Genomic DNA, 144179 nt, shown 5'->3' on the forward strand with positions numbered 1-144179 from the left:
TGTGAACGACGTATAGGCGAGGTGACGAGTGTCTATACGTCGTCAAATTAATTGTATGCCTATTTACTTGAAAAATCATAAATTATTTTAAATCATGAATTAATTATTATAATAATTGTTTCTCTCATATTCTTAGTCAAATATTAATTCTTGAATTTTTGCATTAATTGTTACATGCTATTTGAATTATGTGCTTTAATTGTTATTTGACGATTAGCATATTAAATATTAAACTGCCTATTTTCTCCCTGATTTCCATAATAATTTACTATTTGTCATTGTTTGTTTCATAAGTAAATCATAATTATTTTATGCTTGTTGTCTTATAATTTTATATTAATTGTTGCGTTTATTGGGGAAATTTCTTTTATAAGAATTGGTAAATGGATATATTGGAGGATCGGGTTGCACGCCGCAACAGAATTGATTGAAATGGATATATTGGAGGATCGGGTTGCACGCCGCAACAGATTTATTAAAAAGTCCTTATTGGAGGATCGGGTTGCACGCCGCAACAGACTTATTAAATAGTCCATATTGGAGGATCGGGTTGCACGCCGCAACAGACTTATTTAAAAGTCTATATATACTTGATTGAAATAAATATAAGGAAGACTTGATTAAAAGGAATATATTGGGAGAGTGGGTTGCACGCTGCAATGGAAATTTATGGAATTAATAATTGGTTATGACTGCTGATTTGGCTTCAATTATTATAAATGAGTTACCTGATTTATTTCTATTATTTGTTGTTGTTACTAATATTGCATACAGGTTAATGTAAGTGACCCGCCTTAGCCTCGTCACTAATTCGTCGAGGTTAGGCTCAGCACTTACCAGTATATGGGGTCGGTTGTACTGATACTACACTCTACACATCTTGTGCAGATTTTAGAGTTAGTCTCAGCGGCGTACCATAGACTTGCTCGGATTTCAGCTACTCGGAGGAGACTTGAGGTATAACTACACAGCGTCCGTAGTTCTGAAGTCCCTGTCTATTTTTACTTTAGTTGTGTGTTTGTTTCCAGACAGCTTTATTTTATTCAGACTTTTCTTTGTATTTATTCTAGAAGCTCATGCACTTGTGACACCAATTCTGGGATGGTATTTAGACACCGTTGTCTTTTATGGATTATTCACTATATTTTAGAATTTACTTCCGCAATTGTTTTTTGTTATTAACAAATTAAAAAATTGTTTTAAAAATGGATAATATTATTCTAATGTTGGCTTGCCTAGCAAGTGAAATGTTAGGCGCCATCACAGTCCGAAGGTGGAAATCTTGGGTCGTGACAGTTGGTATCAGAGCACTAGGTTACATAGGTTTCACGAGTCAAGAGCAAGCTTAGTAGAGTCTGAAGGATCGATACGTAGACGTCTGTACTTATATCTTAGAGGCTATGAAGTTTAGGAACAATATCACTTCTTTCTTATTCTGTCGTGTGAATTAATTCTATCATCGATGATTGAACCATTCTATACTTATTCTCTCGCATATGGTGAGAACACGTAATACCTCTATCGATAGACAGGGACCAGAATCCCTGGTGGCAACTATGGCCAGTGGTAGAGGTAGAGGCCAAGGTCATGCTAGAGGACGAGGCAGAGGCCGAGGTAGAGCTCAGTCCAGAGCTCGAGCAGCTGCACCTGTTGAAGAACCTCAGGTGGACCTTCAGGAAGAGGTTCTAGTTTAGAATGTACCAGTTCCACCAGTTCAGGTCCCGGAAGGATTCATAGACACTTCAGTACTTCAGGACGCTCTAGTCCGTTTAGTAAGTCTTATGGAGGGCGTGACCCAGAATGGTACATTTCCAGTTGCACCAGCCATCTCGCAGGTTGGGGGAGGAGCAAAAACTCCCACTACTCCCGCTCGGGAGCAGATGGCTCCCCAGAATCAAGCTCCAGCAACCCCTCCAGTTGGGGTAGTTCAGCCAGTTGTTGCGGCACAGACCGGTGATAGGCCCGCCATGTCTTTTGAGACCTTACTGAGACTGGATAAGTTTACTAAGCTCTTTCCAATTCACTTTAGTGGTACACCTTCTGAGGACCCATATGATTATCTTGAACGCTGCCACGAGGTGTTGCAGAACATGGGTATAGTTGAGACCAATGGGGTTGATTTTGTTGTATTTCAGATGACGGGTTCTGCCAAGAGGTGGTGGAGAGATTATACATTGACCCGACCAGTCGAATCTCCTGCACTTACTTGGGAGTAGTTCTCTCAGCTATTTCTGGAGAAGTTCCTCCCTATCACACTGAGAGAGGAATTTCGCAAGCAATTTGAGCGTCTACAGCAGGGCAGTATGACTATTACTCAGTATGAGTCCCATTTTGTGGATTTAGCTCGTCATGCTATCCTTTTACTACCTATGAAGGGAGAGAGAGTAAGGAGGTTTATTGAGGAACTCACTCACCCTATCATACTTCATATGGTCAAGGAGACCGGAAGTGAGATTTCTTTTCAGGTGGCTGCTAATGTCGCGAGAAGGATCGAGATGGTTCTTGCACATGAGAGAGGGTAGAGATCCGATAAGAGGCCTCGTCTGTTCGGTGGTTTCAGTGGTGCCTCGTCTGGAGGCAGGGGTAATTTTGGTAGGGGTCATCCTCCCAGACCGTTTCATTCAGCACTTTATGCATCTCCCGGTGCTTCAGGGAGTCACGGTCCTATTATGCCTTACTCTGGGCAGTCGGCACTTAGTTCACATTCAGCTCCTATCAGTGCTTCACCACTCCAGAGTTACCACAGCGGTTATCCGGCCCATTTGGGTCAGCTTCAGTAACCACGGCATCAGGATGGGTGTTATGAGTGTGGAAACATTGGTCACGTCAAGAGGTATTGTCCTAGATTGGCAAGTAACAGATCTCGGCAAGATTCTCGTGCCATCATACCGGCACCGGTTGCTTCACCTCCTGCTCAGCCAGCTAGAGGTAGGGGTCAGGCAACTAGAGGTAGAGGTCAGGCCATTAGAGGTGGAGGTCAGACTGTTAGAGGTGGAGGCCAGCCAGTTAGAGGCCGTCCTAGGGACGCAGTTCAGAGTGGTGGGGCCCAACCCCGATTTTATGCTTTTCCAGCTAGGCTTGAGGCCGAGTCATCTGATGCAGTGATCACAGGTATTATTTCAGTTTGCCATAGAGATGCTTCAGTTCTATTTGATCCAGGATCTACTAATTCCTATGTGTCCTCCTATATTTGCTTCATATTTGGTTGTGCCTTGTGATTCTCTGAGTGCTTCTGTGTGTGTATCTACACCGGTGGGAGACTCTGTTGTAATAGATCATGTTTATCGTTCGTGTGTGGTTACTATTGGTAATCTAGAGACTAGTGTGGATCTTCTACTTCTTGATATGGTAGATTTTGATGTTATCTTGGGTATGGATTGGTTGTCCCCTTATCATGCTATATTGGATTGTCATGCCAAGATAGTGACCCTAGCTATGCCGGGGTTACCTCGATTAGAGTGGAAAGAAACTCTTGGTCATTCTGCCAGCAGGGTTATTTCTTATATGAAAGCTCGGCGTATGGTAGAGAAAGGGTGTCTAGCCTATTTGGCTTATATTCGCGATCCCGGTGCGGATGTTCCTTCTATGGACTCAGTACCAATTGATCGTGAATTTCCAGAAGTATTTCCTGCATATTTGTTAGGGATGCCACCCGACAGAGATATTGACTCTTGTATTGATTTGGCTCCAAGCACTCAGCCCATTTCTATTCCATCATACCGTATGGCCCCACCGGAGTTGAAAGAATTGAAAGAGCAGTTACAAGACTTGCTTGATCAGGGATTTATTAGACCCAGTGTCTCGCCCTGGGGTGTACCAGTATTATTTGTAAAGAAGAAAGATGGTTCTATGCGGATGTGTATAGACTATCGGCATTTAAACAAGGCCACTATCAAAAACAAATATCCACTGCCAAGAATTGATGACTTATTTGATCAACTTCAGGGTGCCAAGGTATTTTCGAAGATCGATTTAAGGTCTGGCTATCATCAGTTGAAGATTAGGGCATCTGATATCCCTAAAACAGCTTTTCGAACTCGGTATAGGCATTACGAAGTCCTAGTGATGTCATTTGGGTTGACAAATGCCTCAGCAACATTTTTGGATTTGATGAATCGAGTGTTCAAGCCTTATTTATATTCTTTTGTGGTTGTATTCATTGATGATATCTTGATTTACTCCAGCAGTCGAGAGGAACATAAGCAGCATCTTCAAAGTCTGCTTCACACCTTGAAGAATAATCAGCTATATGCCAAGTTTTCAAAATGTGAGTTTTGGTTAGACTCAGTTGCCTTTTGGGGGCATGTTGTATCGGCAGAAGGCATAAAGGTGGATCCTAAGAAGATTGAGGTTGTTCAGAATTGGCCTAGACCTACTACAGTTATAGAGATCCAGAGTTTCCTAGGTTTAGCAGGTTATTATCGTCGGTTCGGGGAAGGGTTTTCATCTATAGCAAGCCCATTGACCAGATTGACCCAGAAAGGTGTCCCATTCAGATGGTTAGACGAGTGTGAGTTGAGTTTTCAGAAACTCAAGACTGCTTTGACTATGGCGCCAGTGTTGGTATTACCCACAGGCTCAGGATCGTATATAGTATATTGTGATGCATCTCACATTGGGCTTGGTGCAATATTAATGCAAGATGGCAGGGTGATTGCATATGCGTCGCGGAAATTGAAGGTTCACGAGAAGAATTATCATGTTCATGACTTAGAATTGGAAACCATTGTTCATGCGCTGAAGATTTGGAGGCATTACCTTTATGGTGTCTCGTGTGAGGTATTTACTGATCATCGTAGCCTTCAGTATCTGTTCAAACAAAAGGATCTTAATTTGAGGCAGAGAAGATGGTTGGAGTTGTTGAAAGACTATGATATCACCATTTTGTATCACCCCGGTAAGGCCAATGTGGTGGCCGATTCTTTGAGTAGAAAGGCTGTAAGTATGGGCAGTCTTGCGTATATTCCGGTTGGTGAGAGGCCATTAGCTGCAGATGTTCAGACTTTGGCTAATCAGTTCGTGAGGTTAGATATTTGAGAAACCAGTCGGGTTATAGCTTGCACAGTCGCTCAGTCTTCTTTATATGAGCGCATTAGAGAGAGGCAGTATGATGATCCTCATTTACTTGTCCTTAAGGACACGGTGTGGCACGGTGATGCCAAACAGGTTGTTGTGGGGGAAGATGGGGTTCTGCGAATGCAGGATCGTATTTGTGTGCCTAATGTGGATGGGCTTCATGAATTAATTCTCTAAGAGGCACACAGTTCCAGGTATTTTATTCAACCAGGTACCGCCAAAATGTATCAAGATTTGCGGTAACATTATTGGTGGAGGAGAATGAAAAAGGATATAGTTGCATATATAGCTCGGTGTATGAATTGTCAGCAAGTTAAGTACGAGCATCAGAGACCTGGTGGTTTGCTTCAGAAGTTAGAAATTCCTGAATGAAAATGGGAGTGTATCACTATGGATTTTATTGTTGGACTCCCACGGACTTAGAGAAAATTTGACGCAGTTTGGGTCATTGTGGACAAGTTAACCAAATCAGCACATTTCATTCCAGTGACAGTTACCTATTCTTCAGAAAGGTTAGCTAAAATTTACATTCGTGAGATTGTTCGCCTTCACGGTGTGCCCGTGTCTATTATTTCAGATCAAGGTACGCAGTTTACCTCACATTTTTGGAGGGTTGTACAATGTGGGTTAGGCACGCGGGTGGAGTTGAGTACAATATTTCATCCACAGACAGACGGACAGTCAGAGCGCACTATTCAAATATTGGAAGATATGCTCTGCGCTGGTGTTATAGACTTTGGAGGTTCTTGGGATCATTTCTTGCTACTTGCAAAGTTTGCTTATAATAATAGCTACCAGTCAAGCATTCAGATGGCTCCATATGAGGCATTATACGGAAGGCGATGCTGATCGCCAGTTGGTTGGTTTGAACCAGGAGAGGCTCGGTTGTTGGGTACCGATTTGGTACAGGATGCCTTGAATAAGGTCAAGATTATTCAGAATCGACTTCGCACAGCTCAGTCTAGGAAAAGGAGTTATGCCGACCGAAAAGTTCGTGATATTGCATTCATGGTTGGAGAAAGAATATTGCTCCGGGTTTCACCTATGAAAGGTGTAATGAGGTTCGGAAAGAAGGGCAAGTTGAGCCCTAGGTATATCGGACCCTTTGAAATTCTTGAAAGGATGGGTGAAGTAGCCTACATGCTTGCATTACCACCTAGTTTATCAGCGATTCATCCGGTGTTCCATGTGTCTATGCTCCGAAAATATCATGGTGATTCCTCCCATGTGTTAGATTTCAGCTCACTCCAATTGGACAAAGATTTGACTTACGAGGAGGAGCCGGTGGCTATTCTAGCCCGGCAGGTCCGACAGAGAGGTCTAAGAATTATCCTTCAGTTCGGGTGCAAGGGAGAGGTCAGCCGGTACAGGCATCTACTTGGGAGTCCGAGTCGGACATGCGAGTAAATATCCACACCTTTTCTCCAGCTTAGGTACTTTTTCTAACTCCGTTTGAGGACGAACGTTTGTTTTAGAGGTGGAGAATGTGATGACCCAAAATGTCATCTTTAAATTTAATAAATAATTTTGTATTATAAGACCTCGAAAAGCATCATTTATCATTCCTCGACTTGCGTGCGTAGTCCGTAAATTTTTTCGGAAAGTTTTCATGTGAAAAATGGATTAAAATGTGAAATAGAGCTTTAAAACTCAACTGAGTTGACTTTGGTCAACATTTTTAGCAAACGGACCCGGATAAGTGTTTTGACAGTTTCAGTAGCTCCGTATCGTGATTTGGACTTGGGCTTATGCCTGAAATTTAATATGGAGGTTCCTAGCTCAAGTTATAACCATTTAGCGGAACTAGCAATTTAAAGGCTAAAGATTTCCAAGTTTGACCACGGGGTTGACTTTTTGATATTGGAACCGGAATCCGATTCTGGAAATTTGAACAGCTCTGTTATGTCATTTATGACTTGTGTGCCAAATTTGAAGACATTCAGGATTCATTTAATATGTTTTGGCACGAGATTTGCAAAATGAAAAGTTTAAAACTCAAAGTTCGAATCGGGGTGTGAATTGTAATTTCAGCATTGTTTGACATGATTTTTGACCCCGAGTAAGTCCGTATTATGTTACGGGACTTATTGGTATATTCGGACGGGGTCCCAAGTACCCCAACTTAAGCAAAATCTGAAATTTTGCCTTCTATTGTAATCGCACTTGTGGATTTTTGACCACAGGTGCGAGCTCGCAAAAGCGAGCTTTCCATCGTAGAAGTGGCCTGGGCAGGCTGGGCAAAGGTCCGCAGGTGCGGAAACTTGCACGCACCCGCGCGTCCGCAGAAGCGGACTTGGCAATCGCAGAAGTGGAAGGCAGCGCTGGTGCGCATTTTTCCTCCGCACGTGCGAGGCCTCGCCTGGCAGTCCCATTTCACATATGCGAGATTTTTCTCGCAGATTATATTTCATGATTCCATACTCGTTTATATCATGAATCCGTGAATTTATGGAAGAAAAATCAGATTTTTATAAAAATTTCCAAAAACAAAAATTTAAGATTTAAAGGTCCATTTGACATCGGAATTGGATAATTTTTGTATGGTTGAACTCGTCTCGGAATGGGTGTTCAGATTTCGTAAGTTTTTCCAGAATTTGAGACGTGGGTCCCACTGCCGAATATTTTAATGAATTTCGGATTTTTATCCGAAAAATTTGTAAATTCATATGGAATTAATTCCTATGATTCGTATTGAGTATATTGAATTGTTTGTGAATAGATTTGAAGCTTTTGGAGACAAATTTAAAAGAAAAAGTTGTGGTCGAGTAATTGATTGGAATTTGCAAAGTGAGGTAAGTGTCGTAGTTAACCTTGACGTGAGGGAATAGAACCATTAAATTATTTGTTATGTGAATTGCATGTGAACGATGTATAGGCGAGGTGACAAGTGTTTATACGTTGTCAAATTAATTGTTTGTCTGCTTACTTGAAAAATCATAAAGTATTTTAAATCATAAATTAATTATCATAATAATTATTTCTCTCCTATTCTTAGTCAAATATTAATTCTTGAATTCCTGCATTAATTGTTACATGTTATTTGAATTATGTGCTTTAATTGTTATTTGACGATTAGCATATTAAATATTAAACTGCCTATTTTCTCCCTGATTTCTATAATAATTTGCTATTTGTCATTGTTTGTTTCATAAGTAAATCATAATTATTTTATGCTTGTTGTCTTATAATTTTATATTAATTGTTGCATTTATTGGGGAAATTTCTTCTATAAGAATTGGTAAATGGATATATTGGAGGATCGGGTTGCACGCCGCAAGAGACTTATTAAAAAGTCCATATTGGAGGATCGGGTTGCAAGATGCAACAGACTTATTAAAAATTCCATATTGGAGGATCGGGTTGCACGCCGCAACAGACTTACATAAAAGTCAATATTGGGGGATCGGATTGCACGCCGCAATTGACTTATTTAAATGTCTATATATATACTTGATTGAAATAATATAAGACAGACTTGATTAAAAGGAATATATTGGGAGAGTGGGTTACACGCTGCAACAGAATTAAATATGAATATATTGTGAGAGCGGGTTGTACGCTGCAACGGAAATTGATGAAATTGATAATTGGTTATGACTGCTGAGTTGCCTTCAATTATTATAAATGAGTTACCTGATTTATTTCTATTATTTGTTGTTGTTACTAATATTGCGTACAGGTTAATGTAAGTGACTCGCCTTAGCCTCGTCACTACTTCGTCGAGGTTAGGCTCAGCACTTACCAGTACATGGGGTCGGTTGTATTGATACTACACTCTGCACTTTTTGTGCAGATTTTAGAGTTGGTCCCAGCGGCGTACCATAGACTTGCTCGGATTTCAGCTACTCGGAGGAGACTTGAGGTATAACTGCACGGCGTCCGCAGTTCTAAAGTCCCCGTCTATTTTTACTTTAATTGTGTGTTTGTTTCTAGACAGCTTAATTTTATTCAGACCTTTATTTGTATTTATTCTAGAAGCTCGTGCACTTGTGACACCAATTCTGGGATGGTATTTAGACACCGTTGTCTTTTATGGATTATTCATTATATTTCATAATTTACTTCCGCAATTGTTCTTTGTTATTAACAAATTCAAAAATTATTTTAAAAATAGATAATATTATTATAACGTTGACTTGCCTAGTAAGTGAAATGTTAGGCGTCATCACGGTCCGAAGGTAGGAATTTCGGGTCATGACAGGTATGAAATTTATGTTTTGCCGGACAACAGATAAATGATATACATATCTTAATTTTAAGTTTATGAGGAAATAAAATGAGTATCTATAGTAAGTCTTACTATAACATGTCCCTTCTACCATCTTAAATTTAACAATAAAGGCTTTTATAGCTATATAACTTTGAACACTACTAAAATACCACTATTCCAATATTACGCAACAAATGAATTCTGAGCACTTAGATCAAGATTGATGGTTTACTTGCTAGGAAAGTGAATTGCCTTCGAAGTATTTTTTTTTTCACAAAAAACAACATAAATATAATGTAACGCAGGATCACATGGAGAATTCTTACAAGTCCAATATTGAATATCACACAAAGAATAAACTCAAATATCAAGAATAAGATGTGAAGTATACCTGTAGTTTTATGAATTTCACATCATCTTATTTACTTGTACCAGCTCAAATATTAAGAATTGGATACCTTCTCTACTTAGGCTAACTTTGCATAGTGGCTGATTCCATAAACTAATTGCTAGACCACATGGACCGGACAAAAAAATTGACTAACTCTGGTAGGAAGAAGATAAAACCCTATTAAAGCAGATAGTTTAAGTTGGTTAGAACATCGTGCTGATAGCGTGTTATGAAATTAAAGCAATTTAGTAAAACATGAACAAGAAATGTTGTTATGAAATAAAAAGCAATTTAGTAAAACATGAACAAGAAATAGAGATAGAGAGAAGGAAGAGATTCTTATTTATTCTTCAATTGTGTGTATTTTCCTATATATTATAAGGTCTTTATATAGGCATGAAAAGTGAATAATCATTGTTGCAAAATATGTCATTGAATATGTCATTAAATATTTGAGAGAAAGATCATGGAGAAGTTTATGGAGTTACAATCATAACTCCATAATTATTAGAGTATTGGAGTTATGAAAATAATAAAAAAGGGTAAACATCCACCCTAATTTAATTTTCTAATACCATCACCCATAATATAAAATTGTTGTATTGGCTTTCCTTGATCTAGAACATACATCACCAATAGTTTGCTGATCCAAAACATCTAGAATAGATGACGAATAAATCAAAAATAAATTGATCCATTTGATGGTTAAAGGGGACAGCATTATGATTTTAAAAATAAATATTGATATCATATATTTCTAAGGCAGAAGAAGACAAAGTAGAGAATCTTTTATTCAAGTAATCCTAGATCCTTCAAGTTGTCTTATTTGTCTTCGGTGTAGTCCAATTAGCTTAAGCCCTTCACATCCTATATAGTATATATCTGCACTTCTACACTCACTTCTCCAACACAGCAAAAAACTCACTTCTTTTTAGCAATAAAGCCATGATTTCTTACCTATTAGCTCTACTATTCCTTCCTCTATCTCTCACTTTCATCTTCTTCCTTCGTAAACGCGATTCGAATAGCAAAAAACATCCACCAGGAACATCTGGATGGCCATTGTTAGGAGAAAACATGGAGTTAGCCTTATTAGGTCCTGAGAAATTCATCAAAAATAGAATGGAAAAGTACTCACCTCAAGTGTTCCAAACAACAATCGTGGGAGAGAAAATGGCTGTGTTTTGTGGTGCACAAGGGAATAAGTTCTTGTTTTCAAGTGAGAACATACTTCTCACATCCTGGTGGCCAAAATCCATGAAAAAAGCATTGTTTTTCCCTGAATTTGCTGAGAGTTCACTGAAAGAAGTATTGGCTTTACAACTCGGTATTCAATACGATATTCTCAAGCCTGAGGCTCTAAAACAATACGTTCCAGTTATGGATGCCATGGCTCGAGAACATGTAGATGAAAATTGGATTCCTAATAATGGAGTAGTCAAGGTTTTTCCATTGTCAAAAAAGTACACATTTGATGTGGCGTGTCGATTGTTCATGAATTTGGTAAATCCTGAGGAAATAAAGAGGTTGGCTGATCCTTTCACTCTTGTTACAAATGGAATGTTTTCTATGCCTATTGATTTGCCCGGAACAGCTTATAATCGCGCTATCAAAGGGGGGAAAATGGTAAGGGATGAACTTATGAGGATCATTACACAGAGGAGAAAGGAATTACAAATTGAGAATAAAGAGACAATAGCAGGAGGCAGAGACTTGCTGTCAAAATTGTTGCTTGTTACTGATGAAAATGGACGGTTTATGAGTGAAATGGAGATCTCCAACAATATTATAGGAATGCTATTGGCAAGCTTTGAGACTACTAGTACTGCAGTCACTAGTGTCTTGAAATATCTAGCTGAACTTCCCCACATCTATGATCAAGTTTACAAAGGTAAATTAGACATGCCTTGCGAAATAAAAATCTATATGTTACTCCATTTCATTTTATATGGTTCTGTTGACTATGGACACGGAATCTAAGAAAGAATGAGAACTTTTGCCGCATACTAAAAAAGAAATAACGTTATATAAAATAAAACAAATAGAGTCGTAAATAGGTAAATTTAAATTGGTTGACGAATCTAAGTCCAATTATATATTCACATGACAAATGGTTGTTTGATGACAGAGCAAATGGCAATTGCAAAGTTGAAAGGAGAAGATGAGTTGCTAAGTTGGGAAGACATTGAGAAGATGAAGTATTCTTGGAATGTAGCTCGTGAATCACTAAGGCTAACTCCACCAGCTCAAGGAGCTTTTAGAGAAACAATCACTGATTTTACATATGCAGGTTTTACAATTCCAAAAGGGTGGAAGGTACAAAATTAAATATATCATTTCGTTACTAGCTATATGTGGTATATATGAAATTGACGTTTTTATTCTATATACAGACATTTTGGTCAGTGCACTCTACACATAAGAATCCGAAATACTTCTCTGATCCTGAAAAGTTTGATCCAACGAGGTTCGAGGGAAGTGGACCTGCACCCTACACGTTTATACCCTTCGGGGGAGGACCTCGGATGTGCCCTGGAAAAGAGTATGCTCGACTGGAAATACTAGTGTTGATGCACAATGTGCTGAAAAGGTTTAAACTTGAAAAGGTTATTCCAGATGAGAAGATTGTGTTCCGTGCTTCTCTTGTGCCAAAGCATGGCCTTCCTGTTCGTCTTGTGCCTCGTGGAAATTAACTGATATTTCATCTCAGAAAGTGAATCATGTTCTTGTTTTAATTAGTTTGAGAAAAATTAAGATCTGGCAATCGTTTTATATAAACCCTGAATAATTGTAATAGTAGTATGACAATAAGTTGTTGCATTCAAATTACGGGGATATGCTTATGGTTTGTTACCAATTTGTATCAAGATTGTCTGAGTGAAATATGAGACTTATTGTCGCAAATCAAAATTTAGTCGGGCTTCTCGTGAATGCCCGGTGAGAAACCAAAATTTGGAAAAAAATACAAGTCATAATTGGTTCAATGTGGGAAGATGTTGCTTCTTTCCTGGTTCAATGTGCTCAATGTGTGAAGTCATAATTGGTTCAATGTGTGAAGTCATAATTGGTTCAATTGGTTCATTGAAGTTAAGGGTGCTCAGGGAGTTTTAGATTTGTTTCAGAGATTGTAAAGAGTTAAGCATGAAAAATTTGGTTCAATGTGTGAAGATGTTGTTTCTTTCCTGTGCAACAAAGGATTATTAGAGGCTGCAGTCAATCTGCTAATTGTGATCCAAAGTAATGGTTTTGTTCTAAGCAAGAAATCCTACCATCTTTTAATGAAATCTCTTCTCTATGGTGGCCAAACCTTTTTGACTGGACTTCTTTTGACAACATTCCTAAAAAAGTATGGGATTTTTTAGCACAGGGCAAAGAAGATGCTTGTGTATTTCCTTTGCATTAAAAATGTAGAAACTGCACTTCGGTAAGGCGACACATCTGAGGTGACCTTTCCTGCTGTAGTTTTGCGGGCACTGACAAGGTGTGGCCGATATCTGGATGCGTATAACCTTGTTATGAGAGCGAGGGATAAACTACCTCTCATGGATGTGGTTGACTACTCAATTGTTATTGACGGCCTTTGCAAAGGAGGAAATATTGACAGGTCATTAGATCTCTGTAATTTTGCCAAGAATAAGGGAATTTCTTTCAATACTGTAACCTATAACTCAGCTATCAATGGGTTGTGTCGTCAAGGGTGCATGGTTGAGGCTTTTCGGTTATTTGATTCTTTAGAAAGGAATGATATAGGTCCTTCAGAAATCACGTATAGTATACTCATTGATGCTTTGTCAAAAGAAGGTCTTTTAGCCGATGCTAGGAGGTTGTTTGAGGAAATGTTCCTGAAGAATCTTAGACCGAGTAATCGTATATACAATTCATTAATCGATGGATGCAGCAAGTTAGGTCAAATCCAGGAAACTTTGAAGCTTCTCACACCAGATGAATTCACTGTCAGTGCAGTACTTAACAGCTATTGTCAGAAGGGTGACATGGAGGAAGCTCTTGGGTTCTTTTCTGAGTTCAAAATGAAAGGCATACTACCTGATTTCTTGGGTTTCATGTACTTGGTGAGAGGCTTATGTGATAAAGGAAGGATGGAAGAATCCCGATGCATTTTGAGAGAGATGCTTCAATCAAAATCCGTCATTGATCTTCTTGGCAGAGTTGAAATCCAAATCGAGACAGAGTCTATTGGAAGTTTTCTTTCTCTATTGTGTGAGCGAGGAAGCATACAAGAGGCAGTTACTATTCTGAATGAAGCGGTATCCATGTTTTTCCCTGCTAGAAGGGGGTGTGGTGCTTGGAATTTATTAGGAAAACTCGAAGAGCCTTATAATGGGGGAGAGATGGATATAGACTCAAGATCACGTCAGAGTTGGATGCCTGAGAAGGCATCAAACAACCGTCATGACCAAGACACTCAAATAGCCCAGTTGCTCGACTTCAATTCTTACTATTCCTGTATTGCTTTATTGTGTTCAAAAGGGGAGTGTGATAAGGCTAATGAAGTGGCTAAAGTTATTACTGGTTTCACATAGAACATGATTGTCTTTTCAACAATATTAGCTAGCTTCTTTGTCAATGGTTTGAGAACAAAGAACCATACAAGAGCTTGTTATCCCCGCCAATATTGCTGTATTTGTAAATAATAATTCTGCAAAATATAAGTTAACATAATGAAACAATAATAAATTCGAACCCACTGAATTCACAGTGTTTCCTTAAGGAATTTAATCCCCTCCTAGTACCCAAGGTAATGGATTATTTCCTTCCAGGATAGAACGAATAACACACTGGTGTAGCGGTACTTCAAACCCCAGTGTTTCAGCGTACACAAAGTTCGGTAGCAAATCACACTTACAGTTACTTTGTTTGAAGTTAAAAACAATGCAGAACGAAGGAGTAGAAACTCAGAAAATCGTATGGAAATGCTGAGAGGAAGGAGTGCAATGTATAGCCAAATTGTTGAGCGAATTGTGTGTTGTGTGTTGAGTGTCTTTCTTCAACATCTGTTGCACATATATATAGCAGCCAGTCTTGAAGAAGACCAAACGTCCACCCTCCATGGTGGAGCAAGCATTAGCTTGTTTGTGGAGCAAGCACTTCATGTTTGTGGAGCAAGCACATTCATGGTGGGAAGAGCATTAGGCGGCTGCCAAATGGTCAATACACGGATTGGAAAATATCCGTTATAAATGCGGATAATCTTACGTTAATATTTACTATTAACAAATAAATTTGGTCCAAAAAATTAATCAATCAATCGATCATTTGACCAAATCCAAATCCAAATCCAAAGCCGAAGCCGAAGCCGTAGCCGTAGCCGAAGCCGAGCCGAGCGAGCGACGACGACGCGAGGCTTGCTTTCTTCTTAACTCTTTAAGAGCTACAAGAAGAGCAATTATATATATACCCACCAAAAATATCTTCCTCTTCCAATATGGGACAATGTCTCATTGTCAAGAGGGGAAAACTTAAAATTTTACTCAAAATTTCATTTTTCCTCCATTTCCCATTCACCCTCATTTTAAGAATATTTCATCTTAAAAACAAAACCTCAACAATCCCCCACATGAATGGGGAATGGCTATATCACGGAAGTATGCATGGAAAAACTGTGTGATTTACAAGTAAGGATTAATCGCATCTGGATAAGTAGGTTTCCCTTTGAACTTTCCGTAGTAAACTTATGTCGGATATACTCGGTCAATCGGTAGATTTGATATCTTTGAACCGTCGATCTTTGGTGTATACCTAGACAACCATAAGTCACACAATCAACCCTTAACCGTCTTTGGTTCTCATTGTTGTGTTCGTTTCAGCCATGAACACCGCCTGATTTTATAAGTGCGTAGAGAACTGGCCTTACAAAGTTCTCCTTGAAGCGGCTAACACTTCACACTTACATAGGTGATTCCTAAACGTGTCATCCTGTAGATACACTATTTGATATACCCCGTATCAAATTTAGAAATCATTAAAAAGCCTTAATGCTTTATCCTTGGTACTGAACATTGTCTCATCACGAGAACGGACTAAAATTTTATTTGACAATGTTGAACCGTCATTAATGACTTTGTTTGATCTCCTTGAACCTAGATCTTGGGATCTCCAGTCTTCTAGGTAGAGTTACCGCCACAATGACTTGTTCTCGGCCATAGCCCCATTCCCCTTGATGATTTCTCAACTACCTCTCTAGTTAGGCCTTTTGTAAGTGGATCCGACACATTATCACTTGACTTTACATAGTCAATCGTGATAATTCCTCTAGAGAGTAATTGCCTAACGGTTTTATGTCTTCGTCGTATATGACGAGATTTACCGTTATACATAACGCTCCCAGCCCTTCCAATTGCCGCTTGACTATCACAATGTATGCATATTGGTGCCAATGGTTTGGGCCAAAATGGAATGTCTTCCAAGAAATTCCGGAGCCATTCAGCTTCTTCACCGGCTTTATCTAAGGCTATGAATTCAGCCTCCATTGTAGAGCGGGCAATACATGTTTGTTTGGACGACTTCTAAGATACCGCTCCTCCACCAATAGTGAATACATATCCACTCGTGGACTTAGAATCAGTTGAACCGGTGATCCAATTTGCATCACAGTATCCCTCAATCACCGCAGGGAAATTACTGTAGTGCAATTCAAAGTTCTGGGTATGTTCTAAATATCCCAAAACTCGTTTCATTGCCATCCAATGAGATTGGCCTAGATTGCTCGTATATCGACTCAGTTTACTTATAGCACAAGCTATATCTGGTCGTGTACAATTCATGATATACATTAAGCATCCCAACACACGAGCATAATCCAATTGTGATATGCTTTGGCCTTTATTCTTTGCTAATGCAAGATTCACGTCAATTGGAGTCTTTGCAACTTTAAAGCCTAAGTGCTTGAATTTTTCAAGTACTGTCTTAATATAATGAGATTGTGACAATGCCAGACCTTGAGGAGTCTTATGGATCTTAATTCCCAGAATTAAATCAGCAACTCCCAAGTCTTTCATATCAAACTTGCTATTGAGCATACGCTTAGTAGCATTTATGTTGGCAATGTCATTACTCATTATCAGCATATCATCCACATATAGGCAAACAATGACTATGTGATTTGGAACATTTTTAATGTACACACATTTATCACATTCATTTATCTTAAAACCATTTGACAACATTGTTTGGTCAAATTTCGCATGCCATTGTTTGGGTGCTTGTTTTAGTCCGTAAAGAGACTTAACAAGTCTACATACCTTCTTTTCTTTACCTGGAACCACAAACCCTTCAGGTTGTTCCATGTAAATTTCTTCCTCCAACTCTCCATTTAAGAAGGCCGTCTTAACATCCATTTGATGAATTTCAAGACCATACACTGCAGCTAATGCTACCAACATCCGTATGGACGTAATTCTTGTAACTGGAGAGTATGTATCAAAGTAGTCTAGACCTTCTCGTTGTCTATACCCTTTGACTACGAGCCTTGCCTTGAATTTATCAATAAGTGCCATCATCTTTGATTTTTCTCTTAAAAATCCATTTAGAACCCAAAGGTTTATTTTCAGGAGGAAGATCAACCAATTTCCATGTATGGTTGTTCAATATGGATTCTATTTCACTATTGACTGCCTCTTTCCAAAACAATGATTCCGAAGAAGTCATATCTTCTTTAAATGTTTGAGGCTCATTCTCCAATAAGAAAGTCACAAAATCTGGTCCAAATGAAGTAGACGTTCTTTGACGTTTACTACGTCTTGGATTCTCCTGATTACATGTAGTTTCTTTTGTTTCTTTCCGAGGTCGTTTAGATCCTTCACCAAACGACTCACATTCCTTTTTATACGGATATATATTTTCAAAGAACTCAGCATTATCTGATTCTATAACCGTATTATTATGAATGTCAGGATTTTCTGATTTATGAACCAGAAATCGATATGCTTTACTATTTGTCGCATATCCTATGAAAATACAATCAATGGTTTTTGGTCCTATCTTTACCCTTTTGGGTTTAGGAACTTGCACTTTTGCCAAACACCCCCACACTTTAAAGTAATTCAAGTTGGGCTTCCTTCCTTTCCATTTTTCATATGGAATCGATTGTGTTTTGCTATGGGGCACTCGATTTAATATTCAATTAGCCGTAAGAATGGCTTCCCCCCCACAAGTTCTGTGGCAAACCAGAACTTATCAACAATGCATTCATCATCTCCTTTAATGTGCGATTCTTTCTTTCCGCAATCCCATTAGATTGGGGCGTGTAAGGGGCTGTTGTTTGATGAATAATTCCATATTCTAAACATATTTCTTCAAAAGGAGATTCATATTCACCACCCCTATCACTTCTTATCATTTTTACTTTCTTGTTAAATTGCGTTTCAACTTCATTTTTGTATTGCCTGAATGCGTCTATTGCTTCATCTTTACTATTCAGTAAGTAAACATAGCAATATCGAGTACCATCGTCAATAAAAGTTATGAAATACTTCTTTCCACCGCGAGATGGTATTGACTTCATGTCACAAATATCTGTGTGAATTAAGTCTAAAGGATTTGAATTCCTTTCAACTGACTTATAAGGATGTTTAACATACTTAGATTCTACACATGTTTGACATATTGATTTTTCGCATTCAAACTTGGGCAGTACTTCCAAGTTAATCATTTTCCGCAAGGTTTTATAATTGACATGACCCAAACGTACATGCCATAAATCATTTGACTCAAGTAAGTAAGAAGAAGCTGAAATATTATTATTATTTTCCATAACCATTACATTTAGGTTGAAAAGGCCCTCGGTGAGGTAACCTTTTCCTACAAATATTTCATTCTTACTAATTACAACATTGTTTGACACAAAAATGTACTTAAAACCGTGCTTAACAAGAAGTCCAGTAGAGACTAAATTCTTTCTCATTTCGGGAACATGAAGGACATTGTTCAAAGTCATGACCTTGCCAGAAGTCATTTTCAGAAATATCTTCCCATATCCTTCAACTTTTGCTGTTGAAGCATTTCCCATATAAATTGTCTCTCCGGGTTCAGCAAGAGCATAAGTAGCAAAAGCCTCTCTAACTGCACAAACATGGCGAGTGGCTCCTGAATCAAACTACCACAGTTTGGGATTTCCCACCAAGTTACATTCAGAAAGCATGGCACACAAGTTATCAACATCATCATAGTTTACTACCATGTTTGCTTGACCTCTTTTCTTGTCTTTCTTCGGAGCACGATACTCCGTAGACTTGTGTCCAGTTTTTCCACAGTTGTAGCAGTTTCCACTGAACCGCTTCTTGCTTGGGTTGTGTTTCGGACCAGAAGCCTTCTTCCTCTTTTTGTTAGCTTCAACAATATTTGCTCTCATTATTGTTAAATTTCCACGGCCTCTCCTTTCAGCAGCTTTATTGTCCTCTTCGATTCTTAACCGAACAATGAGATCTTCAAGGGACATTTTCTTTCGTTTGTGTTTCAAATAATTTTTGAAGTCCTTCCACAACGGAGGCAACTTCTCAATCATTGCTGCTACTTGGAATGCTTCGTTGATGACAAGACCTTCAGCAAGTAGATCATGAATAATCACGTGCAATTCCTGGACTTGGGTAATAACAGATTTGCTATCTACCATTTTGTAGTCCAAAAATTTTGCGGCAACGAATTTCTTCATCCCGGCATCTTCAGTTTTATATTTCTTTTCAAGCGCATTACACAATTCTTTTGAGGTCTCCACGCTAATGTATACATTATACAGATTATCATCCAATCCGCTAAGAATATAATTCTTGCATAAAAAATCAGAATGCTTCCACGCTTCAATCACGAGAAAGCGTTCATTCTCTGGAGTTTTATCTGGCAGATCAGGAACATCTTCCTTGATGAACTTCTGTAGACATAACGTAGTTAGATAGAAGAACATCTTCTGCTGCCAGCGCTTGAAATCAATCCCGAAAAATTTTCCGGGTTTTTTTGCCGGTGCCAACGCCGGTGTTCGGCTTGTCGATGCGTTGGCAGTTACCATCGGAACAGCTTGGTTTTCGCTTTCAGTCATCATTTTTTCTGTAAAAGAATGACACAAACAAACGTTTAATACACGTTTTTAATCTGGAGTAAAAATCACGTAGATTTTAATATCCAACAAAACGCCACGAAGGCTTAACTCTCCAAAACGGGAGTACACAAACCACAAAGGTTTTAGTTTGCAGAATAATAAGAATAACACAAATACAGAAATAGGGATTAAATTCCTTAAGATTGTTATCCCCGCCAATATTGCTGTATTTGTAAATAATAATTCTGCAAAATATAAGTTAACGTAATGAAACAATAATAAATTCGAGCCCACTGAATTCACAGTGTTTCCTTAAGGAATTTAATCCCCTCCTAGTACCCAAGGTAATGGATTATTTCCTCCCAGGATAGAACGAATAACACACTGGTGTAGCGGTACTTCAAACCCCAGTGTTTCAGCGAACACAAAGTTCGGTAGCAAATCACACTTACAGTTGCTTTGTTTGAAGTTAAAAACAATGCAGAACGAAGGAATAGAAACTCAGAAAATCGTATGGAAATGCTGAGAGGAAGGAGTGCAATGTATAGCCAAATTGTTGAGCGAATTGTGTGTTGTGTGTTGAGTGTCTTTCTTCAACATCTGCTGCACATATATATAGCAGCCAGTGTTGAAGAAGACCAAACGTCCACCCTCCATGGTGGAGCAAGCATTAGCTTGTTTGTGGAGCAAGCACTTCATGTTTGTGGAGCAAGCACATTCATGGTGGGAAGAGCATTAGGCGGCTGCCAAATGGTCAATACACGGATTGGAAAATATCCGTTATAAATGCGGATAATCTTACGTTAATATTTACTATTAACAAATAAATTTGGTCCAAAAAATAAATAAATCCGAAGCCGAAGCCGAAGCCGAGCGAGCGACGACGACGACGGCGCGAGGCTTGCTTTCGTCTTAACTCTTTAAGAGCTACAAGAAGAGCAATTATATATATACCCACCAAAAATATCTTCCTCTTCCAATATGGGACAATGTCTCATTGTCAAGAGGGGGAAACTTAAAATTTTACTCAAAATTTCATTTTTCCTCCATTTCCCATTCACCCTCATTTTAAGAATATTTCATCTTAAAAACAAAACCTAAACAGAGCTATCTTAGGTATGTCGTCTTTTGGTTGTCGAGATATCTAAGTATGTCATTCATGTTTTATGTGACTCTTCAACTTGGCAAACCCATATATCTATTTCTAACAAACAATTCAAAATGATATTTTTAACTTTGTAGGTCATAATTGTTTTATAAAAACTTTGTCGTGGTAGTTTATTCTATTGTTATTCCGAGTCATTGCTTTAGAAGAATAAGTTAATCAATTTTATATTTTTAGCGTATTAAATGCTATTTTAATTTCTATTACTTCTAATTACATTAGTTCTTCCCTAAGTTACATTTTTAAATTCTAATGCAAGTATTTGAATTATGAACCAACTCTGAGTTAATATCTTGTGCAGGAGAAAAAAGAATTAAAGTAAGTTGGAAGCTTTTATGAACCTCTGGATTATTCCTTTACACCAAGAAGAGCAAATTTCAGAGGCTAAAGCTATGTGCTTAAAAACTTTGCAGGATGGACTTAGTAGTATTCTTTCTGAAGCAGAAGCTCAGGGGAATTTGGACCTTCTTGCAAAGGCCATTTAAGACTTGGTGGCATTTTTATCTTCATTTTATCAGACTATACATGAAAAAAAAATCGTCTCATTGTCACTCCTTGTGTTATTGCGGAGGTTACTTTTTACTTCTTCATTCTAGTCAATCTATGTACTTCGAAAAATCGTTTGTTTTCATTCTGACCGTACCCATGTGTACTGAGTTCAATAAGTATCTGGATTTTCAGGTCGCAAGCTCCATCACGGGAATGCTGGATTTCTGATTGTTATTCCGGAAATGGATGGAATTTGCAATTTAGAAGACATTTTGATGATTGGGAGATTGAAGATGTTAACCTTTTGCCTCAAAAGTTGAGTTCAGTGGTCATAATAGAAGAAAGGGAGGACTCAATACAGTGGACAGCCAGTAGAGATGAGAAGTTCTCTGTTATATCCTGTTATAAAATGTTGCAAGTTCAAGGAGACATGGTAGATGAACAATGGCCAGCTAAAATAATCTGGAAGATCAAAGTGGGTTTGCGATGCATGGTACTTTTGTCGTACTGTCATGTTCTTATGTCCTTTTTTATTTCTTGATTTATTTTATCAATTTGTAACTATCCTGCTGCATACAATCACCTAATCGACTATGCAATAGCCAAGGAAAGATGATTAGTATTACAGGCGACAGGCCTCAAATCATATTAGTGACAAGTATGATTTTGAATCATATCCAACTTGTGAATCTTGTCTCAAAGGAAAAATGACCAAATCTCCATTTCACTGTTGATTTGCATAGAGGTGTTCATAACACGCAGCGGAAGACAATAACAATCCTAAACAGATCTTTTCGTGTTTAAAATTTATTTTGCATGTCAAAGATCGGATCTAAGACGTACCTGGTGAAGAGAGTCTTGTTTTAAATTTCTTCGATAGTGCGAAGACGCTATGCGTATCCATACCGAGATTGATCCTTGCTATCAACTCTTTGATCAATGAAATCCCGCGAACAAATTGAATGAAAATATTGTATTGAAACTTTTCTCAAAAATCTCAACTCAAAGGTAGAATAACAAGAAATAATTTTCTTGTACTAGTATTTTCTATCTTAGCTCTGTATTGCACTATTACTTTCTCAAAGCAATTTTCTTCTTAAGAATAACTCTCTTGGTTTTTACAATATGTATAAGATCTATATCACCCTTATTCTTAATTAAGACTCACACATATATATACACATAATTTTCATTGGAAAATACAACACATGCTTTATGGTACATATTTAAAAAATATGTAACTAATTTATGGAATTCAATTCTAAATTGAATTCTGCAACTTAGTCATATTTTTTAAAATAAAAACATGTAATTCATTTATGGAATTCAATTCTAAATTGAATTCTATAACTTAGTCAATATTTTAAAATAAAAACATGTATCTCATTTATGGAATTCAATTCTAAATTGAATTCTACAAATTAGTCATACTTTAACAATAAAAACATGCAACTCATTTATGGAATTCAATTCTAAATTGAATTCTATAACTTAGTCAATATTTTAAAACAAAAACATGTAACTCATTTATGGAATTCAATTCTAAATTGAATTCTACAAATTAGTCAACATTTTAAAATAAAAGCATGTAACTCATTTATGGAATTCAATTCTAAATTGAATTCTACAAATATTAATTATAATTACCAAGTGTATATATATCGACCAAGAGATCTAATTTAATTTTCTTATTTAAAATAGAAAACTTCAGCTTGTCCACAATATTAATTATATCCTCTGTGCTAGCAAAGAACATAATAATATTTCATTTGGACTAATAACTAAATTTATTTGACTAATTAAATTATTTAATTTAATTATCAAATAATAAAGTAATTAATCCTTTAGCAAAGATCAGAACACTCGTTAGTGTGCGATCCCATAGGTTCAATACTAAATCGGTAGTAAATTGATCACATTAATATACTAATCAAGGGTGGCATCTAGCAACACTCCTTAACGACCAGATAGCATGAAGTATACAATTTACTCTCAAGAACCTCTAGAAGAATAATGTATTAATTTCTTCTGTCTTTATAGCTCTCGGTCACCCTAGGTTATGGTTCAACTGTCAAATCCTAATAGGCGACCGACTATGTGTTCATGTAAAAAATAATCGACCATTGAATGACTTAAGAAACTCTTTTCTTCTTTCATTCAATCGCCCTGGCCAAGGTCTTAATTTGGTCGGTTATAATTTATGACAACATGGAGCTTAAACTCATTACCAAGAGTTGACAAATTCCATCTTGATCAATCGCTAATTCTACAAGTATTTAATCGTACCCAATATCCTTTCAACTATCGCCCTAGGCCATAGGTGTCTAGTATCAAAGCACAATAAATAACTTATCAATTACTATGATGATATCAGGTCAAAGGAAACTCTTACATCACATTCTTCAAGAGAATATCCTATTGACAGTTTATGGTAATTCCAACCATTAGGAATTATCCAATGAATCGGTTTAATGATCATATCTCTATATGCATCATCTATTTATGTTATTTAGTTAATGAGATCAACTAATCTTTATCCCATAAAGACGCTCACATAAATATTGATCTAACCGGATTACTAATGTCCAAATTAATAATCCTATGATCAAGAACAAAATTTAGGTTAAATTGTAAGAGACTTTACTCTCATTATCATGATCTCCATCATGATGACAAGTCTCAAAATTTAATCAAGGACTTTATTAAATTAATCAAGTAATTAATAATAACTATGATAAATGAATATTAAATGCCATATATTTTTATATCAAATAACATTCACAAAAATATGTTCAAATCATCAAATATGAGATTGGATCTAGGGCATATCTAATATATCCCTAACAATCTCCTACTTGCACTAGAGCCAATTGCTCTTGTACTTCATTCCCAATTTCCACTTGTGCTTGTCAAACTCCTTTGCTCCAAATTCTTTAGTGAATGGTTCTGCAGCATTTTCCTTTCCATTAATCTTTTGAATTTCGACGTCTCCACGTTCAATGATCTCTCTTATCAAGTGATACCTTCGCAGGACGTGTTTGGATTTTTGGTGTGATCTTGATTCTTTTGCTTGATCAATTGCTCCAGTATTGTCACACAATAATGGAACTGCACCTTCTATTGAAGGAACCACACCAAGTTCATTTAAGAACTTTTTCATCCATACAACTTCCTTAGCAGCTTCACTAGCTGCTATATATTCTGTTTCAGTCACTGAATCAGCTACGGTAGCTTGTTTGGAACTTTTTTAACTCACTGCCCCACCATTTAAGGTGAATAAATAACCAAATATAGATTTGCTATTATTTCTATCTGAAGAGAAACTTGCATCAGTATAACCTTCAAGTTTCAACTTAGAATCTCCATAAATGAGGAATTGGTCTTTAGTCCTTCTTAAGTACTTAAGAATGGTCTTTACCACCTTCCAATGTTCCTCACCAGGATTTGCCTGATATCGGCTAGTCACTCCTAGTGCATAAGCCACATCAGGACGTGTACATGTCATGGTATACATGATAGCTCCCACTGCACTAGCTTATGGGATCCTACTCATGCGTTCTCTCTCTTCAGGTGTTTTAGGACAATCCTCCCTGCTGAGAGTAATTCTAGTGCCTATCGGTAGATAGCCTCTTTTGGAATTATCCACGTTATACCTCTTTAAGATGCTATCAATGTACAAGGACTGGGAAAGCCCAAGCAGCTTCCTAGATCTATCTCTATAGATCTTTATTCCCAATATATAAGCTGCTTCTCCCAAGTCTTTCATGGAGAACTGTTCAGATAGCCAAATCTTGGTACTTTGCAATGCTGATATATCATTTCCTATGAGCAATATATCATCAACATAAAATATTAAGAATATAATTGTACTCCCACTAACCATTTTATACACACAAGGTTCTTCTTCGCATTTAACAAAATTGAACTTTTCAATTGTCTTGTTAAAGCGAATATTCCAACTTCGAGAAGCTTGCTTTAGTCCATAAATGGATCTTTGTAGCTTGCAAATTTTATTATAATCAGACGGAGATGTGAAACCTTCAGGTTGTGTCATTTACACATCCTCTTCTAGCTCACCATTAAGGAAAGCTATTTTCACATCCATTTGCCATATTTCATAATCATAGTAGGCTGCTATAGCAAGCAAAATCCGAATTGATTTGAGCATTTCCACGGGAGAGAAAGTCTCGTCATAGTTGACTCCTTCTTTCTGACGATATCCCTTGGCAACAAGACGAGCTTTATAGGTCTCCACCTTTCCGTCTGCTCCAATCTTTTTCTTAAAAACCCATTTACAACCTATAGGTTTTATATCCTTTGAAGGTTCAACTAAAGTCCATACTTTATTTTCCTTCATGGATTCCATTTCGGATTCCATGGACTTTTGCCATTTCTCATAATCAGAACTTTGTATAGCCTCTTCATAGGTCTTAGGGTCATCATCATTATGATCAACCTCGTTTTATACTTCATCTTGTACCATTAGATTTAATCTAGTTGGTACATGACGTTCTCGTATAGACCTTCTAAGAGGTGCTTGTACAACTTGTTCACCTTGTGCTGGATTTAGTTGTTGTTCAATTTGGTTTGGAACTGGTTCATTAACCTGTTCTTGAACTACATTTAGTTCTTGAACTTCAACTGTTGAAGATGGCAACTTCCTTGTCAACTTCAAAACATCCAATAAAGGTTCTTCAACTTGTGTCTCATAATCTTGATTTTGTGTTGATTCATTTATTTCTTGAACTTCATCAAGTTCTATTTCTCCACTATAATTTCCTTCCAAAAGAAATTCCCTTTCCAAAAAGGTTGCTCCTCTAGCCACACACACTTTATAGTCAGAAGGGTGATAAAAATAATACCCCATTGTTTCTTTGGGATACCCAATGAACCTACACTTATCAGATCTTGAGTTAAGTTTATCAGATTGAAATCTCTTAACATAAGCTGGATAACCCCAAACTTTAATATGCTTAAGATTAAACTTACGTCTTTTCCATATCTCATATGGTGTTGTAGAGACTGACTTATTGGGAACTTTATTAAGTAAGTATGTTGCTGCTTCCAAAGCATATCTCCTTAAATTTATTGAAAGATCAGTGAACCCCATCATAGATCTCACCATATCTAATAAGGTTCGATTTCTCCTTTTAGACACACCATTGTGTTGTGGTATTCCCGGAGGTGTCCACTGTGAGAGAATCACATTCTCTTTGAGATACCTAGTAAAATTTTCACTAAGATATTCTCTACCTCTACCAGACCTTAGTACTTTAATACTTTTACCAGTCTGTTTCTCAACTTCACTACGGAACCTTGTGAACATTTTAAAAGATTCAGATTTGTGTTTTATAAGATACACAAATCCATATCTTGACATATCATCAGTGAAGGTGATGAAGTAAGAATATTCACCTCTAGATTGAATTTTCATGGGCCCACAAACATCTGTATGAATTAGTTTCAATAATTCAGTAGCTCTTTCTCCACTTCCAATAAATGAAGATTTGGTCATTTTTTCTTTTAGACAAGATTCATAAGTTGGATATGATTCAAAATCATACTTGTCAAGGTACCCTTCCTTGTACAACTTGTTAATTCTTTTCTCTCCAATATGACCAAGTCTACAATGCCAAAGTTATGTATGATTTACTTGATCATCTCTTTTCCTCTTAAGACTTGAAACATGCATAATCGAATTAGCATTCACATTAGGTAAGACACAAACATCATGTTGGAGATAGCCATTCACATATAAATTATCACCATAATAAATAGAGCAAATACCATTGCCTATAATAATGTGAAAACCATATTTGTCTAACATAGAAGCTGAAATTATGTTCGAAACAAATTTAGGAACGTAATAACAATCATCCAATATAAGTACTTTGCCCGTAGGCATTATTAAAGAAATTGATCCTACAGCTATGGCTGCAACTTTTGCACCATTTCCAACTTGTAGATTAATTTCTCTTTTCTTTAGTCTCCTACTTATCTTGAACCCTTGCAACATAATGCAAATGTTATAACCACTTCCAGTATCTAATTACCCACAGTGAAGAATTAGTAGTAGCTACAGAAACCTTGAAAACATTTTTCATTAATGTCTCACCTTGTTTCTTGTCTTTTAGAGTTGCAAGATACTCCTTGCAATTTCTCTTCCAATGCCCTTTCTTCTTACAGTGAAAACATTCGACACCATATACTGATTGCAAGATCAAATCTTCAGAAATATCTTTTCCAAGCTTGTACCCCAACTTCTCATATTCTTCGGTAAGAACAATCACACGATTGACAAGGGGTCCAAATAGAGAGTTTTCAATGTCCAACTGTGTATCAACCATCTTCTTAACACATTCAATGATTGCAGTTAGATCCATATTATGATGTTTCCTCTGGAGTTCAGAACTCATATAGGCGAGAATGATGCGTTTAATAGCAAGGCATTCTTCCAAGTGTTTCTGATAAACCTTGGTGCCTTGAACATCATTCTCTGATGGGATTATCTTTGCAGGATTATCGATCGCATCAATGAGCTTTTCATGCATGAGAACAATTCTCAAATTTCTATACCAGTCATCAAAGTTTGGTCCTACCAACTTTTTGGTTTCAAGTATTTCACGCAATGATATAACAGACATATTGAGAAATCTAAAATATGGAAAAGAAAAGGCAATAATATAAGAACATATTTACATATATATCATAAAGACATGGACTTTTTTCTAAATGATATTTCCACTAATTATTTTAAATTATTTACCCTCAACATAGTTTAAGAAATTTCTATTTCTTTTAGTGGAGTAAAGGAATCCTTTAACAATATGTATGAGCCTCTTGGAAGTCAAGCCGTTTCTCACATATATTTTAAAGGTAGGTACTTTTACCAATTGTATCCCCATACAATATTCTTAAATAGCTCTATGTCAAATAGTCCCCTGATAGTCAGGTCGATCCTATTGGCATAGTTGAGTCCAACCATCATGAAAGCAAAGAACTTATTAAATTTTATACTTCCCCGTGTAGTCCAGGTGTCTAGTGTAAAATTAAATAATTCTTTCAATCCATATATCTAATGCAATAAATAATTGTAACATATTCTCGAACTATAAGTCTCCTGGTTGTCAGGCCGTTCCTTATAAACAAGAAAAAAATAAAATTATTTATTTTGATGGATAGCTTTACAATAAAATATCTTATATTTTATTATTTAAGAACTCAAATTTTAGTAAGAGGGAATTGTTACTAAAATAATTTTTAATAACATAAAGATCAAATCTTTTATAGAATGTCAATTTAGTTCAAGTTGTCTACATGCTTAGTCCTTGATTAATTTACATCACATGTAATAAATAATTCAAAATTATGTAATGAACAAGCACGTGACATAAAAACGAAATTCAACATCTTCTAACATGTTTATCTTATATGTCACATAAAATAATTCATGCTAGAACATTATTATTAATTTATATCTCATAAACTAATAACAATTAAAATAATTGTATAATCTAATAACCTATTATGGATTACAGTCGTATCTTGTACGAAATTTCAAATTCAAGTTACGAACTATCTCAATAGTTTAACTTATATAAATATATATTTTATTCACAATAAAATTATTTCAATTCATATGCATTCAAACAATTTGACTATTGCACAAGACACATGTATTATGGTTTGAACTCTTCAAATATAATCTTAAAATATTTCGTAAATAAATTTTAGACACAATAAACCACGGCTCTGATACCACTGTTGGATTGCATAGAGTTGTTCAGACAATAACAATCCTAGGCAGATCTTTTCGTGTTTAAAATTTATTTTGCATGTCAAAGATCAGATCTAAGACGTACCTGGTGAAGAGAGTCTCATTTTAAATTTCTTCAATAGTGCGAAGACGTTATGCGTATCCACACCGAGACTGATCCTTGCTATCAACTCTTTGATCAATGAAATCCCGCGAACAAATTGAATTAAATTATTGTGTTGAAACTTTTCTCAAAAATCTCAACTCAAAGGTAGAAGAACAAGAAATAATTTTCTTGTACTAGTATTTTCTATATTGGCTTTGTATTGCACTATTACTTTCTCAAAGCAATTTTCTTCTTAAGAATAACTCTCTTGGTTTTTACAATATGTATAAGATCTATATCACCCTAATTCTTAATTAGGACTCACACATATATAAACACATAATTTCCATTGGAAAATACAACACATGCTTTATGGTAAATATTTAAAAAAACATGTAACTAATTTATGAAATTCAATTCTAAATTGAATTCTACAACTTAGTCATACTTTTTAAAATAAAAACATGTAATTCATTTATGGAATTCAATTCTAAATTGAATTCTATAACTTAGTCAATATTTTAAAATAAAAACATGTAACTCATTTATGGAATTGAATTCTAAATTGAATTCTACAACTTAGTCATACTTTTAAAATAAAAACATGCAACTCATTTATGAAATTCAAATCTAAATTGAATTCTATAACTGTGATGACCCAAAATATCATCTTTAATTTAATAAGTAATTTTGTATTCTAAGACCTCGAAAAATACCATTTATCATTTCTCGACTTGCGAGCACAATCCGTAAAATTTTTCGAAAAGTTTTCATGTGAAAAATGGATTAAAATGGGAAATAGAGTTTTAAAACTCAACTAGGTTGACTTTGGTCAATATTTTGAGAAAAAGGGATCCGGATAAGTATTTTGAGAAAAAGGGATCCGGATAAGTATTTTAAAAATTCCGATAGCTCCGTATCGTGATTTGGGACTTGGGCGTATGCCCAAAATTTAATTTGAAGGTCCCTAACTCAAGTTATGACCATTTAACAGAACTAGCAATTTAAAGGCTAAATATTACAAGTTTGACCACGGGGTTGACTTTTTGATATCGGAGCCGGAATCCGATTCTGAAAATTTGAACAGCTCCGTTATGTCATTTATGACTTGTGTGCCAAATTTGAAGTCATTCCGGATTCATTTAATATGTTTTGGTACGAGATTTGAAAATTGAAAGTTTAAAACTCAAAGTTCGAATCGGGGTGCGAATTGTAATTTCAGTGTTATTTGACGTGATTTTAGACCCCGAGTCAGTCTGTATTATGTTACGGGACTTGTTGGTATATTCGAGCAGGGTCCCGAGTACCCCGGGAGTGAAACGGATTGAAATCGGAAAAAGAATTGGACTTAAGCAAAAATCTGAAATTTGGGTTCTGGTAGCTCGCAGAAGTGAGACATCCATCGTAGATGCGGCCTTCGCAGGTGCGGCCCTTGTGTGCAGAAGCGGACGTCGCAGGTGCGACATTTTGTACGCAGATGCGAAACCTCGCCTGGCAGCCCCTTTTCGCAGATGCGAGATTTTTCTCGCAGATGCGAGCTCGCATGTGCGAGCCCAGGCACCGCAGATGCGAAAATGCTGGGCAGAATACATAAAATCGGGTCTTAGCCATTTTTACTCATTTTTGAGTTTTGAGTCTCGGATTTGGGAGATTTCAAGGGGGATTTTCACGACTTTGAACTGGGTAAGTATTCTTTATCATATAGTGATTGTATTTCACAAATCCATGTCTATATTCATCATTTATTTCGGATTTAGATGGAAGAAATTAGAATTTTTGTAAAACTTTCCAAAAACGAAAAATTTAGATTTGAAGGTCCATTTGATAACGGAATTGGACAAATTTGGTATGGTTGAACTCGTATCGGAATGGGTGTTCGTATTTCGTGAGTTTTTCCGGGATTTGAGATATGAGTCCCACTGCCGAATATTTTAATGAATTTCAAATTTTTATCCGAAAAAATTATAAATTCATATGGAATTATTTCCTATGATTAGTATTGAATATATTGAATTGTTTGTGAATAGATTTGAAGCTTTCGGAGGCAAATTTAAAAGGAAAAGCTGTGGTTGAATAATTGATTGGATTTTGCAAAGCGAGGTAAGTGTCGGGGTTAACCTTGAATTGAAGAAATAGAACCCTTAAATTAGTTGTTATGTGAATTGCATGTGAACGACGTATAGGCGAGGTGACGAGTGTCTATACGTCGTCAAATTAATTATTTGCCTGCTTACTTCAAAAATCATAAATTATTTTTAATCATAAATTAAATATTATAATAATTGTTTCTCTCTTAAAAATTTATTCTTGAATTTCTGCATTAATTGTTACATGTTATTTGAATTATGTTCCTTAATTGTTATTTGACATTTAGCATATTAAATATTAAACTGCCTATTTGCTCCCTGATTTCCATAATAAATTGCTATTTGTCATTGTTTGCTTCATAATTATTGTATACTTGTTGTCTTATGATTTTATGTTAATTGTTGCGTTTATTGGGGAATTTCTTCTATAAGAATTGATTGGTAAATGAATATGTTGGAGGAGCGGGTTGCACGCCGCAACAGGATTGATTATAATGAATATATTGGAGGATCGAGTTACACGCCGCAACAGACTTATGAAAAGTCCATATTGGAGGATCGGGTTGCACGCCGCAACAGACTTATAAAAAGTCCATATTGGAGGATCGGGTTGCACGCTGCAACAGACTTATGAAAAGTCCATTTTGGAGAATCGGGTTGTACACCGCAATAGACTTATTAAAAAGTTCATATTGGGGGATCGGATTGCACGCCGCAATAGACTTATTTAAAAGTCAATATTGGGGGATCGGATTGCACGCCGCAATAGACTTATTTAAAAGTCAATATTGGGGGGATCGGATTGCACGCCGCAACAGACTTGTTTAAAAGTCTATATATATACTTGATTGAAATAAATATAAGACAGACTTGATTAAAAGGAATATATTGGGAGAGCGGGTTACACGCTGTAACAGAATTGAATGTGAATATATTGTGAGAGCGGGTTGTACGCTGCAACAGATTTGGGTGAAATAATAATGGATTATGACTGCTGAGTTACCTGATTTATTTCTATTATTTGTTGTTGTTATTAATATTGCATACAAGTTAATGTAAGTGAACCACCTTAGCCTCGTCACTACTTCATCGAGGTTAGGCTCAGCACTTACCAGTATATGGGGTCGGTTGTACTGATACTACACTCTGCACTTCTTGTGCAGATTTTGGAGTTGGTCCCAGCGGCATACCATAGTTTTGCTCGGATTTCAGCTACTCGGAGGAGACTTGAGGTATAACTGCATGACGTCTGCAGTTCTGAAGTCCCCCGTCTATTGTACTTTAGCTGTGTGTTTATTTTCAGACAGCTTTATATTATTCAGACCTTTATTTGTATTTATTCTAGAAGCTCATGCACTTGTGGCACCAATTCTGGGGTGGTATTTAGACATCGTTATTATTATGGATTATTTCAAAATTGCTTCCGCATTTGCTTCCTTGTTATTAATAAACTTAAAATTATTTTTAAAATGGATAATGTTATTCTAAAGTTGGCTTGCCTAACAATTGAAATATTAGGCGCCATCACGGTCCGAAGGTGGAAATTTTGGGTCGTGACAATTGGTATCAGAGCCCTAGGTTACATAGGTCTTACGAGTCACGAGCAAGCTTAGTAGAGTCTGAAGGATCGGTACGGAAACGTCTGTACTTATCTCTCAGAGGCTACGAAGTTTAGGAATAATATCACTTCTTTCTTATTCTGTCGTGCGATTTTATTCTATCATCGATGATTGAACCATTATACTCTTATTCTCTCGCATATGGTGAGAACACGTAATACCTCTACCGATAGACAGGGACCAGAACCCCCGGTGGCAACTATGGCCAGGGGTAGAGGTCGAGGCCGAGGTCGTGCTAGAGGCCGAGGCAGAGGCCGAGGTAGAGCTCAGTCCAGAGCTCGAGCAGCTGCACCTGTTGTAGAACCTCAGGTAGACTTTCAGGATGAGGTCCCGGTTCAGAATGTACCAGTTGGACGAGTTCAGGTCCAGGAAGGATTTATAGCCACTCCAGTACTTCAGGACGCTCTAATCCGTTTGGTAAGTCTTATGGAGGGCGTGGCTCAGAATGGTATATTTCCAGTGGCACCAGCCGTCTCACAGGCTGGGGGAGGAGCACAAACTCCCACTACTCCCGCTCCGGAGCAGATGGCTTCCCATAATTAGGCTCCAGCAGCCCCGCCAGCTGGGGTAGTTCAGCCAATTATTGCAGCACAGACCGGTGATAGGCCCGCCATGTATTTTGAGGCCTTATTGAGACTGGATAAGTTCACTAAGCTCTTTCAGTTCACTTTAGTGGTACACCTTCTGAAAACCCACAGAATTATCTTGAACGCATCCATGAGGTGCTGCAAAACATGGGTATAATTGAGACCAATGGAGTTGATTTTGCGGTATTCCAGATGACGGGTTCTGCCAAGAGGTGGTGGAGAGATTACACATTGACCCGACCAGTCGGATCACCTGGACTTACCTGGGAGCAGTTCTCTTAGCTATTTCTGGAGAAGTTCCTCCCTATCACACTGAGAGAGGAATTCTGCAAGCAATTCGAGCGTCTACAACAGGGCAGTATGACTGTTACTCAGTGTAAGTCCCGTTTTGTGGATTTGGCCCGTCATGCTCTCCTTTTAATACCTACATAGGGAGAGAGAGTGAGGAGGTTCATTGAGGGACTCATTCACCCTATCAGACTTCAGATGGCCAATAAGACCAGAAGTGAGATTTCTTTTCAGGCGGTTGCTAATGTCGCAAGGAGGATCGAGATGGTTCTTGCACAGGAAAGAGGGCAGAGGTCCGGTGGTTACAGTGGTGCCTCGTCTGGAGGCCAGGGTAATATTGGTAGGGGTCATCCTCCCAGACCATTTCATTCAGCACTTCATGTATCTCCCGGTGCTTCAGGGAGTCACGGTCCTATTATGCCTTACTCTGGGCAGCCAGTATTTAGTGCACATTCAGCTCATATTAGTGCACCACCACTCTAGAGTTATTACAATGGTTATCCAGCCCATCTAGGTCAGCTTCAGAAGCCACAGCATCAGTATGGGTGTTATGAGTGTGGGAACATTGGTCACATCAGGAGTTATTGCCCTAGATTGGCGAGTAACAGATCTCAGCAAGATTCTCGTGCCATCATACCGGCACCGGTTGCTTCACCGCCTGCTCAGCCAGCTAGAGGTAGGGGTCGGGCAGTTAGAGGTGGAGATCAGGCATTAGAGGTGGAGGTCAGGCCATTAGAGGTGGAGGTCAGACCGTTAGAGGTGGAGGCCAGCCAATTAGAGGTCGTCCCAGAGATGCAGTTCAGAGTGGTGGGACCCAACCCCGATTTTATACTTTTCCAGGCCGAGTCATCTGATGTTGTGATCACAGTTATTATTCCAGTTTTCCATGGAGATGCTTCAGTTCTATTTGATCCAGGATCTACTTATTCCTATGTGTCCTCTTATTTTGCTTCATATTTGGTTGTGCCTTATGATTCTCTGAGTGCTTCTGTGTGTGTATCTACACCAGTGGGCGACTCTATTATAGTAGATCATGTCTATCGTTCATTTGTGGTTACTATTGGTAATCTTGAGACCAGTGTGGATCTTCTACTTCGTGATATGGTAGATTTTGATGTCATCTTGGGTATGGATTGGTTGTCTCATTACCATGCTATATTGTACTATCATGCCAAGACAGTGACCCTAGCTATGCCGGGGTTACATCGGTTAGAGTGGAAAGGAACTTCTGGCCATTCTGCCAGCAGGGTTATTTCTTATATGAAAGCTCGGCGTATGGTAGAGAAAGGGTGTCTAGCCTATTTGGCTTATATTTGCGATCCCAGTGCGGATGTCCCTTGTATGGACTCAGTACCAGTTGTTTGTGAATTTCCAAAAGTATTTCCTATAGATTTGCCGGGGATGCCACCTGACAGACATACTAACTTCTGTATTGATTTGTCTCCGGGCACTCAGCCCATTTCTATTCCACCATACCGTATGGCCCTGCCAGAGTTGAAAGAATTGAAAGAGCAGATACAATACTTGCTTGATTAGGGATTTATTAGACCCAGTGTCTCGCCCTGGGGTGCACCAGTATTATTTGTAAAGAAGAAAGATGGCTCTATGCGGATGTGTATAGATTATCGGTAGTTAAACAAGGCCACTATCAAAAACAAATATCCGCTGCCAAGAATTGATGACTCATTTGATCAGCTTCAGGGTGCCAAGGTATTTTAGAAAATTGATTTGAGATCTGGTTACCATCAGTTGAAGATTAGGGCATATGATGTCCCTAAGACAACTTTTCGGACTCGGTATGGGCATTACGAGTTCCTAGTGATGTCATTTGGGTTGACAAATGCTCCAGCAGCATTTATGGATTTGATGAATCGGGTGTTCAAGCTTTATTTGGATTCTTTTATGGTTGTATTCATTGATGATATCTTGATTTACTCCAGAAGTCGAGAGGAGCATGAGCAACATCTTCGAAGTGTGCTTCACACCTTGAAGAATAATTAGTTATATGCCAAATTTTCAAAATGTGAGTTTTGGTTAGACTCCGTTGCCTTTTTGGGACATGTTGTATCGGCAGAAGGCATAAAGGTGGATCCTAAGAAGATTGAGGCTGTTCATAATTTCCCTAGACCTACTTCGGTTACAGAGATCCAGAGTTTCCTAGGTTTGGCAGGTTATTATCGTCGGTTTGTGTAAGGATTTTCATCTATAGAAAGCACATTGACCAGATTAACCCAGAAGGGTGTTCCATTTAGATGGTCAAATGAGTGTGAGTTGAGCTTTCAGAAGCTCAAGACCGCTTTGACTACGGCGCCAGTATTGGTATTACCCACGGGTTCAGGATCGTATACGGTATATTGTGATGCATCTCACATTGGGCTTGGTGCAGTATTAATGCAAAATGGAAAGGTAATTGCATATGCGTCACGGCAATTAAAAGTTCACGAGAAGAATTATCATGTTCATGACTTAGAATTGGCAACCATTGTTCATGCGCTAAATATTTGGAGGCATTACCTTAACGGTGTCTCGTGTGAGGTATTTACTGATCATCGTAGCCTTCAGTATCTGTTCAAACAAAAAGATTTTAATTTGAGGTAGAGAAGATGGTTGGAGTTGTTGAAAGACTATGATATCACCATTTTGTATCACCCCAGAAAGGCCAATGTGGTGGCCGATGCTTTGAGTAGAAAGGCTGTGAGTATGGGCAGTCTTGCGTATATTCCGGTTGGTGAGAGGCCATTAGCTGCAGATGTTCAGACTTTGGCTAATCAGTTCGTGAGGTTAGATGTTTCAGAACCCAGTCGGGTTCTAGTTTGTACAGTTGCTCGGTCTTCTTTATATGAGCGCATCAGAGAGAGGCAGTATGATGATCCTCATTTACTTGTCCTTAAGGACACGGTGCGGCACGGTGATGCTAAACAGGTTGCTGTGGGGGAAGATGGAGTTCTGCGAATGCAAGGCCGTATTTGTGTGCCTAATGTTGATAGACTTCGTGAATTAATTCTCGAAGAGGCACACAGTTCCAGGTATTCTATTCATCTAGGTACCGCTAAAATGTATCAAGATTTGCGGCAACATTATTGGTGGAGGAGAATGAAAAAGGATATAGTTGCATATGTAGCTCGGTGTCTAAATTGTCAGCAAGTTAAGTACGAGCAACAGAGACCTGGTGGTTTGCTTCAGAAGTTAGAAATTCTTGAGTGGAAGTGGGAGCGTATCACTATGGATTTTGTTGTTGGGCTCCCACGGACTCAGAGAAAATTTGACGCAGTTTGGGTCATTGTGGATAGATTGACCAAGTCAGCCCATTTTATTCCACTGGCAATTACCTATTCTTCAGAGAGGTTAGCTGAAATTTACATTCATGAGATTGTCCGCCTTCACGGTGTGCCCGTGTCTATTATTTAAGATTGAGGTACGCAGTTTACCTCACATTTCTAGAGGGTTGTAAAGCGTGAGTTAGGCACACAGGTGGAGTTGAGTACAGCATTTCATCCACAGACAGATGGACAGTCAGAGCGCACTATTTAGATATTGGAAGATATGCTCTGTGCTTGTGTTATAGACTTTGGAGGTTCTTGGGATCAATTCTTGCCACTTGAGGAGTTTGCTAATAATAATAGCTACCAATCGAGTATTCAGATGGCTCCATATGAGGCATTACGGAAGGCGATGCCGATCACCAGTTGGTTGGTTTGAACCGGGAGAGGCTCGGTAGTTGGGTACCGATTTGGTACAGGATGCCTTGGATAAGGTCAAGATTATTCAGGATCAACTTCGCACAGCTCAGTCTAGGCAAAAGAGTTATGCCAACCATAAAGTTTGTGATATTGCATTCATGGTTGGAGAACGAATATTGCTTCGGGTTTCACCTATAAAAGGTGTAATGAGGTTCGGAAAGAAGGGAAAGTTGAGCCCTAGGTATATCGGACCCTTTGAAATTCTTGAAAGGGTGGGTGAAGTAGCCTACAGGCTTGCATTACCACCTAGTTTATCAGCGGTTCATCCGGTGTTCCATGTGTCTATACTCCGAAAATATCATGGTGATCTGTCCCATGTATTAGACTTCAACTCAGTCCAATTGGACAAAGATTAGACTTACGAGGAGGAGTCGGTAGCTATTCTAGCCCGGCAGGTCCGACAGTTGAGGTCAAAGAGTTATCCTTCAGTTCGGGTGCAATGGAGAGGTCAGTCGGTAGAGGCATATACCTAGGAGTCCGAGTCGGACATGCGGAGTAAATATCCACACCTTTTCTCCAGCTTAGGTACTTTTTCTAACTCCGTTCGAGAACGAACGTTTGTTTTAGAGGTGGAGAATGTGATGACCCAAAATGTCATCTTTAAATTTAATAAATAATTTTGTGTTATAAGACCTCGAAAAGCGTCATTTATCATTCCTCGACTTGCGTGCGTAGTCCATAAATTTTTCCGAAAAGTTTTCATGTGAAAAATAGATTAAAATGTGAAATAGAGTTTTAAAACTCAACTGAGTTGACTTTGGTCAACATTTTTAGCAAACGGACCCGGATCAGTATTTTGACAGTTTCAGTAGCTCCGTATCGTGATTTGGGACTTGGGCTTATGCCTGAAATTTAATATGGAGGTTCCTATCTCAAGTTATAACCATTTAGCGGAACTAGCAATTTAAAGGCTAAATATTCCAAGTTTGACCATGGGGTTGACTTTTTGATATCGGAGCCGGATTCTGATTATGGAAATTTGAATAGCTCCGTTATGTCATTTATGACTTGTGTGCCAAATTTGAAGTCATTCCGGATTCATTTAATATGTTTTGGCACGAGATTTAAAAATTAAAAGTTTAAAACTCAAAGTTCGAATCGGGGTGCGAATTGTAATTTCAGTGTTGTTTGACATGATTTTAGACCCCGAGTCAGTCCGTATTATGTTACAGGACTTGTTGGTATATTCGAGCGGGGTCCCGAGTACCCCAAGAGTGAAGCGGATTAAAATCGAAACAAGAATCGGACTTAAGAAAAAATCTGAAATTTGGGTTCTCGTATAATCGCACCTGCGGAATTTTGACCGCAGGTGCGAGCTCGCAGAAGTGAGACATCCATCGCAGATGCGGTCTTCGCAGGTGCGGCCCTTGTGCGCATAAGCGGACGTCGCAGGTGCGACATTTTTTTCGCAGATGCGGAACCTCGCCTGGCAGCCCCTTTTCGCAGATGCAAGATTTTTCTCGCAGATGCGAGCTCGCATGTGCGAGCCCAGGCACCGCAGATGCGAAAATGCTGGGCAGAATACATAAAATCGGGTCTTAACCATTTTTACTCATTTTTGAGTTTTGAGTCTCGGATTTGGGCGATTTCAAGGGGGATTTTCATGACTTTGAACTGGGTAAATGTTCTTTATCATATAGTGATTGTATTTCACAAATCCATGTCTATATTCATCATTTATTTCGGATTTAGATAGAAGAAATTAGAATGTTTGTAAAACTTTTCAAAAACGAAAAATTTAGATTTGAAGGTCCATTTGATAACGGAATTGGACAAATTTGAGATGGTTGAACTCATATCGGAATGGGTGTTCGTATTTCGTGAGTTTTTCCGGAATTTGACACCTGGGTTCCACTGTCGAATATTTTAATAAATTTTTAATTTTTATCCGGAAAAATTATAAATTCATATGGAATTAATTCCTATGATTAGTATTGAATATATTAAATTGTTTGTGAATAGATTTGAAGCTTTTAAAGGCAAATTTAAAAGAAAAAGCTGTGGTTGAATAATTGATTGGATTTTGCAAAGCGAGGTAAGTGTTGGGGTTAACCTTGACTTGAAGAAATAGAACCCTTAAATTTTTTGTTATGTGAATTGCATGTGAACGACATATAGGCGAGGTGACGAGTGTCTATACGTCGTCAAATTAATTGTTTGCCTGCTTACTTAAAAAATCATAAATTATTTTTAATCATAAATTAAATATTATAATAATTATTTCTCTCTTATTCTTTGTCAAATATTAATTCTTGAATTCCTGCATTAATTGTTACATGTTATTTGAATTATGTGCCTTAATTGTTATTTGATATTTAGCATATTAAATATTAAACTCCTTATTTGCTCCCTGATTTCCATAATAAATTGTTATTTGTCATTGTTTGCTTCATAATTATTGTATACTTGTTGTCTTATGATTTTATGTTAATTGTTGCGTTTATTGGAGAATTTCTTCTATAAGAATTGATTGGTAAATGAATATGTTGGAGGAGCGGGTTGCACGCCGCAACAGGATTGATTATAATGAATATATTGGAGGATCGGGTTGCACGCCGCAACAGACTTATTAAAAGTCAATATTGGAGGATCGGGTTGCACGCCGCAACAGACTTATTAAAAGTCAATATTGGAGGATCGGGTTGCACGCTGCAACAGACTTATTAAAATGTCCATATTTGGAGATCGGATTGCACGCCGCAATAGACTTATTTAAAAGTCAATATTAGGGGATCGGATTGCACGCCGCAATAGACTTATTTAAAAGTTAATATTGGGGGATCGGATTGCACGCCGCAATAGACTTATTTAAAAGTCAATATTGGGGGATCGGAATGCACGCCGCAACAGACTTGTTTAAAAGTCTATATATATATACTTGATTGAAATAAATATATGACAGATTTGATTAAAAGGAATATATTGGGAGAGCGGATTGCACGCTACAACAGAATTAAATATGAATATATTGTGAGAGCGGGTTGCACGCTGCAACAGATTTGGGTGAAATAATAATGGATTATGACTGCTGAGTTGGCTTCAATTATTATAAATGAGTTACCTGATTTATTTCTATTATTTATTGTTGTTATTAATATTGCGTACAGGTTAATGTAAGTGAACCACCTTAGCCTCGCCACTACTTCGTCGAGGTTAGGCTCAGCACTTACCAGTACATGGGGTCGGTTGTACTGATACTACACTTTGCACTTCTTGTACAGATTTTGGAGTTGGCCCTAGCGGCATACCATAGTTTTGCTCGAATTTCAGCTACTCGGAGGAGACTTGAGGTATAACTGCATGGCGTCCGCAGTTCTGAAGTCCCCGTCTATTGTATTTTAGCTGTGTGTTTATTTCCAGACAGCTTTATATTATTCAGACCTTTGTTTGTATTTATTCTAGAAGCTTGTGCACTTGTGACACCAATTCTGGGGTGGTATTTAGACATCGTTATTATTATGGATTATTTCAAAATTGCTTCCGCATTTGCTTCCTTGTTATTAATAAACTTAAAATTGTTTTAAAAATGGATAATGTTATTCTAACGTTGGCTTGCCTAGCAAGTGAAATGTTAGGCGCCATCACGGTCCGAAGGTGAGAATTTCGGGTCGTGACAATAACTTAGTCAATATTGTAAAACAAAAATATGTAACTCATATATGGAATTCAATTCTAAATTGAATTCTACAAATTAGTCAACATTTTAAAATAAAAGCATGTAACTCATTTATGGAATTCAATTCTAAATTGAATTCTACAAATATTAATTATAATTACCAAGTGTATATATATATATATCAACCAAGAGATTTAATTTAATTTTGTTATTTAAAATACAAAACTTCAACTTGCTCACAATATTAATTATATCCTCTGTGCTAGCAAAGAATATAATAGTATTTCATTTGGACTAATAACTAAATTTATTTGACTAATTAAATTCTTTAATTTAATTATCAAATAATAAAGTAATTAATCCTTTAGCAAAGATCAGAACACTCGTTAGTGTGCGACCCCATAGGCTCAATACTAAACCGGTAGTAAATTGATCACATCAATATACTAATCAAAGGTGGCGTCTAGCAACACTCCTTAACGACCGGATAGCATGAAGTATACAATTTACTCTCAAGAACCTGTAGAAGAATAATGTATTAATTTCTTCTGTCTTTATAGCTCTGGGTCACCCTAGGATATGGTTCAACTGTCAAATCCTAATAGGCGACCGGCTATGTGTTCATGTCAAAAATAATCGACCATTGAATGACTTAAGAAACTCTTTTCTTCTTTCATTCAATCGCCCTGGCCAAGATCTTAATTTGGTCGGTTATAATTTATGACAACATGAAGCTTAAACTCATTACCAAGAGTTGACATATTCCATCTTGATCAATCACTAATTCTACAAATATTTAATCGTACCCAATATCCTTTCAACTATCGCCCTAGGGCCATAGGTATCTAGTATCAAAGCACAATAAATAACTTGTCAATTACTATGATGATATCAGGTCAAAGGAAACTCTTACATCACATTCTTCAAGAGAATATCCTATTGACAATTTATGGTAATTCCAACCATTAGGAATTATCCAATGAATCGGTTCAATAATCCTATCTCTATATGCATCATCTATTTATGTTATTTAGTTAATGAGATCAACTAATCTTTATCCCATAAAGACGCTCACATAAATATTGATCTAACCGGATTACTAATGTCCAAATTAATAATCCTATGATCAAAAACAAAATTTAGATTAAATTGTAAGAGACTTTACTCTCATTATCATGATCTCCATCATGATGACAAGTCTCAAAATTTAATCAAGGACTTTATTAAATTAATCAAGTAATTAATAATAACTATGATAAACGAATATCAAATACCATATATTTTTATATCAAATAACATTCACAAAAATATGTTCAAATCATCAAATATGATATTGGATCTAGGGCATATCTAATATATCCCTAACAATTAGTTGTAACATACATTTAGAATGCAACTGGCATTATTGTTTCACTGGCTGCTATTTCATGTTTTTGTTTCCGCATGAACTTAACATGTGAAAGAAGCTATTTTCTTCTGCATTATAACTCCAACCTCTATACTTGCAGCATCTCTGATTGAGTAGTAGGATATTAATCTCTTTGCTCTGGTTAGAAGAGCTCCTCATGAATTCAAAATCGCTTGCTTATAGGTCAGTTTCTTGATTCAGATTTGCTTCTTTTTTTTCTTAGTAGAATTTTTTAGCATTTTAAGCAAAAGAAGTTTTGCACGTCTGCGTAAGCCATGAGGCTGGGGAGGCTTTCAGACTATAGCATCACCGTATTGATGATTGGCAGTAGATTGAGTGCTTTTGTCTGTTTACTAAATAAAGACGACTTAGTGTACGAATATATACTATTAATCATGAATTTTGATTTAGTTATAGTATTTATTATGGAACAATTGTTTATTCAATTTTAACAAAGTTTTAAATGGATCATATATTCATTTGTGTCATTTATATAGTAGATGATTTAGTGTATAGAGTTTAGCTTATACACGGAAAATTAAATCATCGGTTCTTATGAGAATAAAGATCATGTTCACAATCTAATGATGGAGTTGGACAAATTATGAGGAATGATTGTAGCACAAGATTAAATATAATTTATCTTGATTATGGGAATGGTTTAATTCCAACTTCTTGTGCTAGTAAATTTTGTATGTATTGAACGGACCAAGTAGAGATAGGTATTTTATAATGACTTAATAAAATAAATTCTCTAGCCATTAAATATACTTATACTCTTAATCTTGACATAATTATTATTAGCCGTGTATATTATTATTGTTTTGATTTATTAAAATGCGAGATTCGTTTGTGGGTCAATATGTCTGGTAAATTGGACAATGATGATATGCATTGACGAAGTAATAGTTAGTTGAAGGAATTCATGTCTCAGTCTAAAAATTGATTATACACCATTATGAAAGCTTTTAAGTTTTCATGTATAAACGCTGCACGTGGATTTTGTATCCGTCACATGAAATAAGTTAAGCGAAAGTCTAAAGGAAATAATCAATGAATTAAATTGTCAGTAATTTAATTTATTTAATTAGTATCTGAATCTTAACATGGGGAGTTAAATAAGATTTAATGGAAGAATTTTAAAATTGAACTTAGGAGTGCAGTTACGAATTTTTAGTGGAATAATTTGTAATTTATTATGGTAGTACTAATTCGGATGTTTCGAATTAAGTCCATAATAGGAACCCTCATTAATTAAATATTGTGGCCTCTGATGTGCCTGAATAATTAAGAATTAAATAGAATTCTATTTCTTTGTGGAAAAGGAAGACCAAATAGGTTTAGGAAAACGTTTTAAACCCTAAAACATGTGGCTATATGAAGGGGTCTTATGCCATAAGGAGGCTATGGTTTTTACTACAGGATTTTCCTAGGAGAAACTCGCCCACATGAGTTTCGCTAATTCCGAAAATTATTCGGGTCACATAGCAGAAGACCGTGGAATTGGATGATGATCTCGTGAATGGTTTTTGCTCGTGCTTGAAGGTCTTTTCACGATCGTCACCACGCTTCAAGAGATAAGTATCGATTTTATGTTCGATTAAAATCTGTGATTATGTGTTGTCTATATTACATGCAAGTAATCCTGGCTATTTGCTTCCGCCGTTTATAGCTGTTTTTTATTAATTGATATCAGAGCCTACTTACATTTGAACCTACTTGCATTTAAATAGATAACATAGACGATAGGCATATGTTTGATTATACGTATGTTTCATGATTTACAGTCTTCTTGAAATTCATGTCTAAAGTTTAAAGCCGTTAAACAGTGCAAGAACACAATGTTGTCTGACATCTTGGGTCTTAACTCATTGTTTGGGTTGTTTGACATATTAAGAATAATGAAAATAAAAATATAAAGGGGTTATACAATTAAACTAGATGTCCTCGTGTTCGGCGGCGTCGGGAAGCGGTAAAATAAGGATTAAGCAAAGTGTTTTAAAGAAGCACTAATTGTGTTCACTGCTTCGGGTATACACTAAACCTTATTGTCATAGTAATAGTCTTAATGCCTTGGCTCAAACATAAAAGCCTAAAGATTCGTACCTTAGGCTTACCTGATAGGCTTTAGTTGGTTGTGAGTTTCGTCCTTGCCGCCGACGAAAATAGTTCCAATTTAATTGGGGGAACAAAGCTAAGGCATGTGGGCGGCGGCTGAAAGGCAGAAAGTAAGTATCGATTCCTTACTTTCCGTAAAGACAAATATGCCAATTAATTAATTAATTCAAAGAAGTGCATCACTTTGGAAGGAACGAAATCATACGGCTTCTGCTTTATTTTGGTATGTATCAGTGGCCTACCAAAAGTCGTCTAGCAATTGTATGATTTCTGTTTTATAAAGGGATGTATTATATGAGGATTATTTCTGTTTTGGGCATTGCTGTCTTCTTGTATGTATATTACATTGTATAAATATAGATTTTTATGATAATAAATAGGTACTATCAAAGTAATTTATTTATTTGTAATCATTGAAAATTCTTAAAGATTTATACATGTGAGGTGATATCATACACGTGTTAAGAATTTATGATTAATAAATAATTACTATAAAACAACTTATTTATTTGAAATCCTTGAAAATTCTTAACAGATTTATACATGTGAGTTGATATGAGTTAAGAGTTATGATCAATAAATAGTTACTGCCAAGGTGGTTTATTTATTTGTAATCATTGAAAATTCTTAGTAGCCTAATACATGTGAGATGGTATAATACCTGAATTGAGAGTTATGATTAATAAATAGGATCCACATAAATGGTCTATTTATTTGAGTCATGAACAAATATACTCAATGTACCATGTGAAAAATTGTCCTTGATAAGTTTGCACTAGTGGTAGAGGTTTCATCTACCAAATAGAGGTTTACCTCTTGATACTAGTGACTTTACATTTATTCATGAGAAGAGATATTAAGGAGTTCATCCAAAAGGATAAAAAGTAATATCTTGGATTCTCATGTATATAAAACGGGAGGACAATTTGATGTAGGACGGTTTTATGTACTTTACGTCAAAGGAAGGACATAATCTATGTCTTGTGCTCATGAAATAATTACAAGAATAATAGAAAGTATTATCATATTTATTTTAATCCATAAAAATGCCTAAAATGGTTATTTTCCGAATTTGGTCATAAATTTGGAAGTCATGATTTTAGTGAACTCTAATTGACCTGAAATTTGGTAGGTCTATCCGAAATGACTTGCTGAGAAACACTCACTGTCATACAGTGAATCATGTTATTATTTGAGCGTTTCGAGGTCGTTTAGATGGGGTTTTAAGCAATTTATCAAATTAAATGAGTTTTAAATATGAAAAACTATTCTTTATATATCAGTTTTATTTGTGTTGAATCTAGAACATGATTACACATGATGATTTAGCTTGATATGATATATGGAAAGAATGCATACTTGTAACGACCCGACTTGACATTTTGAACATTTACGCTCCTTTCAACTATTTGGAGTCTTGAGTAGCTTCATATGATGTATTATGACCAAGTTTGAATTTTTTTTGTATTCGACCTCGGAACGGAGTTTTGATGATTCTGTTGGGTCCGGATGGTAATTTGGACTTGGGCGTTTATCCGGAATTTAATTTGGATATCTCGACGATGTTTCGACGTCATTTTTCGAGTATAAGTGGTATTACATTAAGCAAATGAGCTCCAAATTCAGTTTTTATTGAAGCATTAGATCCGTATTGGAATTACGGAGCCAAGCAAAAAGAATAGTCGAATTTGGATATCGTATGAGAGAGTTATGTCCATTTTCGTATCAGAAAAAATAATTTCCCGTTGCCAGCGCCCAGGGTAGCATGGGGCGCTATCCCTGGCGCTGGGATTTCTTTTAGTTTCTGGAACCAGCACCACAGGCAGCACCCCACGCCACTTGTGGCGCCCGAAATACTATATACTCATTCGGGGTTCATTTTACCCTATTTTTCTTGGCCGAACTTTGGAGCTCTTCTCCACTCTCTCAAGACCACCAACTCCCCTCTTCTTCAAGGTAAACAATTCCTATTATTTTGGTGTGAAATTCCATCATTTCTACACTAGTATTGATAAAATCTACACATAAAATACTTAGATCTTCAAGAATTTTCTTCAAGAACTGAAAGGAGGGTTTTGCAAGATTTCTTCCAAAGGGTAATCCTACACCCTTAGACTTACATGTATGGATATATTATGGAAATATGAGTATGAATTAAGTATAGAAACTCATGGTATGGTGATTTGAAGCAATAAGTTCCCAATTTAAATACATAACCATTGTAGAGATTGAAAGGTCATTAATAGATGGAATTTTGTTGGTTGGATGTGGATGGATGGTCATGTATGTGATGTTGAGAGTTATGAATTGTTTAAGAATGATGGTGGGATAAATTATTGGTAAGTGATAGTAGTTGGATGAACTAGTTCTATGGCTAAGAGATGTAGAGATTCATGCCTACTAGGTGTTTGATAAAATACCTAAATGACCCAAATTATGGAATTTGTTACTAATATTGGTCCCATTAAATATTGTTATTATAGATTGAAGTTGATTAAAATTTCGAAATATTTTAGAGCTTAAGAAAGCTCAATTGAGGTATGTTGGCTAAATCGTTCTCCTAAAGTTGAATCCCATGGTATCCATATAATCTATGTAAGTCCCGAATTGTTCATTATGAAAGTGGCTATTCCGAATAAGCTTGTGTGGAAATATATATGTTCAATAGGTATCCCAAAATGCATTTATCATATTATGTTATCATTTGAGATTACGTTCAAAGTATGGGTTGTGCGTTAATAATATTGCGACTTCAAGTCAAGTTCAAACGAAGGATATTATGCTAAATTTTGTGAAAGACCTCTATGTGCCTAAGACTCTTAATTGCTCACATGTATACTAAAAATATTGATTTATAATGCCTTGTTGTTGATGATGATGTTTGAAAGTGAAAAGGGTGAGTATGGAACACTAAATGTGGCCATCGTGCCTAGAATGAGAATTACATATGTGTCCAATAGTGCCAATGAAATGAAAGAATGTGTGAACATTATGAGATGAGTTTTAGCTCCTTTACATAATAATGTCATTAAGGTCCTATGATCACCCGTGGCTAGTACAAGTAAACGATAGTATGAACATAAATTGTGGTCGTTTGCCAAAACGGGAATAATGAATGAACCCTATAGACGGTCTATGAAACACATAGGTATATTGTATTATGAAATCTTGTGGACGATCTATGAAACGCATAGGCATATTGTGTTATGAAATCCTGTGGACGGTCTATGAAACGCATAGGTATATTATGTTATGAAATCTTGTGGACGGTCTATGAAACGCATAGGTATATTATGTTATGAAATCCTGTGGATGGTCTATGAAATGCATAGGTATATTGTGTTATGAAATCCTGTGAACGGTCTATGAAATGCATAGGTATATTGTGTTATGAAATCCTGTGGACGGTCTATGAAACACATAGGTATATTGTGTTATGAAATCATGTGGACGGTCTATAAAGCGCATAGGTATATTGTGTTATGAAATCCAGTGGAAGGTGTATGAAACGCATAGGTATATTATGTTATGAAATCTTGTGGACGGTCTATGAAACGCATAGGTTCATTATGTATGAGATGTATAGGTGTACGGTATGAATAAACACTAAGGACGGTCTAATGAGACACATTATTAATGCAGACAATAGGTGCCACTTTAGTTGTCCTCGTTTGTACATGTTTCAATTACATTATATTATGTGTTCCACGTATAGATCATACGGCTCGGTTGACCCTAAAAAAAAGTTTAGAATGATGCAAGTATAATAAGGCTTGATATTTGAACCTACGCGATGTTTTGTAGTCTTTTGATGTACATTAAATGCCTCTTGTTTGAGTTACCGTATTTTTAAATGTTGTTATGTCTGCCTTTCATACTAGTGCTATTCCATATTTACTCACGTCGCTTTGGTCGGGGACGCTGCATCTTTTAATGGATGCAGGTGGATCCATAGCAGGCGACACTGATCAATGGTAGTGGTACACTCTCTTCCCAGAAGACTTGGTGAGCCCCACTTCACTTCGGGGTCATGTTTCTTTTGTTACTTGTGTATTGTGTTTGAGGTATATCCGGGGGCCTTGTTGCCGGCATTATCATAATACTCTTTTGTATCTATTAGAGGCTCTATAGACATAGTGTGGGTTGTATATTAGTGTTGGGGAAGTCAAACTAGTTATATTGTGTTTGAATTACTTGTTCCACTTTAGACCATGAAAATATGTGTGAAATTTAAGACTTTAAAATGAAGTAGCAAATGGTAAGAATTGGTATTGCTGACCTGATCACTTTATTGTTTGATTTATGAAAATACGTGTTCTCTTTATTCATGGATGAGTTGGGGTAGAAGAAAATCTAACAGGCTTGCTCGGCCGGGTTCACTCGGTTGAGCGCCGGTTGCGCTCCCCGAGATTTGGGCGTGACAAACTTGGTATCAGAGCCTAAGGTTTTAAAGTGTCCTAGGATGTCTCGGAGCCATGTCTAGTAGAGTCCTTATTATTGATATATTGTCGACCACATCTATAATTAGGATGCTACATGGGCATTTATGAATAATACCCTTCTTTTATGTTCTCGATAGTGCGATACAGGTGATGGTAAGATTGTTCCTCCTTTTACTCGTGCTTTACTTTAACTTTCAGTACATGGCACCTAAGAAGAAGGAAAGAACTGGCCAAAGAGTCAATGTCACCCCATTAATGACAGTGGACCCTATAATTGCTGATGCGGGTGAGCACCCGAGGAGTGAGAATATTCCTCCAGTTACTACACTACCTGACTCTACTACAACTGATCAGACCACACTTGTCCCTACACCTACTGAGGGTGCAACGGTCCCTCCAACTGATATTCTAGTTCCACCTCCACCTCCAGCTTCCGATTCTGGTGTATCTGATGTTGATCTTAGGGGAGCCATATAGATGTTAGCACAGATACTAGCTTCTCAGGCCCAGAGATCGAGTGTTGGGCCTACTTCTTCTAATCAGCCAGGTGATTCTGCTAGTTCCAGGGTGAACAAGTTTCTCCAGTTGGATCCTCTAGTGTTCACGGGTACTAACCTAGTGGAGGACCCCCAGGACTTCATTGATGAGATGCACAAGACTATCCCGGTTATGCATGCTTCAGAGATTGAGGGAGTGGAATTGGCCTCCTACCGTCTGAAAGATGTGGCATATTCTTGGTTTGAGCTATGGGAGGAGTCCCGTGAGGATGGAAGTCCTCCAGCAAGGTGGAGTGAGTTTACCGATGCTTTCATTGACCATTTCTTTCCTGTCGAGACTAAGGAAGTCCATGCCGCTGAGTTTGAGGGCCTGAGGCAAGGTAGCCTGAGTGTGTGGGAGTACCATATGAAATTCGCGCACCTGTCCAAGTATGCTATTGTCACGACCCGAAATTCTCACCTTCGGACTGTGATGGCGCCTAACATTTTACTTGCTAGGCAAGCCAATGTTAGAATAATATTAGCTATTTTTAAATAATTTTTAAATTTATTAATAACAAAGAAACAATTGCAGAAGTAAGGTCAGAAATGTAGTGAATAATCCATAAAAAAACTAATGGTGTCTAAATACCATACCAGAATTGGTGTCACAAGTTTTACTCACCCTATCAGGCTTCAGATGGCCAAGGAGACCGGAAGTGAGATTTCTTTTCAGGCTTTTCCAGCTAGGACTGAGGCCGAGTCATCTGATGCTGTGATCACAGGTATTATTCCAATTTGCCATAGAGATGCTTCAGTTCTATTTGATCCAGGATCTACTTATTCCTATGTGTCATCCTATTTTGCTTCATATTTGATTGTGCCTTGTGATTCTCTAAGTGCTTCTGTGTGTGTATCTACACTGGTGGGATACTTTGTGGTACTAGATCATGTCTATCGTTCGTGTGTGGTTACTATTGGTAGTCCTGAGACTAGTGTGGATCTTCTACTTCTTGATATGGTAGATTTTGACGTCATCTTGGGTATGGATTGGTTGTCACCTTATCATGCTATATTAGGATTGTCATGCCAAGACAGTGACCCTAGCCATGCCGGGGTTACCTCGGTTAGAGTGGAAAGGAACTCCTGGTCATTCTGCCAGCAGAGTTATTTCTTATATGAAAGCTCGGCGTATGGTAGAGAAAGGGTATCTAGCCTATTTGGCTTATATTCGCGATCCTGCGGATGTTCCTTCTATGGACTCAGTACCAGTTGTTCGTGAATTTCCAGAAGTATTTCCTACAGATTTGCCGGGAATGCCACCCGACAGATATTGACTTATGAATTGATTTAGCTCCGGGCACTCAGTCCATTTCTATTCCACCATACCGTATGGCCCTGCCGGAGTTGAAAGAATTGAAAGAACAGTTACAAGACTTGCTTGATCAGGGATTCATTAGACCCAGTGTCTCGCCCTGGGGTACACCAGTATTATTTGTAAAGAAGAAAAATGGTTCAATGCGAATGTGTATAGATTATCGGCAGTTGAATAAGGCCACTATCAAAAACAAATATCTGTTGCCAAGAATTGATGACTTATTTGATCAGCTTCAGGGTGCCAAGGTATTTTCGAAGATCGATTTGAGGTTTGGTTACCATCAGTTGAAGATTAGAGCATCTGATGTCCCTAAAACAGCTTTTCGGACTCGGTATGGGCATTATGAATTCCTAGTGATGTCATTTGGGTTGACAAATGCCCCAGCAGCATTTATGGATTTGATGAATCGGGTGTTTAAGCCCTATTTGGACTCTTTTATGGTTGTATTCATTGTTGATCTATTGATTTTACTCTTTTATGGTTGTATTCATTGTTGATATATTGATTTACTCCAGCAGTCGGGAGGAGCATGAGCAGCATCTTCGGAGTGTGCTTCACACTTTGAAGAATAATCAGTTAGTTATATGCTAAAATTTTAAAATGTGAGTTTTGGTTAGACTCGATTTTCTTTTTGGGGCATGTTGTATCGGCAGAAGGCATAAAGGTGGATCCTAAGAAGATTAAGGTTATTCAGAATTGGCCTAGACCTACTTCAGTTACAGAAATCTAGAGTTTCCTGGGTTTAGCAGGTTATTATCGTTGGTTCGTGGAAGGGTTTTCATCTATAGCAAGCCCATTGACCAGACTGACCCAGAAAGTTGTCCCATTCAGCTGGTCAGACGAGTGTGAGTTGAGCTTTCAGATGCTCAAGACTGCTTTGACTACGGCACCAGTATTGGTGTTACCCACAGGTTCAGGATCGTATAGGGTATATTGCGACGCATCTCACATTGGACTTGGTGCATTATTAATGCAAGATGGCAAGGTGATTGCATATGCGTCGCGGCAGTTGAAAGTTTACAAGAAGAATTATCCTATTCAAGACTTAGAACTGGCAGCCATTGTTCATGCGCTGAAGACATTACCTTTACGGTGTCTCGTGTGAGGTATTTACTGATCATCGTAGCCTTCAGTATTTGTTCAAACAAAAAGAACTTAATTTGAGGCAGAGAAGATGGTTGGAGTTGTTGAAAGACTATGATATCATAATTTTGTATCACCCCTGAAAGGCCAATGTGGTGGCCGATGCTTTTAGTAGAAAGGCTGTGAGTATGGGCAGTCTTGCGTATATTCTGGTTGGTGAGAGTCCATTAGCTGCAGATATTCATACTTTGGCAAATCCGTTCGTGAGGTTAGATGTTTCAGAACCCAGTCGGGTTCTAGCTTGCATAGTCGCTTGGTATTATTTATATGAGCGCATCAGAGAGAGGCAGTATGATGATCCTCATTTACTTGTCCTTAAGGATACGGTATAGCACGGTGATGCCAAACAGGTTGTTATAGGGGAAGATGGAGTTCTATGAATGCAGGGTCGTATTTGTGTGCCTAATATGGATGGGCTTCGTGAATTAATTCTGGAAGAGGCCCACAGTTCCAGGTATTCTATTCATCCAAGTGTCGCTAAAATGTATCAAGATTTACGGCAACATTATTGGTGGAGGAGAATGAAGAAGGATATAGTTGCATATGTAGCTCGGTGTCTAAATTTTCAGCAAGTTAAATACAAGCATCAGAGACCTGGTGGTTTGCTTCAGAAGTTAGAAATTCCTGAGTGGAAGTGGGAGCGTATCACTATGGATTTTGTTGTTGGGCTCCCACAGACTCAGAAAATTCAACGCAGTTTGGGTCATTGTGGACAGGTTGACCAAGTCATCACATTTCATTCCGGTGGCAGTTACCTATTCTTCAGAGAGGTTAGCTGAAATTTACATTCGTGAGATTGTCCGCCTTCATGGTGTGCCCGTGTCTGTTATTTCAAATCGAGGTACGCAGTTTACCTCACATTTTTGGAGGGATGTACAGCATGAGTTAGGCACGCAGGTGGAGTTGAGTACAACATTTCATCCACAGACAAACGGACAGTCAGAGCGCACTATTCAGATATTGGAAGATATGCTTTGCGCTTGTGTTATAGACTTTGGAGGTTCTTGGGATCAGTTCTTGCCACTTGCAGAGTTTGCTTATAATAATAGCTACCAGTCGAGCATTGAGATGGCTCCATATGAGGCATTATACGGAAGGCGATGTCGTTCGTCAGTTGGCTGGTTTGAACCGGGAGAGGCTCGGTTATTGGGTACCGATTTGGTATAGGATGCCTTGGATAAGGTCAAAATTATTCAGGATCGACTTCGCACAGCTCAATCTAGGCAAAAGAGTTATGCCGACCGTAAAGTTTGTGATATTGCATTCATGGTTGGAGAAAGAATATTGCTCCGGATTTCACCTATGAAAGGTTTAACGAGGTTCGGAAAGAAGGGCAAGTTGAGCCCTAGGTATATCGGACCCTTTGAAATTCCTGAAAGGGTGGGTGAAGAAGCCAACATGCTTGCATTACCACCTAGTTTATCATCGGTTTATCCGGTGTTCCATGTGTCTATGCTCTGAAAATATCATGGTGATCCGTCCCATGTGTTAAATTTCAGCTCAGTCCAATTGGACAAAGATTTGGCTTACGAGAAGGAGCCGATGGCTATTCTAGCCTGGCAGGTCCGACAGTTGAGGTCTAAGAGTTATCCTTCAGTTCGAGTGCAATGGAGAGGTCAGCCAGTAGAGGCATCTACCTGGGAGTCCCAGTCGGACATGCGGAGTAAATATCCACACCTTTTCTCCAGCTCAGATACTTTTTCTAACTCTGTTCGAGGACGAATATTTGTTTTAGAGGTGGAGAATGTGATGACCCAAAATGTCATCTTTAAATTTAATAAGTAATTTTATGTTCTAAGACCTCAAAAAGAACTATTTATTATTCCTCGACTTGCGTGCACAGTCAGTATAATTTTCGAAAAAACTTTTGTGTGAAAATGGATTAAAATGTGAAATAGAGCCTTAAAACTTAACTGAGTTGACTTTGGTCAACATATTGAGCAAACGAATCCGGATCAGTATTTTGACAGTTTCTGTAGGTCCGTATTGTGATTTGGACTTGGGCATATGCCCGAAATTTAATTTTGAGGTCCCTAGCTCAAGTTATGACCATTTAACGGAAACTTATAATTTAAAGGCTAAAGATTTCCAAGTTTGACCACGGGGTTGACTTTTTGATTTCGGAGCCGGAATCCGATTCTGGAAATTTGAATAGCTTTGTTATGTCATTTAAGACTTGTGTGCCAAATTTGAAGTCATTCCGGATTCATTTAATATGTTTTGGCATGAGATTTGTAAATTAAAAAGTTTAATACTCAAAAGTTCGAATCGAGGTGTGAATTATAATTTCAGTGTTGTTTGATGTGATATGAGACCCCGAATAGGTCCGTATTATGTTATGAGAGTTGTTGGTATATTCGGACGAGGTTCCGAGTACCCCGAGTGTGATTCGAATCGAAATCAGAACAAGAATTGGACTTAAGCAAAATCTGAAAGTTTGTTGCTTCCGGTGCCTTCGCTTCTGCGAAGTCTTGGCCGCAGAAGCGAGTCGTGCCTCGCATAAGCGGATGGGATGTCGCAGAAGCGGCCCACGCATCGCAGAAGCGGGAAAGGGGGAATGGGCAGCCTTGCGCAGAAGTGGACTCCTCTTCGCAGAAGCGAGTCCGCAGATGCGGAAATTTGGTCCGCAGATGCGAAAAAGACAGGGCAGAGCCCTTAAATTCAGAAATCGCTATTTTTACTCATTTTTGAGTTTTAAATCTCGGATTTGGGCGATTTCAAAGGGGATTTTCATGACTTTGAATTAGGTAAGTGTTCTATAACAAAAAAGTAATTATATTTCATGAATCCATGTCTATATTCATCCTTTATTTCGGATTTAGATGGAAGAAATTGGAATATTTGTAAAACTTTCCAAAAATGAAAAATTTAGATTTGAAGGTCCATTTGACATCGGAATTGGATAATTTTTATATGGTTGGACTCGTATTGGAATGGGTGTTCGGATTTCGTAAGTGTTTCCAAGATTTGAGATGTGGGCCCCACTGTCGATTTTAAAATGAATTTCGAATTTTTATCCGAAAAATTAGTAAATTCATGTGGAATTAATTCCTACGATTTATATTGAGTATATCAAATTGTTTGTGAATAGATTTGAAGCTTTTGGATTTAAATTTAAAAGGAAAAGTTGTGGTCGAGTAATTGATTGAAATTGCAAAGCGAGGTAAGTGTCGTGGTTAACCTTGACTTGAGAGAATAGAACCCTTAAAATTTATTTATTATGTGAAATGCATGTGAACGACATATAGGCGAGGTGACAGGTATCTATACGTCGTCAAATTAATTATTTGCATAATTATTTAAAAATCTTAAATTTGTTTCAATACACGAATTAATTGTTATAATAATTGTTTCTCTCCTATTATTTGTCAAATACTAATTCTTGAATTCCTGTAATAATTGCTACATTCTTATTTGAATTCTGTGCATTAAATTTCTACTTGACATTTAGCATATTAAACCTTAAACTGCCTATTTTCTCCCTGATTTCCATAATAAATTGTTATTTGTCATTGTTTGTTTCATAATTAAAACATAATTATTCTATGTTTGTTTTCTTAAAACTTTATATTAATTGTTGCATTTATTGGGACAATTTCTTCTATAAATATTGGTAAATGAATATATTGGAGGATCGGGTTGCACGCCGCAACAGACTTATTAAAAAGTCCATATTGGAGGATCGGGTTGCACGCCGCAACATACTTGTTTATAAGTTTATATTGGAGGATCGGGTTGCACGCCGCAACAGACTTATTAAAAAGTCCATATTGGAGGATCGGGTTGCACGCCGCAACAAACTTATTAAAAAGTCCATATTGGAGGATGGGGTTTCACGCCGCAACAGACTTGTTTAAAAGTCTATATTGGAGGATCGAATTGCACGCCGCAACAGACTTATTTAAAAGTCTATATATATATATATATACTTGATTAAATAAATATATTGGAGAGTTGAAAATGAATATATTGTGGAAACGGGTTGCACGCTGCAACGAAAATTGATTGAAATAATAATGGATTATGACAGCTGAGTTGGCCTCAACTATTAAAAATCAGTTACCTGATTTATTTCTATTATTGTTGTTTTTACTAATATTGCGTACAGGTTAATGTAAGTGACCTGCCTTAGCCTCGTCACTACATCGTCAAGGTTATGCTCAGCACTTACCTGTACATGGGGTCAGTTGTATTGATACTACACTCTACACTTCTTGTGCAAATTTTGGAGTTGGTCCCAGCGACATACCATAGACTTGCTCGGATTTCAGCTACTCAGAGGAGACTTGAGGTATAACTGCACAGTGTCCGCAGTTCTGAAGTCCCCGTCTATCTTATTTTAGCTGTGTAATTTCTTTCACACAATTTTACTTTATTCAGATCTTTATTTGTATTATTCTAGAAGCCCGTGTACTTACTGTTATTTTGTTTATGGATTATTCACTACATTTCAGACCTTACTTCCGCAATTATTTTTTTGTTATTAATAAATTTAAAAATTGTTTAAAAATAGCTAATATTATTCTAACGTTGGCTTGCCTAGCAAGTGAAATGTTAGGCGTCATCACAGTTCGAAGGTGGGAATTTCGGGTCGTGACAGTTATTTACATGTTGCCCACTATGGAGGCTAGAGTGTGCCGGTTTGTACAAGGACTTAATCCCTTGGTAATTAATGAGGCCGCTATGGTTGCCTTGAATTCTGATATGAATTATGGGAAAATGGTGGCATTCTCTTAAGCTAAAGAGGATCGAAAGTTAAAAAGAAAGACGGATCAAGATAATAAAAAAAGACCCAATCCGCGGGCAATCTTAGTGGCTCCTACAGTGGGGGTAATGGTGGAAAGGCATTACATAGGAGGGTGTCATCCGGACCCACATAGTCATTTGCTCAATTTTCAGCTAGAGCAGTACCATCAGGGCCGGACCAGCAGCGGTGGGGCCATAGTAACCAAGGCAACAAGGGATCTAATCAGCAGGTTCAGTCAAGTGGGGATTATCAGCTGCAGCAGAGGCCTCCATGTCCCAAGTGTGGGAGGCGTCATTTGGGGGTGTGCCGATGTGGCACAGATGAATGTTTTGGGTGCGGAGTCAAGGGCCATCAGCTAAGGCACTGCCCCAACAGCCAAGGGACAGCAAGTAAGTCCCTCAACCCCCCATTTTCCCTTGTTTCATGATGTGTGTGAATGTGTGTGACCATAGAGTTTAGTGACATGTATGCTTGATCATGAGATAGTACTCCCTTATATATTTGGACCTCCAACCACAGTAAGTTTAACTCATACGGTAATGATGATGTGCGATGGCAATAGATTTTGGTAGAGGGGGGATTAGAGGTGTTAACCCAAGGTTATAACGCGACTTAAGTGATTAGAAAGGATGGTTGACGGGAGAGTTCATATGAGAGAAAGAGGTGGATGAAGGTGTATGCCCTTAGTCATTCTATAGGCGTATATGCATAAGCTTTCATATATAAGGAAACACGATTTACTTGTCATATTTCAATATCCAAGTGTGGGCATATGTGTTCAGAATGATGCACGAATGTGTATGGGGCTAAAGGTCGATGCTAGAAATTTGAAGATCATGTTTCGTATTGTATATTAAAAGTAGAGATTCAGGAAGAACAAGAAACGTTGTGTGGTTCCCACAATGATGTACTCTAGTGTATCGAATCATGACTGGCTCAAGGTGTGGCTACATGCTTGTGTTTTGAGGAGAATAGGGCAAATGAGTGCTGTGGTAATCGTGTATTGGGTTGTTGTTCCATTGTGTGGTGTGTCGTGTGGCGGAAGATGAAAATCGCCCATGGATGGTCCAAAGTTGGTGTGGCAGAGTTGATAGGGGAGAGAACGCGTTCACTAATTTAGGAAGAAAGTCAAGATCATCACATAATTGTTGTGTTAAATGAGTATTAGGAGTTTACTTTCTATGAGTGACGTCCAAACTTGTGCAGTTTATGAAAATGCTCCAATTGATAATATATTGCTTATGAGGCCATGATGGGTGTTATTTTTATATTATATTGCGTCATCAGATTATGTATATGTTGTTAGGATTGGTTTTGGGATTCGCTGGCAGGTGGATAGGTCCCAATTACAGGGGGAAACTCTGGCGAAATATTTAGAAATTTATGGAGTTAGTAAAATTAGGAAATTTTGGTGTGTGGATGAGAATTTAAGTCACATTGGGTGTTTATGGCGGATTCTAACCCTCATTCGAGGATGAATGATCTTAAGTGAGGGAGAATGTAACGACCCGACTTGTCGTTTTGAACATTTACGCTCTTTTTAACTATTTGGAGTCTTGAGTAGCTTCATATGATGTATTATGACTAAGTTTGAATTTTTTTGTATTCGACCTCGGAATGGAGTTTTGATGATTCTGTTGGGTCCGGATGGTAATTTAGGACTTGGGTGTATGCCCGGAATTTAATTTTGGATATTTTGAGGATGTTTCGACGTCGTTTTCTCGAGTATAAGTGGTATCACATTAAGCATATGAGCTCCAAATTCAGTTTTTATTGAATCTTTAGGTCCGTATTGAAATTACGGAACCATAGCAAAAGGGATCGTCGAATTCATACATCGTATGAGAGAGTTATGTCCATTTTCGTGTAAAAAAAATAATTTCCCGTCGCCAGCGCCAAGGGTAGCATGGGGCGCTATCCCTGGCACTGGGATTTCTTTTAGGTTCTGGAACCAGCGCCACAGGCAGCGCCCCACGCCACCTGTGGCACCCGAAATGCTATATACACATTCGGGGTTCATTTTACCCTATTTTTCTTGGCCAGACTTTGGAGCTCTTCTCCACTCTCTCAAGACCACTAACTACCCTCTTCAAGGTAAGCAATCCCTATTATTTTGGTGTGAAATTCCATCATTTATACACTATTATTGATGAAATCTACACATAAAATACTTAGATCTTCAAGAAACTTCTTCAAGAACTTAAAGGAGGGTTTTGCAAAATTTCTTCCAAAAGGTAATCCTACACCCTTAGACTTACATGTATGGATATATTATGGAAATATGAGTATGAATTAAGTATAGGAACTCATGGTATGGTGATTAGAATCAATAAGTTCCCAATTTAAATACATAACTTTTGTAGAGATTGAAAGGTGATTATTTGATAGAATTTTGTTGGTTGGTTGTGGATGGATGGCCATGTATTTGATGTTGGATATAAATTGTTTAAGAATGATGGTGGGATAAACTGTTGATAAGTGATAATAGTTGGATGAATTAGTTCTATGGCTAAGAGATGTAGAGATTCATGCCTACTAGGTGTTTGATAAAATACCTAAATGACCCAAATTATGGAATTTGTTACTAATATTGGTCCCATTAAATGTTGTTATTATAGATTGAAGTTGATTAAAATTCCAAAATATTTTAGAGTTTAAGAAAGCTCAATTGAGGTATGTTGGCTAAATCGTTCTCCTAAAATTGAATCCCATGGTATCCATATAATCTATGTAAGTCCCGAATTGTTCATTATGAAAGTGGCTATTCTGAATAAGCTTGTGTGAAAATATATATGTTCAATAGGTATCCCAAAATGCATTTATCATATTATGTTATCATTTGAGATTACGTTCAAAGTATGGGTTGTGCGTTAATAATATTGCGACTTTAAGTCAAGTTCAAACAAAGGATATTATGCCAAATTTTGTGAAAGACCTCTATGTGCCTAAGACTCTTAATTGCTCACATGTATACTAAAAAATTGATTTATAATGCCTTGTTATTGTTGATGATGATGATGATGTTTGAAAGTGAAAAGGGTGAGTATGGAACACTATATGTGGCCATCGTACCCAGAATGAGAATTACATATGTGGCCAATAGTGCCAATGAAATGAAAGAATGTGTGAACATTATGAGATGAGTTTTAGCTCCTTTATATAATAATGTCATTAAGGTCCTATGATCACCCGTGGCTAGTACAAGTAAGCGATAGTATGAACATAAATTGTGGTCGTTTGCCAAAACGGGAATAATGAATGAACCCTATGGACGGTCTATTAAACGGATAGGTATATTGTGTTATGAATTCCTGTGGACGATCTATGAAATGCTTAGGTATATTGTGTTATGAAATCCTGTGGACGGTCTATGAAACGCATAGGTATATTGTATTATGAAATCCTGTGGAAGGTCTATGAAACGCATAGGTATATTATGTTATGAAATCATGTGGACGGTCTATGAAATGCCTAGGTATATTGTGTTATAAAATCCTGTGGACGGTCTATGAAACACATAGGTATATTGTGTTATGAAATCCTGTGGACGATCTATGAAACGCATAGGTATATTGTGTTATGAAATCGTGTGGACGGTCTATGAAACGTATAGGTATATTGTATTATGAAATCCTGTGGACGGTCTATGAAATGTATAGTTATATTGTATTATGAAATCTTGTGGACAGTCTATGAAACGCATAAGTATATTGTGTTATGAAATCTTGTGGATGGTCTATGAAACGCATAGGTTCATTGTGTATGAGATGTATAGGTGTACGGTATGAATAAACACTAAGGACGGTCTAATGAGACACATTATTAATACAGACAATAGGTGCTACTTTCGTTGTCCTCATTTGTACATGTTGTTTCAATTACATTATATTATGTGTTTCACGTATAGATCATATGGCTCGGTTGACCCTAAAAAAATTTAGAATGATGCAAGTATAATAAGGCTTGATATTTGAACCTATGCGATGTTTTGTAGTCTTTTGATGTATTTAAATGCCTCTTATTTGAGTTACTGTATTTTTAAATGTTGTTCTGTCTGCCTTTCATACGAGTACTATTTTATATGTACTCACGTCCCTTTTGCCGGGAGCGCTGAATCTTTTAATGGATGCAGGTGGTTCCATAGCAGGCGACACTCATCAATGGTAGCGGTACACTCTCTTCCCAGAAGACTTGGTGAGCCCCACTTCACTTCGGGGTCATGTATCTTTTGTTACTTGTGTATTGTGTTTGAGGTATAGCCGGGGGCCTTGTTGCCGGCATTATCATAATACTCTTTTGTATCTATTAGAGGCTCCGTAGACATAGTGTGGGTTGTATATTAGTGTCAGAGAAGTCAAACTAGTTATGTTGTGTTTGAATTACTTGTTCCACTTTAGACCATGAAAATGTGTGTGAAATTTGATACTTTAAAATGAAGTAACAAATGGTAAGAATTGGTATTGCAGAACCGATCACTTTATTGTTTGATTAATGAAAATATGTGTTCTCTTTATTCATGGATGTGTTTGGGTAGAAAGAAATATAACAGGCTTGCTCGGCCGGGTTCACTCGGTTGAGCGCCGGTCACGCTCCCCGAGTTTTAGGGCGTGACATTGCCACATTGATTTAATCTCGAAATTCGCCTGGAGCAATTTATCTGAATTTGGTCTTGTTTTGGTCATCATTAATTTCAAGATCTCCAATTGGCCTGAAATTTGGTTGGTCCATCGAAAATGACTTGATTAGAAATACTCACTGCATTGTAGTGAATTACGTCGTATTTCGGTAGGTTGAAATCGTTTAGATGGAAGTTTTTTGGGTGTCTGCGGGATTAAAAATATGATTTGATTATGAAAAGTCATTCCTTTTATGTCAGTCTTATTTTTGTTAAATCTGGAACATCATGACACTTATTTATTTAACATGAATTGATATATAGTTGGAATGTATGTCATATTTTAAATTCCTAAAAATGTTTAAACGGCCATTTTGTGAATTTTGGAACTTAATCCTCAGAGAAAACTTCTTGGTTGTGATTAAATAGTGATAGGAATTAACCTCTATGGTCAACCACTATCTATTTATAGTGAGATAATAAATTTAAGCGTTGACTTTAGGTCTTCCTCCATATTGGATAAAGAACTCACAGAGTATAATTACTAGACATCGATAACCTGTATTGACTCTCCATCTGAATTTACATGTTGAATCAATTTTGTAATTATAATGCAACCATGATTAAGTGGTGATAGGAATATGTTTCTATGGTCTCCCACTATTAATTTCAAGTGAGTATAAATTTACGTGTCGACTTTAGGTCTTCCTCCATATCGGATAAATTTATTGCAAGCTCACTAGGTGAAATACTAGTTATTGATATCATGTACTTACTCTCCATCTGAGTATACATGTTGGATCAATGGAACTAGAGCTATTAATAATGATGTTCACTCGACTTAAATTAACGATATACTCTCCATCTGAGTTGGGTATGTTTTAATTTATTGGAGTGAATAATCTAGCATTACATGTATATGTTGCATGAGTATTTCTTTTCCTATCAAAATTTTCTATTCAAGGTACATGAATATATGTGTGTAGTGCGTTTGAAATTTTCATATTAAATGGTTATATACAATTTACTAAAAATAACAATTTGCTCTCCATCTGAGTTGGTTTTGTTTTTTTTAATTGTATAATTCTTGCATTATATGATATACTTTGCATGAATGACTCTTTTCCTATCAAAATTTGCTATTCGAGATGCATGTATGTATATATATTGAATGCAGTCTAAATTTTTTTATTCAGTGTTAGTTGACTTATTATGATCTATTTAATATTGTATATTTTAACTCCACAATGACTTCATGTAGTTTGTCGTATCACTTGTCAAAAACATTCTTTGGTTGTGATAAGACATTGATTTAAAGGATGCCATATACGTACCATTTGCTATAAGAAATTTAATTTTCGGTATTTGATCAAAATAAGAGATGGATATTTAGTTTATTTTCGAATATCTCTTGTGTTATTGATCTTGATAAACATTTTATCTCTTGTGGCACATTGATGCATGACCTTGTTATTGTTAATGTCTCACCTGAACTGAACAATATTAGTCTACCTTATAAGAGAAAATGTTCTTCAAAAATTGAGTGAAACTTATCTGTGCAATTACGTCTAAATCATAATTATCTGGATAGGATTTCAGTTGGCCAATGATGAACCTTAAGGTTCATTGAAAGTAGAGGCACTACCGACTTGTGGATCTTGTTTAGAAGGAAATATGACTAAAAGATATTTCTGCTCCAAAGGAAAGAGAGCTGGTGATAAGTTAGAACTAATCTATTTTTTATTGTGTTGTCTAATGAATATATAGGCAAGAGGTGGTTTTGAGTATTTTTATGACGTTCATAAATGATTACTCAGACTATGAATATATTTATTTGATGCACTGTAAGTCTGATGCTTTGAATAACTCCAGATTTTAAGGCTTGATATGGAGAAGCACCATGAAAATATATTAAATTACTACGATCTAAATCGTATGTGGCTAGCACTTCTCTACAAAGTTTATTAGTTACTCATCAAAATAGAAGATTATATCTCAATTGTCTACACCAGATACTCCATAATAGAGTGGTGTAGTAGAAAGAAGAAATATGACTCTTATGGAGATGTTTAGATTAATGGTGAGTTAATCTGATTTATTTCTTTTTTCGTTAGGGATATGCATTAGAAACTACAATTACATTCTGACTTTAGTTCTTTATAAGTCAGTATCTTGGACCCCATAGAACTGTGGGCATAACGTAAGTCCGGTCTGCGGCAAGTTCGGATATGGAATTGTCCAATATATATATTGTAAGATAAAATCAAGGATGAATGTTTGCGCGTTTATTGGATATTCAAGAAAACGAAAGGAGGTTTATTTTATTTCCTAAAGAAAAGAAGGTAATTGTTAGCACAAATATAAGTTCTCTATAATAGGATTATTTAATAAACTATATTCCTAGAAGTAAACTAGTTTTACAGGAATTAAGCAAAGAAATAACAAATGAATCATGTGAAAATTCAATCGTTCAAGAATATACAGCTCTATATGTCGGAATTGACGTTTCATTGTATTTAAGTGGTGGGAGAAACGTTAATAGACAAAAAGAAATTTACTTCCTCCAAGTAGTGGGAGTGATGTTGAGCAGAGAACACTACAAGAAGAAGTCATTAATATTTCAATACCGTAAGGTAATGAAGATAATATTAGTAGTACTTCGTCATAGTGGGAGAATAGTAAGGAAAATCATAGTTTGGTATGTACTCTTGGGAGAGTTTCATAACAAGATATGTGGAGAGCTTAATACCAAATAAGTTAGTTACGACAAAGCACTACTAGACAAAGATTGCATTTAAAAATAACTTGGCAAGTTCCTTTTACCAAAAGCTTATTGGCAGAGACATTTAATAGTCGTGCAAAAGGAAAGCTGTGAAAGTTATAGATCCATGGTTATGAGTCTAAGTGGGAGATTGTTAGGGTATATACTGTTAACCATGCATTTAGATATAGTATATTCTAATAATTCTCATAGTTAAAAGTCTAAGTGGGAGATTATTGGGATATATACTATTAACCATGGATTTTGGTTTGGATATAGTATTTATTATAGAAAAATTATTTATTCGATTTTAATAAAGTTTTAAATAGATCATATATTTGTTTGTGTCCTTTACTTATATAGTAGATGATTTAGTATATAGAGTTTAGCTTATACACGGAAGATTAAATCATCGGTTCTTATGAGGATAAAGATCATGTTCACAATCTAATGATGGAATTGGACAAACCATCAGGAATGATTGTAGCACAAGATTAAATATTATATATCTTGATTATGGGAATAGTTTAATTCCAACTTCTTGTGCTAGTATATTTTGTATGTATTGAACGGATCAAGTAGAGATAAGTATTTTATACTGACTTAATAAAATAAATTCTCTAACCATTAAATGTACTTATACTCTTAATCTTGATATAATTATTATTAGCCGTGTATATTATTATTGTTTTGATTTATTAAAAGGCGAGATTCGTTTGTGGGTCAATATACCTGGTAAATTAGACAATGATGATATACATTGACGAAGTAATAGTTAGTTGAAGGAATCCATGTCTCGGTCTAGATATTGATGATACACCATTATGAAAGCTTATAAGTTTTCATGTGTAAACGCTGCACGTGAATTTTGTTTTGTCACATGAAATAAGTTAAGCGAAAGTCTAAAGGAAATAATCAATGAATTAAATTGTCAGTAATTTAATTTATTTGATTAGTATCTGAATCTTAACATGTGGAGTTAAATAAGATTTAATGGAAGAATTTCGAAATTGAACTGGGGAGTACAATTACGAATTTTTAGTGGAATAATTCGTAATTTATTATGGTAGTATTAATTCGGATGTTTCGAATTAAGTGCATAATAGGAAGTCTCGTTAATTAAATATTGTGGTCTCTGTTGTGCCCGAATAATTAAAAATTAAATGAAATTCTATTTCTTGGTGGAAAAGGAAGACCAAATAGGTTTAGAAAAACATTTTAAACCCTAAAACATGTGGCTATATGAAGAGGTCTTATTCCATAAGGAGATTATGTTTTTCCTTTAGGATTTTCCTAGGAGAAACTCGCCCACATGAGTTTCGCTAATTCCGAATATTATTCGGGTCACACAACAGAAGACTGTGGAACTGGATGATGATCTCGTGAATGGTTTTTGCTCATGCCTGAAGGTCTTTTCGCGATCGTCGTCACGCATCAAGAGATAAGTATCGATTTTATGTTCGATTAAAATATGTGATTATGTGTTGTCTATATTACATGCAAGTGATCCTGACTATTTGCTTCCGTTGTTTATACCTGGTTTCTATCACTTACTTCTATGTTGAGTTCTATCTTTCGTTTTTAGCTAGCTTAGGGGAGTTATTGTTCGTAATGATTATACAATCTGAGTTAGAGAGAATAGATGGGTATTTGAATTTTGATGCACGAAAACACACTGTTTAACACGGCAGATTTCCAAATGCTCAAAATGTACAAATTGGGTATTCGATACACTGAGATTTGGATACCATTTAATTGTTCTTACTGCTGTTTAAGGTGGATGAGGGATAGAAATGGAGATTTGATTATGGCTTTTGCTAAAAAAAACTCTATTTCTGTACTAACAATCAAGCTGAGGTGCAAGCAGCCTTATTTGCAGTTAATTGGTGCAATCAACAAGCTCACAGTAACATTATTTTGGAAATGGACTCATTGCTTGTTGTAAATTTGCTAACTGGAATGTTATTCCATGGGAATTTGCTCAATGGGTGGAGGAGATTAAACAGGGTCTACAAATCCATCATTTCAAAATGCTTTAGAGAAGCAAACGCTGTGACGGATGTTCTAGCAAAAACTGGGAGCAACTTATTAGATGGTACTACTGTCTTGTTTGATGAATGGAAAGACCTCCCTAAGAAGGCTAGAGGATACTCCAAAATGGATAAAAATCAAATTTCTAATTTCAGAATTAGGAAAAAGCACAAGAATGGAACTTCCCTGAAGCTATGTTTTTACACATCGGTAATAGGGAGTTGTGTTCCCTCATTTTTTGGAAGCTTCACTGTTTATTCCTAGTCAATCCAACACTAGGATCAACTTATTCATTTGGTGATCAATATGGGAATGACCTTACATCATGTAATATTTTGCTAACTTTACGGTTAAGAATACCTAACTTGTTGTAGAAGGAGAGGTAAGGTTTTATGTACCCGTCTTCATGTATTTCCTTTTTGGATTATAATATACAGGTTGGAATCAGCCTAAACCGTAAAAAAAAATAAAAAAAATACAGTAGCTATTTCCCTCCGGCTTGAAGAAGTAGCGGGGAAGGTTTTTTCAAGTTGCAGAGCCGTCAATTGAATTCTTGTGGAATGGCATCATCTTCTTCATTGACATCAACTGGTCCAGATATCCCATGGGTAGAGAAGTACCGGCAGAACAAGGTAGTAGATATCGTGGGCAATGAAGATGCCGTTGCTAGGCTCCAAGTCATTGCACGCGATGGCAACATGCCCAATCTTATCTTAGTTGTAAGCAACTTCTATTTACTAACAGCTTTGAGCATCTTGTAATCTATCAGAGTATGTGTTTACTTCTATAACTCTGTTCAACAGATGTGGAGATACATACTGTTTTAAATGTAATTTACCTAATTTTAAGGGGTGCAGCTTATGTTATCACCCGTGATTTCTTTAAAAAAAAAAAAAGGTGGATGAGAAGTTGGGTTGTTCGGTATGCCGCTCTTAAAATATGGCTGTGCGGAAACATCAAGATTTGTTCAATGAAATAGATAAACTGCAAGCCCCCCCTCATTTTGTTTCATTTTTCTCACTGTTTTTCACAGGCTCTCTGAGAATAATAATGTAGCAAATTCTTGAGGGCAAGGAGCATAGCATCTAAATTACCGGCTGTGCAGAAGATGTAATTACTAATTTTTGAGAAATTTATCTTATGCATCTAGCTATGGTAACAAATGCAGTTAAATAACCTGTCAACTTTAGATTGCAGGATGTATGTTACCATTCAGAAAAAAAACTTTGAAATTGCAGGATGTAACAGCATTCTTCCCTTCTGATAGGAATCCTATCCCTTCTATGCTGGTTTTGGCAACAGAGAAACAGATAAGATCAGCTACCTCAAGGTTGGAATAACCTAAAGGAAATACCTTCACCGTAAACCCAAAGGTACGTTGTCAACTGTTACTGTCAACTGCAAAGGAACTTTGCATATAACTTTGGTAAAGAAAGTTTCTAATGATATTTTTATAATCTACAAGGTCAAACTGTCATAAATTGCTACATAGATATTGTTTATCCGAAAAACGGATAGAGTTAAATTTATACGTGATTCTAAGGATACGTGGTATAAATTAGTACAAATCGAAAAAATAAGTAGAAATATATCGAATATTGACTGTAAAAAGGAATGAATACAAACCCAAAATTGAGTAGAAAATGATTTATAAATGAACAAAATGAATCAATATCAAAAGCCCCAAAAAGGATAATATTAGCTAGATGTTATGTAAATCGCAATAATTTCTGAATATGAGAGTGTATGAATGTATGAATGAATCTGTGAATGAATCAATTGAGCTCCCAGAATCAATGATAACCTACTCTTAATATAGTGAAGGAAATATATTTTGGATATAATTAAAAATACATAGTGAGGATTCCATGATAGATTAATTAATTGGTCTTTCCTTGATTTCCGCTGAGATTCTCTCCCCAAATGCGATTATATCGACTCATTTGTCCCTTGGCTCGAGCCTGAACTCGGCCACTCTCGATCGTGATCGGTCTCTATTCGCTCGACCTCTATCTGGGCTCGATCTCGGTCTTAGTCTCGATTGATTTCGGTCTCGATCGGTCTCTATTTGCTCGACCTCTATCTGGGCTCAATATCGATCTTGGTTGATCCTGACCTTGGTCGGTTTCTAGGGCTCGAACTCAGCAGCCCGACTTCATATCATCGCTCGATATTACAATGACGAAAGTTGGTCCATTATTCCCCAATCTCGATTAGTCACACGAAGAGCAAACTCGGTTTTGACTGTATATTGATAATCCCCTAGTTTCTCGGAATGAATGTGGCAAGAAACGATATGATTTTTCAACCTCTGACTAGATACACACTCCCGTCTGCGTCGAGTCCGATTGTGACGTATGTGACAAATGCCCCGTCAGTTGAGTTACCAAGGCTTTAAATGCGCGTCAGTCGATGGTCGGCCACTGCCAATTTTGAACCGTCATTGTGAAATCTATAAATAGCCCCCTTCTTCATTATTTTAAACGTTTATCTTCAACTCTTCTCATTCCAACCTTCACAGTCCTTCGCCTTCTCCAAAGTTCTATATTTCCAGGTTTAAAAATTTCTTTGCTTGTTCTTCACCAAACACCAAACTATTTCAATTTTCCATCTTCTTTGTTCTTGAAAATTTAGATGGCCAAGATATCTAAAATCGTTCCTCAGAAAGAGGTTGCTTCCTCATCTCGGTCGGTCGGTGAGAAGCCGGTGATGGAGCTACGCCTTAAAGAACTCGTTCCCGGGGGATGTGTTATCGATTCTCACTTTAAGGTCGAGAAATCCTCATCGGTTGTTGGTCGATGTGAGCCGGTGTTGAGATATATATGCTCGATACCTAAAAGCCTTCTTGATTTGGTGAAGAAAGATTGTGGTTGGGAAAACAAAGAGGTTGTGATACCGGCACCGGAGGAAGCGATCACTACCCACGTGGAAGGGTACTTGAGTGTTTACACTTATCCTTTCACGCTGGGTCCCTTCGATCCGGTTATCATCGACTTCTGCAAGAAATACCAAGTGACCCTCGGCCAAATACATCCTTCTTTATGGAGGACTGTAAAACTGCTTCGATACTTTGTGAGCAAAATCGGCGGACTTCCCTTCACCCTCGACCACCTCGTGAGATTATATAGCCTTCGTCGTGGGCTGATAAAGCTTCAACGCAGGGCCACTAAGGCATTCAGATCGAGCATAGATGAAGACAAAGATCAGGGTTGGATGAGACGGTTTGTTCGAGTGAAGACCTCGGACCTAATCCCGGCTGAGAGTATGCCATTTCCCGAGAAATGGAATATGAACCATAAGTGTGATTCCGTTTTTAGTTTTTATTGTTTTTACTTCTTCATCTTTTCTTATTAGTGTTTTGCTTGACACAACCATTGCTTGGATGCCGGTTGCGGTTCCCCATCTCGAGAACTAGGTCAAGAGCCTGGTTTCGACGTCTACATACGCCGAGCACGCATGGTATGATTTGTCAAAGGGCTGGTGGGAGGCTCGTACTCATGGTAAGCCTTCCTCTTGGCTCACCGATCTATTCAAGTCCTTTTTCAGGCATAAGTTTTACTTACTTTTCTTTCTTTGTAGGTCTCGGAAAAGATGCGGTTATGAGACCCCCATCAGGTGATGAAGAAGTTTTACCGCCTATCTCAAAACCGGAGAAGGTGATTAAGAGAAAAAGGGCCTCGGACTCCGAGGGTCAAAAACCCAAAAAGAGAGTGGCTCATAAACCCAAGGTGAACATAATCCCTTTAACTATGGAGTCGGTCCTGAGTCTAAGGGATGAAGAAGAAGAAGAAGAAGAAGAAGAAGAAGAAGAAGAAGAAGAAGAAGAAGAAGAAAGTGATTGCGGGCTGTTGACCCGTGCACGGGCTAGCACCGATACTCAGAATATTTCGGTATTGATGGGAGTTAATACTGCTCCGACCTGGCTTGATGAGGTCGAGGAGGGGACTTTGACCCAATCGAGGGAGACCAAGGATGTTTTACCTCGGGGCAAAGAGACCGTCGAAGAAGCTGTGGATATCGGTGTGCAAACTGAGCTTGAGGCTCCCCAAGACGGAGGCGGGGCTAAAAAAGACCTACTCGGGGCGATAGAGATCGGGGATTACCCCTTTTTCCCTTCTTTTCCCAATCGATGATACGTGATGCTCAAGCTGTGGAGACTTGTCACGGGGAAGGAACCCATGGAAGGGAGGATCCTTTCCATGGTTATTTTATCGGGGTAGAAGATGTCACCGGTCCGATGACTTGGAGACTCCGAAAAAGAGCTCGAGCGAGGTGATGAGACCCACATCACGTGATGAAGAAAGTTTACCCGTGCACGGGCTAGCACCGATACTCAGAATATTTCGGTATCGGTGGGAGTTGATACTGCTCCGACCAGGCTTGATGAGGTCGAGGAGGGAACTTTGACCCAACCGAGGGAGACCGAGGATGTTTTACCTTGGGGCAAAGAGACCGTCGAAGAATCTGCGGATGTCGACCTTAGGCCTTTTGATCGAGTGAGTGTTTGCTCGAACTCGAAGTAAAAAATAGCCCTTAGGCTTTATGATCGAGTGGGTGTTTGCTCGAACTCGAAGTAAAGTAACATCCCTTAAGCTTTATGGTCGAGTTGGTGTTTTCTCGAACTTGCAGTGAAAAATAGCCCTTAGGCTTTATGGTCGAGTGAGTGTTTGCTCAAACTCGAAGTAAAAACAGTCCTTAGGCTTTATGATTGAGTGAGTGTTTGCTCGAACTCGAAGTAAAGTAACAACCCTTAGGCTTTATGGTCGGGTGAGTGTTTGCTCGAACTCGAAGTAAAAACCAACCATTAGGCTTTATGGTCGAGGAGTGTGTGCTCAAACTCGAAGTAAAAGACAGCCGTTAGGCTCTATGGTCGAGTAGTGTTTGCTCGAACTCGAAGTAAATAACAGCCCTTAGGCTTTATGATCGAGTGAGTGTTTGCTCGAACTCTAATTAAGGTAGCCCTTAGGCTTTGTAGTCAAGTGAGGGTGATTTATCGAACTCGAATTAAGATAGCCCTTTGGCTTTGTAGTTGAGTGAGGGTTTGCTCGAACTCGAAGCAACGTATCCCTTAGGCTTTATGGTCGAGTGAGTGTTTGCTCAAACTCGAAGTAAAAAACAGCCCTTAGGCTTTATGGTCGAGTGAGTGTTTGCTCGAACTCGAAGTAAAACACATCCCTTAGGCTTTATGGTCGAGTGAGAATGATTTCTCGAACTCGAAGCAATGTATCCCTTAGGCTTTGTAGTCGAGTGAGGATGATTTCTCGAACTCGAATTAAGGTAGCCCTTAGGCTTTGTAGTTGAGTGAGGGTTTGCTCGAACTCGAAGAAACATAGCCCTTAGGCTTTGTAGAGTTTGATCTCGTTGATTTTTCGGATGGCAGTCCCCGATTTATGGTGTAATCATTCAAACTCCGGTCATGGTCGGCCCTTAAGCCTGTTTACATATTAGATTTAGAACATGAAGTAGAAGAATCTTTCTGAGATATAAGATATCGGTAAAGAAGAAATTTCTCTTTATAAGTCGTTATACATGCGTTCATGTTTTGTGCCAGGGCTCGAGCAAACTACGCGGGCATAGTTCGTTTGACCGTTTTCCCCTTACAAATCTTTCCTATCGAGACCCTGTTGTAATTTCCTTGCATCGAACTTGATATATTCGAGGGCAATGACCCCCAATATTCGAGGTTGATTGTAAAGAGGCCTCGGATACTGTTGAATTGTTCTAAGTTAGCACGATCAATGGTTGCATCATTAAAAACCTCGCCGAAAACCCATTTGGGACAAAACCGGTCTAAGGGAAAAAGAGTGTAACGCGTGCTTTCAGACCTAAAGGCTTCGAGTTGAAGAATCCATCCCTGTTTTTGGTCGAACACCTGCAAGGGTTAATTTCGATATACAAATAAACATGGGAGGGTCGTACCTTAGCAGTAGTATCATTTTAGGTGCGATACATTCCAATTGCTCGGTAGTTGTTTGTCGTTTATCACACCGAGCTTGTAGGATCCTTTTCTGACGATTTAGATAAACTGATACGGTCATTCCCAGTTCGGATCCAATTTTCCTTCATTCGGATTTCGGGTGTTGAGGGTGACTTTCCTTAGCACCAAGTCCCCGATTTTAAAATGTCGAAGATTGGTTCTTCGATTATAGTACCTTTCAATATGCTGTTTTTGGGCGGCCAATCGGACGAGAGCGGTTTTACGTCTTTCGTCCAACAATTCTAGGCTCATATTCATGGTCTCGTTATTCAACTCATTTGTTGCATATCAAAACTTGATACTAGGTTCTCTGACCTCAACCGAGATCAGAGCTTCGGTGCCATAAACCAACGAGAATGGCGTTGCTCTGGTACTGAATTTCGATGTTGTGCGGTATGCCCATAGGACCTCGGGTAGTATTTCTCTCCATTTTCCTTTGGCATCGGTCAATCTCTTCTTAAGATTTTGGATGATGGTTTTGTTGGTCGATTCAGCTTGTCTGTTCCCGCTGGGATGATACGGTATTGGTAGGATCCTTTTGATCTTGTGATCCTCGAGAAATTTAGTTACTTTGCTGCCGATGAATTGTTTTCCATTATCACATACAATCTCGGATGGCATCCCGAATCGACATATGATGTGGTCCCAAATAAAGTCTATCACTTTTTTTTCTCTGACTTTCTTGAAAGCCTATGCTTCAACCCATTTAGAGAAATAATCAGTCATAAAAAAAAAATAAACTGAGCTTTACCTGGGGCCCATGGGGTAGGGCCGACGATGTCCATTCCCCATTTTACGAAAGGCCATGGATATAGGACCGAGTGGAGTAGCTCCCCGGGTTAATGAATCATGGGCGCACGTCTTTGGCATTTGTCGCATTTTCGAGCGAATTCCCTTGCATCCTTGCCCATATCGGTCCAATAATACCCTGCTCTGATTACTTTGTGGACCAACGAATCGGCACCGGAATGGTTTCCACAAGTGCCTTCGTGAATTTCCCGTAGGATGTAATCGGTATCTCCCGGTCCCAAACATATTGCCAATGGTCCATCGAACGTCCTTCTAAACAGCATTCCGTCTTAGGACATGGTGAACCATGCTGCCTTTATGCGCAGAGCTCTCGATTCCTTTGGATCAGATGGAAGCTTCCCGTTCTTGAAGTACTTTATATATTTGTTTCTTCAATCCCAGGTTAGACTCGTGGAGTTTATCTCGGTGTGACCTTCTTCGATCACCGATCTTATGAGTTGTACGACAGTTCCCGAGTTGAGTTCGTCATCTTCGACCGATGAACCTAAGTTTGCAAGGGCGTCGGCCTCGTTGTTCTGTTCTTGGGGTACATGTTGCAAAGTCCATTCCTTAAATCGATGTAGAGTCACTTGTAATTTATCCAAGTACCTCAACATTCGATCTTCTCGGACTTCAAAAATCCCGTTAACTTGGTTTACCACGAGGAGGGAATCACACTTAGCCTCTACGACCTCCGCTCCCAATCGTCTAGCTAGCTCGAGACCTGCAATCATGGCCTCATACTCGGCCTCATTATTAGTCAATTTTGTAGTTTTGATAGATTTTCTAACTACATTACCTGTGGGCGATTTTAGTACAATGCCTAGTCCTGACCCCTTTGCTTTCTAGGCACCGTCCGTAAAGAGGGTCCAGACTCTCGGATAGGTACCCGATTTTATCAGTAGTTCTTTTTCAATCTCGGGTACGAAGGCCGGCGTAAAGTCCGCCAATATTTGAGATTTGATAGCGGTTCAGGGTCGATACTCAATATCGTACCCGCCGATTTCTATGGCCCATTTGGCCAATCGACCCGAAAGCTCGAGTTTGTCAAAATACTTCGAAGAGGATAAGTTGTTACAACATTTATCAGATGACATTGGAAATATGGTTTTAGTTTCCTAGAGGCGCTTATTAAAGCAAGCGCTAATTTTTCTAAGTGTGGATACCTAGTTTCGGCCTCGCCTAAGGTCCGGCTAATATAATAAATAGGGAATTGTGTACCTCGTTCTTCTCGAACCAGAACTCCACTTACCGCTATCTCTGAGATAGCTAAGTACAAGTAAAGCTGTTCGTCCACTTTCGGGGTATAAAGTAGAGGCGGGCTCGATAAATACCGCTCCAGTTCCTCCAAAGTCTGCTGGCATTCCGGAGTCCATGCAAAGTTGCTTTTCTCCTGAAGTAGTGAGAAATATCGGTGGCTCCTATCTGAGGATCTCGAAATAAATCGTCCTAGGGCGGCTATCTGGCCCGTTAGCCTCTACACGGCCTTTACATTATCTACTATCATAATGTCCTCAATAGCTTTGATTTTATCAGGGTTGATCTCGATTCCTCGATTGGATACTATGAAACTAAGAAACTTGCTCGAGCCAACCCCGAAAAGAGCTTCATATTGTACTCCCTCAGTATGTCGAAAGTTTCCTGCAAATGCTTTAAATGGTCCTCTACTCGCAGGGACTTAACTAACATATCATCAATATAAACTTTCATTGATTTTCCTATTTGTTTTTCGAACATTCGGTTTACTAGGCGTTGATAAGTTGCACCATCATTTTTTAGACCGAATGGCATTACGTTATAACAGTAGGTACCGTACTTAGTGATAAACGAGGTCTTTTCCTGATCCTCTGGGTTCATCTGTAACGGGTTGTACCCGGAGTAGGCATCGAGAAAACTGAGAGTCTCGTGGTCGGCCGTGGCATCGATCATACGATCGATATTAGGCAAAGGAAAAGAATCCTTAGGGAATGCTTTATTTAGGTCTTTATAATATACACACATTTTAAGTTTATTTCCCTTCTTAGGGACTACCACCACATTTGCTAGCCATTCAGGGTATTTTACTTCTCGAATGGAACCTATTTTAAGAAGTTTGGTTACATCGTCCTTGATGAAGGCATGTTTGACCTCAGACTAGGGCCTTATTTTTTGCTTTACCGGATGGAATTTCAGATCCAAGCTTAGTCTCTGAGTGGTTATTTCCAGTGGGATCCATGTCAAGTCAAGATGGGACCAAGCGAAATGGTTCATGTTAGCTATAAGAAATTGAATAAGCATTTTCCTGAGCTCGGGATATAACCCCGTGCCCAAGTATATCTTTTGCTCGGGCAAATGTTCGATTAGTGTGATTTACTCCAGTTCTTCGATCGTTGATTGGGTAGCGTCGGAATCATCGAGGACCACGAAGGATCGAGGGACCCCATAATCATCATCTTTGTCAGTCTTTTGATTCTCTAGTTGGGTAGGCTAACGTTTGTGATTGTTATTTGGTATCTCGTTCCTCCTTCGAATTTGATCCCTTTGTCGATGATAGTGAAGATATCAGAATCACTTCATCGACGACAAACATTTTTTTTTGCGGCCGGTTGCTCCCCGTAAACCGTTTTGATTCCCTCCGATGTTGGGAATTTCAGAACCTGGTGAATGGTCGAGGGCACTGCTTTCATGTTGTGGATCCATGGCCTCCCGAATAGGGCGTTATATCTCATATCGCCCTCGATCACGTGGAACTTTGTTTCTTAGATGATCCTGGCCACGTTTACTGGCAAGATTATCTCGCCCTTAGTAGTTTTACATGCCATATTAAATTAGTTCAGTACCAGGGTTGCGAGCACGACCTGTGCCTGTAGACCGAGTTGCTCTACGACCCTTGATCGAATGATGTTGGCCGAACTACCTGGATCAATTAACACATATTTAACTTGAGTTTTATTCATAAGTATAGATATTACCAGTGCATCGTTATGGGGTTGCATGATTCCTTCCACGTCTTCGTCACTAAAGGACAGGCTTCCTTTAGGTGTGTAATCCTAAGTTCGAGATCGCTTCTCTATTACAATAGTCATCTTAGTGCGTTTAAGCACCGGCCCCTAGGGGAGATCGATCCCTCCGATGATCATGTGGATGATGTGTTATGGCTCTTCTTGTTCGTTTTGTCTATTGAAATATCTATTTTTGAAATGGTTTTTGGCCCGGTCACTTAAACATTCTCGAAGGTGCCCTTCATTGAATAACCGGGCTACCTCCTCTCTCAACTGCCTGTAGTCTTCGGTTCTGTGGACATGGGTGCCATGATAATTGCACATTTGATTGGGATTTCTCTGGGCTGGATCGGATTGCAGAGGTCGAGGTCATTTAGTATTTCTGATGCGACCGATAGCCGAAACGATGGCGGATGTATCGATGTTGAGGTTATATTCTGATAATCGTGGTGCTTCCTTAGGTCTGGCATGCATGTCGAACCCATTCTTGTTCATCACCCTCCGAGACCCCTGGCCTCGATCACTTCTTCTTTCGCCTCGTACGGGGTTGCGTACATGTTCACTACCCCTGCGATCTCCATTATACGGCCGATATCGGTCCTTGTTCGACCTTGGTTCTCGGTCGATGTCCCTTTTAATATCGGACCTAGAACCCAACTGGTCGTCTTCGACTCTAATCTTTGATTGATATCGATTGTGTACATCGGCCCAGGTAACAACCGGGTACTCGATCAAGTTCTGCTTCAACTGTCGTGAAACCATCGAGCTTCGTTCGTTTAGTCCTTGAGTGAAAGCTTGAACAGCTCAATCGTCCGTGACCGGTGATAGATCCATTCGTTCCATTTGGAAACGAGATATGAACTCTCTTAGCATCTCGTTATCCTTTTGCCTTACCTTGAAAAGGTCCAACTTCCTGGTCTCGACCTTTATGGCTCCGGCGTGTGCTTTTACGAAAGAATCTGCAAGCATAGCAAAAGAATCGATAGAGTTAGGCGGTAAATTATGATACCATATTATTGCCCCATTTGACAGGTTTCCCCGAACTTCTTCAATAATAAATATTCGATCTCATCGTCTTCTAAATTGTTCCCCTTAATGACGCATGTGTAAGAGGTGACATGCTCGTTGGGGTTCGTCGTCCCATTATACTTAGGAATTTCTGGCATGCGGAACTTCTTGGGGATCGGTTTGGGAGCCGCGCTTAGGGGGAAAGGCTTTTGTACGAATGTTTTGGAATCCAAGCCCTTCAATACCGGTGGTGCCCCCGGGATCTGGTCAACCTTGGAGTTATAGGTTTCTACTTTTTTGTCGTTTGCTTCAATCCTCTTTTCTCCCGACTCAATAGGTTTTGTCAGTTCCTCGAACATCTTAATAATTTCGGGATTAGTCCCTGATTCTTATTCATTTGATCTAACTACAGTTGGTCCCGTTTCGTGGGTGACCTCTTGGGGTGGACCGGGCTCGGCCCTGCTCGGTGCTTGGGTTTGGCTTTGCAACTGAGTTATTGCTACGTGTTGAGCTTGCAACATTTCAAAAATCATACGTAGGTTGTTCCGTCTTCTCCAACATTTTGGGTATTTCAAACTGTAGATTGAGTTCCACCATGCATGTTATTTTCAGGGTCGGAACGTTGGTTCGCCTCGATGGCCACATGTGAGTTAACGTCAATTAGATCTACGGCCCGAGCTCCAATGGGATCGACGAGTTTTCTTTCATCCCCGGTCGCCAGGTTGTTGTTCTCATCTTGAAGGCAAGTTTTATTGTCGATAGGCAGGGCCATTAATTGAGAGTTCCTCGTTTTTAACCTGAAATCAAAGACACTTTCAAGAGCAAGTGTAAAATGGTGTGTTTTGCAAAGATTCGTACCAAATAACCACTGTTATTCTTAGCTCCACGGTGGGTGCCAAACTGTTTACCGGAAAAACGGATAGAGTTAAATTTATAAGTGGTATAAATTAGTACAAATCGGAAAAATAAGTAGAAATATATCGAATATTGACTGTAAAAAGGAATGGATACAAACCCAAATTGAGTAGAGAATGATTTATAAATGAACAAGATGAATCAATATCAAAAGTCCAAAAAAGGATAATATTAGCTAGATGTTATGTAAATCGCAATAATTTTTGAATATGAGAGTGTATGAATGTATGAATGAATCTGTGAATGAATCAATTGAACCCCCAGAATCAATGATAACCTACTCTTAATATAGTTGAGGAATCATACTTTGGATATAATTAAAAATACATAGCGGGGATCTCATGATAGATTAATTATTTGGTTTTTCCTTGATTTTCACCCAAGATTCTCTCCCCAAATGCGATTATAACGGCTCTTTTGTCCCTTGGCTCGAGCCCGAACTCGGCTGCTCTCGATCGTGATCGGCCTCTATTCTCTCGGCCTTTATCTGGGCTCGATCTCGGCTGATTTCGGTCTCGATCGGTCTCTATTTGCTCGACCTCTATCTGGGCTCGATATCGATCTTGGATGATCCCGACCTTGGTCGGTTTCTAGGGCTCGAACTCAGCAGCCCGACTTCACATCATAGCTCGATATTACAATGACGAACCTCGGTCCAACATGCCCCAATCTCGATTAGTCACACGAAAGGCAAACTCGGTTTTGACCGTATAAAGATACAAAATCATATACCTCTCTTCGTAGTATTGTCGATGGCACATTTCCAGCCATTTCCTCATGTGAGCAGGTCTTATTTTTCCATTTTCTTGTATTGGATGAATTATTTTTGGCTATTTAGCACGTGATAGAGTAAGCTAGAAGTTTGTGATTTCTTGTGCTTCATCTTTTTTCCATCTGCAAAGATATACAGGGTGTAATTAGATTTCTTGAAGTGGAGTATAAGAGTCACTTAAACCATCATGTTCACTTTAACAACTAACCATTTTTGTCTATTTTGTCATCAATGTTTCCTCTATTTAGAGACTTAAACTCCCTCTACATGATACCTATTGTTACACGAGTGAACAGTTAGCTACTCAGAATTAAGAAGCTTTTTTTTTGTTATAAAAAATTGCTGGCTTGATGATTAGATCCTTGATTTGATTCATGAAGAAGAGGGTGGAAATTCTATTAATATCAAGGACCCTGTGATCCTGATTTAGTATTAGCATCAAGGCTAGCGATATCTTTTTCCAAGGGAAAGTTTTTAGAACCATTCATTATGCCCCTCTCCCTTCAGTGTTGTTGCTCTAGTGTTTCTTTTTGTGTGTGTGTGGGGTGATTATTATCATTATCGAACTTGGGATTGAGGCGTAATTGTTGTTGTGTTATAATTATCCCACTTTTTTGGGTAGCAACCACTTTTTAAGAGTGTCCCCTTCTGCTACACTCTATACGGGGACAATGCTGGATAAAATACTGTTTAAATACTTAAACCAATTATAAGTTCAAGATGTATGGAGCAACATGATATATGATTACTTCTTTATTTCACATGGTACAAATCTTTGCATGAGAATGAAATGCAATTACATTTATAATGCAAAATTTCATATTATCTCTATTTAATAACACAAAATATGTTGGGCACTTATTCACAATCGGATGATTTATTTATGCGGATGATGCTGCAATGGGACTTTGAACCACATGGACTCCGTCACTCCATGTGTACCAACCAAAGGCAAACTCATTTCTCCTTTCAACACTTTGTGCTCTAACTGTTATATTGAAGCTAAGTTTCTCTCCCAACTTGCTGAAGCGTAAAGTTTTCGGAATGATGTCAACAACATATCCAGGAGGTGATCTCATAGCTAAAATGTAAGTAGAACTGTCTTTTCCAACATTTGTAACAACTCTTCTGACGGTCCTGGATCCTTTGATGTTAGCTATTGCAAGTGATGGATAGTTAAGGTTACTTGCTTCTGGTACTTCCTCAGGACAATTGAACGAGGAATCTAGGCTTATGTTTTGACTACAAAGATAGAGGAGATAATCCTCATACGTTGCATCATAAATGAGTCCAGGATCTACTGCTCTTGATGGTCGGAAATGGCCTGCTCCGTATTCAAAGGGGTTTGCATCATCACCAGTGGCATTTGTTATTGGTCTACCAACCACATTATTGATTGTTGCTGCAGTATGAGGAAAACAAATGTCTGAGAAATTCTTTAGAAAAAAATAACAAGGACAATTCTTTACGAGAAGCTGAGTAAAGCATTACATGTTGTCATTAGAGCTGATCTGATTGCAGCACTGCTCCAATCTGGATGAATGGATTTTAAGAGTGCAATTACAGCTGAAACATGTGGGCAAGACATGGATGTCCCAGACTGCATGTTATACTTAACAACTCGACGATCCTCTGGCAATTTCAAGGGGGAGGATGCTTCACTCCATGCGGCTAGTATGTTTAATCCAGGAGCAGTTATATCCGGCTGCAATTAATGTAAAAGTATTCTTCAGAAAGAGTTTACTTGCCTTTAAAAAGTTACTAGTAGTCTGGAAAATAAGGCAGGTTGTTTGCTAAAATACTCATTTTTTGGTGCTGATATATATTACCTTGAGAATGTTAGGATCGACTATATTTGGTCCTTTGGAAGTGAAAGGCGCCATGACTGGTGCTGGCTTGGTACCAATCAATGTTTGCCCTGGGAGAAGTGTTGCCATTGGATTTTTTTCAGTCTGTATATATGTTCGGATTGTATGTAGGCCATATGAAAAAGCAACTGTTGTGGAATCCAAAAAAGGGGTGACTTGTATCTCGTTAAATGGAGTTCCTAAAATAGCTGCAACACCTCCAGCTCTTTTCACCTCCATTGATGCCTGCATACTACTGCCCCTGCAGAGGACAACTTTTCCTCTTACAAGATTTCTTGAAAGTGTACCAGGAAAACATCCTCTGTATATTCCATAAGAGCAGTGAGATATTAGTTTCATTATCTACTGATTAAGAAATAAAAGAATTAAAAAGTAAAATGAAAGTTACCCTGTTGTATTGCTTGCCGTAGTTCCTCTAATTTCTACATCTCCTGCATAAACCAAAGGATGCAACCTATTCCTCCTTATTGGAGTTACTGTTTGCCCCTGTAATTTATAAATAAAAAATCCCAGAAAGTTAATAAACTTATAAAGCCAAAAAAGGAGGCAAATTTACTTGTAGAATTGGATTTAACTACTTGATGTTAATCTTAATAAGGGTTATATTATATACATTGGCAGCGTAAAGATACTATTTAATGATTATAAGAGAGTGTAATTAACTTATAAGATATCTAATTGTCTAAACATTTTATATACTATTAGTGCATAGAGCTTAAACTTGTGATAATTCACAAATGAATCTGAGTCGTTCCTTACCTCGACGATCATTCCATTTCCGAGCATAATTGGAGACGAAAAAACTCGATCTATACTACTTGCACCAACTGTGATAATCCATGGAGCTACATTTCCAACAGTTGAAGGTGTTGGACCATCATTTCCTGCACTACAGGCTACTACAATATTCCTCTTCAGAGCATGTAAAGATCCAATTGCAATACCATCTTGTGTGTAATATGTAGTTCTAGGTTGAGACCCAAGGGAAACACTAAGTAAATGAACCCCATCAGCTATAGCATCATCAAAAGCAGCAATAATGTCATCGGCAAGGCATGCATTTCCCTCAGCTAAGCTCTGATCTGGAAACGGCCAACATACTTTATAAATGGCAAGACGAACATTTTGGGCACCTCCTGTTGCTGTACCCTTTGCAAAACCACCAATTGCTGACGCATTGGCAACTCTTCGACCACCTACTGTTGCTGCTGTGTGAGTACCATGACCATCTACGTCTCTTGGTGAACGAAAGTCCCTTGTCTCATTAAGAGGACCAAAATTTGCCTCGTAACTTTTTAAATAATATCGTGCTCCAATTAATTTCCTTTTGAAAGAAAAAAATAAAAGAAGTTTTAGTGTATATAAGTTAATTAATGATGTAATATTTTGACTGATTGGGAAGACTAGTCAACCTGTTGCAATGGGAGGAGTTGAAGGCAACACCTTCTTGGCAAATTCCTTTCCATGACTTTGGAACTGGTTCCATTCCTTCATCATTGAAACTTGGAGATTCTGGCCACACCCCTTAATAAATATGAACGAGTAAACATAAGATAATTTTGAGGTATAACAAGTAGTGGTCAATTTGTTCAGAAACGAAGAGCATTATGTCTGAAAAAAGTGCGTAAACCTGATCTTTTGCCATAGGTAATCTTAAGGACTTTGCCTTCTGATTCTCAAGAATAAAATTATTTTGGAATAACCAACATTTCAAGGTAGATAATGGAGGTTGCCTTAAGGCTTATTTACGTTTTTGTTAATATTAATAATAGAAGTATGTTCAACAACCGAGAGAAGAAAATAAGGGGAAATTAAAGAAAAAAAGGGCCTTGATTTTAAAGTGATACATTAACATGTACACACACTAGAAGAAGAAGAAGAAGAAAAGGTTAGACGACAGTGATATTCTTGACCCAATCGTCCAATCATTTATACGTGCCAAGTCAAAATAATTAAGAGTACTATTATATTCAAATTAGAAAAAACTAAAAATAAATAGGGAAAACCTCTTACCACTGTCCATAACCCCAACAATGATATCCTTCCCATAGCTAGCATTTTGCAACAAATCTTGACCAGAATTTGTCAGTGAAGTTCCTTCCAACAAGCTCACAAAGTCCCAAGATCTTGTAGTATGAGGCTTTATTTCATGAGGATCACTGTGAAATACTGATATTACCCCTTCCATCCCTGTAAAAAAAAAAAAACTTATATTGATCAGAAACAACACGAGTAACCTACACGAGGGCAGTCTCGCAGTTTTGAGGCTTAACAATATTAAGTAATAATAATTAAAAGTATGTTCAGCTCATACAATTTATTTAGGCCATGTGGTCATACAATTTATTATGGTATCAGAGCGCTCAAGAGGTCCTGATAATGTGTTAGCCTAAAAAACAAAAATACTAATATATTTAATGTGTTAGCTCTGGATAAGTTCATGTGAACCTGATATCATATCGGCTTCTTGTGGCGTTAACAAAGCAGAGAAGCCATTGATGACGTTCTTGTAGCTGTGAACAAGTGATGCTTTAGCATCTTCTTTGGAAGTACCCTTGACAGAATGAAGAAACGAGCAGTGGTGATCTTCTATTTCTTTCAAAGTCTTCTCTCCACTGTGTTCGCCAAGGTACACTACATAAACCTTTGTTTCTGCAGTAGATGAAATAAAGAATATCATGAGGAAGAGCAAAAAGAAAACTACAAACTTATGATTCTTCATTTTGGATGGCTTGTTTGGATTTGCTTTGTCTGGTTACTTAAGGGTTTTTATAGTCCATATATATGTACAATAAATGCAACATGTGATTAGTAAATTATTCTTGATCTTACAAGTCTGTATCTATACGTCTAGATAGGAAAGAGTCTATGGTCAAATATTATGACCATTTCCTGTCAAAGCTAGCTTTAAATTAATTAAGGAATTTTAATCTCATACGCGTCTAGTAGCATTAGAATTTTAGATGAAATAGTAATACTCCATTCGTTTTAATTTAGACACTTTCTTTATTAGTCCGTTCCAAAAAGAATTATACATTTCTATATTTAAAAATAATTTAACTTTAAATTTTTTATTCTACTCACTTTACCCTCAATGAGAAACTTTTATAGCCACACAAATATTATTTACCAAGTCAAACTATATAATCTAAGTTGAAAGGGATGGAGTAATTTATTGATCCAATTTTAGTATGTAGGGGAAAATAGTGTCAAGTAGGAAACGAGGAAAAGCTAAGTCAACTTTTTGTTTCTTCTTTGTACATTCTTAAGAGAAAACTTCCAATTATAGATTGTTAGTCAATTTAGTTTTTTATGTTTTTTCTATGATTGTTAGTCAATTCATAACAACGTAAACATATAAATTCACATAAAGTAATTTTTTGTATAATTAAAATATATAATAGGTTATAAACTCTTTACAAATGTTTTTTTTCCCTGCATACTAGACATGAGATCTAGACATTTAAGGCTTATTTTGAAATTTTTTTGGAATTATTGAAAAGTATTTTATCAAGAATTTAGTAATTAGAATATATAAAGAAGTGGTTAATTTCTACCAGTATGCTCCGATGGCTTAACGCTAATTTTATGGTTATAATCACGTTCAGAAATTTACATGCAAGGAACATAAAAACCTTTTTTTGGGGGCTAAATAACATGAAAACTTAATATTAGAACTTGGGTGGGATATAAAATCCTCCATGTAAAGGAAGATTTCAGCCGACGTTGAGCTTTCGTTGAAAAAATCACCCATTGTTAATTACCAAAATATTGGGAAACTAATATGTTAACACAGTGATAGGTACAATATTATGTGAGAGTTTAACTTATTAATATTTGTTAAGAAAATTTTAGAAGCGTGTCAGTTTCAAAGCTCTTGGAATGGTCATAATTAACGCATTTTAAAAACTTTATAAACTAAAATATTGGCGGCTGATTATATTTAATCTACATTCACCAGGTCATCAAATTAAGGCAATGTATAACTTATCAACTTGCTGCACTCTTAAGGACAAATCAAATCAGAGCGAAAATCTCTTTCCACAAATCAAAGTCCTAACTACCAATCCTGTTCATATCTGAATTTATTTAATTCAACCAGTTCTTTAGATGTACTGAAATTCCTTAGCGCATGTAAATATTTTTAGAAGAAAAGAACTATAGGTAAAATTTTGACGAAAAGAAGAAATGGATAAAGAACCAGTGGGCGCCATTTGGTAGCAAGGATTGGGTCATTTGTTACTTTAATTTCTACATCGGAACTTTACATAACTGTCATAGTTTAAAAGAAATATAACAAACTCTTAGCATGAAATCCAATATTACAGCTGTGACAGAAAAATATTTATATTTATAGCACACAGTTCCATTAAAATAGGAATATTAATTATTAATCCCTAAACATAAGCAATTTGAATGGAAAGTCAATAATTCTTTGTACAAAAATCATGCCTTTTTTTTTTCTCTTTATCTATTAGCTTTCCTTCTTTTTCTTCATCTTCTTAATTTTGTTTTCTGCCGAAGCCAATATATTTTCTAAATTTGTTCCATTTGTTTTCTTTTTAATTATCTTTCTTAAGTTTTTCTCTTCCTTCTTTCTTCCTTTCTTAACATAAAGATCTTACTTCGATAATAATATGCGTTAATATATACAAAACGTATATATAAAAAATATACATTGAATTAACATATATAAAATATACAAAAAAATATACATAAAAAATACATATTCAATTAAGACGACACTTAGACATGTGAAATATACATAAAAAAATTATATCTTAAATTTAATTAAGATGGAATATATATATATATATATATATATATATATACATACATCCTGAATTAAAATGGCACTTGACATATAAAATATATTTGATTTATACATTAAAAATACATCTTAAAATAAGATGGCACTTCACAAATAGATATACGAAAATTATATACATAAAAATACATTTTGAATTAAAGTGATACTTGATATACAAAATATAAAAGACGTATAAATCAATACATCTTGAATTTAGGTGGCATTCATATACGTATCAGATTTTAAAAAATGGAGTGAAGAAGATGAATGTTAGAAAGGGAGAATGGAGATGGACAAAAAAAGTATTTTCCGTGATTAGCGAGTGAGTTAGCTTATTAAATATTGAGCTTAATTTTTATAATATGCTAATAATAAAAAAAATGCTCTTTATAAAATAAATAATAAATGATACTATTTTTTAAAATAATACTTAAAAAAGGATCAAACGTCTTAAAAAGCTCTTCTACATTTCCAGTTTTAAAAGCCCAACTCGTTGGAGAAATGGCAGCCCAAACATCTTCCAACAGTTCAAATTCGGATCTCAAACCCGATTCATTCCGACCCGCCAATTCCACCCATTTTCTTTCTCCGACGAACTCACTCCCATCAGTTTCTACAACGAAATAGAAATGTATGTTCCTCTTTCTTCTCTAATCCACTGAAGGAAGCTGGAAAGAAAATTAATTGTTTTTTCAGTTCTCAGTTATTTTCCATCACTCTTGCAGAAACAGGTACGTAATACATATTGGTATTTTTTCCCCTACAGATAAGTCAGGTAATACTAATGCATATAGTTTTGAGTTACAAATTTTCTAGTTTCCCTCTTAAGAATCTTTCTTAGTTATTAGAGTCGCTGATGTAGATATTTGGCAAGATTTGATTTTTAGGACTGCTGTGTTAGAATGGGAGCTTCTCTGCAATTTGAGTTCTTCAACTGTAACCTTTTGCTAAAGGGAATTAACTCAACCCGCTTATCCAAAAAGGTTGGAGTGAGAAACTCTTTTTTTTGCTTTACTTTTTTGGTACAGATTATTATTCAGTACATAAGGTTCGGTTCTACTATGGTTGCAGTTAAATATAACCTCTGCCGTTAAACATTCCCAGAAGCAGGGAGAGCTATCTCTCACTATCTCTGATGTTGCTGATCAGAAGTAAGTAACAATTTAACACTACCCCATTAACACATTTGTTTGAAAACTGAACCATATGAGTTCTACCAATTTCCAATGGCCTCATAAGAGAAGGGCCCTGTAAATGACAGAAAACTCTAGTGAAGAAAGCTGTGCAACTGAGTTGATCAACTAACTGTGGCACAAAGATTAAATTGAAGTGAAAAGAGGGAACTAAAAGAACTTTTGATAAAATCAAATCACTACATAGTTGTAAAGAACCAGTGGAATGAACCTTGACTTTATAACCATTAGGAAGTGTAACAAGATAAGAAAAAGGTAAAGGCTGAATGTTGTGTAGAAGATGTTTATTAGGAGTCATGTGGTTGGTTGCACCTGTATCTAGAATTCAAGTGTTGATTTTTAATTGTGAGGCACAACATAGAGCAAGAGAATAAACAACAAGATTACAAACCACACCTGCACAAGCAGCCATAGCACCAGTGTTGTTGGATAAGTCTTGAGATGGTGGAGAGATGTGAGACTGCTAGAACAGGCTCATCAGGTATTGATACTGCTCCTTGCTGAACCCATGGACAGGGTTGAGGGTGACATTCTCAGAAGAATTCTGACCTTCTGAAGTAGGAATGTCAACCTGAGTGCAAGCAGCAAATTTTCTTCCCTAGGTGAACTTGAAATCACTTGGGAACCCATGAAGTTTATAACATTTCTCAACAGGGTGCCCAGGCTTTGTACCGTATTTGTACACAAGATTTCCCCTCTTGATATCAAAGTTGACCTTCTGAGGGTAAGGTTTGGGTCCATTGTTGAACTGAGCAGAGGTAGGAGTGGACTTCACAAAGAAACAAGCTGATTTTGATATAAAAGGACTACCAGAAGACCGAATTTCCCTTTGACTCTCAGCACGAAGAAGAATGGAATATGCCTTTCCTAGGGTTGGCACAGGACACATCATAAGATGTTGCTTCTAGCATTGGAATAAGTGTCATTCAACCCTGTGAGGAAATGGATAAGTTTCTAACCATCACTGCATTGTGGTTCAGCTCCACAAGTGCAGGCTGGAGCAAAGGAAGCAGTTTTCAGCTCATCCTAGAGTTTCCTAAGCTTAGTATAATAGCTAGCAATATCAGAAGAACCCTGAGAGGCCCAATACAATTTCTCTCTGAATTTGATAATACCTACTAACACTAGATTGCCCATATCTTTCATCTATATCCCTCCATAGGTCCCTAGCAGTGTCACAATGTAAGACACTATCAACAATGTCTTTGGATAAGGCATTGCTGAGCCAAGCAAACACCATATCATTGCACCTAACCTAATAGTCATAGAGAGGAGAACTAGGTGAAGGTTGGGAAATTCTACCATTAATCATACCAGCCTTATTCTTAGCAGATAATGCAATCAATACATTTTTTCTCCATGAAGTGTATCATGTCCCTGAAAAAGGAACAGATACCAACAAGACACCTGGATTGTCTGATGGATGGACATAGAGAGGATGTGAGGGGTCGATGATTATAGGAGAAGATTCAAGGACAATAGGGGAAGAGGTCGATTCTGTACCTATGACTTTAATCAACGCACAAAACAACACAATCTGTCACGACCCATTTTCTGAACAAGTCGTGACCGGCACCCGATCAATAAATTTGACCGAGCGAACAATCTGCGCTTGTTAAATCTATTATAACTTCAAACTTTATATGCAACAAGGTGATACTTTAACTAAATACTTTTAATTAATTTGAATATCTAAAATATCCAACTCCAGAACTTTGTTCGTAGTAACTACTGAAATATTGCTAAGTTATTATCAAAAACATCTTAATATTAACCCACCAACTGTGTCTATGAAGCCTCTACTGATAAACTGGCGCACTGCTCAGGACATGAGATTTTCTGGCCAGTTCTCTAAGTAAACAAAGAAATAGCTAAATAATGACGTACTCCACGAACAAAAGCGGAGCTCACCAATAGCACTGGAAGTAATGGAAGTCCTAACCTGTAGCATGTTCGCCTGCAAAATCGGTTCCTACGTTATACCGCAGACCAACGTAGGTTCCCAAAAGAAAACGTCAGTACCATCCATTATACCCAGTGAGACTCAATGACAAGGAACGAACTTTAATAAAATATACATTACAAGCGAAGATTCTAAATGCATGGAAAACATAAAGCTTCTAAGAACAATTCTAAAATAATTGCATAACAACAGTTTATGAATATTCTAAAAGAAATTCTTTTTTTATCTAAAAAAATACTTCACTTTATGCTTCAGGAGTTCTAACTATTCTGACTTAATTCTGTCTTAGTCAACGTGTGATCGGCACGGGTTCGATCCCAACCTGATCGAATAGGCCCAATCCACTAGGTGTCACTCGCTTCATGGTTCTCAACGCTCATGTATCATACCTTAGCCTAGCTAGGCAAATTCTCAGCAACGAGACCCTCGGCTCGTGTGCTCCCTAATTTGGCACAAGTAGTTTCAAGAAGTCGACGCCTTGATCAGGACCATCGGCCTGGACGATGACCCCTTCTCAGAATAGAGGTTACTCCCTAAAATACTTTAATAACAAATTGTTCTGTGTGACCTCGCTATGGTCTAAATCAACTTTCTTGACCATTCAAGTCTAAATCTTTTCTGGAACAACCTATACATACTCATACGGGTATCCTTAAATGTAAAGCATGGCAAAATCATGAAATAAACATTCAAAAGTAATTTCAAAGATTCTTGCTTCTTCGTGAATTTTCAACATGAAAATGGCATATAAGAATAACACAAAAATCTGAAAATTTATGAACATATATCATAATAAATCATCTAAACTTTAGCTAGAACAATTCTAAGTTAATAGGTACTCACTAGCTCCATTTAAGTACATATTAACTCTTTTAAGCAATTCATCAAACACCTTGTATGCGTGCTTTTGTGAGCTAAACCACTTTAGTAAAGGGTTATATCAACTCACCTCAAAACTCCTCGAGCCAATACGCAGGCCCCATTCCAATTTATACCCGTCAAATAATCGATTCTACAACAACTAGTGCATTTTAATTAATTTTAAAGTTTCACACCTAAACATGGAACTTACTGTTGATACAGAGAAAGAAGGGAATTAACAATTCAATTCTTACCTACTACTACTGTAGGATAATTGACAATAGGAAATTTTATATACCTGAGTTCCAGTGTTTAAAAAAGCGCCCGCTTCCTTGCTTTAAGCGAGAAGCGAAGCGAAGCGAGAAGGGGCACGCTTCAGCAGGGTAAAGCGACTCAGGTGTAGAAAAGCGACCGCTTCCCACTAAAAAGCGAGAAGCGGGAAAGCGAAGCGAAGCGAGAGAAGCGCCCGCTTCTGTGTTTTAAAACAGACCCAACCCTATTTTATTAAAAACGAGATTTTGTGATTAAACACTGGTCTTTCATTAATCGAACAACAACGACTAGGGTTTTAAAGCAGAGACACTGGTCGACTTCTTCTTCTTCATCGACTTCTGATTTCTGAAAGCATCTGAAAGCATCAACTAGAGTTCTTCTTCTTCTTCTTCTTCAACTTCAAGTTCAAGTCTTCAACAGCAACAGGTATGTTCTGATTTTCCTCCTCCTTCTTCTTCTTCTTCTTCTTCTTCTTTTTCTTTTTCTTTCACTGTTTAAACGTCTAAAAAGCAGCAAACTGCTGGCTAATATTTTTTTTTACCTTCGGTTCTTTCTCAGAAAATTACTGCCCAGTTTGTAGAAGAATAGGATGCTCATTTTGTACTTTAATTGATAATACTCTTTAGTTTTTTAATTGAAGTATTAAACATTTGCTTACAATTACATGTGTTGTCTATGCAGTATTTATTTTAATTTTTTTTTAAATTCCGCTTCATTTCAAAAAAGCGAGCGCTTCGCTTCTCGCTTTAAGCGAAATGGGGGTTGTCGCTTTTCCTTGCTTCACGCTCTTCACAACACTGCTGAGTTCAAGAACTAATGATTTGTAAAGAAACTCAGAACTTTCCGTTGCCTGCATGAGTGTTGCGTCTGTCTCGTGGTTGCCTCTGTTTCGTGAGCAAACAGAATGCTAATTCTGTTTTTCGTATAAGGCTTTTGTATGCCTTTTACCTTCCAACAGCCCTTATGGGCTTTAGAGCACCCCCATGTTTTATTATTTTTCTCTTTTTATTTTGTTTTGACTTAACTAATAATTAATGATACCCACTTTTAATAATTAATAATATCAAAATTATTAATATTCCCCTAATTGTATATCCAATTATTTATAAATAGAGAAGTAACTCAAAAATCAATCACAAGGGTTTACCTCCGTAATAGAAGTATAATTTTTATGCACTCAAAGCAAGATTAAAAAAAAAAAAAAAATTCTATATTTAGCATGTCTTGAAACTTTTATAGATTTGAGAAATGTTACACAATCAAGGATCGATTTCACACAACGACGACAATACCGATTTCAAATGAATCAAAGCATACAACAAAGACTACAGCATAACAGATATGTCTCTCAATTAGGTCAAACGATATAGACTAAGGAGTGGACAAATAGTACTGTATCTCCTTCACAATACTCGAAGGAGTAAAGCCTTGTTCAACAGAACTAGAAAATAATGAAGCTTTCCTCAAAACGTCGCTGGAAAAGCTCAAATCTCGTCGCAAAATCGTGAAATAGCCCTTGTTGAAAACAACCGAAAAACTTCAAAATTGAGAAATCTGAACCGATAGGATGAACAACCTCATCGAGTACCACAGGAATCAAAGCTCTGATACCATGTTAACTGATGAAATTGACTGGAATTTGAGTGAATGGATCGACAAAACCCTGGGTTCTAGTCGGTGGAGAGAGTCTGTAGACACCATTGGGTAAATAAGAAATGAAGATGATCCATTCGTTGATCTTAGGACGCGATGGGCCTATTAGTATGTACAACATTAGGTTCAATAAAATAAACCGGACATAGGCCGGTTCCCAATATAAAAGAAAATAAAACGAAATGGCTCAACTATACAAAAGGCCCAATTAGGAGAAAAACTACCCTGGATCAGATTTATGTGAAGCAGAAATCCCAATTCTATCAATATTTGATAGTGGATTATTCCTTTTCTTGAAGTAATCGAGTATATTCCACATAGTATTATCTCAAGCTGAATTTCATGTTAAATATTTTTTTTATCTTCTCTAATTTTTTTGTTCTTTAAATATCATGTCCTCAGTGAGCTGAGGACACCCTTAATAGAAGGGTGTGGAGGACGGGGATTAGGGTAGAAGGTTAGTAGGTAGTCGCGTGTGTGTCTTCCCCATACTGGTAGTAGTAGTAGTCAGCCTTGTATTCGGTTATTGAAAGTCTTGATTACGACATGTTTTCTTATTATATTGTTGTTGATACTGCTTGTTCTCTTATTATATTGTTATTGTTACTGCTTGTTTTCTTATTATCTTGTTGTTGGTATTGCTTGTTGTTACTGCTTTCTTTTTCTTTCCTTGAGCCAGGGGTCTATCGGAAACAACCTCTCTACCCTCAAGGTAGGTGTAAGGTTTGCATGCACACTACCCTCCCCAAACCCCACTCTTGGGTTATACTGGGTTTGTTGTTGTTGTTGTTTAAATATTATGGGCGTGGATGCAGGAAAGTTCAGAAGGCTGGAAAAGTAGAACATCACTTATGGAAGAAAAGGGAATCTGCTGGATCTGGGCAAAAAGCGCTCAATCTTGTTCGGCTTGTAAGTTTTGTCAAATTATTCTGTCTTATTATTATAGTACCATGCTGAAAGGTATATTTTCTCTTATACCTGAAGTAGACGTATTTTTAATGTTGCCTTCTGTTTTCCTTTTGATCTGTAAATGGATAGATTTCTGGACTTCCAAATGAGAAAGAGTCTGTTTATCGTGCATTAGATAAATGGATTGCATGGGAGACAGAGTTTCCGTTGATTGCAGCTGCTAAGGCTCTAAGCATCTTAAGGCAACAACGGATGTGGAAACGAGTAATTCAAGTACGATGCATGAGAACTTTATTTATTATTTTTAGCATGGGAAATGCCCTATGTTGGATAGCATCTTGTCTTGATAAATTATGAATCTTTGTAGTGATAAATATCACTTTTCAACAAGCTATGACATTTGAAGCCTTTGCTTAGCTTCATAAGTATCACATTCAACTACTTATTGAATTGACCAAGAACAAAAGGGTTCTGTTTCAGTTTCTTTCCTTTTTACCATTTCCTCTTGAAGTTGCAAGACTAAGAACTCTGATGCTGTTGCACTCTTAATTTTCTCAGTTGTGTGGAAATGTTATTTATCTCTTGTCACTACACAATCAGCATCAACTCTTTTTGCGATTCACCTTGATGTATTTGTGGTTCATTACCAATTCTACAAGTATTACTTGAATATATTGACTACCAGCTTCATGTAAGTAGAATTGAACTTGATGCCGAGATTTGCTTTAACTCCTCTCGATTGTCAGGACATACTAAATCCGCTTGGTAGAAATGAGAAGTCCTTGTGGTTGAGTTTATGCGAGTCTTAATTGTTAGACAGATCATGATGACTAGTTTGACTGGGTACTCAAGTCGTTCGGAATGGCCATATCTTTCAACAAATAATGCTTGATCTCTATCACTCTATGCTTAGGTTGCTAAGTGGATGTTGATCTCTATCACTCTATGCTTAGGTTGCTAAGTGGATGTTGAGCAAAGGTCAAGGAGCAACAATGGCAACCTATGATACACTTCTACTGGCATTTGATATGGACAAAAGGGTAGATGAAGCAGAAACACTATGGAATATGATTTTGCATACAAGCACACGGTCTGTCTCAAAACGGCTCTTTTCCAGGATGATTTCATTGTATGATCATCATCATGTGCCGGAGAAGATAGTTGAGGTAAATGAAGCTCGTTTGCATGCTTCCTAATTAGTTTCAAGTATAATTGGTTGCTTAGTTCCCTACCTTCAGAGCATCCTGATGTCATATACTATTCTCTCTTCTATCTTTTTCATAATGGATTTCCTCTACTCTTGAAAGTTTAATGCTGTTTTCTGAAGCATGCTCCTTGAAATTTCAGGTGTTCGCAGATATGGAGGAGTTAGGGGTAAAACCCGATGAAGATACAGTCAGAAGAGTTGCAAGAGCCTTCCAATTTTTGGGCCAAGAAGATAAGCGTAAACTGGTTCTCCAAAGGTATCAAAGCAAATGGAAATATGTCCATTTCAATGGTGAAAGAGCAAGAGTGAGAAGAGACACGGAATGAATAAAGCTATTCGGAGAACACTTATTAAGTGGCATTGGTTAACGTCTTGATCAGATGCATAGAGTCTTTTCTCTGGAGCGTTTGTTTCGTTTCTATGCCTTGCATTGGTGGGGAAGACTGGTATGTAGTTGGTTGATATTGTACATATACTGGAACATATTCATGTCCGAGAACATCGAACTTACTGTAATTGTATTGATATATGCCTGTTGAGATTGTATTTTGAATGTCAAGACTCTACTTGGCTGATGATATGACACATAACTAGAAGTCTACAAGATTGATCAAATTGTATCCTTATCGCAGTTGGTTGCTTTTGCAAAAGCAAGGGTAGCAAACCATACTACAACTTATAGTGTATGGGATTTTCCCAGTTATACTGATTTCATTGGGCTTTTTGATAGGATGCTTGGTTATGGAGGTGTTGTTTCGTTTATGTTTTAACATATTTGTATCTAAATTTCATGTACAGAGACCTTCCTTTCAACTATTAATTGTTTCGAAGTATTCATGTAGATAGACCTTCCTTTCAACTATTTATTATGTATTATACACAATTCTTTAAGTTTTTTCACATCATATTGGGAGAAGACCGAATATTTGAGAATAAGAGAAAATACAAACTGATTTGCCAACAACAAACATTTGATCATACCAAAAATATAACGGAGGGTAAAATTGACCCATTTCAGGTAATATAATAAGCAAACGGAGACAAAATTTATAGAATGACTTCAAAAAGGCCAACCAGGGCAAATAATTCGGAATGGGGAAATGGGACGGCAGTGAGTTGGTCCAAGCCCACATACGAAAGGGGACCTCTTTTATGTTTCTTTTTAATTTCTCGGAAATTGCGGATAAGTATCTCGGATTAAATTTATGCGAGGTGTTTGTATTCTCACTTTAAAAAATTAAATACCAGCCGCCCACTTTACGGAACGCAAAACGCCATTGTTAAGCAAAGAGAGTAAACATAGATGATTGATCCATGGGAGAAAAAAGAAGGGAGACTGTGTTAGGATCGGGAAGCCGGGTAGTGCGGAATTTAGCCAAATAACGTTATAATGATAATAACAAAGACAATGCAAGTTGAAAATAACGGCAATTAAAGAAGATAAAGAAGACACAAATTTAACGCGGTTCGGTCTAGGTGACCTACGTCCACAAGCGGAGAGAAGCAATTTCACTATACCAACAAGAATACAAAAGAGAGTACAAAATTAGAGTAAATACTCTAATTACCAAATACCCCAAGAGAATAACCTCACAAGATCACTCCAAAGAAAGGTTCACACAAGTGTTTCCCAACACTCACTCTCTTACAAAATACTCTATAATGAAATAAAGGAGGAGAAAGAAAGACAAGAGTGAAAAGCTCTTGAATTGGTGTGTTTGCAAATGAGGAGAAGCTCCTTTATTTATAGCAAGAAATCAGTGGCCTAATAGTGGATATTATGTCATGGCAAATGTCATGATCCACAAATTTTGTTATAATGGATATTATGTCATGGCAAATGTCATGAAAATTTGGCCATATTACAAATCTCCAGCTTGGCCTAATTTCGGCTTATATATAGTAAATTTGCTCCACCTTCTCTGCAAAAACCGCAATGGGCAAAATCATTCTTCATAAATGCCAATCAAGTTCAGGCAAAGCTTGAACTTGGACACTGGAAGAGGTTTTGTGAACATGTTAGCAGGATTGTCTCTAGTGTTGATCTTCTGAACAGAGACTTTTCCTTCATCAATGATTTCTCGGATGAAATGATACTTTATATCAATGTGCTTCGTTCTCTCATGATACATTTGATCTTTAGTCAAGTGAATGGCACTTTGACTATCACAGAAAATGGTAATACCACCTTGGTGTAAACTGAGTTCCCCAAATAGACCCTATCAACCATAAAGCTTCTTTGATCGCCTCGGTCACTGCCATATATTCTGCTTCGGTAGTAGATAAAGCTACTGCATGTTGTAATGTCGCTTTCCAACTAATAGCGCAACCACCAATGCAAAATTCATAGCATGTCAGTGATCTTCTTTTGTCAAGATCACCTGCATAATCTGAGTCTACAAAACCAATCAAAGTGTTAGTATTTCTCCCAAATTCCAAACATGTGTTTGAAGTATCTCGGAAGTATCTGAGAATCTATTTCACAACATGCCAATGTACTTTACCAGGGGAAGCTATATACCGGCTTACCATGCTCACTGCTTGTGAAATGTCTGGACGTGTATAAACCATTGCATACATAATACTGCCGACTGCACTAGAATAAGGAACCTGTTCCATGTACCTCTCTTCTTCCTCTGACTACGGGGACTGAACAGCTAATAACTTAAAATGTGCAGCAAGAGGGGTACTAACTGATTTAGCATCTTTCATGCCAAACTTCTCCAAGTACTTCTTCTGGGTCAGAAATAGCCTGTTGGCTTTTCGATCTCTTTTGATCTCCATGCCAAGGATTTTCTTAGCTACTCCAAAATCTTTCATCTCAAATTCACTTTTCAGTTGACTTTTCAAATTGTGAATTTCTGCTAAATCCTTAGTAGCAATGAGCATGTCATCAACATATAATAATAGGTACACAAACGAACCATCATTTAACTTTCGGAAGTAGACACAACTATCATACATGCTCCTCGAATAACCATGACCTAACATAAATGAATCAAACCTTTTATACCATTGTCTTGGAGACTGCTTTAATCCGTACAAGGATTTCTTCAACAAGCAAACATGATCTTCTTTTCCTTCAATTTCAAATCCGCCTCAAGTTCGCCATGTAAGAAAGTTGTCTTAACATCAAGTTGTTCTAATTCTAAATCATACATGGCAACGAAGGCAAGCAAGACACGAATAGAGCTATGTTTAACAACATGTGAGAATATATCATTAAAATCAACTCCTTGTACCTGACTATAGCCCTTTGCAACTAATCGCGCCTTATACCTTGCATCTTCAACCCCTGGAATGCCATCCTTTTTCTTGAAGACCCATTTGCAACCAACAATTCTTTTTCCTGATGGAGGCTTCACAAGAGACCAAGTACTATTCTTGTGGAGAGACTCAATTTCTTCATTCATTGCAATCAGCCACTTGGATGAGTTAGCACCAGAAACTGCTTCTGAATATTTTGATAATTCTCCAATTTCTTCAGTTTCCTGTGCAACTGAAAAAGCAAATGCAACATAATCTCCAAACCTTAATGGTTGTTTACCTTCTCTTCTTGGTCTATGTTTGGCTATAGAATACTCCTCTTTTTCTGGTTCAACTTCAGGAGTCTCAACTTCAGGAATTTCAGCTTCTGTCTCAACTTCAGGAGTTTTAACTATATTTTGCTCCAAAGTTGATGAGCTTGGCTCAGAAGGAATGTCAATCTCAATCTCCACCTGGTTCTATGTACTCTTTCATTTATCTGTATTACAAGAACTAGAAGACTCTTTTCTAGAATGTAATATAGAGGATTCATCAAAGGTTACATCTCTGCTAATTATAAATTTTGGTGCTGTGGGATCAGGATACCATAGTCGGTATCCTTTCACCCCAGATACATACCCAAGGAAAATGCACTTTTTAGCCCTTGGCTCTAATTTTCCATCATTTACATGCATGTATGCAGGGCAACCAAATATCTTTAAATCAGAATAATTATCAGGAGTACCTGACCACAATTCCTCTGGAGTCTTAAAGTTCAAAGGTGCAGAAGGAGCTCGGTTGATAATATAACAAGCTGTAGAGATAGCTTCTGCCCAAAAGGCATTTGTCAACCCAGTATTTGAAATCATGCAACGAGCACTTTTCAAAAGAGTTCTATTCATCCTTTCTGCCATACCATTTTGCTGAGGTGTCATTCTCACAGTACGATGTCGAGCAATTCCTTCATTCTTGCAAAATTTATTGAATTCATCATTATAAAATTCCAAGCCATTATCTGTTCTAAGCCGCTTAACCTGTTTTCCTGTTTGCTTCTCAATCAAAACTTTCCATTGTTTGAAATTTAAGAAGACATCACTTTTATTTTTCAGAAAATAAATCCAAATTTTCCTTGAATAATCATCAATGAAAGTTAACATATACCTAGCACCACCTTTTGATGGGGTACGTGAAGGACCCCAAAGATCTGAATGAATGTAATCCAAAGTACCTTTTGTTCTATGAATCGCTGGAGATTTGAAGCTGACTCTTTTCTGCTTTCCGAACACACAATGTTCACAGAACTCCATATTTTCAGTACTTTGGCCACATAAGAGACCTCTTTTACTGAGGATGGAAAGACTTTTTTCACCCATATGCCCCAATCGCATATGCCACAATTTGGTAATGTCAGAATCTGATTTATCTAATATTAAAACTGCAGCAGCACCTGTAATAGTAGATCCCAAAAGAGTATACAACGTACCAGATCTGCGTGCTTTCATGATCACAAGAGCACTATGAGAAATTTTCAGAACTCCACCTTCACCTGTGTACTTGCACCCACGAGATTCTAGAGTGCCCAAAGAGATACGATTTTTCTTCAAGTCAGGAACATGTCTAACATCTGTGAGAGTTCTCACCACACCATCGTGCATTTTGATTCAGACTGTACCTTTTCCAATAACTTTGCAGGCAGCATTATTGCCCATCAAGACAACTCCACCTCCAATAGATTCATATGTGGTAAATAAATCCCGTATGGGACACATATGATAAGAACAACCCGAATCTAAAATCCACTCATTATTAGATTTGAAACTATTATTAGTTGCTAAAAAAATAGTTCCCTCAGTCTTATCAGCAGCTACACTTGCTTCGGCAGTGTCAGTATTTTTGTGCTCATTTTTGTTTTCTGTATGCTTTTCTTTGTTTTTCAATTTAAAGCATTCGAAATAATGTGACATTTCTTATGATAATATTTGTACATGACATTTCTGTATCTGGATTTTGACCTTGATTTAGATTTCTCACTACTTGAATCTTTCTTATTGGATCTACCTCTTATGAATAAGCCTTCCCCTTAGTTCCCACTAGTTTCCCCAGTAATATCTCTATCTATTTGTTCTTTTGATTTCAAAATAGATTTGATATCTTTATAAGAGATATTATCCTTTGCATAAAGCATAGTATCTCTTATATGTTTAAACGACTTGGGTAAAGAAACAAGCAATAACACAACTTGATCCTCATCTTTGATTTCAGTATCTATGTTACTTAAATCAATAAGAAGAGAATCAAAAGTATCAAGATGTGTAAGTATAGAGGTACCTTCAGCCATACGAAAAATGTAGAGTTTTTACTTTAGGTAAAGCCTGTTTTCTACTATTCTTTTCATATATATGGTTTTAAGCTTTTCCCATATGCTTTTGGCTGAGCTTTCTGCTACAATTTCACGCAAAACCTCATTTGAAAGATTTAAAATAATACCTGCTTTTTTCTTTTTGTCTATGATGGTAAACTCCTCGTCTGTCATTTTATCCGGCATTTTCTCCTTTCCTTGCAGTGCCAAATCTAAGCCATCTTGAATTAGGATAGCTTTCATCTTTAATTGTCACATTTCGAAGTTTGCACTTCGGTCAAATTTCTCAACATAAGATTTTGTTAGAGTCATTTTGGCTATTTAAACTAACCTGGTTAGATCTGGCTCTGATACCAATTTGTTAGGATTGGAAATCCGGGTAGTGCGAAATTTAGCCAAACAACGTTATAATGATAATAACAAAGACAATGCAAGTTGATAATAACGATAATTAAATAAGATAAAGAAGACACAAATTTAACATGGTTCGGTCAAGGTGGCCTACGTCCACAAGCGGAGAGAAGCAATTTCACTATATCAACAAGAGTACAAAAGAGAGTACAAAATTAGAGTAAATACTCTAATTACCAAATACCCCAAGAGAATAACCTCACAAGATCACTCCAAAGAAAGAGTTCACACAAGTGTTTCCCAACACTCACTATCTTACAAAATACTCTATAATGAAATAAAGGAGGAGAAAGAAAGACAAGAGTGAAAAACTCTTGAATTGGTGTATTTGCAAATGAGGAGAATCTCCTCTATTTATAACAAGAAATTCTTGGCCTAATAGTGGATATTATGTCATGGCAAATGTCATGATCCACAAATTTTGATATAATGGATATTATGTCATGGCAAATGTCATGAAAATTTGGCCAAATTACAGGTATTAATACCATTATTATCGGTAGTAAAGGTAGAATAACTAACTTCAATCCTTTTCTTGTTAGCTATGACACCTATCTAATATTTACATTCTTAAAATACTACTGCACACTGAGACTTGATAAAGATAGAAATGAGAGATGCTTTGTTTATTCTTTATAGAGAATTCTTTGCTTCAAAAGTAAAAGTTATGTGCACCGAGGGAAAACCAAAAAAAAAAAAACAGAGCACTATATCTATACTGGTATGGTTTGAGGATTTATGCCAATTTGACTGCAATTGGACTCCTAACATTATGGATTCCATCATTCCAGGAATACCATCCAAACACATACTGATCTTTCGGAATACTGTCAATCATATCACTTCGAGCTTTCACTGTAATAGTGAACGTCCTCTTCGAACCAACGTGCTTAAAAGACAAGACGGGAGGAGAAATCTCAACAGAGAATCCCAATGGAGGTTTAGCACTGGCAAAGTAAACACTCTTTGGTGCACCAACATTTGTCAACCTTCTGCTAACAGTAACAGTACCATTGAGATTGGGAATAGCCAGAGATGGATAATTTAGGTTGTTAGGTAAATGTGATTTCTTGGGACACTTGAAGGATTTGTCAAGATCCTTAATACCAGAAGCGCAAAGGAAGAGAAGATAGTCTTGGTAGGAAGCATCGTAGACAAGTCCAGGATCTGCTGCCTTTGATGGCCTGAAATGCCCTCCTCCGAATTGGAATGGATCTGCTGGCTTCCCTGATGCATCCGTTATTTGCTCACCAACATTATTTCGTAATCCAGCTGAAAATATAACGATTGATCAGTTCAAAATACAAAATTTTGGACGAAAAAGGAGTTTAAATTCTATACACCGACAATGTAAAATAATGTTTACACACTATCAGGTCACCTGCAGCAAAATAACTATATATGTTATAACAGGTTAGAATACTGTAGTTAGTGTATATAAGTTAAGTTCAAAAGTAGTTGAGAGGTACCTGAGGTTATAAGAGCAGATCTTATTGCAGCACTGCTCCAAGTGGGATGTATAGCCTTCAAAAGTGCAGCGGCGCCACCGACATGTGGGCAAGACATGGAAGTACCTGAGATTATGTTATACTCAACCACACGATCATCGATATCTAGTTTCGTTGGGGAAGATCCGCCACTCCATGCTGCCAATATATTCAGCCCTGGTGCGGTGATATCAGGCTGTGGAAGTAGCGAAAATCAGAATTTAATTTAGATGAGGAAGCATAAATCATAAGTCAAGTAAATATCTTAAGTTTGTTATGTAAATTCTGACCTTGAGGATATCAGGTGCAACTGCACTTGGACCTCTACTAGTGAAGGAAGCCATGTAAGGTGCTGGTTTAGAATGCAAAACTGTTTTAGCTGGGACAATATATGCCACTGGGGACTTTGTAGAATTGATGTAGTTGAGAATCTGCATTGCACTTTTATAGTCCACTGCAGTGGCTGGAAGAAAGTGAGGATCAGCTACTAATTCAGCTCCATTTGCTTTATTATTTCCTAGTATGTAACCAATTCCTCCTGCCCTTTTCACCTCTCCACCTTTTCCTACTCTTGTCCCGTTCCCTCTCAAGCATATTACTATCTTCCCCTTGGCCTTTTTCGGCGAAAGGGAACCTGGTAAACATTGCCTGAATTTTTTTTTTGAAAAAGTTTCAGATAGTGTTTAACATAATCAACCAAAAGAAAATTATGATTATTAATTAAAAATATTGAAACTTTGAGGCAAGGAGAGTACCCTGCTACATCTTTGGTTACGTTAGAGTTGATTACTTGTCCTGCATAAACTAGAGGGTACATCTTCTTCTCGAGCTTGTAAGGTGTAACTGTTTGTCCCTGATATTAAGCAAACGAAAAATGGATTCAATTTCATTCCAATATGAATGTAATTAAATAGATAAAGGAAAACGTTATGATCCTAGTGTTACAACATTTTAGATGAAATAGTGTACAGAAAATGAATAGATTATCGTGTTACCGTAAATTTCTTGCCATTTCCTAGGATAACAGGTGACAAGAATGCTCTGTCAACACTGCTAGCACCAACAGTGATAATCCAGGGAGCTGTGTTAGACAATGTAGAAGGTGCAGGTCCTGAATTCCCTGCACTACAAGACACAACAATGTTTTTCTTCACAGCATAAAGTGCTCCAATAGCAATGCTATCTTGATCAAAAGGCTGAGGTTCTTTTGTTCCAATAGAAATGCTAATAACATCAACACCATCTGCAATAGCATCATCCATTGCTGCTAACATATCTTCGTCAAAGCAAGTGTTTCCATCTTCTTTGCCCTCCTTCGGAATAGCCCAGCAGACTTTGTACATTGCTAGCCGTGCGAGTGGCGCGCCACCCGAGGCGGTGCCAGATGCAAAGCCACCAATGGCAGAGACATTTGGAACCTTTCTGCCTCCTGCTGTTGATGATGTATGAGTTCCATGTCCATCCTTGTCTCGTGGAGATAGATAATCTAGAGTTCGGTTTAGAGGGCCATAATATTGCTCGTAACCTTTGATGTAGTACCTAGCTCCAATTATTTTCCTGCAATAGAAGTCCCAAAGTAGCATAGGAGAATAAATATTAAAGTTATCTTACATAATTAGGAGAAGCAAGTTCAGGATTTAGAGTTGGTGGGTTCAGAATGCGTGTACTCTTTTTATATATAAACATTTTAAAAAATTTCAATCAAGCCGAACCAATTTCCTACCATGATAGGCAAAAATAAAAGAACTAGAATTATCTCGCTTGATAAAGACAGGCTATAAAAATAGGCAAGAATAGGAGACCAAAAATTATCTTGCTAGGCAAAGACAGATAGCTCGTAGGTGGGATCAACGGGACATGTCACAATTAAGGAAGGAGGTAGACTGGGAAAGAATTATGGATAAAGGTCTTTCCATCTTTCTTACTAACTAGCCCTTTTTTATTTGGAAGATGGGCGCGTTAAGGCATGATTTAGAGAATGTCTCCGGCTAGGGCTCCACTAGTCTGGCTAGCTAGTAAGTAATTCTTGATCAGGGCGGGCTGATCCTATGAAATAAAATTATTTAGTTTAACTCACATGACCACCCTAAATTTGCCTGAGATGATCAATTAGACAAGATATCAAGATATGATCCCAACATTCCCACCCTCTCCCTCCCCTGTCACCATGAATAAAACATTTTCTTCTAGAGAAAAGAAGATGATGCATGAGGGGATCACACTATCTAGTATATAGAGGAAAAGGTATACAAAATCTTATATTTTGAGTACCACATATATAGTAGCATGGTTATATACGAGAAGGAAAATATGACAAATTAGGCTAATATATTCCACCCACCCCCTACCCTTTGAAAAGAAGGGAAGAAAGGGCTTTCTTCTTCTTAATAAGAAAAAAAAAAGATTATAGTAGTAGTAACAAATTGGGACGAGAATGTGATAATCAGGCCCACTCCTCCAAACCTCACAAAGAAACTTCAAAAGTTTTACTGCTCTAGTGCTCTTTTTGTGACTTAACAGCTAGAAAATGACTTATCATTCAATGGTAGAATTTCATCATCAACTTTCTAAAGGTCAAAAAGCTGCTGCATGGAAGTCTTGAGATAGTCAAAATGAATAATATTACTGGCTACTACTGAGAATATCCGTGCAAAACTGGAAGTAAGGGCCTCACAAAATTTCACTATAGACTTCACAATAACCATAATGACAACACACATGCAAAAAACAAATTACTGCACAACAAAGCATTGGAAGGATACAAAGTTCACAAGATGGCAAAGCAAGAATCCAAAAAACAATTAGCAACTTGTCAGCATAACCTCTCTTGGTTTGATTGAAATGGACAATATTGAAATTATTACACTGATATCCTAAGGCCACCAAAGGACAGGCATGGACACCCAATGGGTCCTGTCCTCTCAAAAAAACTCTCTTTCACTCTTTAGAGAGGTACAAGATTAAAAAACTAAACATGTATCTGCTTTCTTTTAATTGATTTTAATTAAGCTAAATTATGAGAATGGTTTAGGGTCAACTGATAAAGAAGACAAAGGAAAACTTCCAAAAATCGGCCTTGAAATTGACCTTTGGCCTTTTCTATTACAAGCCATTTAAATACAATTAATCTTACGAAGTTAGATCAATGTATAAGAGACAAGAGATAAGTGCCAAACACTTCATTTCCAAGCAAATCCTGAAATCCATAATTGGATAAACAAGGCATCATATGATAGGTGCGCACAAAACTTGATGACATGTTTATTAAGCCTACTTATGAAATTTAATAGCAACAACAACTATTATGCCAGTTCCAAATAAGTTGGATTTAAACTAAATGAATCATATTTTTCGTTCAAAGTCATCTCAGCCTTATAAAATTTAATAAAGTTTATTAAAAAAAGAAAAATAAAGAAATACGTATAGGTTGGTATATTTGATAAACCAAACGTCTAAGGTAGTAAATCAGCTTATTTTAGCAGGAATTCCCAAAACAAAAAGAATGTGGTCTAGGGTTGTAGAGCAGCTGAACATTTTCTAACCCAAGAATGGCTAAAATCCACATTAAATCATTGTAAAACAGGTAGACATCAGATCATCGAGATAATAAAAAGGGATATGATAAAGAAAGAAAGAAAAAGTTAAAGGAAAGATATAAAACATATGGAAGAGGAATTACACTCACTTATTACAGTTTGAAGAGTTGAAAGCATCTCCAGATTGGCAGATTCCTTTCCATGACTTTGGAATCGGTCCCAACCCTTCATCACTAAAGCTCTTAGATTCTGGCCATAGCCCTGGTAAATCATCCAACAACATTCATCACATAATATCATACTCCAATTTTTTTTTAAGTATCAGACTAGTCAATTAACACTAGTTACAGTTGATAATCTCATAATTAATGAGTCCCGCAACGAGCGCAACCCTCGTGTTCAGTTGCCAGTGATAAGCCGGAGGATAGACACAGTTACACGTCCATCCTATATAACCATAATCCTTAAACATGTTGAATTTTTATTTTAACTTTAGACTCCCTTTGGTACAAGGCTTCTCACAATTTTCCTTATATGTCTATAAGTAGTATTTTTTGAAATACATTTATATATATATATATATATATATATATATATATATATATATATATAGGTTGATTCCTCACGTGTTATCCCTTTCTACTATTATACATACAAGGCATTAGTCTTACTAATAAGATTGTCTGTATCACTATTGGAGAAACGATAATCACATGCTAGATTATGTAGCCCTTTGTGGAAATACATTTAAAATTTAAAACAAAGGGAAAATAATGCCATATTGGAAATAATGGTAAGCAAATATATATGTATGTACCGCTGTCAAGAACGCCAATAATGACATCTTTGCCATATCTGGCTTTCAGTAGCAAGTTATCCTTGTTCAAGGAATTTGGTTGCACTGACTCTTCCACTCCAGAAAATTCCCATGACCTTGTTGTTTGCAATCTGTATTTCCTTGGCTCACTTTTATACACCGATACCACTTCTTCCAATTCTGTGTTCAAATAATACATAAGGTAAGTTCTTCTACATACAAGAACCTTGTGTTTCTTATACAGGATTTTTTACACTATCAGATTAATTTGACATATGAAAACAAGTTACTCTGACCTAGAAAATAGAGCAATAACCTGCTATAACCAATTAAATTTTACTATATGTAACTTAAACTCTTTCTTTGAAAGAGTGAACTTTTTTCGTGGTTATTATACCAGATAACTTGGAGGCTTCATGTGGGGTGAGAAGTGCAGCAAAGCCATTGATGCTATGTTTGTAACTGTAAATAAGAGAAGATCTGGCTTCTTCTTCACTTTCCTTCACTGACATGAGATATGAGTGATGGTTTTCTTCAATCTCATGCAATGCTTTCTCCCCATTATGTCCTCCAAAATACACTATATAAACCTGCAAAACAAAACCCCATAATTAAAACAAAGAATAAACAGAAGTAGAACTGCGATTAAAGAATCAATGAGAAACTAGAATTGTATATGCTTGTACCTGTTTTTCATGACATGAAGCCAAGATGGGAAGGAGAAGGAGAAGAAGCAAAGAGAATATGGAAAAATTCTTCATATTTAACGAAAATATAATTATAGTGTATGGTATGAATAGTGAAATGATATATATATACAGAATAAATGGATATTTATAGCAAAAAGGTTGCAGAATCTTATTGGAATTGAATGAATATTTCTATCCGCTTTATGAAAGAGGCTTTACTTCCCAAAGAAATTGTCCTTTTTAGACCTATTGTGGACCTAGAGAATCTCTAACTAAAAGGGTAATCTGGTCATTAAAGTGACGTTAAGATACATAATTGATATACATGCTAATTATTTCTAGTTCTGTGGCTTGAGTTAAAGAATCTCGAATTTGATTTCTATAGCGAATAAGTTACTAAATAATAGTATAGCGGAAGAGAGAGACTCCAAGTTAAAGAGAATTCTATTTGAATTAGAATTCTACCGGTGAAATATTTTTAGAATTAATCAAAATAAACACTATAATTAAATGGTATTATATGTATACATGTATATATTAGTGTTTTAAAAGGCCTTTTGGGACAGAGCACTATCAAAACGCCTTGAGGCTCATATGTGGGGCTTAGTTTTGTGAGGCTTATTGCCCCCAAGCGTCCGACTGTGCGCCTTAAACACACGTCTAGCGCTCAATGCTTGGGCTCGCCCAATAATTGCTATGCAAATTATGTGTTGAATTCACTAATTAAAACTATTTACTAAAAAAAATTAGCAAATAAATGATTTAAATATTTTTCATCTATAGGAATATGAAAATTGTGAATAACTCAAATAACGAACCATATTATTGCATATTACTGATTGAAAACATCATGAGGGTGAATATTATTTGAATATTTTTCTGAAAATAAATAACCAAAAGTTATATCTTTACTTGCTGGATCTTAATGTCTTAGTTCTATGCCGCTCAAAATTATCATGTGTATTATTCTGCTATTTAAAAGTAATTTTTATTTACTCATGAAGGAATAATATTTTAAATAATTAGTATTAGAAAAATTTATTGAGTATTTACTTTTAAGAGGTAAAATATGTAGTTTGATAATATTTTTACGAAATTGTGATTTTAATTGTTAACTTGAGACGTTATACTTGATTTATACTAGTAACATTATACAATATTGCATTGTTTATGCTTGTAAAATATGCTAAATATTTTATTTTATATGGGTTTCTTTAATTTTTTTTAGTTTTATTGAATTTTTAATGTATTTTTCTTGTGTTATAATGCTACATTATTAATTATTAATTTATAAATAATAAAATTTAAAGATTTGTGGGGCTTAAGCCCAATATCTATCTCTAGGCTTACGCCTCGCCTCCTATATATCAAATAAAATGCTCCACCTCACCCCACCTTTTAAAATAATGGTATATATACTTCTTCTTTTTGAGAAAGTTAAAAGTGATGGGGAAAGGCACGACTAAGGTTAACACATTTGAACTCGCGACAAACAATATTGCCCTATAGTTGAAATTTCAATTATTCAATAACTTCAGTGTTGACAACTTATGAAATGTTTGTATATTATTACTCACTCCGTCTACAATAGAGTATTTAAGAATACTCCATACTTTTCCCTCCGAATTAATGTCCTTTTCAACCAAAATTTACTATGTATAAAGTTTACATATACCCACCCTTTCACTACTTCATGAATTTTTATTTGGGGTGTTATTCTAAAAAAGGAAAAGAAAATATATGAAATCAATTCTGGATATTTTCCCTTGCTTAATAATCAGAGCATTCACATTGCTAAATCATACTTTAATTCTTATAATCAAACCTAAACATTTAAGCAATTTATAACGTCCAACATAAAGTGTGAAAAGTAAAGCCAAAAGGGAAGGCTTATTATTAGTAAATTGATCTAATAAATCTTTATCTTAACATCAAGCAGACTATGAGGATGTTTTGATTGGCTTTTAAGCGGGCCAAATTAACTTTTAAGCTCTTTTTAATTTTTTTTCCTCAGTATTTGTCAAAGTCAAAAAGTGTTTAAAATAAGTTAAAAACAAGTCAAAAGCAATAAGGTGGAAACCTTAACTTATTTCTTTTTGGCTTAAAAGTTACTTTTGCTGAAAAGTCACTTTTTAAGCCAATCCAAACAGGCTCTATAATTTTCTTTAATCTCCCAAAACTTGACATACATAATATGAAAGAAAGATATCACATTTTATATTTTAGCTTCAATTGTATTAAGCACCTCTCTAGCTAATTTAATCTCACAAAAAAAAATTGGCATGAGCTTATTCTTTTTTCAAGTTTAAGCGCTTGCCATACATGTATAAGGTAAAAATTGCTCAGGTTAGATGATCAAATAACAACGTGACACATCGAACTGAAAGCAGGTAGAAGGGAAATCAAATGATAATCGGTACCGGGAACAATAACTGTAATTGGTACAGATAGACCCCGAAGGGAGCATAATCAACGTGAGCAGATCGAATGTTTGCCATCGGAAATCATTTAATGAAGAATATTTTCTAGCATTAAATGAGCAGTCATTTCAAAGAATATTTGCATTCATAGCATACCATTACATATCATCAATGGCCCCATTTATTGTCATTTAAGAGGGCTCGATCCTAGGATCTTGTTTCCCTAGGTCTAGTTATAAATAGTAGGCTTGACAGCCATTGTAAGATAACAAAATTCATGGCAAAACCTATGCATATGATATTCTCAAGCTAAATAAAATAATTTTATTCGTTGTTTATATTGTTCTTATTCCTGCTCTCGGAGGCATTGCTCTCAGAATCAAGCTTGTCATTTTCTTCGATTTTAATCGCTAAGTCTTATTTCTAATCTAGTTTATTTATTATTTTTGGATCAAATCAGTTCGTTTATCTATAAATCACATAACAAATTCAACTGTATCGTTTTACGGGTAAATAATTTGGCATCCACCGTGAGGCTTAGACAATTGCGTAATCGAGTTGGTCCTTGCTACTTGTTTGATTCTTTATTTCTTAGCAAAAAATAAAAAATGACAGCTAACGATGTCAACATCGCAGACAACGTTGAGGGAAACGAAAATCTACCTCAACACAAGGATTCAATAAGTGACACCTGTAACGAGGGAGATGAGGAAACCCCGGTACGTAGAGGGCAGTACCCAGGACATGTACGAGAGCCAACTCCCGATGACGCAGAAGACGAACACATTGCGAAAACAGTAAGGATCTTGAGAGAGCAATATGAGGCCATCATGGGCCATCTCACAAGGAAAGACCAAGTCATGACAGAATTGAAGCAAGCGTTGTCGGGTGCTTCCAACAACGCAAATTAAAGAGGCCCGGATCCGCCCAACGATCCTGCAAATCAGACGGCTCAAAGAGTTGATAATAATAACCCGAGGGGTGACATCAGCTTCGCTGGTGCAAGGGGGACCGGTAGCGGATCCGGTAATGACAACTATAACGATCCCTTCAAAACCGAACTTATGAGATCCATGAGGGAGATGAACAAGCAAATGGATCAGAATGCGAAGGAGTTTGATGCCCGAATGGACCAGATTCCAGGCGCACGGCTAATTTTGAAGGGCCCTGATTCAAAAATATATACTCAATTGCCACTCAAAATGAACTCAACACCGGAGTTAATCCCAAAGAGATTCAATATGCTAGACATACCAAAATACGGTGGGACATCTCACCCTCAAGAGCACATCACAACTTATACAATGGCTATGAAAGGGAACGATTTGGCTCAACATGAGATCGAATCGGTTCTACTGAAGAATTTGGAGAAACCCATACGAAAGGGGGCCTTGACATAGTATTCGCTTTTACCCGAGAATACAATTGACTCTTTTCAAATGCTTGCAGATTCATTCATTAAGGCCGATGCCGGGGCCAGAAAGGTTCAAGCCAGGAACGCGGACATATTCAGGATCGCTCAGTGTGAGTCCGAATTGCTGCGGGAGTTCGTTATTAGATTCTAGAAAGAGAAGATGCTGCTACCGACCGTATCATACGAATGTGCAACAGAGGCATTCACTAAGGGTTTGAACCCGAGGAGCTCCAACTCATCTCGAAAGTTGAAGGAAAGCCTGCTCGAATTTCAAGCGATCACATAGGCGGATGTCCATAACCATTATGAATCGAAGATAAGAATAGAAGATGATCAGCTCGGGTTCCCGACATCAACCAAGGGATGGGACCGAGACAAGAATCGAGATAAATTCAAGGAAGATTTTGATGTAGACCGGATATATTCAAAGGGCCGCTTTTTGCCTTATGAGAGAGACGAGGGACGCGACAGTAACGGTTTTAGGTCCTCAGAAAAGTTCGCTCCCGAAAGAAGAACCGGCCTTTGCCGGAACAACAAATTGTTGCAAGAAAAAGAGGCATCGGGGGCTCGAGATTCCACTTATCCCAGGTTGTCAGATTACAATTTTCAAATTAGTGTAGTGGAGTTGGTATCGGCAATGAGTAATATCAAAGAAGCACGATTCCCGAAGCTAATTAGATCCAATCCCAACATGAGGGATCCTAATCTATAGTGCAAATATCACGAGACTCACGGTCACAGAACTGGGGACTGCCGGCATCTACGCGAGGAGGTGGAAACCCTATTGAAGAATGGCATCTCAAGGAATTCTTGAGCAACCGAGCCAAGAACAATTATGGTCGTAGTTGGGACAACGCAGAACCCTCGAAGATAGGGAAAGAACCTCCACGGTTGACTATCAACATGATTTTCGGAGGAAATGAAATCAATGGTGTAATCTTTTCGGCAACTAAGAAGACAAAGGTATCAGTGACCTACAGCAAGAGACTCCGAGAAGTTGTTGAAGACGACATCACCTTCACTGAGGAAGATGCGATAGACTATTTTGCTGCATAACGATGCCCTGATAATTTCTTTTAATGTTCTTGATTTCAAGATTAAGCGTGTTCTGATTGACCCAGGAATCTCAACCAACATAATTCAATAGAGAGTGCTGGAACAAGTTAAATTAACCGGGAGTATCATTCCAGCAACAAAGCTCCTCGCCGGTTTTAACTTCGCAAGTGTGACAACCCGAGGAGAGATCCTCCTGCTCACGAGCGTTGAAGGGATAACAAAGACCACCTTATTTGAAGTGGTAGATGGCGACATGGGATATAACATAGTTCTCGGTAGGCCATGGTTACATGAGATGAAGGTCGTACCATCAACGTATCACCAACTACTAAAATTCCTGACCCCAAAAGGAATCAAACAGATAAGAGGAGACCAACCGAAAATGAATGCAGTATCAATTTCCAGCAATAAAGGGAAGAAGCACAGTAAACAACAGTTAAAGGAACCGACGCCTGCTCCCATGCCAAGTGAAGGCGATAAAGTCAAGAAGTCTTCGGAATCCCACCAGGTACCGAGATACTTCCAGGTACCGGAGGAGACAGACGCGACCAAATCCACGGCAGAAGAACTCAAGCAAGTGGCTTTGTTCAAAGATTCTTGGAGAGGAAGTTTCACTTGGGAACAAGACTCAATCCCGAACTCAAGTCAGGATTTATTAATTTCCTTAAAGCTAACGTTAATTGTTTTGCATGGCCGCACTCGGATATGACGGGTATCCCACTAGAAGTGGCCTTGCACAAACTAAGCCTAGACTCGAGCATCCCTCCAATAAGGCAAAAGAAAACAAAACAAAGAAAGCAAACACACATGTACATATTTACATCCCCAACCCCACACTTTAAAGTGTCCCCATGACACATAAATAAAAGCAAGAGGTAAAAGAAAATTCCCTAAAATCCTGAATCATCTAGTTAGGTTCTGAATCGTAGTCGAGATCTACTTTGCATGTATCACGACCTCAATTTCGTGATGGCATATTTCGTAATGGCACCTAATCTCTAAGACTAGGTAAGCCTAACATACATGCAGAATATGACTGAAATAACGATAAAACCCTCAAATACTCAACAACTATCATAAAAGAAACTTCGCAACTCAGCATAACAAACTTCCCAAAATCTGGTGATAACAAGTCATAAGCTCTACGAATAAATACTGATCATCCCTATTCAACGATATCCATAAAAGGGAAAGAAAATGAAGTAGACTAGATAGAGGGTGATTCCGAGGCCTGCGAACGCCGGTAAGTATACCTTGAAATCTCCGAAGCTGAGCTCGTCTCACTAGTGCCTGGACTAGTAGGAGGTACCTGGATCTGCACAAAAAGATGTGCAGAATCGTAGCGTGAGTATACCACAACGGTACCCAATAAGTGCCAAGCCTAACCTCGGTAGAGTAGTGACGAGGTTAGGTCAAAACCCTACTGGAATAAATAAGAAACTGAGTAGGTATATAACAGTGCAATAATGATAACAATGAAAATGAAACGGTAAAGAAATATACCAAGATTAGTTACACTGAACTAAGGCAAATAATGCATCACGAAAGAAAATAAGGAATGATATGCCAAGGAAACAAAGCAACCAAAATACAAGTGAAGTAATAGAAAAGTATCAACAAGAATCACTACTGAGATACCGCCTCATAGTCTCACATCGCAAAACAATTCACAATCTTTCCTTAAATCACTGCGGGAGCCTTGCATTTAGTTTTCAAAAATTATTTTTCCCGAAACAGCTTCATGTGTTTTAACCCACCTTATCACACTACGTGGCTTCAAGTAGTTCCCTTACTAGCAACACGCGTATCAATCCCACCTTATCTCACCGCATGTGTTTCAACCCCAATTCTTATACCACCGCATGCGTAACAATATCACAATGTATCACAAATCGCACCTCAAGTGCCCAATATCACAACTTAAGAAATAAACAATAATGGTGTTTCCACAATAAATAGCCCATGGCTCAACCACAATATGCACAAGAGTCTCAACAATAACAATCGAAAATGAATAATTCAACAAGAATAGTATTTCACAACTTTACAACTTTGCCTCAATGTGAATCACGACCTTTATAACTCAATACCAATTTTAACAACAAGATATTCCAAGAATAACCACTTCAAGTAAAGAACTCAATAGTTAAATAATGAATAAGGAATAGAGGAAACAATAACTTCAACTAAACATGCAAAGACAATTAACAATTAAGAGATAAGACAAGTAGAGCATGTGAAGATAGATTAATGATGATTAATATAACACGTTATGGTAACTGAATTAAAGCCATAAAAGAATCTACATAGCTAAAACCGGTCAATTATCACATTTAGACCGTGTACACACTCGTCACCTTGTGTACACGGCTTCCACACGTCACAATTAACATAAACCAACACCAATCCTAAGGGGTAAACCCCCCCCCCCCCTCCCACAAAGTTAGGCAAGACACTTACATCAAAACACGCTACTCAATCCACTAGTAAGCCTTCCCCTTGATTATCCAACTTCGAACGGCTCGAATCTAGCCAAAACAACTTCATACCATAAATATATACTATAGGAAACTATTTCGAACAATAAATTTATGATCTTTCAAGAGAAATAAAAAGTCAACTCAAAAGGTCAACCCCAGGCTCGCTTCTCGGAACCCGACCAAAATTACAATATCCGAACACTATTCGATAACGAATCCAACCATACAAGAATTACTCACATCCGACTTCAAATCGCCTTTCAAATCCCTAAAATTTAGCCCAAGAAATTTTCACAATGTCCCCCCCAAATTTCCAACTCAAATCACTAATTAAATGATGAAAATAATAATGGATTCGTGTAATATAGCCAAACCCGAGTTAGAATCTCTTACCCCGATGTTTTTCTTGAAACATTCTCGAACAATTGCTTCAAACAAAGCTCTCTAGGTCCAAAAATAAAAATGAGATCAAACCCTCGAACTAAGCCTTTTCTGCCCAGTGATTTCGCATCTACGAACCCACAGTCGCATCTGCGGCTCCGCACCTGCGGAATTTCCATCGCATGTATGGTCCTCACTAAGGTCCACCGCTTTTCGCTTCTGCAAACAAAATGCGCATCTATGTTTCCGCTTCTGTAGACATAGGGGCGCTTCTGTTCACGCGCTCCTGCAGACGATGTCCTCTTCTGCGATAATAGACCAAGATGGCCCAGTCCGCATCTGCGACCAGCTCCTCCGCACCTGCTGACTCGTAGATGTGGAAATCACCTCGCACCTGCAATCCCAGGACTGGGCAGCCCTTTTCGCTTCTGCGCTCTAACACTCGCACCTGCGGCCATTCCCACCGCAGGTGCGATGACACAAGAATGGCTGATGCTTCAGCAAAATGATCAAGTCTAAAATTGTTCCGGATTCTATTCAAATCACACCCGAGGCCCCCGGGACCCTGTCCGAATATATCAACAAGTTCTAAAACACATAACGGACCTGATCGAGGCCAAAAATCACATCAAGCAACGTCGATTCAACGAATCGCAACTCAATTCAACCCTATTGAAAATATGAACTTTCGACTTTCAAAACTAACGCCGAATCATACCAAATCAACTCCGATTGACCTCAAATTTTGCACACTAGTTATAAATGACATGAATGACCTATTTCAACTTTCAGAATTGGAATCCGACCCCAATATCCATAAAGTCAACTCACGATCAAACTTCTCAACCTTCCAAACCTTCAACTTTCTAACTTTCGCCAATTCAAACTGAAATGACCTACGGACCTCAAAATCAACATCCTAACATGCTCCTAAATCCAAAATCACCATACGGAGCTATTGGAACCATTAAAACTCTATTCTGGAGTCATCTACACAAAATTCAAATAACGGTTAACTCTTTCAACTTAACCCTCTAACTTAGGGACTCTGTGTCCCATTTTACTCCGAAACTCACCCAAAACCAATACCAAAGACCATCGACAAACCACATAACCATAATACAACATAGAGGAGCCAATAAATAGGGGATCAGGGCTAAAATACTCAAAATGACCAGCCGGGTCTCCCTCTTAAAACAAACGTTCGTCCTCGAACGAGTATGTAGACATACCTGAAGTAGTGAAAAGATGAGGATAACGGCTACGCATATCATGCTCGATATCCCAAGTCGCCTCCTAGACTAGCTGACCCCTCCACTAAACTTTCACTGAAGCATTGTTCTTCGACCTTAACTTTCGAACCTACCTGTCCAAAATTGCCACCAACTCCTCAACATAAGACAAATCCTTGTCCAATTGGACTGAGCTGAAATGTAAAACATGAGACGGATCACCGTGATACTTTCAGAGTATAGAAACATGGAATACTGGATGAACTACAGCTAGACTAGGTGGCAGTGCAAGCCTGTAGGCCACCTTACCAATCCTCTCAAGAATCTCAAAAGATCTGATATACCTAGGGCTCAACTTGGCCTTTTTTCCGAACCTCATAACTCCCTTCATGGGAGAAACCCAGAGCAAGACCCGCTCCCCAACTATGAATACAACATCCCGAACCTTCTGATCCACATAACTCTACTTTCTTGATTGGGCTGTACGAAGCTGATCTTGAATTAATTTAACCTTTTTCAAAGCATCCTGAACCAAGTCAGTACCCAATAGCCTAGCCTCACCCGGCTCAAACCAACCCACCGGGGACCGACATTGCCTCTCATACAAGGCCTCATAGGGAGCCATCTGAATACTCAATTGGTAACTGTTGTTGTAGGCAAACTCCGCAAGCGGCAAGAACTGATCCCAAAAACCCCCGAACTCTATAACACATACACGAAGCATATCCTCCAATATCTGAATAGTGCACTAGGACTGTCCGTCCGCCTGAGAGTAGAATATTATACTCAACTCAACCCGTGTGCCTAATTCACGTTGTACTGCCTTCCAGAATCACGATGTAAACAGCGTACCCCGACAAGAGATGATGAATACTGGCATGCCATGAAGTTGATAATATCGCGAATATAGACCTGAGCCAGCTGCTCTGAAGAATGAATAGTTACCATTGGAATGAAATGAGCCGACTTGGTCAACCTATCCACAATCACCCATACTGCATCAAACTTCTTCTGAGTCTGTGGGAGCCCAACAACGAAATCCATGGTAACTCGCTCCCATTTCCACTAGGGAATCTCAAGCTTCTGAAACAACCCACCTGGCCACTGATGCTCATACTTCACCTTATGATAGTTTAGGCACCAAGCTACATACTTCACTATGTCTTTCTTCATTCTCCACCACCAATAATGCTGCCTCAAGGTGCTAATACATCGTAGCGGCACCCAGATGAATGGAGTACCGCAGAACTATGGGCCTCCTGAAGAATCAACTCACGCAAACCATCTATATTGGGCACACATAGCCGGCCCTGCATCCGCAACACACCGTCATCCCCAATAGTAACCTCCCTGGCATTGCCGTGCTGAACCATGTCCTTGAGGACAAGTAGATAGGGGTCGTCATACTGACGCTCTCTGATACGATCATATAGAGAAGACCGAGAAACCACGCAAACCAAAACTCTACTTGGATCGGCTCCAAAACATCCAATCTAACAAACTGGTTGTCCAAGGCCTGAACATCCAATGCTAATGGCCTCTCCGCTGCTTGTAGATATGATATACTGCCCAAGTTCTCCACCTTTCAACTCAAAGCATCGGCCACCACATTGGCCTTCCCGGGATGATATAGAATGTTGACACCATAGTCCTTAAGCAACTCAAACCATCTACAGTGCTGCAGGTTAAGATCCTTATGTTTGAACAAATATTGTAGACTCCGGTGGTCGGTATAGACCTCACAAGAGACACCGTACAAATAGTGCCACCAAATTTTCAAGGCATGAACAATAGCTGCTAACGTAAGGTCGTGGATAGGATAATTCTTCTCATGTACCTTCAGTTGTCTAGATGTGTATGCAATCACCCTACCTTCTTGCATCAACACCGCACTGAGGCCAACACATGACGCATCATAGTACATAGTGTAAGACCCCAAACCCGTAGGCAACACCAACACTGAGGCTGTAGTCAAAGCAGTCCTGAGCATTTGAAAGCTCTCTTCATACTCCTCGGTCCACCTAAACAGAGCACTCTTCTGGGTCAATCTGGTCATAGGTACAACAATAGATGATAAACCCTTAACGAAATGACGGTAATACCTCGTCAAACTTAGAAAACTCCAGATTTCAGTAGCTGAAGATGGTTTGGGACAATGCTGCACTGCTTCAATCTTCTTCGAATCTACCTTGATTCCCTCACTCGACACTACATGACCCAAAAACTCCACTGAATCAAGCCGGAATTTACTCTTTGAATATTTTGTATACAACTTCTTTTCTCTCAAGGTCTGAAGCACAATCCTCAGGTGCTGCTCATGATCCTCCCAACTCCGGGAGTACACCAAGATGTCATCAATAAACACAATGATGAATGAGTAAAAATAGGGCTGGAATACACTATTTATCAAGTGCATGAATGCTGCTGGGGCATTGGTCAGCCCAAATGACATAACAAGGAACTCGTTATGACCATACGAGTGTTGAAGGCAGTCTTCGGAATATTCGTATCCCGAATCTTCAGCTGATGATAGCCTAACCGCAAATCAATCTTTGAGAACACCCTGGCACCCTATAGCTAATCAAATAGGTCATCAATGCATGGAAATGGATACATATTCTTCACTGTAACCTTGTTCAACTGTCGATAATCAATACACATGCGCATAGAACCATCCTTCTTCTTTACAAACAAGACCGGAGCACCTCAAGGTGACACATTAGCCCGAATGAAGCTCTTATCAAGAAACTCTTGCAACTGCTCCTTTAACTCCTTCAACTATGCTAGGGCCATATGATATGGTGAAATAGAAATGGGCTGAGTGCCTGGCAAAAAATTCAATGCCAAAATTGATATCCTTATCTGGCGGCATGCCCGGAAGATCCACCAAAAATACATCTGGATAGTCCCTCACTACCGAAACTATCTCAACAGTAGGAGTATCAACACTGACATCCCTCACAAAGTCTAGATATGCATCACACCCCTCCCCAACCATTTGTTGTGCCTTAAGGAAAGACACCACCCTGCTAGGAACATAATCCAAAGTACCCCTCCACTCCAACTTCGGCAAACCTGGCATAACAAACCTCACCGTCTTGTCGTGACAATCAAGAATAGCATGATAGGGAGACAACCAGTCCATGCCCAAAATAACATCAAAATATACCATATCGAGCAATAATAGATCAACTGTGGTCTCAAAACCACCAAGAATAACTAAACACGACCGATACATATAGTCAACAATAATGGAATCTCCCACAGGCGTGGATACATAGACATGAGAACTCAAAGAATCATGAGATATACCAAAATACGGAGCAAAGTAAGATGATACATATGAATAAATGGATCCTGGATCAAATAAGACTGATGCTTCTCTATGACAAACCGGAACAATACATGTGATAACTAAGTCGGATGCAACTGCCTCCGTCCTAGTCAGAAGAGCATAACATCTGGCTTGGCCTCCCCTTCTAGGGCGACCCCTACCCGCCCGACCTCCATCTCTAGCTGGTTGTGCTGGTGGAGCAGCAACGGGTGCGGTAACCACGACATGAGAAGTCTGGGGGGCCTATAGAATATGTGGAGCCTGAGTAGTCTATGGAGGTGCACCCCTCTTGAGTCTGGGGCAGTCCCTCACCATATGACGAGTATCACTACACTCAAAACAAGCTCTCAGAGGACGTGGCTGCTGAAACTGGCTTGGGCCTAGTCGGCTGGACTGACCGCTGAAAGCACCTCATGCAGGAGGTGCACTAGACAGTAGCGGTGCATAATGGGAACCTGAGACCTGGGAGTAACCGGAATACCACTGGAAGCTGGAAGTGCTGAATGAACATGCCATCTCACATACCTCAAAACACGCTACTCAATCCACCAGTAAGCCTTTCCCTCGATTATCCAACTCCGAAAGGCTCGAATCTAGCCAAAACAGCTTCATACCATAAATATATACTATAGGAAACTATTTCGAACAATAAAGTTATGATCTTTAAAGAGAAGTAAAACGTCAACTCAAATGGTCAATCCCGGGATCGCGTCTCAGAACCCGACTAAAATTATAAAATTCGAATACCCATTCGATAACGAGTCCAGCCAAATAAGAATTACTCAAGTCCAACTTCAAATCAACTTTCAAATTCCCAAATTTTAGCTGAAGAAGTTTTCACAATTTTCCCCCAAATTTCCAACTCAAATCACTAATTAAATGTTGAAAATAACAATGGATTCATGTAATATAGCCAAAACCGAGTTAGAATATCTTACCCCGATGATTTCCTTGAAAAACTCTCGAAACATCACCACAAACCAAGATTTCTTGGTCCAAAAATGAAAATGAGATCAAACCTTCGAACTAAGACTTTTCTGTCCAGTGCTTTCGAATCTGCAAACCCACAACCGCATTTGTGGCTCTGTACCTATGGAATTTCCATCGCAGGTGCGGTCCTCACTAAGGTCCAGCACTCTTCGCTTCTGCAAGCAAAATGTGCATCTACGTTTCCGGTTCTGTAGACATAAGGGCGCTTCTGTTCACGCGCTCCTGCAGACGATGTCCGCTTCTGTGATAATAGACCAAGCTGGCCCAGTCCGCATCTGCGACCAGCTCCTCCGCACCTGCGGACTTGCAGATGCCGAAATCACTTCGCACCTGCGATCCCAGGCCTGGGAAGCCATTTCCTCTTCTGCTCTCTAACACTCACACTAGCGAGTCTGCACCTGCGGCCATTCCCACCGCAGGTGCGATGAAACCAAAATGGCTGATGCTTCAGCAAAATGATCAAGTCTAAAATTGTTCCAGATTCAATCTGAATCACACCCGGGTCCCCCGGGACCCTATCCGAATATGCCAACAAGTTCCAAAACACAAAACAGATCTGCTCGAGGCCAAAAATCACATCAAACAACATCGATTCAATGAATCGCAACCCAATTCAAGCCTATTGTAACTATGAACTTCCGGCTTCCAAAACTAACCCCTAATCATACCAAATCAACTCCGATTGACCTTAAATTTTGCATACAAGTCTTAAATGACATGATAGACCCATTCTAACTTCTGAAATCGGATTCCAACCCCGATATCAATAAAGCAATTCACAGTCAAACTTCTCAACCTTCCAAACCTTCAACTTTCTAACTTTCGCCAATTCAAGCCGAAATGACCTACAAACCTCCAAATTAACATCCAGACACGCTCCTGAGTCCAAAATCACCATACAGAGCTATTGGAAATGTCAAAACTATATTCGGGAGTCATTTACACAAAAGTCAAACTACGGTCAACTCTTTCAACTTAACCCTCCAACTTAGGGACTATGTATCCCATTTCACTCTGAAACCCACCCGAAACTAAAACCAAACACCCCCGTCAAATCACATAACTATAATAAAACATATAGGAGGCAATAAATAGGGGATTGGGGTAAAATACTCAAAATAACTAGCCGATTCATTACATCACGCCTGACCTAGTGCACACATTCATGCTGAAAGTTTCTTTTCTGCCTTCTTTGGGTACATCCCATAATTTTCATGCTTACTCTCTCCAGATCTCTCTTTTAGGGACCTTGCCTTGAATTCAGAGTGTGCAGTCAGCTCGTCTCTAGGTGCTCCAATTGCTCCATCTATCTTGAAAACCACTCTTTCTTCCCCCGCTCTTAACATGAGCTACCTTTCCTGAATGTCCAGAATAGCTCTGCCAGTAGCGAAGAAAGGTCTCCCTAAAATCACAGGGACCACCATATTTTCTTTCATATTTACCACGATGAAGTCCACAAGGAACACAAATTTATCCACCCGAACTAGCACATCTTCCACTATTCATTTAGGTATGATTGTGGTCTGATCCGCCAGCTGCAAAGACACATATATAGATCTAATTTGTCCAATCTCTCCCTCCAATTTCTAGAAGATAGACAAATGCATAAGATTAATAGAAAAACCTGAATCACACAAAGATTTTTCAAATTTAGTACTTCCTAAAGAGAACGGTATAGTAAAACTCCCTGGAACTCTACACTTTTGAGGGAGCTTATTTTGCAGAATAGCATCACAATGCTCTATGAGCTTGACAACCGATGTCTATTCCACTTTTTGCTTATTGGACAATATCTCCTTCAAGAACTTAGCATAAGTTGGCATCTGAGAGAGCACCTCTGTGAATGGTCGATTAACATGCACCTGCTTGAGCACATCTAGAAAATTCCCAAATTATTTGTCTAGCTTTTCTCTTCTCTGCTTCTGAGGAAAAGGTAAAGCAGGCATATATATACTCTCTTCAGTCTCCTCATTTATTGAATTCCCATTTTTCTTCTTCTCCTGAGCTCTAGTCTTCTCATTCTTCTTCAGACCATCATCTACCATCACTTCACCTTCTTGAATGTTGCTATTTTTCTACTCCTCCACACTCTCTACTGGTCTTTCAATCAACTTATCCTTTTGTTTCTACATAGGGTTCTTCAATACGAGCCCACTCCTCAAAGACACCACATTTATTATCTCTTTTCTATTTCTTTCAGTATCGGGAGGGAGAGTTCCTAGAACCCTCTCAGACAATAGATTAGCAAGTTGCCCCACCTATCTTTCCAAGTTTCAAATGGATGTGCCCTATTCCCGGATAGTTGTACCCTATTCTCGGATAGTTGTGCCATGAGTTTTAAGCCTCGCATCTGTATTAATAATAAATTCCTTCATTATATATTCAATGCTAGACGGATTAGACTATTGAGGATGGCACTGCTAATTCTGCTGATTTAGAGAACATGAAGCTCATTATCCCTAGGGTCTAGAGTTATTCTATTGCCATGCATTCGCACTACCACTAGGTGAACTCCACGAAAATACGGGGTGTCTCTGCCCTATGGAGTTAAAATTGTTGCTACTTTGGTAGTTGAATCTGTCAAAGCTCCCCACAACATTTTTGGATGACTCATTCCACAAAAATCACAAACCGAGGATGACTGATTTTGTACCTTGACTAAGGTTAACTTTCTTATCTCTCCGGCCATGGTGTCTAGCTGGCCTTGCACTGATGTGTTAAAACCCACTTGATGTACCCCAACCTTTCTCCTTCTCTCGTTATCATCTACAGGCTATTGATTTGCATCTTCAAATAATTCATTTAAAATTACAACAATCTCCTTAGGAGTTTTCTTCATAAGAGGACCTCCAACTGCATTGTTTAGCGTTCTCCTGCCAGAGGGTGTGAGACCATCCCAGAAATCTTGGAGTTGCATAAACAAGTCTATTCCATGATGCTGACATCTTATCACAATATCCTTAAATCTTTGCCATTCTTCAAACACCACTTCTATATCTTTCTGCTCGAAGTTGTGGATCTTTCTAAGAATTTTCCTATTTTTGAAGCTGAAAAATAATTTTCAAGGAGCTTCTTTTTCATGTCTTCCCAAGTTTGAATTGACCCAGTTGGCAAACTCCGCAACCTGTGCTTAGCATCTTCCCACAGTGAAAAAAGGACATGTCCTTAAGTAGATAACATTTTTTTATACCTCGTTGTGCTGGAATGTATTCATAATCTCATCAAAATCCATCAAACGAGTATTTGGATCTTCATTGGGTTTGCCTCGGAAGACACAATTATTCTGAATGGTTTGAAGTAGTCCTTGCTTGATCTCAAATTATTGGTTGCGATCGGAGTAGGTCGCACACTAGATACTCCTTGGTTGTAGACTGGTAACATAGCCAAAATTTGACGAGTGTAAATCATAACACTAAGTTGATGCTCGCTAGCCAAATATAGTATAATATTATTATCGTCTCTACAAGAATTGGATTTAAATAATGTTCAAGTAATTTCTAGTTTAACGCTATTCAGGATGATTAACACTTTGATTGGAATAATTATGAACTAAAATTAACTATTAAAAATTAGAGAAATTAACAATTGATCACAGAGATTTAGAGAGGCGGGAGTCTTACATCCGAGCGAGAGGTCAGACCAATCCCATTCATCCTAGTCTGATCCAAACAGATCTTGTTAAATGAATTGATCCATTGTTGTATGCCCTACTTCTTAGTAAGCTTCTTCCTACTCAGACCTGCCGTACTTTAGCAATTGGTTATTATCAAGACGAAGAATAAGGATTTTGACATGATAGGTGCAAGACTACTATCCTGGATATGACACTTTATATTTCACTCTTGAGATTTTATCGATTATCATGAATTCAATAGGTGATTAGCTTATACTTCTGATTTAGACTCCACTCTCGATTAAATCTAATTCTTTCAAATAAACTAATGTGAAGTGTGGTGAAACTTGCAAGAATCTATTGGTAGAAATGATCTAAGAGACACTTCTCGCGAATATTTCTCAATCTTAATTTAAACAGTAACTAAAAAATCTCTTTCGATTACTTCAAAGAATCACCGAAATAAACTAAGGCATACGCTGTAATAATATTCCATAAGATATTCCTCTTTCGATTAAACACTATAAAGAATAAAATCACAACTAATATTAAAGCTCCTTGAATAAATTCAAGCAATTAAACAGTAGTCTAATTCATAAACAACAACCAAGTCACCAAATCTTGTGTATTGAATTAATCACAAAAAGAGTTAAATAATAAGAAAGTATTAATCCAACGTTACAATCTAAACTCGTGTATTGAATTGGTAGAAGGAAGATGAATTCTTGTGTCTTTAATCCTCCAATGCTATTCGAAAGCTCCCAAGGTCAAACGTCCTCTAAAAGTTGTGTTTTTTGGTGTAATATACCATGTAGGAATGGGTCCGGCTGAAATTATCCTTTCCAAGTCGAAGTGGAAAAACTGGACCGCAAAAATACACTATTGCGTCATGCCCTGCATCGCACACTGCGTCGCGCTAGTGGAAATATAACACATTTTTGTCAACCAAGCCATTTTGAACTCCCACGTCACGCCTCGCGGTGCCCCACGCGGCGCGGTAGTACAATTTTCTAAGAGTAATTTCTTTCATGTATTTTTTGATCCCCAGACTGGGTCCTCGACCCCCGAACGCGATCTCGATTTAATTCCTTGGGCCTTTACTCAGACCTTAAAGCTCCAAATTGTTCGATTTAGCTCCACAACATCTTCTTAACTCGGAATCATGTCCTGCAAGGCATAAAATACGAAATAATTGAAAATCACCATTAGTTAAGCTTAATCACAAGTAAAGTATCACGACCCAAAACCACGTGACCGGCAGCAAGCACAGTACCCGACCCGAGCGACCCAAACCATGTGATGCACCCAAATCATATGCATGAAAACCAATTTCACTACGAAGGCTCCTTGAAAATCATATACATTTTCAAGTTAAATGATAAAATATTTTTCTATTAAAAATCACCCATGACGCCTTTCTTGATAATAACAATAAGACTAAGTAAAATAAATATATTTTCATGTATGTCGTGTTGTCACGACCCAAAATCCTAACCTTTCATGATGGAGCCTATCGTGGTACTAGGCAAGCCGACATTTATGAAATAACTCCAACACTTAATAGAAAACTGATTTAAAACAGTTTAAATGATAACAACTTCTCATAAATGGGATAGAAAATCCAAAAAACAACGCGGAAATACCCAACATCGGGGTGTCACTGAGTACATGAGTATCTATACATCACAAGTCTGGAAAACACTATCTAATATAGTCTTAAATGAAATGCAATAAGCAGAAATATAGGGAAGAAGAGACAAGGTCTGTGAAACGCCGACAGCTACCTCGAAATCACCAAAAGATCAATTGTGCGCAGAAATCAACACCCAACGTGTCCGGAAACACCTGAATCTGCACACGAAGTGCAGGGTCTAGCGTGAGTACAACCAACTCAGTAAGTATAAAGACTAAATAAAGAACTAAAAGTAGTGACGAGCCTTACAGTTATAGTTCAATTACAATGATTTTAACATAGGAAGGTAGGCATGCTTTCAAGTTCGATAATTAAGGCCAAAACAGTAATTTCATGTCAAGTTCAACTGTAACAAAGTGTAATATCTTTCAGAAATTTTTAAGACAGTGATACATGGCATCTAAGTGCAACAAATATGAAATCAAATGCATCCTCTCAAGGTTAAAGAATAAGAAAGTATTAATCCAACGTTACAATCCAAACACGTGTATTGTATAGGTAGAAGGAAGATGGATTCTTGTGTCTTTAAGCCTCCAATGCTATCCGAAAGCTCCCAAGTTCAAACGTCCTCTAAAAGTTGTGTTTTTGGTGTAATATACCATGTAGGAATGGGCTCGACTGAAATTATCCTTTCCAAGTCGAAGTGGAAAAACTGGACCGCAAAAATACACTATTGTGTCATGCCCTGCATCGCACACTGCGTCGCGCTAGTGGAAATATAACACATTTTTGTCAACCAAGCCATTTTGAACTCCCACATCACGCCTCGCGGTGCCCCATGCGGCGCGGTAGTGCAATTTTCTCAGAGTAATGTCTTTCATGTATTTTTTGATCTCCAGACATGGTCCTCGACCCCCGAACGCGATCTCGATTTAATTCCTTGGGCCTTTACTCGGACTTTAAAGCTCCAAATTGTTCGATTTAGCTCCACAACATCTTCTTAACTCGGAATCATGTCCTGCATGGCATAAAATACGCAATAATTGAAAATCACCACTAGTTAAGCTTAATCACAAGTAAAGTATCACGACCCAAAACCACGTGACCGGCAGCCGGCACAGTACCCGACCCGAGCGACCCAAACCATGTGATGCACCTAAATCATTTGCATGAAAACCTATTTCACTACGAAGGCTCCTTGAAAATCATATACATTTTCAAGTTAAATGATAAAATATTTTTCTATTAAAAATCACCCATGACGCCTTTCTTGATAATAACAATAAGACTAAGTAAAATAAATATATTTTCATGTATGTCGTGTTGTCACGACCCAAAATCCTAACCTTTCATGATGGAGCCTATCGTGGTACTAGGCAAGCCGACATTTATGAAATAACTCTAACACTTAATAGAAAACTGATTTAAAACAGTTTAAATGATAACAACTTCTCATAAATAGGATAGAAAATCCAAAAAACAACGCGGAAATACCCAACATCGGGGTGTCACTGAGTACATGAGCATCTATACATCACAAGTCTGGAAAACACTATCTAATATAGTCTTAAATGAAATGCAATAAGCGAAAATATAGGGAAGAAGAGACAAGGTCTGTGAAACGCCGACAGCTACCTCGAAATCACCAAAAGATCAACTGTGCGCAGAAATCAACACCCAACGTGTCCGGAAACACCTGAATCTGCACACGAAGTACAGGGTCTAGCGTGAGTACAACCAACTCAGTAAGTAACAAGACTAAATAAAGAACTGAAAGTAGTGACGAGCCTTACAGTTATAGTTCAATTACAATGATTTTAACATAGGAAGGTAGGCATGCTTTCAAGTTCGATAATTAAGGCCAAAACAGTAATTTCATGTCAAGTTCAACTGTAACAAAGTGTAATATCTTTCAGAAATTTTTAAGACAGTGATACATAGTAGCTAAGTGCAACAAATATGAAATCAAATGCATCCGCTCAGGGTTAAAGAATAAGAAAGTATTAATCCAATGTTACAATCCAAACACGTGTATTGTATAGGTAGAAGGAAGATGAATTCTTGTGTCTTTAAGCCTCCAATGCTATCCGAAAGCTCCCAAGTTCAAACGTCCTCTAAAAGTTGTGTTTTTGGTGTAATATACCATGTAGGAATGGGCCCGGCTGAAATTATCCTTTCCAAGTCGAAGTGGAAAAACTGGACCGCAAAAATACACTATTGCGTCACGCCCTGCATCGCACACTGCGTCGCGCTAGTGGAAATATAACACATTTTTGTCAACCAAGCCATTTTGAACTCCCACGTCACGCCTCGCGGTGCCCCATGTGGCGCGGTAGTGCAATTTTCTCAGAGTAATTTCTTTCATGTATTTTTTGATCTCCAGACTTGGTCCTCGACCCCCGAACGCGATCTCGATTTAATTCCTTGGGCCTTTACTCGGACTTTAAAGCTCCAAATTGTTCGATTTAGCTCCACAACATCTTCTTAACTCGGAATCATGTCCTGCAAGGCATAAAATACGCAATAATTGAAAATCACCACTAGTTAATCTTAATCACAAGTAAAGTATCACGACCCAAAACCACGTGACCGGCAGCAAGCACAGTACCTGACCCGAGCGACCCAAACCATGTGATGCACCCAAATCATATGCATGAAAACCTATTTCACTACGAAGGCTCCTTGAAAATCATATACATTTTCAAGTTAAATGATAAAATATTTTTCTATTAAAAATCACCCATGACGCCTTTCTTGATAATAACAATAAGACTAAGTAAAATAAATATATTTTCATGTATGTCGTGTTGTCACGACCCAAAATCCTAACCTTTCATGATGGAGTCTATCGTGGTACTAGGCAAGCCGACGTTTATGAAATAACTCCAACACTTAATAGAAAACTGATTTTAAATAGTTTAAATGATAACAACTTCTCTTAAATAGGATAGAAAATCCAAAAAACAACGCGAAAATACCCAACATCGGGGTGTCACTGAAAACATAAGCATCTATACATCACAAGTCCGGAAAACACTATCTAATATAGTCTTAAATGAAATGCAATAAGCGGAAATATAGGGAAGAAGAGACAAGGTCTGTGAAACGCCGACAGCTACCTCGAAATCACCAAAAGATCAACTGTGCGCAGAAATCAATACCCACCGTGTCCGGAAACACCTGAATCTGCACATGAAGTGCAGGGTCTAGCGTGAGTACAACCAATTCAGTAAGTAACAAGACTAAATAAAGAACTGAAAGTAGTGACGAGCCTTACAGTTATAGTTCAATTACAATGATTTTAACATAGGAAGGTAGGCATGCTTTCAAGTTCGATAATTAAGGCCAAAACAGTAATTTCATGTCAAGTTCAACTGTAACAAAGTGTAATATCTTTCAAAAACTTTTAAGACAGTGATACATGGCAGCTAAGTGCAACAAATATGAAATCAAATGCATCCTCTCAGGGTTAAAGAATAAGAAAGTATTAATCCAACGTTACAATACAAACACGTGTATTGAATTGGTAGAAGGAAGATGAATTCTTGTGTCTTTAAGCCTCCAATGCTATCCGAAAGCTCCCAAGGTCAAACGTCCTCTAAAAGTTATGTTTTTGGTGTAATATACCATGTATGAATGGGCCCGACTGAAATTATCCTTTCCAAGTCGAAGTGGAAAAACTGGACCGCAAAAATACACTATTGCGTCACGCCCTGCATCGCACACTGCGTCGCGCTAGTGGAAATATAACACATTTTTGTCAACCAAGCCATTTTGAACTCCCACGTCACGCCTCGCGGTGCCCCATGCGGCGCGGTAGTGCAATTTTCTCAGAGTAATTTCTTTCATGTATTTTTTGATCTCCAGACTCGGTCCTCGACCCCCGAACGCGATCTCGATTTAATTCCTTGGGCCTTTATTCGGACTTTAAAGCTCCAAATTATTCGATTTAGCTCCACAACATCTTCTTAACTCGGAATCATTTCCTGCAAGGCATAAAATACGTAATAAGTGAAAATCACCATTAGTTAAGCTTAATCACAAGTAAAGTATCACGTCCCAAAACCACGTGACCGGCAGCCGACACACTACCCGACACGAGCGACCCAAACCATGTGATGCACCCAAATCACATGCATGAAAACCAACTTCACTGCGAAAGCTCCTTGAAAATCATATACATTTTCAAGTTAATTGATAAAATCTTTTTCTATTAAAAATCACCCATGATGCCTTTCATGATAATGACAAAAAGACTAAGTAAAATAAATTTATTTTCATGTATGTTGTGTTGTCATGACCCAAAATCCTAACCTGTCATGATGGAGCCTATCGTGGTACTAGGGAAGCCGACATTTATGAAATTACTCCAACACTTAATAGAAAACTGATTTAAAACAGTTTAAATGATAACAACTTCTCATAAATAGGATAGAAAATCCAAAAAAACAACGCGTAAAATACCCAACATCGGGGTGTCACTGAGTACATGAGCATCTATACATCACAAGTCTGGAAAACACTATCTAATATAGTCTAAAATGAAATACAATAAGCAAAAATATAGGGAAGAAGAGACAAGGTCTGTGAAACGCCGACAGCTACCTCAAAATCACCAAAAGATCAACTGTGCGCAGAAATCAACACCCACCGTGTCCAGAAATACCTGAATCTGCACACGAAGTGCAGGGTCTAGCGTGAGTACAACCAACTCAGTAAGTAACATGACTAAATAAAGAACTGAAAGTAGAGACGAACCTTACAGTTATAGTTTAATTACAATGATTTTAACATAGGAAGGTAGGCATGCTTTCAAGTTCGATAATTAAGGCCAATACAGTAATTTCATGTCAAGTTAAACTTTAACAAAGTGTAATATCTTTCAAAAAATTTTAAGACAGTGATACATGGCAGCTAAGTGCAACAAATATGAAATCAAATGCATCCTCTCAGGGTTAAAGAATAAGAAAGTATTAATCCAACGTTACAATACAAACACATGTATTGAATTGGTAGAAGGAAGATGAATTCTTGTGTCTTTATGCCTTCAATGCTATCCGAAAGCTCCCAAGGTCAAACGTCCTCAAAAAGTTGTGTTTTTTGTGTGATATACCATGTAGGAATGGGCCCGACTGAAATTATCCTTTCCAAGTCGAAGTGGAAAAATTGGACCGCAAAAATACACTATTGCGTCACGCCCTGCGTCGCGCTAGTTGAAATATAACACATTTTTGTCAACCAAGCCATTTTGAACTCCCACGTCACGCCTCGCGGTGCCCCATGCGGTGCGGTAGTGCAATTTTCTCAGAGGTATTTTTTGATCTCCAGACTTGGTCCTCAACCCCCGAACGCGATCTCGATTTAATTCCTTGGGCCTTTACTCGGTCTTTAAAGCTCCAAATTATTCGATTTAGCTCCACAACATCTTTTTCACTCGGAATCATTTCCTGCAAGGCATAAAATATGCAATAAGTGAAAATCACAATTAGTTAAGCTTAATCACAAGTAAAGTATCACGACCCAAAACCACGTGACCGGCAGCCGACACACTACCCGACACGAGCAACCCAAACCATGTGATGCACCCAAATCACATGCATGAAAACCAACTTCACTGCGAAAGCTCCTTGAAAATCATATACATTTTCAAGCTAAATGATAAAATCTTTTTCTATTAAAAATCACCCATGACGCCTTTCATGATAATGACAAAAAGACTAAGTAAAATAAATTTATTTTCATGTATGTCGTGTTGTCACGACCCAAAATCCTAACCTGTCATGATGGAGCCTATCGTGATACTAGGCAAGACGACATTTATGAAATAACTCCAACACTTAATAGAAAACTGATTTAAAACAGTTTAAATGATAACAACTTCTCATAAATAGGATAGAAAATCCAAAAAACAACGCGGAAATACCCAACATCGGGGTGTCACTGAGTACATGAGCATCTATACATCACAAGTCTGGAAAACACTATCTAATATAGTCTTAAATGAAATACAATAAGCGAAAATATAGGAAAGAAGAGACAAGGTCTGTGAAATGCCGACAGCTACCTCGAAATCACCAAAAGATCAACTGTGCGCAGAAATCAACACCCACCTGTCCGAAAACACCTGAATCTGCACACGAAGTGCAGGGTCTAGCGTGAGTACAACCAACTCAGTAAGTAACAAGACTAAATAAAGAACTGAAAGTAGTGACGAGCCTTACAGTTGTAGTTTAATTACAATGATTTTAACATAGGAAGGTAGGCATGCTTTCAAGTTCGATAATTAAGGCCAAAACAGTAATTTGATGTCAAGTTAAACTGTAACAAAGTGTAATATCTTTCAAAAAAATTTAAGACAGTGATACATGGCAGCTAAGTGCAACAAATATGAAATCAAATGCATCCTCTCAGGGTTAAAGAATAAGAAAGTATTAATCCAATGTTACAATACAAACACGTGTATTGAATTGGCAGAAGGAAGATGAATTCTTGTGTCTTTAAGCCTCCAATGCTATACGAAAGCTCCCAAGGTCAAACGTCCTCTAAAAGTTGTGTTTTTGGTGTAATATACCATGTAGGAATGGGCCCGACTGAAATTATCCTTTCCAAGTCGAAGTGGAAAAACTGGACCGCAAAAATACACTATTGCGTCACGCCCTGCATCGCACACTGCATCGCGCTAGTGGAAATATAACATATTTATGTCAACCAAGCCATTTTGAACTCCCACGTCACGCCTCGCGGTGCCCCATGCAGCGCGGTAGTGCAATTTTCTCAGAGTAATTTCTTTCATGTATTTTTTGATCTCCAGACTCGGTCCTCGACCCCCGAACGCGATCTCGATTTAATTCCTTGGGCCTTTATTCGGACTTTAAAGCTCCAAATTATTCGATTTAGCTCCACAACATCTTCTTAACTCGGAATCATGTCCTGCAAGGCATAAAATACGCAATAAGTGAAAATCACCATTAGTTAAGCTTAATCACAAGTAAAGTATCACGACCCAAAACCACGTGGCCGGCAGCCGACACACTACCCGACACGAGTGACCCAAACCATGTGATGCACCCAAATCACATGCATGAAAACCAACTTCACTGCGAAAGCTCCTTGAAAATCATATACATTTTCAATTTAAATGATAAAATCTTTTTCTATTAAAAATCACCCATGACGCCTTTCATGATAATGACAAAAAGACTATGTAAAATAAATTTATTTTCATGTATGTCGTGTTGTCACGACCCGAAATCCTAACCTGTCATGATGGAGCCTATCGTGGTACTAGGCAAGCCGACATTTATGAAATAACTCCAACACTTAATAGAAAACTGATTTAAAACAGTTTAAATGATAACAACTTCTCATAAATAGGATAGAAAATCCAAAAAACAATGTGGAAATACCCAACATCGGGGTGTCACTGAGTACATGAGCATCTATACATCACAAGTCTGGAAAACACTATCTAATATAGTCTAAAATGAAATACAATAAGCGGAAATATAGGGAAGAAGAGACAAGGTCTGTGAAACGCCGACAGCTACCTCGAAATCACCAAAAGATCAACTGTGCGCAGAAATCAACACCCACCGTGTCCGGAAATACCTGAATATGCACACGAAGTGCAGGGTCTAGCATGAGTACAACCAACTCAGTAAGTAACAAGACTAAATAAAGAACTGAAAGTAGTGACGAGCATTACAGTTATAGTTCAATTACAATGATTTTAACATAGGAAAGTAGGCATGCTTTCAAGTTCGATAATTAAGGGCCAAAACAGTAATTTCATGTCAAGTTCAACTGTAACAAAGTGTGATATCTTTCAAAAAAATTTAAGACAGTGATACATGGTAGCTAAGTGCAACAAATATGAAATCAAATGCATCCTCTCGGATTCACAGTCACTCAGCCCTCCCATTCACCTAGTACTCGGCACTCGCACTCAGTGTGTGCAGACTCCGGAGGGGCTCCTTCAGTCCAACCGCTATAATCTGCACGGACAACTCACATGCTATAATATAATATCTTGATCCGCACGGATAACTCACGTGTTGCACAGACAACTCATGTGCTAAAGTATAATGTCTGGATCCGCACAGACAACTCATGTGATGCACGGACAACTCACGTGCTATAGTATAATATCTCACAATTAGGCCCTTGACCTCACTCAGTCAACAACCTCTCCAGTCTCTTGGGCTCTCAGGAATCATAATAAGCACCCCAGACAACAATGATATGATGCATAAAAATGAATAATAGAGACTGATATGTAATATACAAATAAACTGTGACAGAGTTTAAAATAGCAATTTAGCAGATAATTCAACATGTACACGACCTCTGTGGGTCCCTACAATGCCAACACGTAGTCTAAACATGATTTGTGGTTCAATTTCTCTAATACATGGAGAATGTACAGATAACAACAGATTACACAACTACACAGTTCCATGGAATTTGACTAAGTCACAATTGCTATGGTGCACTCACCACCTAGCATGCGCGTCACCTTAAAACCAAATACATGACACGTAATACGGGGTTTCATACCCTCATAACCAAATTTAGAACTGTTACTTACCTCAATCCGAGCAAATCTCTACTCCAACACACCTTTGCCTCACGAAACAACCTCTAAATGCCTCAAATCTAGCCATAAACAATGCGATATAATCAATACGGGCTAAAGGAATCAACTCAATAAGAAAATGCTAAGCTATTAATTAAAATAAAAATCGGCTCAAAAGCTGGCCCTCGGGCCCACGTCTCGAAATTTGATAAAAGTCACAAAACCCGAAAGCCCACTTAACCACGAGTCTATCCATTCCAAATTTATCAAACTCCGACACAAAATCATCACCCAAATCCCCAAATCATACCCTCCAAATCCCTAGCCTTAAACTCCCAATTTACACCTTAAATACATACCAAATACGTGGGAAAATCAATGGGAAAGCAATATTATTGATAAAAAAATAAACACAAGGGACTTACCTCGGGAATCCCCTCGAAAATCCTCTCAAAAATTGCCTAAACTGTGCTTGAAATGTTTGAAATGAAGCCAAAATCGCGAGCCCTTGTATTTAACTTTCTGTCCAGCTCTTTCGCTTCTACGGACACTTAATCGCATCTGCAGCATCACAGAAGTGACCAAAATTCCGCTTCTGTGGTGAACCACTGGAGCTGGGCCTCCGTGTCTGCGGTCTTTTCCCTGCATCTGCGCAATCGCAGGTGCGGAATTGCCCATCGCACCTGCGCAACTTCTGCGCCCATCACTCCGCTCATGCGACCACGCAAGTACGAAAATATCTTCGCACCTGCGACCACTATCCTCCCCAAGTTTGGATGCATCTTCGCTCCTCAGCTCGCACCTGCGATCAAAGCTCCGCAGGTGCGATTACACCAGCAGACTTCAGCTATAGCAGTCCTCCAACTCAAACTTTGATCCAAAAACCTTCCGAAATCACCACGAGACCCCCGGGACCTCAACCAAACATACCAACACATCTTAAAATCACATAGTCGCGCCCTCAAGTCACGTCAAACAAAATCAAAAACACGAATCGCACATAGATTCAAGAGTAATGAACTTCAAACTTCCAAATCCTACAAACGATGCCTAAACCTATTAAATCACATCCGATTGACCCCAAATTTTGCACACAAGGTACAAATGACACCACAGACCTACTCCAACTTTCGGAATCGGAATCCGACCCTGATATCCAAAAATCCACTCCCGATCAAACATTCCAAAAATTCCAACTTCTGCCATTTCAAGCCTAATTCCACTACGGACTTCCAAATCACAATCCGGACACGCTCCTAAGTCCAAAATCACCTAACGGAGCTAACAGAACCATCAAAACTCCATTCCGGTGTCGTTTACTCAAAGATCAATATCATGTCAATCATTTCAACTTAAGTTTTCAGCCTTGAGACTAAGTGTCTCATTTCATTTTGAAATCTCATCGAACACGACCCAACTACCCCGATAAGTCACATAACAGCTATAAAGTACAAAATGAGCAGTAAATGGGGGAAGGAGACAACAACTCTCAAAAGGACCGGCCGGATCGTTACATCCTCCCCCTCTTAAACAAACATTCATAGTCGAAAGGGCCTAGAAACATACATGGAGTCTCAAATAGGTGTGGATATCTGCTCCGCATCTCCCACTCGGTCTCCCAAGTAGCCTCCGCAACTGGCTGACCTCTCCACTACAACTTTACTAAAGCTATGTCTTTTGACCTCAACTTTCGAACCTGCCGATCCAAAATGGCTACCGGCTCCACATCATAAGTGATATCACCATCCAACTGAACTATGCTGAAATCCAAAACATGAGACGGATCGCCGACATACTTTCGGAGCATAGAAACATGAAATAATGGATCCACACTTGACAAACTAGGTGGCAAGGCAAGATTGTAAGCCACATATCCTTTGAAGTACCTCAAATGGCTCAATTTACCGAGGGCTCAACTTGCCCTTCTTCCCGAACCTCATAACACCCTTCATGGGTGAAACCTTGAGTAGTACCTTCTCCCCAACCATGTAAGCAACATCACAGACCTTCCTGTAGGCATAACTCTTCTGTCTAGACTACGTCGTGCGAAGTCGATCCTGAATCATCTTAACCTTGTCCAAAGCATCCTGGACCAAGTCAGTACCTAATAGCCTAGCCTCCCGAGACTCAAATGCCCCCACCGGAGATCTACATTGTCTTCCATACAAAGCCTCATATGGATCCATCTGAAAGCTTGACTGCTAGCTATTGTTGTAGGCAAACTCCGCGAGTGGTAGAAACTGATCCCAAGAAACCCCAAAATCAATGACAAAAGCACGTAGCATATCCTCCAATATTTGAATAGTGCACTCAGATTGTCCATCAGTCTGAGGGTGAAATATTGTGCTCAACTCAACCTGGGTACCCAACTCTCGCTGCACGTCTCTCCAAACTGCGATGCGAACTACGTGCCCCGATCTAAAATGATAGACAATGGCACGCCGTGGAGGCGAGAAATCTCTCGGATGTAAATCTCAGCCAACCGCTTCGAAGTATAAGTAATCCCAACTAGAATGAAGTGCGCGGACTTGGTCAGCTGATCCACAACCAACCCAAATAGCATTGAACTTCCTCGAAGTCTGTGGGATCCCAACTACAAAATCCATGGTGATCCGCTCCCATTTCCACTCTAGAATCTCTAAACTCTGAAGCAATCCGACCGGTCTCTAATGCTCATACCTTACCTGCTATCCTGCTTCATTCTTCTCCACCAATAATGTTGCCTCAAGTCTTGGTACATCTTCGCGGCACATAGATGAATGGAATACTGCGAACTATGGGCCTCCTCAAGAATCAACTCACGTAGTCCATCCATATTAGGCACACAAATCGGACCCTGCATCCTCAATACCCCATCATCCTCAATAGTAACATCTATGGCATCACCGTGCTGAACTGTATCCTTATGGACAAGAAAATGAGGGTCATCATACTATCGCTCTCTAACGAGATCATATAAAGAAGACCAAAAAACCACACAAGCCAAAACTATGCTCTGCTCGAAAACATCCAATCTGACAAACTGGTTGGCTAAGGCCTGAACATCCAAGGCTAAAGGCCTCTCTACTACTGGTATATATGATAAACTCCCCAAACTCCCCGCCTTGCGACTCAAGGCATCGTCCACCACATTGGTCTTTCCAGGATGATAGATGATGGTGGTGTCATAATCCTTAAGCAGCTCTAACCATCTCTGGTGCCGCAACTTAAGACCCTTCTATTTAAACAAATATTGTAGCCTCCGGTGATTGGTGAAAACCTCACAAGGGACACCATACAAATAGTGTCGTCAGATCTTCAAAGCATGAACAATAGATGCTAACTCGAGATCATGGAAAGGATAGTTCTTCTCATGCACCTTTAGGTGTCTAGACGCATAGGCAACCACCCTACCGTCTTGCATCAATACAGTGCCGAGACCAATGTGCGGCGCATCACAATATATTGTATAGGACCCCGAACCAGTAGGCAACACCAACATTGGGGCTGTAGTCAAAGCAATCTTGAGCTTTTGAAAGCTCTCCTTACAATCCTTGGTCGACCTAAACGGAGCACCCTTCTAGGTCAATTTGGTTATAGGTGCTGCAATAGACGAGAAACCCTCTATAAATTGATGGTAATACCCCGCCAAGCCAAGAAAACTCCGGATGTCCGTAGCTGAGGATGGTCTGGGCCAACTCTACACTACTTCAACATTCTTCGGATCTACCTTAATCCCCTCACTCGATACCACATGCCCAAAAAATGCCACTTAATCTAGACATCTTCTCTTCTCTCAAGGTTTGGAGCACAGTCCTCAAGTGCTGCTCATGATCCTCCCGGCTCCGGGAGTACACCAGAATGTCGTCAATAAACACAATGAAAAAGGAGTCAAGATAGGGCTGAAATACATTGTTCATCAAGTGCATGAATATTGTTGGTGCATTGGTCAGCCCAAAAGACATCACAAGGAACTCGTAATGACCATACCGAGTCCTGAAAGTAGTCTTTGGGATATTTGGCACCCGAATATTCAACTGATGATAGCCTGAACGCAAGTCGATCTTAGAGAACACCCTAACATCCTGAAGCTGATCAAATAGGTCATCAATACATGGCAATGGGTACATGTTCTTCACTGGAACCTTGTTCAATTGGCGATAATCAATACACATTCGCATAGAACCATCCTTCTTATTTACAAACAAGACAAGAGCACCCCAAGACAGCACACTAGGCCTAATAAACCCCTTATCAAGGAGTTCCTGAAGTTGTTCCTTTAATTCCTTCAACTCCGCCAGTTCCATACGATACGGTGGGATAGAAATGGGTTGAGTGTATGGTTCCAAGTCAATACCAAAATCAATATCCATGTCGGACGGCATGCCCGAAAGGTCTTCAAGAAACACATACGAAAAATCTCGCACTAACGGGACAGAATCAATAACAAGAGTATCATCTCCAACATCCCTTACAAAGGCCAAATAAGATTAAAAAACCCTTCCCAACCTTCCACTGGGCCTTTACATATGAAATCACTCTGTTGGGAACATAGTTTAGAGAACCTCTCCACTCGATCCTTGGAAACCCCGACATCTCCAATGTCACAGTCTTAGCATGATAATCTAGAACAACATGACATGGAGACAACACATTCATACCCAAGATCACATCAAAGTCCACCATACTAAGCAATAAGAGATCATATCTAGTCACCAATCCCCCAATATTCACTATACAAAATCGATACACATGGTCCACACCAATAGTATTGCCCAATGGAGTAGATACACGAACAAATGAAACTAAGGACTCACATGGCATATCCAGATAATGAGAAAAATATGATGATACATATGAATAAGTGGAACCAGAGTCAAATAATGTAGAGACATCCATGTGGCATACTAAGACAATACCTGTGATCATTGCATCGGAGGCAAGAACATCTGGTCTGGCAGGGATAACATAGAATCGCTCCTGATCGCCCCCTGCTCGGCCTCCCCCTCTAGGGCGACCTCTAGCTGCCTGGGCTCCATCCCGAGCTGGCTGAGTGGGTGGCGTAGCTGCTGGAGCTGGTGTCATAGGCCAAGAACTCTATTGTGGAGCCCCACTCAACAACCTAGGGCAATCTCTCTTGATAAGACCAAAGTCTCTGCACTCGAAAGAACCCCTCCTGTGACGGAACTACTGCTCCTAACCCGAGGAACTACCTGTAGAAGCCTGAACGGATGAGGCATGGTGAGAACTCTGCTCTGGTAGTGCACTGAATGAAGACTATCCTGAATGAGCACTGTAAGAACCGTGGCTAGCTTATGCACCACGATGAGCTGGACGAGTCGTCTGAGCGGGCCTTTAAGGACGACCCTTGATGTGGTAGGACTGCCCCCAAAAGGTACACCACCGAAACCGCATGAACCTTGAGGCCTCGTGGCCTCCCTCTCACCACGCGTCTGGCTACATACCATCTCTATCTACCGCGCAATGTCAACTACCTTGTCAAAAGTAACGCCTAATACCCCCTCCCTAGTCATAAGCAACCGCAGCTAATACGTGAGACCATCAATGAACCTCATGATCCTCTCCCTATCTGTGGGAACCAACCAAACTACGTGACGTGCTAACTCAGAAAACCTCATCTCGTACTGGGTCACAGACATGCCACCCTGTCAAAGCTGGTCAAACTATCTGTGCAGCTCCTCCCTACCATACTGCGGCACAAACGTCTCCAAGAAGAGAACGGAGAACTCATGCCATGTAAGCGGTGATGCACCGACCGACCTGCACCTCTCATAAGCCTCCTACCATCTGAAGGCAACCCCAGAAAACTAAAAATAGTGAACGAGACCCCACTGGTCTCCAAAATACTTGTTATACGAAGCATCCGCTAGCCCTTTTCCAAGAAACCATGGTCATCCTCCGACACAACACCGCTAAATGATCGAGGCCAAAGCCTCTCAAATCTCTCAAGTCTCATCTACTTATCATCAGTCATTACGGGACCAGCGAGTCTTGAGTAGCTGCAACCGGTTAGGCTGGTAGCACCTCCGGTGTCTAAAGTCCCTCCATCGCCTGCTCTGGATTACGGGCAGTGGGGGTATGAGTACCTCCCCCAGCCTGAGAAGCGGCTGCTGCGTCATAAGCGTAAACCACCAGAGCAAGACCAGTACAAACTGTCAATGGGAGCAGATGTTGCCTAAGCTGGCCCCACTAGCTCAACTACATCTGGAACCTGCTCTTGAGCTGGAGCAACTGGAGGATCTATAGGTGTTGCTCTAGCTGTTGTACGAGTTGCACCTCTACCCCTACCGCGACCTCGGCCTCTCGTAGCCCTAGCTGGTGGTACTGGTGGTTGTCCATCCTATCTGGTAGCACGTCTCCTCACCATCTGTGAGAGAATAGAATACAAAAGTTTAGTTATCGGAAATAACAAATTTTCACGACAAGAATAAAAGAATGTGAAATTTCCAATGTGTTCGGCAGCCTGTCGAAGATAAGTACAGACGTCTCTGTACCTATCTGCAAGACTCTACTAAACCCGCTCATGACTCGTGAGACCTATGTAACCTAGGCTTTGATACTAACTTGTCATGACCCAAAATAATAACCTGTCGTGATGGCGCCTATCGTGGTACTAGGCAAGCCGGAATTTCTGAAATAACTCCAACACTTAATAAAAAATGGATTTAAAAGAGTTTAAATGATAACAACATCTCACAAACAAGATAGAAAATCCAAAATACAATGCGAAAATTCCAACATCGGGGTGTCACTGCGTACATGAGCATCTATACATCACAAGTCTGGAAAACACTATCTAATATAGTCTAAAATGAAATAGAATAAATGAAAATATAGGGAAGAAGAGACAAGGTCTACGAAACACCGGAAGCTACCTCAAAATCTCTAGAAGATCAATTGTGCGCAAAAATAAACACCCATCATGTTCGGAAACACCTGAATATGCTCACGAAGTGCAGGGTGTAGAGTAAGTACAAACAACTCAGTAAGTAAAAAGACTAAATAAAGAACTGAAAGTAGTGACAAGCCTTACAGTTATAGTTCAATTACAGTGATTTTAACATAGGAAGGTAGGCATGCTTTCAAGTTCAACAATTAAGGCCAAAATAATAATTTCATGTCAAGTTCGACCGAAACAGAGTGTAATATCTTTTAGAAATTTTCAAGATAGTGATACATGGCATCTAAGTGCAACAAATATAAAATCAAATGCATCCTCTTAGGGTCACAATCATCCAGCCCTCCTATTCACTCAACACTCGGCACTCGCACTCAGTAGGTACCTACACTCACTAGGTGTGTGTGCAGACTCCGGAGGGGCTCCTTCAGCCCAACCACTATAATCTGCACAGACAACTCACGTGCTATAATATAATATCTGGATCCGCACGGATAACTCATGTGTTGCACAGACAACTCACGTGCTAAAGTATAATGTCTGGATCCGCACGGACAACTCACGTGATACACGGACAACTCACGTGCTATAGTATAATATCTCACAATCAGTCCCTCGGCCTCACTCAGTCAACAACCTCTCCAGTCTCTTGGGCTCTCAGGAATCATAAAAAGCATCCCAGACAACAATGATATGATGCATAAAAAATGAACAATAGAGACTGATATGTAATATACAAATAAACTGTGACTGAGTTTAAAACAACAATTTAGCAGATAATTCAACATGTACACGACCTCTGTGGGTCCTTACAATGCCAACACGTAGTCTAAACATGATTTGTGGTTCAATTTCTCTAATACATGGAGAATGTACATATAACAACAGGTTACGTAACTACACAGTTCCATGGAATTTGACCAAGTCACAATTGCTATGGTGCACGCCCACACGCCCATCACATAGCATGCGCGTCACCTCAAAACCAAATACATGACACTTAATACGGGGTTTCGTACCCTCAAAACTAAATTTAGAACTTTTACTTACCTCAATCCGAGAAAATCTCTACTCCAACACACCCCTGCCTCGCGAAATGGCCTCTGAATGCCTCGAATCAAGCCATAAACAATGCGATATAATCAATATGGGCTAAAGGAATCAACTCAATAAGAAAATGCTAAGCTATTAATAAAAATAAAAAATCGGCTCAAAAGCCAACCCCTGGGCCCACATCTTGAAATTCGATAAAAGTCACAAAACCCGAAAGCCCACTCAACCACGAGTCTATCCATACCAAATTTATCAAAATCCGACACCAAATCGTCACCCAAATCCCCAAATCAAACCCTCCAAATCCCTAGCCTCAAACTAACAATTTACACCTTCAATACACACCAACTAGGTGGGAAAATCAATGGGGAAGCAATATTATTGATAAAAAATGAGCTTAAGGGACTTACCTCAAGAATCCCCTCGAAAACCCTCTGAACAATTACCTAAACTGTGCTTGAAATGTTTGAAATGAAGCCAAAATCATGAACCCTTGTATTTAACTTTCTGTCAAGCACTTCCACTTATGCGAACACTTAATCGCATCTGCGGCGTCATAGAAGCGACCAAAATTCCGCTTCTGCGGTGAACCACTGGAGCTGGGCCTTTGCATATGTGGTCCTTTCCCCGCATCTGCGAATCGCAGGTGCGAAATCGTCCATCGCACTTGCGCAACGTCCATGTTACACCCCATGTTTTTACACGTAAAATACGTCATAAGTAAATTGATAAAATCTCAGAAATCAGATATTACATCCCGCATTTTCATACGTTAAAGTTTTATCGTAAGTTAATCGACGTATGTTCGGGAATAGGATTATTTTGAGATTATAAGCATTTTGCTATTTCAAACAAGTGATGAATAAATTCATGAAGGAGAGAGGGTAAGCAAATCGAAGAAAATGAATTTCGTCAAAGTTTGACATTTTGGGATAAAATACGGCCGAGCTAAAATACCCGATATTTATGGACTAATACCATACAAGGCTTTTGGATAAAGCCAAAAACGTGGCAGCATGTGTGAAGCTTTAATTAAGCCTAAGGTGACTAACCATGTTGTGAGGCCAGGTGGCACCTTTAGAGGAAATCTTGGCTAAAGCCATAAAAGACTCAAATTTACAAAGAATTGGAAAAGGGCAACGTTCTGCTTCAACCAAGTCATGAAAGACTTCTCTAATTCAACAAAGTCATATGAGATTTTGATAAATTCACAAAAGAGAGATATATTCATAGCAACGTAACAAGCTTCAGCAAAGCTAGTGTTGCAATGGCAATGAAATTGATTCAAAGATTTCATACAAAGTCTACCTAATGTTATCGCAACGCGAGATTTTGATTCTAAGGGAGTACGTTACAATATTTCTCCAAAATATCATAGAGATTTCTCCCTACTTCGATCCGCCTTTACATGATTTGTCGCAATTGATGTGTGTTAGAGGGATTGTCAAAAGAATCGACACATGTATGTTAGGGCTATCCTTTCTTTCCTTTTGGCATGATCTATACGATACAAACGAAACGAGTAAACGCACAATTTTCATAAATGACTCTATTCATAGAAGTACTATGGGTGTTTATATTTTTGATTCCCCATGTGAATTATTTTTATATCTTCTGTTCATGGGTCTCAGAAAAAATTACGTATCGGATAAAGTTTATCCGAAAGGCATATTGATCTTATGACATTCTGAGAAATCTTATTAATGTATTTCATTCATTTATACATGTACATTGACCGATGACTAGATGGCGTTATATACGCGTATATTATATGTATATGGGATATGGGAAAAGGTTACAGTGTTATATGCACACCACCACCTGATCAACTGGTATACGTTGATGGTTTTCCCACAGTGGTCGAGATACTATGATGGGATGCCCTCATAGGCTTGATGATGTTATGAACGCATGTACCCATGCATGGTATGACATTTATACGCATATGCATGACATTTTAAGTATTAATGATTCACAGAGTTGTTCAGACTTACATGTTGAGTCTTTTACTCCATGTTTCTCTTATGTCTATTATTTACTGATTTTTATTCCTTACATACTCGGTACATTATTTGTACTGACGTCCTTTTTTTCCTGGGGACGCTGCGTTTCATGCCCATAGGCCCCGTTAGATAGGATGAGAGTCCTCCAAGTAGGCTATCAGCTCAACGGAAGGTGTTGGTGCACTCCATTTGCTCTGGAGTTGCTATTGGTTAGTATGATTAGGACATGTGTTGAATGGTATGGCGGGAATCTGTCCCGACCTTTATGATATTTATATACTCTTAGAGGCTTGTAGACATATGTCATGTATATGGATACTTGTATGGCCTTTTCGGCCTATGTTTTAATTATATAATGGATCACATTGACCTTATAGGCATGTATGTCACATGTATGAGTTTCTATATCAGGTTAGGTCATTCTATGTCGGGTATTCCCTAATGTTTACTCTGTATATATCATGATACCCCTTCTGGCCCACTTACCTATGATTTGGTACTCGGTTGAGTAAGGTACTGGGTGCTCGTCGCGGCCCATCGGTTTGGGTCGTGACAGTCTGCTTCTGCGCCCCATCACTCCGCTCCTACGACCACGCAGGTGCGGAAAACCCTTTGCACCTGCGACCACTGTCCTCCCTAAGTATGACCACATCAGCGCTCCTCAGCTCGCACCTGCAATCAAAGCTCTGCAAGTGCGATTACACCATCAGACTTCAGCTATAGCAGTCCTCCAACTCAAACTTTGATCCGAAAACCTTCCGAAATCACCCTAAAACCCCCTGGGACCTCAACCAAACATACCAAAAAGTCTTAAAACCTCATACGAACTTACTCTAGACCTCAAGTCACATCAAACAACATCAAAAATATGAATCGCACATAGATTTAAGCCTAATGAACTTGGAACTTTGAACTTCCAATTCCTACAAACGATGTCGAAGCCTATCAAATCACGTCTGATTGACCCCAAATTTGGCACACAAGTCATAAATGACACCACGGACCTACTCCAACATTTGGAATCGAAATCCGACCCCAATATCAAAAAGTCCACTCCCGGTCAAACTTTCCAAAAA

General features: G+C 38.2%; 6 protein-coding genes and 2 long non-coding RNA genes across 15 annotated transcripts; 5 read left to right on the forward strand and 3 right to left on the reverse strand.

The window, feature by feature from the left end:
• Positions 1–10603: 10603 nt before the first annotated feature.
• Positions 10604–12544, forward strand: LOC104096561 (beta-amyrin 6-beta-monooxygenase-like). Its single transcript, XM_009602943.4, has 3 exons — positions 10604–11568; positions 11806–11993; positions 12071–12544. Exons 1-3 carry the CDS (start codon positions 10623–10625, stop codon positions 12368–12370), a joined length of 1434 nt encoding a protein of 477 aa, XP_009601238.2. The 5' UTR covers positions 10604–10622; the 3' UTR covers positions 12371–12544.
• A 675-nt stretch (positions 12545–13219) lies between these two features.
• LOC138904935 (pentatricopeptide repeat-containing protein At5g57250, mitochondrial-like) lies at positions 13220–14218 on the forward strand. Its single transcript, XM_070193430.1, has one exon. It carries the CDS (start codon positions 13220–13222, stop codon positions 14216–14218), a length of 999 nt encoding a protein of 332 aa, XP_070049531.1.
• A 4058-nt stretch (positions 14219–18276) lies between these two features.
• LOC138906509 (uncharacterized) lies at positions 18277–22514 on the reverse strand. Its single transcript, XM_070195459.1, has 2 exons — positions 22223–22514; positions 18277–19733 (listed from the first exon to the last, which is right to left on the reverse strand). The coding sequence occupies exons 1-2, from the start codon at positions 22281–22283 to the stop codon at positions 18790–18792; spliced, it is 1005 nt and encodes a 334-aa protein (XP_070051560.1). The 5' UTR covers positions 22284–22514; the 3' UTR covers positions 18277–18789.
• Positions 21420–81009, forward strand: LOC117277432 (uncharacterized). Of its 4 annotated transcripts, XR_011413916.1 has the most exons (5): positions 21420–21461; positions 21572–21872; positions 42687–42769; positions 67331–67407; positions 67488–81009. It is a non-coding gene; the product is annotated as an uncharacterized lncRNA (long non-coding RNA). The 4 variants fall into 4 exon arrangements; XR_011413915.1 differs by lacking the exon at positions 21420–21461 and having other exon boundaries at positions 21502–21872; XR_011413917.1 differs by lacking the exon at positions 21420–21461 and having other exon boundaries at positions 21502–21872; positions 67565–81009.
• Positions 79463–83363, reverse strand: LOC104099083 (subtilisin-like protease SBT5.6). The gene is made up of 8 exons (XM_009605984.4): positions 83056–83363; positions 82621–82797; positions 82020–82131; positions 81367–81931; positions 80996–81093; positions 80569–80908; positions 80231–80444; positions 79463–80141 (listed from the first exon to the last, which is right to left on the reverse strand). Exons 1-8 carry the CDS (start codon positions 83327–83329, stop codon positions 79621–79623), a joined length of 2301 nt encoding a protein of 766 aa, XP_009604279.1. The 5' UTR covers positions 83330–83363; the 3' UTR covers positions 79463–79620.
• Positions 83364–85930: 2567 nt separating this feature from the next.
• On the forward strand, positions 85931–94185 carry LOC104099082 (pentatricopeptide repeat-containing protein At4g18975, chloroplastic). Of its 5 annotated transcripts, none has more exons than XM_009605981.4 (8): positions 85931–86148; positions 86280–86400; positions 86489–86568; positions 92040–92072; positions 92176–92269; positions 92399–92542; positions 93223–93435; positions 93617–94185. In XM_009605981.4, exons 2-8 carry the CDS (start codon positions 86320–86322, stop codon positions 93800–93802), a joined length of 831 nt encoding a protein of 276 aa, XP_009604276.1. In that variant the 5' UTR covers positions 85931–86148; positions 86280–86319; the 3' UTR covers positions 93803–94185. The 5 variants fall into 5 exon arrangements, with proteins under 5 accessions (XP_009604276.1, XP_009604274.1, XP_009604275.1 ...); XM_009605979.4 differs by having other exon boundaries at positions 86292–86400; XM_009605980.4 differs by having other exon boundaries at positions 86305–86400.
• LOC108945645 (uncharacterized) lies at positions 86575–90520 on the forward strand. Its single transcript, XR_001969838.3, has 2 exons — positions 86575–86903; positions 87134–90520. It is a non-coding gene; the product is annotated as an uncharacterized lncRNA (long non-coding RNA).
• A 5816-nt stretch (positions 94186–100001) lies between the features above and the next one.
• LOC104099081 (subtilisin-like protease SBT5.6) lies at positions 100002–106148 on the reverse strand. The gene is made up of 9 exons (XM_009605978.4): positions 106019–106148; positions 105730–105922; positions 105333–105512; positions 104665–104776; positions 101975–102536; positions 101735–101832; positions 101270–101627; positions 100962–101175; positions 100002–100764 (listed from the first exon to the last, which is right to left on the reverse strand). The coding sequence occupies exons 1-9, from the start codon at positions 106091–106093 to the stop codon at positions 100229–100231; spliced, it is 2328 nt and encodes a 775-aa protein (XP_009604273.1). The 5' UTR covers positions 106094–106148; the 3' UTR covers positions 100002–100228.
• Between the last annotated feature and the right edge of the window lie 38031 nt (positions 106149–144179).

Source organism: Nicotiana tomentosiformis, chromosome 2, assembly GCF_000390325.3.
Source record: "Nicotiana tomentosiformis chromosome 2, ASM39032v3, whole genome shotgun sequence".
Classification (NCBI taxonomy): domain Eukaryota; kingdom Viridiplantae; phylum Streptophyta; class Magnoliopsida; order Solanales; family Solanaceae; genus Nicotiana; species Nicotiana tomentosiformis.

Excerpts from the sequence above, each read along its gene's own strand:
- LOC138906509 (XM_070195459.1), bottom strand. The coding sequence starts at position 22,283 with ATGGATACGCATAGCGTCTTCGCACTATCGAAGAAATTTAAAACAAGA. Across the intron at positions 19,734-22,222 it reads AACAAGACTCTCTTCACCAG|AAAAAATGATGACTGAAAGC; the intron begins GTACGTCTTAGA and ends ATTCTTTTACAG.
- LOC104099081 (XM_009605978.4), bottom strand. The coding sequence starts at position 106,093 with ATGAAGAATTTTTCCATATTCTCTTTGCTTCTTCTCCTTCTCCTTCCC. Across the intron at positions 105,513-105,729 it reads TGAAGCCTCCAAGTTATCTG|AATTGGAAGAAGTGGTATCG; the intron begins GTATAATAACCA and ends ATTTGAACACAG. Across the intron at positions 104,777-105,332 it reads TATTGGCGTTCTTGACAGCG|GGCTATGGCCAGAATCTAAG; the intron begins GTACATACATAT and ends ATGATTTACCAG.
- LOC104099082 (XM_009605981.4), top strand. The coding sequence starts at position 86,320 with ATGGGAGCTTCTCTGCAATTTGAGTTCTTCAACTGTAACCTTTTGCTA. Across the intron at positions 86,401-86,488 it reads CAACCCGCTTATCCAAAAAG|TTAAATATAACCTCTGCCGT; the intron begins GTTGGAGTGAGA and ends CTATGGTTGCAG. Across the intron at positions 93,436-93,616 it reads TGCCGGAGAAGATAGTTGAG|GTGTTCGCAGATATGGAGGA; the intron begins GTAAATGAAGCT and ends TTGAAATTTCAG.
- LOC138904935 (XM_070193430.1), top strand. The coding sequence starts at position 13,220 with ATGGATGTGGTTGACTACTCAATTGTTATTGACGGCCTTTGCAAAGGA.
- LOC104099083 (XM_009605984.4), bottom strand. The coding sequence starts at position 83,329 with ATGAAGAATCATAAGTTTGTAGTTTTCTTTTTGCTCTTCCTCATGATA. Across the intron at positions 81,094-81,366 it reads GAAATGGAATGATCGTCGAG|GGGCAAACAGTAACTCCAAT; the intron begins GTAAGGAACGAC and ends TATAAATTACAG. Across the intron at positions 80,142-80,230 it reads ATCAGCTCTAATGACAACAT|CAACAATCAATAATGTGGTT; the intron begins GTAATGCTTTAC and ends CTCATACTGCAG.
- LOC104096561 (XM_009602943.4), top strand. The coding sequence starts at position 10,623 with ATGATTTCTTACCTATTAGCTCTACTATTCCTTCCTCTATCTCTCACT. Across the intron at positions 11,569-11,805 it reads CTATGATCAAGTTTACAAAG|AGCAAATGGCAATTGCAAAG; the intron begins GTAAATTAGACA and ends GTTTGATGACAG. Across the intron at positions 11,994-12,070 it reads CAATTCCAAAAGGGTGGAAG|ACATTTTGGTCAGTGCACTC; the intron begins GTACAAAATTAA and ends TTCTATATACAG.